The following is a 126,073-nucleotide window of genomic DNA, read 5'->3' as shown; positions in this document are numbered from 1 at the left end:
AGAGCTGAATACTGTAAGAGTGCTTATAGAGAGAGAGCTGAGTACTGTAAGAGTGCTGATAGAGAGAGCTGAGTACTGTAAGAGTGCTGATAGAGAGAGAGCTGAGTGCTGATTGAGAGAGCTGAGTACTGTGAGAGTGCTGATTGAGAGAGCTGAGTACTGTGAGAATGCTGATTGAGAGAGAGCTGAGTACGGTGAGAGTGCTGACAGAGAACTGGGTGCTATGAGAGTGCTAATAGAGAGAACTGGATACTGTGAGAGTGCTAATAGAGAGAACTGGGTACTGTGCGAGTGCTAATGAAGAGAGCTGAGTACGGTGAGAGTGCTGATAGAGCTGAGTACTGTGAGAGTGCTGATAGAGAGAACTGCGTACTGTGAGAGTGCTAATGAAGAGAGAGAGCTGAGTACCGTGAGAGTGCTGATAGAGAGAGCGAGCTGAGTACTGCGAGAATGCTAAAGAAAAGAGAGCCGAGTACTGTGAGTGCTGATAGAGAGAGCGAGCTGAGTACTGCGAGAATGCTAAAGAAAAGAGAGCCGAGTACTGTGAGTGCTGATAGAGCTGAGTACCGTGAGAGTGCTGATAGAGAACTGGGTACTGTGAGAGTGCTGATAAAGAGCGCTGGGAGTGCTGATAGAGAGAGCTGAGTACTGTAAGAATGCTGATAGAGAGAGAGCTGAGTACTGTAAGAGTGCTGATTGAGAGAGCTGAGTACTGTCAGTGCTGATTGAGAGAACTGGGTGCTATGAGAGTGCTAATAGAGAAAACTGGGTACTTTGAGAGTGCTAATGAAGTGAGAGCTGAGTACTGTGAGAGTGTCGATAGAGAGAGCTGAGTACTGTAAGAGTGCTGATAGAGAGAGAGCGAGCTGAGTACTGTGAGAGTGCTGATAGAGAACTGGGTACTATGAGAGTGCTAATGAAGAGAGAGAGCTGAGTACCGTGAGAGTGCTGATAGAGCTGAGTACTGTGAGAGTGCTGATAGAGAGAACTGGGTACCGCGAGAGTGCTGATAGAGAGAACTCGGTACTGCGAGAGTGCTAATGGAGAGAGAGCTGAGTACCGTGAGAGTGCTGATAGAGAGAGCTGAGTATTGTAAGAGTGCTGATAGAGATAGAGCTGAGTACTGTGAGAGTACTGATAGAGAGAGGAGAGCTGAGTACGGTGAGTGTGCTTTTAGAGAGAACTGGGTGCTATGAGAGTTCTTTTAGAGAGAACTGGGTACTGTGAAAGTGCTAATAGAGAGAACTGGGTACTGTGAAAGTGCTAATAGAGAGAACTGGATACTGAGAGTGCTAATAGAGCGAACTGGGTACTGTGCGAGTGCTAATGAAGCGAGAGCTGAGTACGGTGAGAGTGCTAATAGAGAGAACTGGGTACTGTGAGAGTGCTAATGAAGAGAGAGAGCTGAGTACCGTGAGAGTGCTGATAGAGAGAGCGAGCTGAGTACTGTGAGAGTGCTAAAGAAAAGAAAGCTGAGTACTGTGAGAGTGCTGATAGAGAGAGCTGAGTTCTGTAAGAGTGCTGATGGAGAGAGAGCTGAGTACCGTGAGAGTGCTGATAGAGAACTGGGTACTGTGAGAGTGCTGATAAAGAGCGCTGGGAGTGCTGATAGAGAGAGCTGAGTACTGTAAGAGTGCTGATAGAGAGAGAGCTGAGTACTGTAAGAGTGCTGATAGAGAGAGAGCTGAGTACTGTAAGAGTGCTGATAGAGAGAGAGCTGAGTACTGTGAGTGTGCAGATTGAGAGAGAGCTGAGTACGGTGAGAGTGCTTATAGAGCTGAGTACTGTCAGAGTGCTGATTGAGAGAACTAGGTGCTATGAGAGTGCTAATAGAGAGAACTGGGTACTTTGAGAGTGCTAATGAAGAGAGCGAGCTGAGTACTGTCAGTGCTGATAGAGAACTGGGTACTATGAGAGTGCTGATAAAGAGAGCGCGGAGTGCTGATAGAGAGAGCGGAGTATTGTAAGAGTGCTGATAGAGCTGAGTTCTGTGAGAATGCTGATAGGGAGAGCTGAGTATGGTGAGAGTGCTTTTAGAGAGAACTGGGTGCTATGAGAGTGCTGATGGAGAGAGCTTGGTGCTAATGAAGAGAGAGAGCTGAGTACGGTGAGAGTGCTGATTGAGAGAACTGGGTGCTATGAGAGTGCTGATAGAGAGAACTGGGTACTGTGAGAGTGCTGATAGAGCTGAGTACTGTGAGAGTGCTAGTAGATAAAGCTGAGTACTGTGAGAGTGCTGATAGAGAGAGCTGAGTATTGTGAGTGCTGATAGAGAGCTGAGTACTGTGAGAGTGCTAATGAAGAGAGAACTGAGTACGGTGAGAGTGGTGACAAAGAACTGGGTGCTATGAGAGTGCTAATAGAGAACTCGGTACTGTTCGAGTGCTAATGAAGAGAGAGAACTGAGTACTGTAAGAGTGCTGATAGAGAGAGCTGAGTACTGTGAGTGGGCTGATAGCTGAGTACTGTGAGAGTGCTGGTAGAGAGAGCTGAGTACTGTGAGTGCTGATAGAGAGAGCTGAGTACTGTGAGTGCTGATAGAGAGAGCTGAGTACTGTGAGTGCTGGTAGAGAGAGCTGAGTACTGTGAGTGCTGGTAGAGAGAGCTGAGTACCGTGAGAGTGCTGATAAGAGAACTGGGTACTGTGAGAGTGCTGATAAAGAGCACGCGGAGTGCTGATAGAGAGAGCTGAATACTGTAAGAGTACTTATAGAGAGAGCTGAGTACTGGAAGAGTGCTGATTGAGAGAGCTGAGTACTGTGAGAATGCTGATTGAGAGAGAGCTGAGTACGGTGAGAGTGCTGACAGAGAACTGGGTGCTATGAGAGTGCTAATAGAGAACTGGATACTGTGAGAGTGCTAATAGAGAGAACTGGGTACTGTGCGAGTGCTAATGAAGAGAGAGCTGAGTACGGTGAGAGTGCTGACAAAGAGAACTGGGTGCTATGAGAGTGCTAATAGAGAACTGGGTACTGTGCGAGTGCTAATGAAGAGAGAGAGCTGAGTACCGTGAGAGTGCTGATAGGGAGAGCTGAGTACTGTGAGTGTGCTGATAGCTGAGTACTGTGAGAGTGCTGGTAGAGAGAGCTGAGTGCTGGTAAAGAGAGCTGAGTACTGTAAGAGTGCTGATAGAGAGAGAGCTGAGTGCTGATTGAGAGAGCTGAGTACTGTGAGTGCTGGTAGAGAGAGCTGAGTGCTGGTAGAGGGAGCTGAGTACCGTGAGAGTGCTGATAAGAGAACTGGGTACTGTGAGAGTGCTGATAAACAGCACGCGGAGTGCTGATAGAGAGAGCTGAATACTGTAAGAGTGCTTATAGAGAGAGAGCTGAGTACTGTAAGAGTGCTGATAGAGAGAGCTGAGTGCTGATTGAGAGAGCTTAGTACTGTGAGAGTGCTGATTGAGAGAGCTGAGTACTGTGAGAGTGCTGATTGAGAGAGCTGAGTACTGTGAGAATGCTGATTGAGAGAGAGCTGAGTACGGTGAGAGTGCTGACAGAGAACTGGGTGCTATGAGAGTGCTAATAGAGAGAACTGGATACTGTGAGAGTGCTAATAGAGAGAACTGGGTACTGTGCGAGTGCTAATGAAGAGAGAGCTGAGTACGGTGAGAGTGCTGATAGAGCTGAGTACTGTGAGAGTGCTGATAGAGAGAACTGCGTACTGTGAGAGTGCTAATGAAGAGAGAGAGCTGAGTGCCGTGAGAGTGCTGATAGAGAGAGCGAGCTGAGTACTGCGAGAGTGCTAAAGAAAAGAGAGCTGAGTACTGTGAGAGTGCTGATAGAGAACTGGGCACTGTGAGAGTGCTGATAAAGAGCGCTGGGAGTGCTTTTAGAGAGAGCTGAGTACTGTAAGAATGCTGATAGAGAGAGAGCTGAGTACTGTAAGAGTACTGCTAGAGAGAGAGCTGAGTACTGTAAGAGTGCTGATTGAGAGAGAGCTGGGTACGGTGAGAGTGCTGATTGAGAGAACTGGGTGCTATGAGAGTGCTAATAGAGAGAACTGGGTACTTTGAGAGTGCTAATGAAGAGAGAGAGCTGAGTACTGTGAGAGTGTCGATAGAGAGAGCTGAGTACTGTAAGAGTGCTGATAGAGAACTGGGTACTATGAGAGTGCTAATGAAGAGAGAGAGCTGAGTACCGTGAGAGTGCTGATAGAGCTGAGTACTGTGAGAGTGCTGATAGAGAGAACTGGGTACCGCGAGAGTGCTGATAGAGAGAACTCGGTACTGCGAGAGTGCTAATGGAGAGAGAGCTGAGTACCGTGAGAGTGCTGATAGAGAGAGAGAGAGCTGAGTACTGTGAGAGTGCTGATATAGAGAGCTTAGTACTGTAAGAGTGCTGATAGAGAGCGAGCTGAGTACTGTGAGAGTGCTAATGAAGAGAGAACTGAGTACGGTGAGAGTGCTGACAAAGAGAACTGGGTGCTATGAGAGTGCTAATAGAGAACTGGGTACTGTGCGAGTGCTAATGAAGAGAGAGCTGAGTACCGTGAGAGAGCTGAGTACTGTAAGAGTGCTGATAGAGAGAGCTGAGTACTGTGAGTGTGCTGATAGCTGAGTACTGTGAGAGTGCTGGTCGAGTGAGCTGAGTACTGTGAGAGTGCTGATAGAGAGAGCTGAGTACTGTGAGTGCTGGTAGAGAGAGCTGAGTACTGTGAGAGTGCTGATAGAGCTGAGTACTGTGAGAGTGCTGGTAGATAGAGCTGAATACTGTGAGAGTGCTGATAGAGAGCTGAGTACTGTGAGTGCTGGTAGAGAGAGCTGAGTACCGTGAGAGTGCTGATAAGAGAACTGGGTACTGTGAGAGTGCTGATAAACAGCACGCGGAGTGCTGATAGAGAGAGCTGAATACTGTAAGAGTGCTTATAGAGAGAGAGCTGAGTACTGTAAGAGTGCTGATAGAGAGAGAGCTGAGTACTGTAAGAGTGCTGATAGAGAGAGAGCTGAGTGCTGATTGAGAGAGCTGAGTACTGTGAGAGTGCTGATTGAGAGAGCTGAGTACTGTGAGAATGCTGATTGAGAGAGAGCTGAGTACGGTGAGAGTGCTGACAGAGAACTGGGTGCTATGAGAGTGCTAATAGAGAGAACTGGATACTGTGAGAGTGCTAATAGAGAGAACTGGGTACTGTGCGAGTGCTAATGAAGAGAGAGCTGAGTACGGTGAGAGTGCTGATAGAGCTGAGTACTGTGAGAGTGCTGATAGAGAGAACTGCGTACTGTGAGAGTGCTAATGAAGAGAGAGAGCTGAGTACCGTGAGAGTGCTGATAGAGAGAGCGAGCGGAGTACTGCGAGAATGCTAAAGAAAAGAGAGCCGAGTACTGTGAGTGCTGATAGAGAGAGCGAGCTGAGTACTGCGAGAATGCTAAAGAAAAGAGAGCCGAGTACTGTGAGTGCTGATAGAGAGAGAGCTGAGTACCATGAGAGTGCTGATAGAAAACTGGGTACTGTGAGAGTGCTGATAAAGAGCGCTGGGAGTGCTGATAGAGAGAGCTGAGTACTGTAAGAATGCTGATAGAGAGAGAGCTGAGTACTGTAAGAGTGCTGATTGAGAGAGCTGAGTACTGTCAGTGCTGATTGAGAGAACTGGGTGCTATGAGAGTGCTAATAGAGAACTCGGTACTGTTCGAGTGCTAATGAAGAGAGAGAACTGAGTACTGTAAGAGTGCTGATAGAGAGAGCTGAGTACTGTGAGTGGGCTGATAGCTGAGTACTGTGAGAGTGCTGGTAGAGAGAGCTGAGTACTGTGAGTGCTGATAGAGAGAGCTGAGTACTGTGAGTGCTGATAGAGAGAGCTGAGTACTGTGAGAGTGTCGATAGAGAGAGCTGAGTACTGTAAGAGTGCTGATAGAGAGAGAGCGAGCTGAGTACTGTGAGAGTGCTGATAGAGAACTGGGTACTATGAGAGTGCTAATGAAGAGAGAGAGCTGAGTACCGTGAGAGTGCTGATAGAGCTGAGTACTGTGAGAGTGCTGATAGAGAGAACTGGGTACCGCGAGAGTGCTGATAGAGAGAACTCGGTACTGCGAGAGTGCTGATAGAGAGAGAGCTGAGTACCGTGAGAGTGCTGATAGAGAGAGCTGAGTATTGTAAGAGTGCTGATAGAGATAGAGCTGAGTACTGTGAGAGTTCTGATAGAGATCTGAGTACTGTGAGAGTGCTGATAGAGAGATGAGTACTGTGAGAGTACTGATAGAGAGAGGAGAGCTGAGTACGGTGAGAGTGCTTTTAGAGAGAACTGGGTGCTATGAGAGTTCTTTTAGAGAGAACTGGGTACTGTGAAAGTGCTAATAGAGAGAACTGGATACTGAGAGTGCTAATAGAGAGAACTGGGTACTGTGCGAGTGCTAATGAAGCGAGAGCTGAGTACGGTGAGAGTGCTGATAGAGAGAACTGGGTACTGTGAGAGTGCTAATGAAGAGAGAGAGCTGAGTACCGTGAGAGTGCTGATAGAGAGAGCGAGCTGAGTACTGTGAGAGTGCTAAAGAAAAGAAAGCTGAGTACTGTGAGGGTGCTGATAGAGAGAGCTGAGTTCTGTAAGAGTGCTGATGGAGAGAGAGCTGAGTACCGTGAGAGTGCTGATAGAGAACTGGGTACTGTGAGAGTGCTGATAAAGAGCGCTGGGAGTGCTGATAGAGAGAGCTGAGTACTGTAAGAGTGCTGATAGAGAGAGAGCTGAGTACTGTAAGAGTGCTGATAGAGAGAGAGCTGAGTACTGTAACAGTGCTGATAGAGAGAGAGCTGAGTACTGTGAGTGTGCAGATTGAGAGAGAGCTGAGTACGGTGAGAGTGCTTATAGAGCTGAGTACTGTCAGAGTGCTGATTGAGAGAACTAGGTGCTATGAGAGTGCTAATAGAGAGAACTGGGTACTTTGAGAGTGCTAATGAAGAGAGCGAGCTGAGTACTGTCAGTGCTGATAGAGAACTGGGTACTATGAGAGTGCTGATAAAGAGAGCGCGGAGTGCTGTGAGTGCTAATAGAGAGAGCGGAGTATTGTAAGAGTGCTGATAGAGCTGAGTTCTGTGAGAATGCTGATAGGGAGAGCTGAGTATGGTGAGAGTGCTTTTAGAGAGAACTGGGTGCTATGAGAGTGCTGATGGAGAGAGCTTGGTGCTAATGAAGAGAGAGAGCTGAGTACGGTGAGAGTGCTGATTGAGAGAACTGGGTGCTATGAGAGTGCTGATAGAGAGAACTGGGTACTGTGAGAGTGCTGATAGAGCTGGGTACTGTGAGAGTGCTGATAGAGCTGAGTACTGTGAGAGTGCTAGTAGATAAAGCTGAGTACTGTGAGAGTGCTGATAGAGAGAGCTGAGTATTGTGAGTGCTGATAGAGAGCAGAGTACTGTGAGAGTGCTAATGAAGAGAGAACTGAGTACGGTGAGAGTGGTGACAAAGAACTGGGTGCTATGAGAGTGCTAATAGAGAACTCGGTACTGTTCGAGTGCTAATGAAGAGAGAGAGCTGAGTACCGTGAGAGTGCTGATAGAGAGAACTGAGTACTGTAAGAGTGCTGATAGAGAGAGCTGAGTACTGTGAGTGTGCTGATAGCTGAGTACTGTGAGAGTGCTGGTAGAGAGAGCTGAGTACTGTGAGTGCTGATAGAGAGAGCTGAGTACTGTGAGTGCTGGTAGAGAGAGCTGAGTACTGTGAGTGCTGGTAGAGAGAGCTGAGTACCGTGAGAGTGCTGATAAGAGAACTGGGTACTGTGAGAGTGCTGATAAACAGAACGCGGAGTGCTGATAGAGAGAGCTGAATACTGTAAGAGTACTTATAGAGAGAGCTGAGTACTGGAAGAGTGCTGATTGAGAGAGCTGAGTACTGTGAGAATGCTGATTGAGAGAGAGCTGAGTACGGTGAGAGTGCTGACAGAGAGAACTGGGTGCTATGAGAGTGCTAATAGAGAACTGGATACTGTGAGAGTGCTAATAGAGAGAACTGGGTACTGTGCGAGTGCTAATGAAGAGAGAGCTGAGTACGGTGAGAGTGCTGACAAAGAGAACTGGGTGCTATGAGAGTGCTAATAGAGAACTGGGTACTGTGCGAGTGCTAATGAAGAGAGAGAGCTGAGTACCGTGAGAGTGCTGATAGGGAGAGCTGAGTACTGTGAGTGTGCTGATAGCTGAGTACTGTGAGAGTGCTGGTAGAGAGAGCTGAGTGCTGGTAAAGAGAGCTGAGTACTGTAAGAGTGCTGATAGAGAGAGAGCTGAGTGCTGATTGAGAGAGCTGAGTACTGTGAGTGCTGGTAGAGAGAGCTGAGTGCTGGTAGAGGGAGCTGAGTACCGTGAGAGTGCTGATAAGAGAACTGGGTACTGTGAGAGTGCTGATAAACAGCACGCGGAGTGCTGATAGAGCTGAATACTGTAAGAGTGCTTATAGAGAGAGAGCTGAGTACTGTAAGAGTGCTGATAGAGAGAGCTGAGTGCTGATTGAGAGAGCTTAGTACTGTGAGAGTGCTGATTGAGAGAGCTGAGTACTGTGAGAGTGCTGATTGAGAGAGCTGAGTACTGTGAGAATGCTGATTGAGAGAGAGCTGAGTACGGTGAGAGTGCTGACAGAGAACTGGGTGCTATGAGAGTGCTAATAGAGAGAACTGGATACTGTGAGAGTGCTAATAGAGAGAACTGGGTACTGTGCGAGTGCTAATGAAGAGAGAGCTGAGTACGGTGAGAGTGCTGATAGAGCTGAGTACTGTGAGAGTGCTGATAGAGAGAACTGCGTACTGTGAGAGTGCTAATGAAGAGAGAGAGCTGAGTGCCGTGAGAGTGCTGATAGAGAGCGCGAGCTGAGTACTGCGAGAGTGCTAAAGAAAAGAGAGCTGAGTACTGTGAGAGTGCTGATAGAGAACTGGGCACTGTGAGAGTGCTGATAAAGAGCGCTGGGAGTGCTTTTAGAGAGAGCTGAGTACTGTAAGAATGCTGATAGAGAGAGAGCTGAGTACTGTAAGAGTACTGCTAGAGAGAGAGCTGAGTACTGTAAGAGTGCTGATTGAGAGAGAGCTGGGTACGGTGAGAGTGCTGATTGAGAGAACTGGGTGCTATGAGAGTGCTAATAGAGAGAACTGGGTACTTTGAGAGTGCTAATGAAGAGAGAGAGCTGAGTACTGTGAGAGTGTCGATAGAGAGAGCTGAGTACTGTAAGAGTGCTGATAGAGAACTGGGTACTATGAGAGTGCTAATGAAGAGAGAGAGCTGAGTACCGTGAGAGTGCTGATAGAGCTGAGTACTGTGAGAGTGCTGATAGAGAGAACTGGGTACCGCGAGAGTGCTGATAGATAGAACTCGGTACTGCGAGAGTGCTAATGGAGAGAGAGCTGAGTACCGTGAGAGTGCTGATAGAGAGAGAGAGAGCTGAGTACTGTGAGAGTGCTGATATAGAGAGCTTAGTACTGTAAGAGTGCTGATAGAGAGCGAGCTGAGTACTGTGAGAGTGCTAATGAAGAGAGAACTGAGTACGGTGAGAGTGCTGACAAAGAGAACTGGGTGCTATGAGAGTGCTAATAGAGAACTGGGTACTGTGCGAGTGCTAATGAAGAGAGAGCTGAGTACCGTGAGAGAGCTGAGTACTGTAAGAGTGCTGATAGAGAGAGCTGAGTACTGTGAGTGTGCTGATAGCTGAGTACTGTGAGAGTGCTGGTCGAGTGAGCTGAGTACTGTGAGAGTGCTGATAGAGAGAGCTGAGTACTGTGAGTGCTGGTAGAGAGAGCTGAGTACTGTGAGAGTGCTGATAGAGCTGAGTACTGTGAGAGTGCTGGTAGATAGAGCTGAATACTGTGAGAGTGCTGATAGAGAGCTGAGTACTGTGAGTGCTGGTAGAGAGAGCTGAGTGCTGATAGAGAGCTGAGTACTGTGAGAGTGCTGATAGAGGCATAGCTGAGTACTGTGAGAGTGCTAATGAAGAGAGAACTGAGTACGGTGAGAGTGCTGACAAAGAGAACTGGGTGCTATGAGAGTGTTAAGAGTACTGGGTACTGTGCGAGTGCTAATGAAGAGAGAGAGCTGAGTACCGTGAGAGAGCCGAGTACTGTGAGAGTGCTGGTCGAGAGAGCTCAGTACTGTGAGTGCTGGTAGAGAAAGCTGAGTGCTGATAGAGAGCTGAGTACTGTGAGAGTGCTGGTAGAGAGAGCTGAGTACCGTGAGAGTGCTGATAGAGAACTGGGTACTGTGAGAGTGCTGATAAAGAGCACGTGGAGTGCTGTGGGAGTGCTGATAGAGCTGAGTACTGTGAGACTGCTGATGGAGAGAGCTGAGTACTGTAAGAGTGCTGATAGAGAGAGAGCTGATTACTGTGAGTGTGCTGATAGCTGAGTACTGTGAGAGTGCTGGTAGAGAGAGCTGAGTACTGTGAGTGCTGATAGAGAGAGCTGAGTACTGTGAGAGTGCTGGTAGAGCTAAGTACGGTGAGAGTGCTGACAAAGAACTGGGTGCTATGAGCATGCTAATAGAGAACTGGGTACTGTGCGAGTGCTAATGAAGAGAGAGCTGAGTACGGTGAGAGTGCTGATAGAGACATAGCTGAGTACTGTGAGAGTGCTGATGTAGAGAGAGCTGGGTACGGTGAGAGTGCTGACAGAGAGAACTGGGTGCTATGAGAGTGCTAATAGAGAACTGGGTACTGTGCGAGTGCTAATGAGAGAGAGCTGAGTACTGTGAGAGTGCTGATAGAAAGAACTGGGTACTGCGAGAGTGCTAATGAAGAGAGAGAGCTGAGTACCGTGAGAGTGCTGATAGAGAGAGCTGAGTACTGTAAGAGTGCTGATAGAGAGAGCTGAGTACGGTGAGATTGCTGATAGAGCTGAGTACGGTGAGAATGCTGATGGAGAGAGGAGAGCTGAGTACGGTGAGAGTGCTCATGTAGAGAGGAGAGCTGAGTACTGTGAGAGTGCTGATAGAGAGAGAGAGCGCGGAGTACTGTGAGAGTGCTGATAGAGAGAGCGGAGTACTGTGAGAGTGCTGATAGAGAGCTGAGTACTGTGAGAGTGCTGGTAGAGAGAGCGGAGTACTGTGAGACTGCTAATGAAGAGAGAACTGAGTACGGTGAGAGTGCTGACAGAGAGAACTGGGTGCTATGAGAGTGCTAATAGAGAACTGGGTACTGTGCGAGTGCTAATGAAGAGAGAGCTGAGTACCGTGAGAGAGCTGAGTACTGTAAGAGTGCTGATAGAGAGAGCTGAGTACTGTGAGTGTGCTGATAGCTGAGTACTGTGAGAGTGCTGGTCGAGTGAGCTGAGTACTGTGAGAGTGCTGATAGAGAGAGCTGAGTACTGTGAGTGCTGGTAGAGAGAGCTGAGTACTGTGAGAGTGCTGATAGAGCTGAGTACTGTGAGAGTGCTGGTAGATAGAGCTGAATACTGTGAGAGTGCTGATAGAGAGCGGAGTACTGTGAGAGTGCTGATAGAGAGCTGAGTACTGTGAGAGTGCTGGTAGAGAGAGCGGAGTACTGTGAGACTGCTAATGAAGAGAGAACTGAGTACGGTGAGAGTGCTGACAGAGAGAACTAGGTGCAATGAGAGTTCTTTTAGAGAGAACTGGGTACTGTGAGAGTGCTGATGGAGAGAGAGCTGGGTACGGTGAGAGTGCTGACAGAGAGAACTGGGTGCTATGAGAGTGCTAATAGAGAACTGGGTACTGTGCGAGTGCTAATGAAGAGAGAGAGCTGAGTACGGTGAGAGTGCTGATAGAGCTGAGTACTGTGAGAGTGCTGATAGAGAGAACTGGGTACTGTGAGAGTGCTAATGAAGAGAGAGATGAGTACTGTGTGTGGTGATAGAAAGAACAGTACTGTGAGAGTGCTATCACCACACAGTACTCATCTTTCTCTTCATTAGCACACTCATAGCACCCAGTTCTCTATCAGCACTCTCACAGTACTGTTCTCTCTGATAGAGCTGGATACTATAAGAAAGTTGGGTATTGTAAGAGTGTAAGAGAGAGCTTGGTATAGTGCTAGTACTGACAGAGAGAACGGGGTACTGTGAGAGTGCTGATAGAGAGAACGGGGTACTGTGAGAGTGCTGATAGAGAGAGAACTGAGTACTGTGCATGCTGATAGAGAGAACTGAGTACTGTGAGAGTGCTGATAGAGAGAGCTGAGTACTGTGAGCGTGCTGATAGAGAGCTGAGTACTGTGAGAGAGCTGAGTGCTGTGAGTGCTGATAGAGAGAGCTGAGTACTGTGAGAGTGCTAAAGAAAAGAGAGCTTAGTACTGTGAGAGTGCTGATAGAGAACTGAGTACTGTGAGAGTGCTGATAGAGAGAGCTGAGTACTGTGAGAGTGCTGATAGAGAGAACAGTACTGTGAGAGTGCTGATAGATCTGGATACTATGAGAAAGTTGGGTATTGTAAGAGTGTTTAGAAAGGCAGAGAGCTGGGTATTGTGAGTGTGCAAACACAGGGTTTAGAAAGCTGGATACTGTTAGAGTGTAAGAGAGAGCTTGGTATACACTGTGTGCAGAATTATTAGGCAAGTTGTATTTTAGAGGATTATTTTTATTATTGATCAACAACTATGTTCTCAATCAACCCAAAAGACTCATAAATATCCAAGCTTAATATTTTTGGAAGTTGGAGTGTTTTTTTTTTAGATTTGGCTATCTTAGGAGGATATCTGTTTGTGCAGGTAACTATTACTGTCCCGAATTATTAGGCAACTTAATAAAAACCAAATATAATCCCATCTCACTTGCTTATTTTCACCAGGTAAACCAATATCAGTGCACAAAATTTAGAAATAAACATTTCTGATATGCAAAAACAAAAAAAATTAGTGATGTACATAGCCACCTTTCTTTATGATGACACTCAACAGTCTCCATCCATAGATTCTGTCAGTTGCTTGATCTGTTTTCGATCAACATTGCGTGCAGCAGCCACCACAGCCTCCCAGACACTGATCCCAGAGGTGTACTGTTTTCCCTCCCTGTAGATCTCACATTTTATGATGGACCGCAGGTTCTCTATGGGGTTTAGATCAGGTGAACAAGGGGGCCATGTAATTTTTTCTTCTTTTAGACCTTTACTGGCCAGCCACGCTGTGGAGTAGTTGGATGCATGTGATGGAGCATTGTCCTCCATGAAAATCATGTTTTTCTTGAACGATAGCTTGAAGAAGTTGTCTTCCAGAAACTGGCAGTAGGTCTGGGAGTTGAGCTTCACTCCATCCTCAACCCGAAAAGCTCCCACAAGTTCATCTTTGATGATAGCAGCCCATACCAGTACCCCACCTCCACCCTGCTGGCGTCTGAGTCGGGGTGGAGCTCTCTGCCCTTTACTGATCCAGCCTCTGGCCCATCCATCTGGCCCATCAAGAGTCACTCTCATTTCATCAGTCCATAAAACCTTTGAAAAATCAGTCTTAAGATATTTCTTGTCCCATTCTTGACGTTTTATCTATGTTTCTTGTTCAAAGGTTGTCGTTTTTCAGCCTTCCTTACCTTGGCCATGTCCCTGAGTATCGCACACCTTGTGCTTTTTGATACTCCAGTAACGTTGCAGCTCTGAAATATGGCAAAACTGGTGGCGAATGGCATCTTGGCAGCTTCACACTTGATTTTCCTCAATTCATGGGCAGTTATTTTGCGCCTTTTTTGGCCAACACACTTCTTGCGACCCTGTTGGCTATTTGCCTTGATTGTTCGGTGATCACGCTTCAAAAGTTTGGAAATTTCAAGACTGCTGCATCCCTCTGCAAGACATCGCACAATTTTGGACTTTTCAGAGCCCGTCAAATCTCTATTCTGACCCATTTTGCCAAAGGAAAGGAAGTTGCCTAATAATTAAGTACACCTTATATAGGGCGTTGATGTCATTAGTCAACACCCCTCCTCATTACAGAGATGCACATCACCAGATTTACTTAATTGGTAGTTGGCTCTCAAGCCTATACAGCTTGGAGTAGGATAACATGTATAAAAAGTATCATGTGAGCAAAATACTCATTTGCCTAATAATTCTGCACACAGTGTAGTGCAAGTACTGATAGAGAGCTGAGTACTGTGAGAGTGCTGATAGAGAGAACTGAGTACTGTGAGAGTGCTGAGAGAGAGAGAGAGCTGAGTACTGTGAGAATGCTGATAGAGCTGAGTACTGTGAGAGTGCTGATAGAGAGAGAACTGGGTACTGTGAGAGTGCTGATAGAGAGAGCTGAGTACTGTGAGAGTGCTGATAGAGAGAGCTGAGTGCTGATAGAGAGAACTGGGTACTGTGAGAGTGCTGATAGAGAGAGCCTGGTGCTGTGAGAGTGCTGGTAGAGATATCTGGGTACTGTGAGATTGCTGATGGAGAGAGCTGAGTGCTGATAGAGAGAGAACTGGGTACTGTGAGAGTGCTGATAGAGAGAGAGCTGGGTACTGTGAGAGTGCTGATAGAGACTCTGGATGGATGGAGTTAACCGGTCTCACTCAGCTAATTTGCTAATAAAATCTTTTAGGTTTGAGTAACCAAATGAGTCGACGCTGTCTCTCTTTGTGTCACTCTCTGAGGTTTCACTTGTCCACACTGTCTCATCTGTTGCTGTCTCATGGCCTGTATGGAGGACGTATCGATAACTCCGTGGACGTCTCTTGTAGTTTCTGACATGTCTTGTTCCTCTGCCCTCTGACGGTGTCCCGTCCTTCTCCTTGTGTGTCTCTGCTGGATAATCTCTTTAGTGTAATCTGTGGCTTTTGCTGCTCGTCCCCCTCCAGCACTCACAATCCAGTATATTCGCTATGAAGCACGAGACGCGTCACACAACACGTAATGATCTAAGTACGGATAAGAGCAGCAAAAATCAGAGGGAAAATGCTCCTCTGTCCGGGAGCTTTCTCCTAATTATAAGTGTAGATGGGAAACTATGGCTGCCATGCCAGCTCCCACAAGAATAGTTACCCAGCAAAGAGGCGCTATGACTTACATCTACCATCCCTATCAGCTGAGCAACCCCCCAAAACATCAAAGGATGTCTATACACTAAGTGCATGTGTATGGAAATAGCTGGAGCGTCTCAGACCATTTGTAAGATGTTTCAACTTTGAAGAGTCCATATACATTGCTTTACTTCTTTTTTTTCTTATGTTATATCTCAGAGCTGCACTCACTATTCTGCAGGTGCAGTCACTGTATACATACATTACATTACAGATCCTGTACTGATCCTGAGTTACATCCTGTATTATACCCCAGAGCTGCACTCACTATTCTGCTGGTGCAGTCACTGTGTACATACATTACATTACTGATCCTGAGTTACATCCTGTATTATCCTCCAGAGCTGGACTCACTCTTCTGCTGGTGCAGTCACTGTGTACATACATTACATTACTTATCCTGTACTGATCCTGAGTTACACCCTGTATTATACTCCAGAGCTTCACTCACTATTCTGCTGGTGCAGTCACTGTGTACATACATTACATTGCTGATCCTGAGTTACCTCCTGTATTATACCCCAGAGCTGCACTCACTATTCTGCTGGTGCAGTCACTGTGTACATACATTACATTACTTATCCTGTACTGATCCTGAGTTACATCCTGTATTATACTCCAGAGCTGCACTCACTATTCTGCTGGTGCAGTCACTGTGTACATAGATTACATTATACCCCAGAGCTGCACTCACGATTCTGCTGGTGCAGTCACTGTGTACATATATTACATTACTGATCCTGTACTGATCCTGAGTTACATCCTGTATTATACTCCAGAGCTGCACTCACTATTCTGCTGGTGCAGTCACTGTGTACATACATTACATTACTGATCCTGAGTTACATCCTGTATTATACTCCAGAGCTGCACTCACTGTTCTGCTGGTGCAGTCACTGTGTACATACATTACATTACTGATCCTGTACTAATCCTGAGTTACATCCTGTATTATATCCCAGAGCTGCACTCACTATTCTGCTGGTGCAGTCACTGTGTAAATACATTACAGTACTGATCCTGAGTTACATCCTGTATTATACTCCAGAGCTGCACTCACTATTCTGCTGGTGCAGTCACTGTGTACATACATTACATTACTGATCCTGTACTAATCCTGAGTTACATCCTGTATTATACCCCAGAGCTGCACTCACTATTCTGCTGGTGCAGTCACTGTGTACATACATTACTTTACTGATCCTGAGTTACATACTGTATTATACTCCAGAGCTGCACTCACTATTCTGCTGGTGCAGTCACTGTGTACATACATTACTTTACTGATCCTGAGTTACATTCTGTATTATACTCCAGAGCTGCACTCACTATTCTGCTGGTGCAGTCACTGTGTACATACATTACATTACTGATCCTGTACTAATCCTGAGTTACATCCTGTATTATACCCCAGAGCTGCACTCACTATTCTGCTGGTGCAGTCACTGTGTACATACATTACATTACTGATCCTGAGTTACATCCTGTATTATACTCCAGAGCCGCACTCACTATTCTGCTGGTGCAGTCACTGTGTACATACATTACATTACTGATCCTGTACTGATCCTGAGTTACATCCTGTATTATACTCCAGAGCTGCACTTCCTATTCTGCTGGTGCAGTCACTGTGTACATACATTACATTACTGATCCGGAGTTACGTCCTGTATTATACTCCAGAGCTGCACTCACTATTCTGCTGGTGCAGTCACTGTGTACATACATTACATTACTGATCCTGTACTGATCCTGAGTTACATCCTGTATTATACTCCAGAGCTGCACTCACTATTCTGCTGGTGCAGTCACTGTGTACATACATTACATTACTGATCCTGTACTGATCCTGAGTTACATCCTGTATTATACTCCAGAGCTGCACTCACTATTCTGCTGGTGCAGTAGCTGTGTACATACATTACTTTACTGATCCTGTACTGATCCTGAGGTACATCCTGTATTATACTCCAGAGCTGCACTCACTATTCTGCTGGTTCAGTCACTTTGTACATACATTACATTACTAATCCTGTACTGATCCGGAGTTACGTCCTGTATTATACTCCAGAGCTGCACTCACTATTCTGCTGGTGCAGTCACTTTGTACATACATTACATTACTGATCCTGAGGTACATCCTGTATTATACTCCAGAGCTGCACTCACTATTCTGCTGGTGCAGTCACTGTGTACATACATTACATTACTAATCCTGTACTGATCCGGAGTTACGTCCTGTATTATACTCCAGAGCTGCACTCACTATTCTGCTGGTGCAGTCACTGTGTACATACATTACATTACTGATCCTGTACTGATCCTGAGTTACATCCTGTATTATACTCCAGAGCTGCACTCACTATTCTGCTGCTGCAGTCACTGTGTACATACATTACATTACTGATCCTGTACTGATCCTGAGTTACATCCTGTATTATACTCCAGAGCTGCACTCACTATTCTGCTGGTGCAGTCACTGTGTACATACATTACATTACTGATCCTGAGTTACATCCTGTATTATACTCCAGAGCTGCACTCACTATTCTGCTGGTGCAGTCACTGTGTACATACATTACATTACTGATCCTGAGTTACATCCTGTATTATACTGCAGAGCTGCACTCACTATTCTGCTGGTGGAATCACTTTGCACATATACAGGTGCATCTCACAAACTAGAATTAACTTTTTGATGATATTCTATTTCAGTTCTTCAATACAAAAAGTGAAACTCATATATTATATAGAGTCATTACAGACAGAGTGATCTATTATATAGAGTCATTACAGACAGAGTGATCTATTTCAAGTGTTTATTTCTGTTAATGTTGATGATTATGGCTTACAGCCAATGAAAACACAAAAGCCATTATCTCGTTATAATTAACAAAAAACACATGCAAAGGCTTCCTAAGCGTTTAGAAAGGTCCCTTAGTCTGTTTCAGTAGGCTCCACAATCATTGGGAAGACTGCTGACGTAACAGATGTCCAGAAGGCAGTCATTGACACACTCCACAAGGTCCCAGAGTCTGGAGGAAGAGTGGAGAGGCCACAATCCAAGCTGCTGGAGGTCTAGTGTGAAGTCTCCACAATCAGTGATGGTTTGGGGGCCATGTCATCTGCTGGTGGAGGTCCACTGTGTTTTATCAAGACCAAAGTCAGTGCAGCCGTCTACCAGGACATGTTACAGCACTTCATGCTTCCCTCTGCCGACAAGCTTTATGGAGATGGAAATGTCATTCTCCAGCAGGACTTGGCCCCTGTCCACACGGCCAAAAGTACCAATACCTGGTTTACACACAACAGTATCACTGTGCTTGATTGGCAGCAAACTCGCCTGACCTTAACCCCATAGAGAATCTATTATAGAGAATCTATGGGGTATTGTCAAGAGGAAGATGAGAGACACCAGACCCAACAATGCAGACGAGCTGAAGGCTGCTATCAAAGCCACCTGGGCTTCCATAACACCTCAGCAGCCACAGGCTGATCCCTCCATGCCACAGGCTGATCCCTCCATGCCACATTGCCGCATTGATGCAGTAATTGATGCAGAAGGAGCCCGACCAAGTATTGAGGCATTTACTGAACAAACATTTCAGATTTTAAAAACATTTTTCAAGCTGTTGTTATAAAGTATTCTAATTTACTGAGATAATGACTTTTGTGTTTTCATTGGCTGTAAGCCATAATCATCAACATTAACAGAAATAAACACGTGAAATAGATCACTCTGTCTGTAATGACTCTATATAATAGATCTCTCTGTGTGTAATGACTCTATATAATAGATCCCTCTGTGTGTAATGACTCTATATAATAGATCCCTCTGTGTGTAATGACTCTATATAATAGATCCCTCTGTGTGTAATGACTCTATATAATAGATCCCTCTGTGTGTAATGACTCTATATAATAGATCCCTCTGTGTGTAATGACTCTATATAATAGATCCCTCTGTGTGTAATGACTCTATATAATAGATCCCTCTGTGTGTAATGACTCTATATAATAGATCCCTCTGTGTGTAATGACTCTATATAATAGATCCCTCTGTGTGTAATGACTCTATATAATAGATCCCTCTGTGTGTAATGACTCTATATAATAGATCCCTCTGCGTGTAATGACTCTATATAATAGATCACTCTGCGTGTAATGACTCTATATAATAGATCCCTCTGCGTGTAATGACTCTATATAATAGATCGCTCTGCGTGTAATGACTCTATATAATAGATCGCTCTGCGTGTAATGACTCTATATAATAGATCGCTCTGTGTGTAATGACTCTATATAATAGATCCCTCTGTGTGTAATGACTCTATATAATAGATCCCTCTGTGTGTAATGACTCTATATAATAGATCCCTCTGTGTGTAATGACTCTATATAATAGATCCCTCTGTGTGTAATGACTCTATATAATAGATCCCTCTGTGTGTAATGACTCTATATAATAGATCCCTCTGCGTGTAATGACTCTATATAATAGATCACTCTGCGTGTAATGACTCTATATAATAGATCCCTCTGTGTGTAATGACTCTATATAATAGATCGCTCTGTGTGTAATGACTCTATATAATAGATCGCTCTGTGTGTAATGACTCTATATAATAGATCGCTCTGTGTGTAATGACTCTATATAATAGATCCCTCTGCGTGTAATGACTCTATATAATAGATCCCTCTGCGTGTAATGACTCTATATAATAGATCGCTCTGTGTGTAATGACTCTATATAATAGATCGCTCTGTGTGTAATGACTCTATATAATAGATCCCTCTGCGTGTAATGACTCTATATAATAGATCCCTCTGCGTGTAATGACTCTATATAATAGATCCCTCTGCGTGTAATGACTCTATATAATAGATCCCTCTGCGTGTAATGACTCTATATAATAGATCCCTCTGCGTGTAATGACTCTATATAATAGATCCCTCTGCGTGTAATGACTCTATATAATATATGAGTTTCACTTTTTGTATTGAAGAACTGAAATAAATTAACTTTTTGACTATATTCTAATTTAGTGAGATGCACCTGTATTACTAATCTTATTCATCAGAACCAGTCAGCAAACTAATGGTGGAGGGGGACAGTTAATTTTTCCTACATTAGAAAACTACAGTGGTGGCCAATAGTATTGGCACCCCTGCAATTCTGTCAGATAATACTCAGTTTCTTCCTGAAAATGATTGCAATCACAAATTCTTTGGTATTATTATCTTCATTTAATTTGTCTTCAATGAAAAAAACACAAAAAGAATTGTCCTAAAGCCAAATTGGATATAATTCCACACCAAACCTAAAAAAGGGGGTGGACAAAAGTATTGGCACTGTTTGAAAAATCATGTGATGCTTCTCTAATTGGTGTAATTAACAGCACCTGTAACTTACCTGTGGCACCTAACAGGTGTTGGCAATAACTAAATCACACTTGCAGCCAGTTAACATGGATTAAAGTTGACTCAACCTCTGTCCTGTGTCCTTGTGTGTACCACATTGAGCATGGAGAAAAGAAAGAAGACCAAAGAACTGTCTGAGGACTTGAGAAACCAAATTGTGAGGAAGCATGAGCAATCTCAAGGCTACAAGTCCATCTCCAAAGACCTGAATGTTCCTGTGTCTTCCGTGCGCAGTGTCATCAAGAAGTGTAAAGCCCATGGCACTGTGGCTAACCTCCCTAGATGTGGAGGGAAAAGAAAAATTGACGAGAGATTTCAACGCAAGATTGTGCGGATGGTGGATAAAGAACCTCGACTAACATCCAAACAAGTTCAAGCTGCCCTGCAGTCCGAGGGTACATCAGTGTCAATCCGTACTATCCGTCAGCGTCTGAATGAAAAGGGACTGTATGGTAGGATACCCAGGAAGATCCCACTTCTTACCCCGAGACATAAAAAAGCCAGGCTGGAGTTTGACAAAACTTACCTGAGAAAGCTTAAAACGTTTTGGAAGAATGTTCTCTGGTCAGATGAGACAAAAGTAGAGCTTTTTGGGAAAAAGCATCAACATAGAGTGTACAGGAAAAAAAAGAGGCATTCAAAGAAAAGAACACGGTCCCTACAGTCAAACATGGCGGAGGTTCCCTAATGTTTTGGGGTTGCTTTGCTGCCTCTGGCACTGGACTGCTTGACCGTGTGCATGGCATTATGAAGTCTGAAGACTACCAACAAATTTTGCAGCATAATGTAGGGCCCAGTGTGAGAAAGCTGGGTCTCCCTCAGAGGTCATGGGTCTTCCAGCAGGACAATGACCCAAAACACATTTCCAAAAGCACTATAAAATGGTTTGAGAGAAAGCACTGGAGACTTCTAAGGTGGCCAGCAATGAGTCCAGACCTGAATCCCATAGAACACCTGTGGAGAGATCTCAAAATGGCAGTTTGGAGAAGGCACCCTTCAAATATCAGGGACCTGGAGCAGTTTGCCAAAGAAGAATGGTCTACAATTCCAGCAGAGCATTGTAAGAAACTCATTGATGGTTACCGGAAGCGGTTGTTCGCAGTTATTTTGGCTAAAGGTTGTGCAACCAAGTATTAGGCTGAGGGTGCCAATACTTTTGTCTGACCCATTTTTGGAGTTTTGTGTGAAATGATCAATGATTTGATTTTTGCTTCATTCTCTTTTGTGTTTTTTCCTTGCAAGCAAATTAAATGAAGAGAATAATACCAAAGAATTTGTGATTGCAATCATTTTCAGGAAGAAACTGAGTATTATTATCTGACAGAATTGCAGGGGTGCCAATACTTTTGGCCACCACTGTATATAATAATAATAATAATAATTTTTATTTATATAGTGCCAACATATTCTGCAGCACTTTACAATTAAGCGGGGACATGTACAGACAATAAATTCAATACAAGGTGAGACAGTTTAAACAGTTACATTAGGAGTGAGGGTCCGGCTGCTCGCTGCTTACATTCTACAAGGAAATGGGGGGACACAATAGGTGAAAAGCGCTTGTTATTTCAGGTCTGGCAATTATAATAAATAGAGATTTTCATATAAAGCTGTATGATCCGGTCATCAGCCTGTATGCTTAAGTGCAATAATCAAGTATCGAGAGCAGTTATCTTGTGCATGGAGGGTGTGGAGACAGATGAATGGTAAGGGGCAGATTCTGAATAATATTTAGAAGGAGGGAACAGGGGAAAGTTAGTTTACTGACTAGTTGAGGTGGTAGGCTTGTTTAAAGAGATGGGTTTTTAAAGCGCGCTTGAAGACATGGGGGCTAGGCATCAGTCGGATCGTCTGGGGTAGAGCATTCCAGAGAACTGGCGCAGCACGAGAGAAGGCTTGGAGACGGAGGTGCGAGGTTCGGATTATGGGGGATGTTAGTCTTAGGTCATTTGTAGAACGGAGGTCACGTGTAGGGCGATAGGCAGAGATGAGAGAGGAGATATAAGGCGGTGCAGAACTGTGGAGAGCTTTGTGGGCGAGAGCGATGAGTTTATATTGTACCCTGTAGTGAATGGGCAACCAGTGTAATGACTGGCACAGCGGCTGGACAGAAATGCGACCCTGGCTGCCGCATTCAGGACAGATTGGAGAGGAGAAAGGTTGGTAAGAGGGAGACCGATCATAAGTGTGGCGCCCCTGAGGGTTCAGTCGCCACAGAGGTACTGCACCTCACCCAGAGGTGTGGTGTCTCCTTCTCTTAGGTACCCCCAACACCTGCATCCAACACTACACTGCTCCAGGCCAGCTGGAGGGGCAAGATGCAATGTATGTTTTCTGCTGAGCCCTGACCCTGGCTGGAGTGGGGGGAACCCAAAGGTAGGGGGAACCAGTAGTGGGTGTGGGAGGAAGTAGTTAGGGGGAGCACTTTGGTAGGAGTATAAAATAGGGAAGCCATCTTAGGGTGAGAGTTCAGAACAGTTAGATCAGAGTTAGGTTCAGTGAAGAGCAGTTCAGAAGAACAGTCCGGGGGTAGAGTCTCATTAGGAGCTCTGCTCCACAAGTAGGGCCAAGTCTGGAGGCCCAGGAGTGGAGCAGGGAGAAGGCTCCGTTCTGTCAAAAGCGATCCTAGGGGGTACGGCGAGTGCAGGACGGCACCCGTACGCCCCGAATCTGTCAGAAGACAGAGGGATCGTAAGCCGCATTCTACTCCCCAGGAGGGTCAAGTTGGTCCGGGATCCGACGTACAGGAAGGACTTCAGAGCACCCGAGCAGGATTGAGAGTGGGCAGCGCAGGACAGGAGGGAGAAAGACCCAGAGTGAAGTTGGTCTAGAGAGGAACACGAGAAAGTGGGGTTCTGTCAGGCATTCCTAAATCCCCTGAGGAAGAGCTGAACCCCTGCCTGGTGAACGCAGCGCGACGTGGGAGGCTGTAAGCTGACAGTGCACCCTGTGGAACTAAAGAACTGTGAGTAAAGACACAGATGACTGCACTGCACCGCCTCTGTCAAATGATTTAGTCTGCGCCATCATTCCCTCCCTGCACTACAACGCCCAGCGCAACCACCATTCACCTACACTGCCCTGGAGCTAGCTCTACCCGTGGAGAGCCACACCACCCCTGCTGCCGTAACACCAGCTCCAGAGGACTGCTCCGCAGCGGCGGCTCCACATAGCCGCATTCCACAGGTGGTGTCACGAACACTTAAATCCCCTATAACTATTCCCCTTTTGAGTGACCGCCCTGGGCCACGGACCGGGCCAGCCACCGTGATATCCCCCGGCAACCAGAGGCCCGGCTGCCGAGTACCCCACGGCCCTGGAGGCGCGTCAGAAGAGAGTTGCAGTAGTCCAGACAAGAGTCGTGTAAACATAACAGTCCTGAGAATACAAATCACCATGCTTTCAGCTTACACTGACGAGTAGGGAATGCTGGGTGATTTCAGCTCTGTAACTTGCACAATTGTGAATGCAGCTCCGGAGTACAATACAGACTGTAATTCATTCTATGTTCTGCTGACAGTTCTGTTAGACGCTAGAGGTGATTAGGGTTTTGCGCACATCTCTGCAGGGCATCGTCATTATTGACACTAATAACACCATTATGTTGGGGTGTGAATATTTAGGCAATGCCCTTAACCTTTACTTTCATTATATTTCGGTTTGAAGAATCTACATCCCGGCGCGAGAAAGAAAAGGATCCATTGATTAAACAGGTTTTCCTTCTTTTATGACAGGTCTTACTCGGTCTGAAGAACCTGTTATTTCTGTCCTGCTGCAACCTCAAAGAAAACAGATTTTGAGGAATTTTCTAATGCTGCGTCCTGTGTAAGAGATCTGTATTAGGGTGCTGAAAACCCCTATAGAGCACCTACAGGAACACATTGTACTGCGTGTCAAGGTGGCAAAAGAGGCAGAACTGGGTAATAACTGAAGAGAGGGTAGAACATAAAAACAGCGCCACTCTTGTCCATAGGCTCGGTTTGGTATTGCAGGCTTAGTCCCGTTTAAAGGTTTTATTTTCCAAAATAGTAATTTATCCATTATCAATAGGGTAAGGGATAAAAGACTGATCACTGGGGTCCGAGCACCGCCCTCTTCTGTCTGTGTCCGCCAGCGGGTGATGATAGGGAGGTTTGCTAATAGGGAATCTGAGATGCCAGGAAGAGTTTGCAGCAGAGAAGTGACAGCACAGAGTTGGTAGAGATACAGGACAGGTCTGTGCTATTATTGCATTTAGTGATGGGAAGAGTTTGCAGAGGAGAGGCCGAATAGGGCACTGATAATAGGGGAGTGATGATGGGGGGGTGCTATTAAGGAAGCTGTGGTGCCAGGAAGAGTTTGCAGAGGAGAGGCAGAATAGGGCACTGATAATAGGGGAGTGATTATGTGGGGGTGCTATTAAGGAAGCTGTGGTGCCAGGAAGAGTTTGCAGAGGAAATGCAGAATAGGGCACTGATAATAGGGGAGTGATGATGTGTGTGTGTGTGTGGGGGGGTGCTATTAAGGAAGCTGTGGTGCCAGGAAGAGCTTGCAGAGAGAGGCAGAATAGGGCACTGATAATAGGGGAGTGGTGATGTGGGGGGTGCTATTAGGGAACCCATGCTCCCGGGAAGAGTTTGCAGAGGAGAGGCAGAATAGGGCACTGATAATAGGGGAGTGATGATGTGTGTGTGTGTGGGGGGGGTGCTTTTAGGGAAGCCTTGATGCCAGGAAGAGTTTACAGAGGAGAGGCAGAATAGGGCACTGATAATTGGGGAGTGATGATGTGTGTGGGGGGGTGCTATTAAGGAAGCTGTGGTGCCAGGAAGAGCTTGCAGAGAGAGGCAGAATAGGGCACTGATAATAGGGGAGTGGTGATGTGGGGGGTGCTATTAGGGAAGCCATGCTCCCAGGAAGAGTTTGCAGAGGAGAGGTGACAGGACAGTGTTGGTAGAGCAGAGATGTAGGACAATCAGTGCTATTATTGGACGCAGCGCCAGGAAGCGCTTGTAGAGGAGAGGTAGGACAGGGCAGGCAATCCTGGGGTTATGGAGTATTATCTGCTTTGCTCAGGATAACAGCAGGTTCAACAGATGCAGCTCAAGAGGATTTACCAGAAGCTAAAATCAGAAAACAGAAATCACAGCGACGCAGACCTGTTCTCCGGAGCAGCCCAGTAATAGCCGTATCTTCTGTCACATTCTGGTCCAGACCCTCCAGACCCACAATCTCCCCCGTATCACCTAATGATCAGTGCTGATCCATCCCGATCGTGGTGCAGGGACAGGAGGATCTCCTCCATTATCACTGATATCACAGGCAGGCGCCTGGGGGCACGGAGTATAATCCGGAACATTAATTTACTATTAATGGAGCATTTCATTGTGTGTTTACTACGGGGTCATCAGATTAGTGAAAACCCACAAACCTACATAACGTAGCGTCATACAAAGCCATGGGCTTCGCTTCCGGAGGGGGGGAACTAACAATGGAGGTCTGCATAGATCTGTAACATGAGACTATAGCTATAGGGGTGCAACACCCCGGAACTGATCACTGAGGGCCCCAAGACCCCATATAAGAAGACACCAGTATTATAAATTGTGGGATGAGCAAATTATATGGGGGGTCCTATAAGAGATTTTGCATTGGGTCCAGGGATAGATCCGTCTGATGACAGCTTTACACCCCATTGTTTTTTTCAAGCAGCGTCATCATATAGTCACCTGGAATGGCTTCCAATGAACAGGTGGCCTCATCAAGAGATCATTTGTGGAATCACCGACTTTCAGAAGGTGTTTGAGACTATCAGGAGGACTTTGCAGACTCAGCGATGGCACACAGCTCCATACATTGCTGAGCCCTATTCAACAATTAATCTAAGCCAGAACATGGTAAGAACCACTCAACTTAGTAAAGAGAAAAAGCAGTCCATCATTACTTTAAGGCATGAAGGTCAGTCAGTCTGGAAAATTTCTAGAACCATGAAGATACTCTCAAGTGCAATCATAAAAACCATCAATCACTATGGTGAAACTGGTTCTCATGAGGACCGTCCCAGGAAAGAAAGACCAAGAATTACCTCTGCTGCAGAGGATAAGTTCATCAGAGTTCTCAGTCTCAGAAACCACAAATTGACAGCAGCTCAGATAACAGCCTTCATAAATGATGCACAGACATTAAGTAGCCGACACATCTCAGCAGCAACTCTCCAGAGGAGACTGCAAAAAATCAGGCCTTTATGGTCAAATTATTGCAAAGAAGCCACTACTGAGGACGGCAGACAAGAAGAAGAGACTTTTATATGACAAATTAATAATATTTTGTTGAAGAACCCTTTGAATTCCTGACAGCATTCAGTCTTTTTGGGTCGGAGTCTATCAGCACGGCACATCTAGAATTGGCAATCTTTGCCCCCTCTTCCTTGCTATAGTATCTCCTGTGTACAGTGCCCTCTTCAGGTCACCCACAGATGTTCTATTGGATTCATGTCTGGGCTCTGTGTCGGCCATTCCAAAACTTTGATCTTATTTTGGTGAAGCTGTTATTTTGGTGATTAGGGTCGTTGTCATGCTGGAAGGTGAAATTCATCTTCAGATCTTTAGCAGAGGCCTGAAGGGTCTAATCCAAAATTGACTCATATTTGGAATTGTTCATTGTTCCCTCCACCTTGAAGCCCCAGTTCCAGCTGCCGAAAAACAGCCCCAAAGCATAATGCTGAACTCCACAATGCTTCACTGTGGGTATGGTGTTCTTTTGGTGATACGCATCCTTGACTTAGTGTCAAGCATACCTTTTGGAATTATATCCAAAAAGTTCCACCATCAGACCATAAAACATTTTCCCACATGCTTTTGACAAAACATAGCCGGCCTTGGATGTTTTCCTATGTAAGAAAAGGTTTCTATTTTGCTCCCCTATCCCACAGGCCAGACATATGAAGAATATGGGAGTTTTTCGTCACATGCAGTACACAACCAGAAATGGCCAGAAATTCCTGCAGCTCCTTTAATGTTGCTATAAGCCTCTTCGCAGCCTCCCATACCAATTTTCCTCTTCTCTGTTCATCAGTTTTTGAGGGACATCCACTTCTAGGTAACATCACTATTATGCCAAATTTAGGCCATTTCTTGTGATGTCTTCACAGTGTCCATGGTAGATCTAATGCCTTGGAATTTTTTTGTACCCTTCTCCTGACTGGTAACTTTCAGCAGTGAGATTCCTTTGCTGTGTTGTCAGCTGTTTACGGCTTGTGCTGTAAAATGCAAATGAGAAAATGTCAGAAAAATCCTTCTAGAAGAGCAAAACTTTCTCTGGAGTTAATCAGAATCCCTGTAAATGACTGCAGCTGTGTACTGACTACAATGTACCATGAGTGTAAATGTGATTGGCTGATTCTGAACACAACCACATCCCCTATAATAATAGGGTGTTCACACTTATTTTAGTTTTGTTCTTTTTATTCCCCCCCTTCAAAATGATTTCAGTTTGTTTCTCAATGGATTTGTACAGATTATGGGCAACATAAAAGGTGGAAAATGTTCTGAAATGATTCTTCTTAATATGATTTTTTTTACATGACAAAAAAATGGCATTTTCATAGGGGTGTGTAAACTTTCTATATCCACTGTACATACACACACACATACATACATACACTAATCACCTACATACACACTCACACACGCAGCCTTTGATTTCCTGGCTCCTGTTCTCCCATTTGCAAACTGCTTTGCATTTAAGCATTTAACTCCAAATCGGCTTTTAGCCTCATTCCTTCTCCTCCTCCAACACCAGCCCCCTCCCGTCTGTTTCCCCCTCCCCTGGAGTGCTCTCTCATACCTCCGCAGTCCACAGGGCAGGTGGGAGAACTAGATTACTAGGAGAAAGGAAAGGGAAGCAAGTGGAGGGGAGCGATCCCACTACTTTGGAGTAAAGGGAGCGACCCCCTCTACTAAGGTGTAAGGGTCTGACCCGTAGGACAAAAGTGGAGAAAGGAACAGAGAAGAAAGAATTGAGGCATTAAAAAGGAGTAACAAAGAACAGAAAATACACGACGACACAGAAGACAACTGGGAAGAAAGGAGCGGAGACTTAGGAGGAGAAGGACCACCTGCGAGGAGGACCACTCCAAAAGTTTCATGATAGAGCAGTAGAAGAAGAGCAGAGTCAGAGCCACAGAGAGAAGAGGGATCCTACACTCACAGGTAAGATGACCTGAAGACGTCCGATAATAAGACGTCTTATATATGGAATAGGGGATAGATATAGAGGATATCTACTAATGGAATAGGAGATGTGTATTACAACCCCGAATAAGATCATCACTACACCTCCCAACATGATCGGACCAAAAAGTACAATTCTATTATACTCAATACAAAGAAGACTACAACCCCCACCATGATCATAATTCTGGTCCCGATCATAATACAATTACATTATTGACCTATTTTATCTCTACACACACAGTACTACACCTCCCAACATGACCCCCTGGGCGTAATTAAAATAATATTTCTATTATAGTCTATACAAAAAGCACTACTACTCCCAATGTGAAAAAAATACCGCACAAGACCATTATATAATTCCATTGTACTTAATATATCAAATACCACAACCCCCAACATGACCCGACCACTGGACACGATTATAATGATATTCTATAATTCTTTATACGTAGAGCACTACAACCCCCAACATTACTCGACCACTGGACACGATTATAATGATATTCTATAATTCTTTATACGTAGAGCACTACAACCCCCAACATGACCCGATCACTGGACATGATTATAATGATATTCTATTATTCTTTATACATAGAGCACTACAACCCCCAACATGACCCGACCACTGGACATGATTATAATGATATTCTATTATTCTTTATACGTAGAGCACTACAACCCCCAACATGACCCGACCACTGGACATGATTATAATGATATTCTATTCTCTATACGTAGAGCACTACAACCCCCAACATTACCAGACCACTGCACATGATTATAATGATATTCTATTATTCTCTATACGTAGAGCACTACAACCCCCAACATTACCAGACCACTGCACATGATTATAATGATATTCTATTATTCTCTATACGTAGAGCACTACAACCCCCAACATTACCAGACCACTGCACATGATTATAATGATATTTTATTATACTCTGTACATAAAGGACTATAACCCTCATTTAGACCCAAAAGCTGGACATGATTATAGTATTGCTCTGTCATACTCTATACATAAGAGACTACAACCCCCAGCATGATCCAACCACAAGACATGATTATAATATAATTCTTTTATAGTCTATACATATAAGACTACAACCCCCAGCATGATACGACCACTGGACACAACTCTACTATTCTATTATGCCCTATGAATAGAGCACTACAACTCCCAACATGACCCGTCCATTCGTCATGAATATAATAAAATACCTTTATACGCTACACATTGAAAACTAAGACCCCCAATGTGAATCGCCTGCAGGATATGTCCAAATAACAATTCTACTATGCTTTACTTAGAATACTACAACCCCCAACATGACCTGAGATATTAGCACAACCATAGTATACGGTAGTTTTATTATTCCCTATACATAGAAATCTACAACTCTCATCATGACCTATTGCTGGATGTGGGCATAATACAATTCTGTTGAACTCTAAACATAGAAGACTACAACTCCCATCATGAGCTGACTGCATGGACGTCATCATTATAGTAGTGCTCCACTGAAACAGTCCTGATATTTTTGTTCACAATGAGCTTTGTATACACATATATTCGGTCCAGTATATGATTTGTTTACTACGCTATGGAGTATGTTGGCGCCATATGATAATGGCTATAATGATGGATACGCTCTTGCCTCTGTTATTTTCCTATGCGTTGGTCATGGGGATTATCCCCGCACCCCGTGCCTCTGCTTTGCATGTGCGCTGTGTTATGGCGGCATTATTTACCAGCCTCCTGTTGCGACGTATTTGTATATTTTCTACTTCTCGTATTATTAGCGCCACCAAGACGTCAGTGTAGAAGACATACAGTACAATGGTCGGACTCGTTCCTCCATACTGGTGATGTCAGCGATATACAATATGCGTAAATATTGCCGCCGCTCGTGTTGATAGAGCTCCATAGGCAAACACAAGCTAAAACCGCAAATATTTGCTGGAGATCCCTGCCCTCCGGAGCTTACAGTCTAATGGAAAATAGCTACATCATCTAAAGTGGCGGCGCTCTCCTCTAACAGCCGCGTGGATTTTCTTGCTATATACTGTATATACATTTTTTTCACACACTTTAAGGTGAATTCCATTTTTACCGATATTTCACTGTTGTAATCTATACATTGTGCCAAGACACTTTGTAATTACATCACTGGACTGTTTTTGCACAGATTTTGTGTTATTTCAAGTCTTTTTATTCACTTGTATACGGAGCTGATGGCAGCCATTGAAAGCGGACACTATTCTAGCTCCGCCCCCTGTCAGTCATCTGACCTAACAACTGAGTTCTAACTATGTAACTGCCGCCTGAGCTCCCACAATGCACTGCTTCCTAGAAATTAAAGAGAAAAATCCTGAATTTAGTTTTACACCTGAATAGAGGAGAAAATAATGTATAATTCAGGGTCAGTACAAGATATAAATGACACGTCTAACAATTAGAGATCTTAGGGCGTAACAGTAGCACTTAATGCCCATCTCCAATCAGGTGATCATTACTAGCCAATTAGCTTAGAGAAATGCATTTGCATATGCCATGTGCTTCCTTGCGGTACCACCCTTTTGTCAAATTATTAAGGTTTTGGAAAAGTCTAATTGACAACCAATAGGGCCCAGCCACCATTACTGTCCCATAAAGACTGTCACTACAGCAAATCGGTGATCGGTGTACACAGCCCCATTCTGTATTGCTCAAAGTGAGGCAAATGGAAGCCATTTTGGATGTCACCCTCTGGATAGCACATTCATGAATGGTTACCCATAGTAACCAATCACAGCACAGCTTTCTTTTTACCAGAGCTGTTTAAAAGATGAAAGCTGCACTGTGATTGGTTGCCATGGGCAACTTCAGCCATGTGCATTTCCAAGTTTGCCTTACCTTCATATATAGTGATGCAGACATTTATACCCCATTGCTACAGACTGGTATACAGATACAGACACATACCAATGTATATATATATAAATAAATATAAATGTGTATAATATATATAAATATATATATATAAATATAAATGTGGTCTGTATATACAGTACAGACCAAAAGTTTGGACACACCTTCTCATTTAAAGATTTTTCTGTATTTTCATGACTATGAAAATTGTACATTCACACTGAAGGCATCAAAACTATGAATTAACACATGTGGAATTATATACTTAACAAAAAAGTGTGAAACAACTGAAAATATGTCTTATATTCTAGGTTCTTCAAAGTAGCCACCTTTTGCTTTGATGACTGCTTTGCACACTCTTGGCATTCTCTTGATGAGCTTCAAGAGGTAGTCACCGGAAATGGTTTTTACTTCACAGGTGTGCCCTGTCAGGTTTAATAAGTGGGATTTCTTGCCTTATAAATGGGGTTGGGACCATCAGTTGTGTTGTGCAGAAGTCAGGTGGATACACAGCTGATAGTCCTACTGAATAGACTGTTAGAATTTGTATTATGGCAAGAAAAAAGCAGCTAAGTAAAGAAAAACGAGTGGCCATCATTACTTTAAGAAATGAAGGTCAGTCAGTGCGAAAAATTGAGAAAACTTTGAAAGTGTCCCCAAGTGCAGTTGCAAAAACCATCAAGAGCTACAAAGAAACTGGCTCACATGAGAACCGCCCCAGGAAAGGAAGACCAAGAGTCACCTCTGCTTCTGAGGATAAGTTTATCCGAGTCACCAGCCTCAGAAATCGCAGGTTAACAGCAGCTCAGATTAGAGACCAGATCAATGCCACACAGAGTTCTAGCAGCAGACACATCTCTACAACAACTGTTAAGAGGAGACTTTGTGCAGCAGGCCTTCATGGTAAAATAGCTGCTAGGAAACCACTGCTAAGGACAGGCAACAAGCAGAAGAGACTTGTTTGGGCTAAAGAACACAAGGAATGGACATTAGACCAGTGGAAATCTGTGCTTTGGTCTGATGAGTCCAAATTTGAGATCTTTGGTTCCAACCACCGTGTCTTTGTGCGACGCAGAAAAGGTGAAAGGATGGACTCTACATGCCTGGTTCCCACCGTGAAGCATGGAGGAGGAGGTGTGATGGTGTGGGGGTGCTTTGCTGGTGACACTGTTGGGGATTTATTCAAAATTGAAGGCATACTGAACCAGCACGGCTACCACAGCATCTTGCAGCGGCATGCTATTCCATCCAGTTTGCGTTTAGTTGGACCATCATTTATTTTTCAACAGGACAATGACCCCAAACACACCTCCAGGCTGTGTAAGGGCTATTTGACCAAGAAGGAGAGTGATGGGGTGCTACGCCAGATGACCTGGCCTCCATAGTCACCAGGCCTGAACCCAATCGAGATGGTTTGGGGTGAGCTGGACCGCAGAGTGAAGGCAAAAGGGCCAACAAGTGCTAAGTATCTCTGGGAACTCCTTCAAGATTGTTGGAAGACCATTTCCAGTGACTACCTCTTGAAGCTCATCAAGAGAATGCCAAGAGTGTGCAAAGCAGTCATCAAAGCAAAAGGTGGCTACTTTGAAGAACCTAGAATATAAGACATATTTTCAGTTGTTTCACACTTTTTTGTTAAGTATATAATTCCACATGTGGTAATTCATAGTTTTGATGCCTTCAGTGTGAATGTAAAATTTTCAAAGTCATGAAAATACAGAAAAATCTTTAAATGAGAAGGTGTGTCCAAACTTTTGGTCTGTACTGTATATATATATATATATATATATATATATATATATATATATATATTTATATATATATTGCCAGTTTCTCGCATGGAATAGCCTTCATTTCTAAGAACAAGAATAGACTGTTGAGTTTCACATGAAAGTTCTCTTTTTCTGGCCATTTTGAGAGTTTCATAGAACAAACAAATGTAATGCTCCAGATTCTAAACTAGCTCAAAGGAAGGTCAATTTTATAGCTTCTCAAATCAGCCAAACCATTTTCAGCTGGGCTAACATACTTGTGCAAGGGTTTTCTAGGGTTTTCTAAACATCCATTAGCTTCTTACACAGTTATCAAACACAATGTACCATTAAAACACTGGAGTGGTGGTTGTTGGAAATGGGCCTCTATACACCTATGTAGTTATTGCAATAAAAACAAGACGTTTGCAGCTAGAATAGTCATTTACCACATTAACAATGTATAGAGTGTATTTCTGATTCATTTAATGTTAGCTTCATTGAAAAAAAATGTGCTTTTCTTTAAAAAATAATGAAATTTCTAAATTACCCCAAACTTTTGAACGGTAGTGTACATGTAAATAAATTACGGTCCATACTCGGATCGTGTTTTTGAGTTGTCTGAATATGCTCACAACAAGCTGAGATCTAGGCTGCTTTTTGCGCCATTCTTGTCCTGACAGACCGTATTAGCTATCCCTGATGAAATTGTGAAACACAAGAAAAATCTAGTGATCCAGAGGAGCCGCTATTTGTCAAAATCCATCATATTACACTGACGATGAGGAAGGAAAGACACTGGGTGTTGCGTGCAAGGACCTCACACTATTCGCTATAATGTTTATATCACCTCTGAAGAGGAATCTGCAAACAGCTCCCTATATCTCAGCTTCCAGGATGGATATGAATAGAAGTTGGTTAAAGCGGTTAAGTCATAAAGACAACCCCTGGCCATACGCTCTATAGGGGTATATGGACATCATAGAGCAGAGTCCCTCACTTGGGACATAGAGCCGAGCTATACAAGCAGCTTACATAGACGTCCATAAGTATAAATGGCCACTATGTAATTTATTATTTTGCCTGATGGTTTGCATTTTGAAGCGGGTTGCCCAGTCTTTCTACCCACGTCCTATGGCTGACGACTGCGGTTATCCTCCATTTTTCTCCATAAACTTGGCACAACTTTGTCGTCTAGAACTAGCGCCCCTGCATGCAGTGTCGTTACAGATGTACCTGAGTTGAGATTGTCAGACGCGCAGCGCTTACTTTGTATTGCGATTGTTACGATTTTACATAGGACTGCTGTTAAATCTTTACGTCACACAGACTCGGAGAATTAAGTGACAAATTGAGCTCTGCTACATCGCTATCTGCCCCTGATCCTCCCTCCGGTCCCCCCTATTCCTCCGCTGCAGATTAGTCTTTGTCTCACTGTTATGTGACGTCTGGCATCGGATACACGTCTTCATATCACACCAGTCCCTACATTTGCAGCTTTAGGAAATTGCGAAATTCATTTATCTGCTTAAAGAGGCAGAGAGGCCACCATCTGTCGGGTCTTGTGAGCGTCACAGAGAAAGTTTATAGAGCCGGCGACATTGCAGAAACCTCAGATTTTTTTTTTTTTAAATAAGCTGCCTCCAAATAAGGAGCAGAGGCGGCGACATGGGAGGAAAACGGCAGCGGTAGCAAAATCGTTAGATGAAAATCACGAGTGATTGACAGGAGAGGGATTTGGTAATTAATGGAGGATTTACGCAGTTATCCGGGAGCAACTGATGCCATCCGAACGGCCACTTCCAGGAAAAATTAAGAAGAGAAATTAAGAGGCTCAAAAACAAAAGATTAAAGGGGTCGTGTTTACTAGAGGGGAAAGCATGGGGCAGGTCTAGGGACCATTTTAGGTGATGATAAATGTCACATCACTCATAGAGATCTAAATGATATATGTAGTTATTAATACAGCATGCGTCTGTACAGAAGAGGCCTGCAATGTATATATATATATATATATATATATATATATATATATATATATATATATATATATATATATATATATATACAGCTCTGGCAAAAATTAAGAGACCACTGCAAAATTTTCATTTTCTCTGATTTTTCTCTTTATAGATATATTTTTGAGTAAGATGTACATTGTTGTTTTATTCTATAAACTATTGACAACATGTCTCCGAAATTCAAAGCTAAAAATTTTGTATTTATTTGCAGCAAATGATAAAGAGTCAAAATACTAAAAAAGAACCAGTGCTTTCGGACCTCAAATTACTCATGTTTTAACTCAGGAACAGTTCAGAAATCAATATTTGATGGACTAACCATGATTTTTAATCACAGCTTTCATGCATCTTGGCTGCTTTCCACCAGTCTTCCCATACTTTCCAATAGAAAACTGTTCAGTGGTCTCTTAATTTTTGCCAGAGCTGTATATATATCTATATATATATATATATATATATATATATATATATATATATATATATACACACACACATGAGAAACATAAGAATATACAGTGAGGAATATAAGTATGATACACTGCCAATTTTGCCAGTTTTCCCACCTGCAAAGAATGGAGAGGGCTGTAATTTTTATCGTAGGTATACTTCACCTGTGAGAGACAGAATCTAAAAATAAGAAACAGAAAATCACATTGTATGATTTTTCATAATTAATTAGCATTTTATTGCATGAAATAACTGTTTGATCACCGACCAACCAGAAAGAATTCTGTCTCTCACAGACCTGTTAGTTTTTCTTTAAGAAGCTCTCCTACTCATTTAAGAAGCTCCCTGCACTCATTACCTGTATTAATTGCACCTGTTTGAACACGTTACCTGTATAAAAGACACCTGTGCATACACTCAGTCACACTCCAACCTCTCCACCATGGCCAAGACCAAAGAGCTGTCTAAGGACACCAGGGACAAAATTGTAAACCTGCACAAGGCTGGGATGGGCTACAGGACAATAGGCAAGCAGCTTGGTGAGAAGGCACTGTTGGCACAATTATTAGAAAATGGGCACACTTATTAAAAAAATGGAAGAAACACAAGATGACTGTCAATCTTCCTCAGTCGGGAGTCCATGCAAGATCTCACTTCGTGATTCTGAGAAAGGTCAGGAATCTGCCCAGACCTACATGGGAGTACCTGGTCAATGACCTGAAGAGAGCTGGGACCACAGTGTCAAACATTACCGTTAGTAACACACTACGTCGTCATGGATTAAAATCCTGCAGGGCACGCAAGGTCCCCCTGCTGACGCCAGCACATGTCCAGGCCCCTTTGAAGCTCGCCATTGACCATCTGGATGATCCAGAGGAGGCATGGGAGAAGGTCATGTGGTCAAATGTGACCAAAATAGAAGTTTTTGCTATTAACTCCACTCGCCATATTTGGAGGAAGAAGAAGGATGAGTACAACCCCAAGAACACTGTCCCAACTGTGAAGCATGGTGGGGGAAACATCATACTTTGTGGATGATTTTCTGCAAAGGGGACAAGACGACTGCACAGTATTGAACGGAGGATGGATGGGGTCATGTATCTCAAGATTTTGGCCAACAACCTCCTTCCCTCAGTAAGATCATTGAAGATGGGTCATGATTGAGTCTTCCAGCATCACAGTGACCTGAAACACACAGCCAGGGCAACTAAGGAGTGTATCCGTACGAAGCATTTTAAGGTCCTAGAGTGGCCTAGCCAGTCTCCAGACCTGAACCCAAGAGAAAATCTTTGAAGGGAGCTGAAACTCAATGTTGCCCAGTGACAGCTCCAAAACCTGAAAGATCTGGAGAAGATCTGTATGGAGGAGTGGGCCAAAATCCCTGCTGCAGTGTGTGCAAACTGGGTCAAGAACGACAGGAAACGTCTGACCTCTGTAATTGCAAACAAAGGTTTCTGTACCAAATATTAAGTTCTGTTGTTCTATTGTATCAAATACTTATTTAATGCAATAAAATGCAAATTAATTATGTAAAAATCATACAATGTGATTTTCTGTTTTTCTTAGATTCTGTCTCTCACAGGTGAAGTATTCTTTGTAATTGGGAAAACTCCCCACTGTATAATACAAAACTGCATGTGAAAAAAATCATACAGAATTTTCTGTATGATTTTTTTCTGTATGATTTTTTTCTCATGCAATTTTGCATTTTATATTCTTATGTTTCTCATGAAAAAGGTCTGTTGACCGAAATGTTGGCGCTCTTCTGTACAGACGCATGCTATATTAATAAATACGTATATTTGGATTTATATGAGTGCTGTGGCATTTATCATCACCTGTATCTCCACTACCACGGAGCACCAAACATCTACCGTTGAGTGCCTGCCATATTTTCCTCTAGTGACCATTTTAGGGATAGCACGGTAGTGTGTGGAGGGAGAGTTAATTGCTTCAAAGTACCTAAAATAATATACAACAATTGTAAAAAAAAATAATTAGTCTTATTTTTATTTTTAAATTACCATTTTGTATACAGTTACTGTACCAACCTATGCATTGCCATGGTAACAGACTACAAACAAACCATGTTTGTAGTCTGATCCTCAGTTGTGGGCTCTCCACTTCCTCCCTTGCGCTCTTCTTGAATACCTAAAGATAATAGAAAAGTTAAAAAGATAAGAGAAAACAGATTATTTGTAGTCTTCAACCATGAAAACACACAAGTCTGCACAGGAGCTGCATACACAAAACGGTAGGAAAGCATCTGCATGTAAACTATTTGCAAAATTATCTCCTGTGTTGCCTCTGCATTGTAATGGAGAAGAGAGATTGAAGTCCCATATGCACCTGCAGCGATGCCTGTCCTGGTAGAAAGGATGGCGGTCGTGGTGTTACTGCCCTTGTTCATATTTTACATCACTTTGGTGCTTGGATTGTTTACACTGCAACTTTACATCTTCAGATTATTTTATGCTGCTGTCCTGTGTCAAGAGTTACATACAGTTTGTGTCAATTTCTATCTCTACACTGACTAGAGCCCTTACACCTGCTTTTATGCAGTTCCTGGGTGACAGCTTGTATTATACTCCAGAGCGGCACTCACTATTCTGCTGGTGGTGTCACTGTGTACATACATTACATTACTGATCCTGAGTTACATCCTGTATTATACTCCAGAGCTGCACTCACTATTCTGCTGGTGCAGTCACTGTGTACATACATTACATTACTGATCCTGAGTTACATCCTGTATTATACTCCAGAGCTGCACTCACTATTCTGCTGGTGGAGTCACTGTGTACATACATTACATTACTGATCCTGAGTTACATCCTGTATTATACTCCAGAGCTGCACTCACTATTCTGCTGGTGGAGTCACTGTGTACATACATTACATTACTGATCCTGAGTTACATCCTGTATTATACTCCAGAGCAGCACTCACTATTCTGCTGGTGGAGTCACTGTGTACATACAGTACAGACCAAAAGTTTGGACACACCTTCTCATTTAAAGATTTCTCTGTATTTTCATGACTTTGAAAATTGTACATTCACACTGAAGGCATCAAAACTATGAATTAACACATGTGGAATTATATACTTAAAAAAAAGTGTGAAACAACTGAAAATATGTCTTATATTCTAGGTTCTTCAAAGTAGCCACCTTTTGCTTTGATGACTGCTTTGCACACTCTTGGCATTCTCTTGATGAGCTTCAAGAGGTAGTCACCGGAAATGGTTTTCACTTCACAGGTGAGCCCTGTCAGGTTTAATAAGTGGGATTTCTTGCCTTATAAATGGGGTTGGGACCATCAGTTGTGTTGTGCAGAAGTCTGGTGGATACACAGCTGATAGTCCTACTGAATAGACTGTTAGAATTTGTATTATGGCAAGAAAAAAGCAGCTAAGTAAAGAAAAACGAGTGGCCATCGTTACTTTAAGAAATGAAGGTCAGTCAGTCCGAAAAATTGGGAAAACTTTGAAAGTGTCCCCAAGTGCAGTTGCAAAAACCATCAAGCGCTACAAAGAAACTGGCTCACATGAGGACCGCCCCAGGAAAGGAAGACCAAGAGTCACCTCTGCTTCTGAGGATAAGTTTATCTGAGTCACCAGCCTCAGAAATCGCAGGTTAACAGCAGCTCAGATTAGAGACCAGGTCAATGCCACACAGAGTTCTAGCAGCAGACACATCTCTACAACAACTGTTAAGAGGAGACTTTGTGCAGCAGGCCTTCATGGTAAAATAGCTGCTAGGAAACCACTGCTAAGGACAGGCAACAAGCAGAAGAGACTTGTTTGGGCTAAAGAACACAAGGAATGGACATTAGACCAGTGGAAATCTGTGCTTTGGTCTGATGAGTCCAAATTTGAGATCTTTGGTTCCAACCACCGTGTCTTTGTGCGACGCAGAAAAGGTGAACGGATGGACTCTACATGCCTGGTTCCCACCGTGAAGCATGGAGGAGGAGGTGTGATGGTGTGGGGGTGCTCTGCTGGAGACACTGTTGGGGATTTATTCAAAATTGAAGGCATACTGAACCAGCATGGCTACCACAGCATCTGGCAGCGGCATGCTATTCCATCCGGTTTGCGTTTAGTTGGACCATCATTTATTTTTCAACAGGACAATGACCCCAAACACCCCTCCAGGCTGTGTAAGGGCTATTTGACCAAGAAGGAGAGTGATGGGGTGCTACGCCAGATGACCTGGCCTCCACAGTCACCAGACCTGAACCCAATCGAGATGGTTTGGGGTGAGCTGGACCGCAGAGTGAAGGCAAAAGGGCCAACAAGTGCTAAGCATCTCTGGGAACTCCTTCAAGATTGTTGGAAGACCATTTCCGGTGACTACCTCTTGAAGCTCATCAAGAGAATGCCAAGAATGTGCAAAGCAGTCATCAAAGCAAAAGGTGGCTACTGTGAAGAACCTAGAATATAAGACATATTTTCAGTTGTTTCACACCTTTTTGTTAAGTATTTAATTCCACATGTGTTAATTCATAGTTTTGATGCCTTCAGTGTGAATGTACAATTTTCATAGTCATGAAAATACAAAAAAATCTTTGAATGAGAAGGTGTGTCCAAACTTTTGGTCTGTACTGTACATTACATTACTGATCCTGTACTGGTCCTGAGTTATATCCTGTATTATACTACAGAGCTGCACTCACTATTCTGCTGGTGCAGTAACTGTGTACATACATTACATTACTGATCTTGAGTTACATCCTGTATTATACTCCAGAGCTGCACTCACTATTCTGCTGGTGCAGTCACTGTGTACATACATTACATTACTGATCCTGTACTGATCCTGAGTTACATCCTGTATTATACTCGAGAGCTGCACTCACTATTCTGCTGGTGCAGTCACTGTGTACATACATTACATTACTGATCCTGTACTGATCCTGAGTTACATCCTGTATTATAATCCAGAGCTGCACTCACTATTCTGCTGGTGGAGTCACCGTGTACATGCATTACATTACTGATCCTGTAATGATCCTAAGTTACATCCTGTATTATACTCCAGAGCTGCACTCACTATTCTGCTGGTGGAGTCACTGTGTACATACATTACATTACTGATCCTGTACTGATCCTGAGTTACATCCTGTATTATACTCCAGAGCTGCACTCACTATTCTGCTGGTGGAGTAACTGTGTACATACATTACATTGCTGATCCAGAGTTATATCCTGTATTATACTCCAGAGCTGCACTCACTATTCTGCTGGCGCTCTCTATTGGCTCACAGTCTCTCTTCAGAGCTTGCTTCATAACTCAGCATTCCTAGCAGTGTACAAAAAAAGTTAGGAAGTCAATTTAGCAAACAGCGCCCTATATCTCCTCTTCCTGAACTGCGATTTTGATGTCAACGAACTAGTCACTTTATTTAAAAGTTATGTTTTCTTACCCCTGAAAATCATCCACTAGATGTCTCTCTTCTGTGTAGCTTGCTGCCCGCTGCCTGTTGCGAAGTGTAATCCAACTACAACAGCGAAGACACCAAGAAGGAATACAGGAAATGAGTCGGGGTCTTTATCTCTCTACAGGAAATGAGGGCGGGTTTTTCTTTCTCTCTGCTCATGCTCTTATGCAGTGAATGCTGTGAAGTGAAGGGAAAGGACGTTCCAGCACCCATAGTGCTGGCAGAATACTTATGAAAAGGAACTACCCATTCAAAAAGAGTGGGTGCCAAGCTACTGAGCATAAGAATCAGGACAGTTCCCATACATATTAGCCTGGTATGTTCATAAATAGCCATTTAAGCTTGTGATGAATGAGGGTAGCTGCACTTTACGGGACTGATTGGTATGGCAGACACATTACATTTTAATAGAAGAAAACGCCCTTAACACCTTCCTGCTATGACACATACTGGTACGTCACCACGACTGTCATCTTTGTACTCCCAGTGATATCCAACTTGTGGCTGAACTTCAGCTGTTATAAGCGATCAGACGATCGCAGGTTCAAGTCCTCTAAGAGGACTAAAATATAAAGCAAAAAAATAAAAAGGTTTAAAAAAAAATGAGAAAATAACAATCCGAATCACCCCTCCGACACAAAGACACCTTTTCCCCCATTAATTATAAAGAAAAAATAGACATTCTTGGTATCGCCACGTCCGTAAAAGTCTGATCTATCAAAATTTAATTTGATACAAATAATAAACACTATAATCTGAAAAATATGTAAAAAGAAAAATTACTGGTTTCAGGCAATGGAATCACAAACCAAACTTTTTTTTACAAAATTCTACATTTTTATGCACCACTTAAGTGTATACAAGTGTGAGATCAGCGTCACCGTACTGACACAGAGAATCATGTTGCAAGTCACTTATGCCACAAAATGAAGGCTGTAAAATTTAAAAAAAAAAAAAAACAATGGCGGAATCATGTTTTTTTAATTTTTTTTTATTTTACTGCTTTTTATTTTTTTTTTCCCCATTTTTCAATGGTAAAATAAATGATGTAATTGAAAACTACAACTAGTCCTGCAAAGAAAAAAAAAAAAAGAATCCCTCATCCGACTATTTTGGCAGAAAAATAAGGAAAGGAGAAGAACACAAAAAAGAGACGCTCAAAAATGAAAAATTGCACTGACGCTAAGGGGTTAGGTTTCGCTGTACATCATTCTTTTAGGGATGCATTTAATATATACATCTAGACTAGTGTAAAGGAGAAAATTACTATTATGCTTGTGAAGTTGAGGGTGAGGTGGCCGGAGGGCCAATGGAGCCGGCCCCGATCATGGCTTTTATTCCAGATGGACCCCTCCCTATTCCATTATGTGCTGTGTGCTATTTGTGGTGCAGTTGAATGCAGTCTATTGTCCTCTGCTATCAGCTTTTTAGGGTAGAGAGAGGCTGACTATTGCACATCACATCGGTGCCAGATCAGACATAGGGTATGTTTGTCAGTCTGTAATGATTCATAAATCTGCATGGGAGCTGCAGACACAAAACCGAGATTCCAGATAATCTGGAGCAATAATAAAGGATTGCAAAAGTATTCACTCCCTTTATAGGGTAGAAAGTGATGGCAAAACATTAGGATGGTCCATCACTTCTCAGTCAATTAGGGTAAAACGTTCGGGGGCCTTCCTTATTACGAATAAGGATGGTCGGAAGCCAAAGGGATATGCCGAAGGGATGCCAGGCCCTTCTTTCTCTGGATCTCCACATATCCTAGTGTAAAGATTAGGAAATATATAAGGAGAAAGAGGCTCAATGGTTGCTCCTCTTCGACCTTATGGGACTAAAGGGTGATTTGACCCTTGACCAGTACTTCACTCTCTATTAGAAATACACAGTTTCATGCCACCCATGCAGAAGTGGACCGTGCCCAGCTAGGCTAACCTCTCACCAGGGGCCCCATGGATCATGGGTACATATGTCCTGGCCGCCAAATGGACTAGAACGGTCCTTGCATGATTGGTCTCTGTGGGAACAGAAAGTGTCTCTTGTGCCCGGAGCTCAAATTCTATGGATAAACTAGGCAAATCCGGGAGGACTTAAAGTGCACGATTTGCATAGTATTAATGGCGCGACCTGTCGTTGCGTGCAGTCCTCTCCTGCTTATTTTACTCGCTTTGACTGAGAAGGATGAACCGGGCCAGTGAGTCCATAAGTGAAGCTGCCGTAGACACAAAGATGTCTGAACCTCCACTGATCACACACTGGTGGCCTAGGATAGATCATCAATGTGTATACCCTCATAGATCTACGAAGCCATAGATGATGATCTCAGACGATCCCTGACCTCTGAAAATAGAGGATCCATCGAATGTTTACGTAGACCATGTTCTATTCAAACAGTAACGTCCACCAAATTGTGTGCGCCCAATATTAAAAATCCCCTGATAATGTCTGTCTGTCACTTGGTGAGTCTTGTTCTTGTTGAGTAAAGGTCTCGATCTGCTGGAGCCAAGTTCCTTGTTCTTTCATGGATAACCTAATATACGGGGTCCTCAGGATTAGGCGACCACAAATGCTTGATTTACCCATGGGATGGTTTTCTAGCAGCCCAATTTTTTTCACCTTGGGTGGAGTAAAAAAATAACATTGCACACCCCAGACTAGGGCAGAAACAACAGGACACCAAGGAGTAAGGCACAGTATTAATGGAGCGACCTGTCGTTGCGTGCAGTCCTCTCCTGCTTATTTTACTCACTTTGACTGAGAAAGATGAACTGGGGCTGTGAGTCCATAAGTGAAGCTGCCGTAGACACAAAGATGGTCTGAACCTCCAATGATTACACACTGGTGGCCTAGGATAGATCATCAACATGTATACCCTCATAGATCTACGAAGCCATAGATGATGATCTCAGAGGATCCATGATCTATGAAAATACAGGATCCGCTGAAAGTTTACGTAGACCATGTTCTATTTAAACAGTAATGTCCACCAAACAGTGGGCACCCAATATTAGAAATCCCCTTATAATGGCTGTCTATCACTTGGTGAGTCTTGTTCTTGTTGAGTCAAGCTCTCGATCTGCTGGAGCCAAGTTTCTTGCCCTTTCATGGATAACGTAATGTACGGTGTCCTCTGGATTAGGCGACCACAAATACCTTACTAGTCAAATGCTGGACTTACCCATGGAATAGTTCTCCAGCAGCCCAATTTTTTTCACCTTGAGTGGAGTAAAAAAATTAAAACATTGCACACCCCAGACTAGGGCACAAACCACAAGGACACCAAGGAGTAAGGCATTAAATCAATGGAGCAATAAAGCACCAGACAACAGAGATTAAGGCTCTAAATAACAGGACATCGAGGACTAGGGCACTAAACCAATGGACGGGCAAGCCAATGGACATCAGGGACTGAGGCACTAAACTACTGGATATCAGGGACTAAGGAATTAAATCATACCAATGGACAACAGGGATTAAGGCACTAAATCACTATACTTCAGAAACTAGGTCATTAAACAAATGTGGTAGTGAACCACCGGACACCAGGGACTCAGGAACTAAACCACTGGGCACCAGAGTGTAAAGCTAGAAACTATGGACTAAGGCAGTATTAAACCAATGGGCTAGCAAACCACTGTACACTAAGGACTAAGGTACTAAAGCACATGGTACCAGGAACTATGGCACTAAACCAAGAGGGTAACAGACCACTGGACACCCTGGACTAAAGCACTAAACCACTAGACACCAGGAATTGGGGCACTAAACAAAAGGGGTAACAGGCAACTGGACACCATGGATTAAAGCACTAGTTCACAACACACCCGAGACCAGTGTACTAAACAAACAGATACCAGGAACAGGACATTAGTGTAATAAACCACTAGAAACCAGGGACTAGGTCATTAAACTAATAGACACCAGTATCAGGGCACAATGTACAACCCCAAATGCAAAAAAGTTGGGCGGCTATGTAAAATGTAAAGAAAACAAGAATGCACTGATATGGAAATCTCTTATTGCCATATTTTATTCACTACAGAAAATAGATGTAGCATCGGCGTCTCTGCCCCGTACTAGGCAGAGACGCCGTCCCTCTTACCTCCCCGCTCCTGGCGCGGCGTCCTCCAGCGCTTCTCTCCCCGCTGCTTCCGGCACGCGCTCCTTCCCCGACAGTGTGCTTAGGGTGCGCGCGCGCTCCCCCTCTCTTAAAGGGACCGCGCGCGCCGTCCTAAGGAGTCCCCGGCCAATTGCCGGAGGACCTCCCATATATAAGGCTCCTCCTCCAAAATGGAGGTGCCCGAGCAATGTTGTTGCAAAGCCTTTCAACTCTGCTTCAGCCCTCAGGTCCCGTTACCAGTTACCTGCCAGTCACCTGCCAGATTCCTGCCTGTTACTTACCTATCTGCGGTCCGACAGTCTGCCTACCAGCCCTGCCTGTCTGTCTATGGATCAGTCTGCCCGCTCACCTGGGAGCGCTCACCTACTACCTGTCTGCTAACCTACCTGGAGGCTCCGCCGTCACGTGCTGTGACCACCTACCTGTCCAGAGACTCTTGCCCGCTCACCTGGGAGTGCTCACCTGCTACCTGCCTGCTAGCCTACCTGGAGGCTCTACCGTCTCGTGCCGTGACCTCCTGCCTGTTCAGAGACTCTTGCCTGCTCACCTGGGAGCGCCTCTCTGCTACCTGTCTGCTAGCCTACCTGGAGCCGTCACTTGCTGTGACCACCGGCCAGTCCAGAGACTCGTGCCCGCTCACCTGGGAGCGTCCACCTGCTACCTGCCTGCTAGCCTACCTGGAGGCTCTGCCGTCACTTGGCGTGACCACCCGCCTGTCAAGAGACTGTCCCTGTCACCTGCCGTGTCCTCCTGCCCTTCTACCCAGAGACTGTCCCCATCACTAGCCGTGACTACCTGCCCGCCTTCCCTGGGAGCCACCCGCTTCCTTACAAGGACTGCCCCCTTGTATAGTTGCTCAGAGGTTCCACCTCCCAGACCCGTTACAATAGAACAGATCAGAAGTTGAACTTTGGACATTTTTCCATTTCATTTAAATAAAAATAACTCATTTAGAAATTGATGGCAGCGACACATCTCAGAAAAGTTGGGACAGGGTTAACAAAAGGCTGGAAAAGTAAGTGCAATGGAAAATAGGTGTAGGGTCAATTTTCAACTAAGTCACATGACTGTATAAAAAAAGCATGTGAGAGAGGCAGAGTCTCTCAGAAGCAAAGATGGTCGGAGGCCACCAATCTGTGAATGACTGTGTTTAAAAATTGTGGAACAATTCCAGACAAATGTTTCTCAGCAATAAAATTACAAAGACTGTGAATATTCTCCATCTACAGGATAAAATGACATCAAAAGAGTCAGTAATTCTGGAGAAATCCATGTGCACAATGGACAAGGCCGACGGTCAATATCGGATGCTCGTGATCTGCAGGCCCTCAGGTCTCACTGAATTGAACACAGGCATGATTTGGTCGCACAAGTCACTGCTTGGGCTCAGGAAAATTTCTAGAAGAAGCATATGTCAGCACAATTCAGGAAAAGAGCATTTATACTGGACTGAGACAAAATGGAAAACTGTCCTGTGGTTGGATGGATCAAAATGTGAAATTCTTCATAGAAACATGAAGTGCTGTCCTGTGGACTCAGGAGGAGAGGGACCATCCAGCTTGCTATCGAGGAGAGGGACCATCCCGTTTGTTATCAGCGCACAGCTCTGCATCTCTGTTGTATGGGGGGCATTAGTGCCAATGGCGGGGGAAGCGCACGCATGCAAGGCGCCATCAATGCTGAGCGTTATATAGAGGTGCTAGAACAACATCAGCTCCATCCAGACAATGTCTATTTCAGGGAAGGACTTGAATATTTCAGAAAGACAATGGTAAACCACAGACTGCCACCACCACAGAAGAAGAGTTTGGGGGATGATCCGGCCTCCTGCAGTCCGGACCTTTCAATAGATAACATTTGAGGCATTATAAAACAAAAAATCTGACAAAGACCCCGAACTGAGGAGCAGCGTGAACCTGACATCAGACAAGAAGGGGACAACGTTCCTCTCCAGAAACTGTCTCTATACTTACCGGATGAGAGGAAAGGCTACACAAATGAAATGGGGAAATGTCCACCATTCAACTTCTGATCTGTTCTGTGTTCTGTGAATAAAATATGGCAAAAGGGATTTCCAGATCATTGCACTCTTGTTTCCTTTATATTTATCACTGAGTCCTAACTTTTTTTTGGAATTGGGGTTGCATTAAACCGCTGGATACCAAGGGCTAGGACACTAAACCACTGACTTAAAAAAAACACTGCACCCCAGATACTAGGGCACAAAACCTATGGACCTTGGGGTAACAAGGGCACTAACCACAGAATATCAGAGACGGGAGCAAAAATAATCCTGGGCCCATACAGCATGGATTTGTACACCCCTAACTGTCCTTAGTTGTGGTAATATAATTTGTGAGGTTACATCCACACGGCTGAATATCTTTTTTTGCTTTGTTTGGATGCACCGGAGGCCATAGTATACTGACTTCCTCCTGGACGCCCCAAAATGTTATTCTCTGGTATCGGTGGAGCAGCACTCCGAATATTTCTGAGCCAAACTTGAAAAAATAGCTGTTACTCACGAAATCAGGAAATACATTTAACAAAACTTATTCTGTCTTATCTGAGCTGTTTGTAAATGTCAAGATATCACCGTGTCGGTGTGTAGCGGACAGATTGACTTTCTGGCGGTGGCCGGCGGCTTTCACCCCTCTCCCTGATCTCCGAATATTCTCAGTCTCCTTCCCTGTTTGTGTCAGCAGAGTTGTCAAGATGGGGGAGCTTGAGGAGCTACGTCAGGAAGCCGAAGCACTGAAGAAGCAGATTGCGGTAGGTCACCTTTCTCCTCTCTGTGTTATTTTTATTGATACCTCCATCCACATTAGAGAGTTGGCCAGACCCGCATTAGCCGTGTGCGGACTCCTTAAGTGAAATGTGTGGTCAGAAAATAACCTATTGTTCAAATCAAGTTTTTGTGTTACATGTATTTTTAAAAAATGTTAGCAAACAATTTTCTATGTCATGAACTTTGTTAAAATACAAAGCTAGTAATCTTGCAATTTTCACATTGGCCACTAGGGCGTTTTTAGACTTTTACTTTCTGTCCTTTTAAAAAGAGTTTACAGCAGACTCTTTATCATCAGAGGCAGGATGACAATGACAGGTAACACCTCTATACACAACTGATAACACACGATCCACTATTAATAATAATAATAATAATAACAATATCGAATTCATGCAATAATGCTGCATGAATCGGTCATCAGCCAGGATCTATCAGTACAGACACAAACTGCTACTGAGGGCATGGAGGATGTGGGAGCAGATGATAGGAGGGACCACATTCTGATGAAAAGTTGGAATAGTTAGATTAGTGAGGTGAAGTGATAGGACAGTCTAAAGAAATACGTTTTTAGGGCAAGTTTAAAACTGTGGATACTAGACTAGTATCACAGATCACAATAGGAGATGTCACAGCTCTCCTCCTCCTCCTCCCTTCACAATGACCTTTGCACATGCTTATTAGACACGTCAATACAAAAGATAAGGTCAGGGGTCAGTCTATTGTTGCTAATGTACATGTATTGTTTCCTGAAAGAAAAGAGCTCCATTTGCCAATACGAAAATTGCAAGATTTCTCATTTTTGATTCTTAATAAAGATTGTAAAACAACATAAATTTAACACAAAACCCTGATTTTAACAATAGGTAATTTTCTGATGACACATTCACTTTGAGTTAAAATATCTTCTGGATGAGTAGAGCATAAACATGATAAAATGGTCTTGGCTGAAGTTAAATTTTGACTTTTTTTTAGATACTGCGGCAACTAAATTATTCCCAATCATGACTAGTCTGAGACCCTTTCACAATAATCCCATGTCCTACCATAGGGGTGGACATACCATTGGTGCAACTTGCGCAGTCGCACATTGGCCCAAGATCTAAGGGTTTGTGCATTATTAAGAGCTATTGGACTGCAAAGGGCCCATATATGATTTAGCACAGGGGCCCTCTTCTGCCTGTGTCCGACCCTGTCCTACCTGGTTCCAACCTTGTCTACTTGGCCATATCTAGAACATTTGGCTCCTCCAACCTCCGCCTAAGATCTTTGGGCGTTCACTAAAGAGAGTACTCATTAGGTCGTCTGATGGGGAATCTTGGCCGATGGTAGACCAGGGCTTACAAGTATGTGGCCATATGACCAGGTGACATAACACTATTTGGATCTGTAGAAGGACACTGGTCTTCTACCTCCGGTATTAGCATCTTGCAGTAGTAAGGTCGTCCTTCCATCTCTGCCGTCCTCATATATCTTCATTATTTGCTTTCAGGATGCCAGAAAACAATGTGCAGACACCACCCTGGAACAGGTGAGTCCTTTTTGGGGGAAAACCTCGTTTCTGTTGTGTTCTCTTAGTAATAAGTAATGACCGCTTACAACTTCTCCCCTCAGATCACATCTGGGATGGAGGTAGTTGGACGTATACAGTTACGCACTAGGAGAACGCTGCGTGGTCACCTGGCGAAAATCTACGCAATGCATTGGTCGACTGACTCAAGGTATAGTCTTATGGTCATGTCTAGTGGTCATGTCACCTTGGGGGTTGGAGTGCTCTATATAGAAAGAGTTTAATAGAATTGTTTTAGGTTTCTGAAGTTTCTCTATATGACTCTATGGTCTATCGTCTCATGCAGGCTCCTGGTCAGCGCCTCCCAGGATGGAAAACTTATTGTCTGGGACACATACACAACAAACAAGGTGAGTCCGGGATAAGTGCCACCCTCTACAATGAAACGAAAGACCCCAAGATGGCAAGTGATGAGCTTCAAAGGAGGCTTCTGGTGGACCTCATAGATGCTTGTGGTGCAGTCCTTATTATGGGGTCGACCAGGGCATTCCATGATAATCTGGTCAGCTTTGATGACCTTTAAGGATGTCCATAGACAGATTTCTTGTTGGAAAATGTAACATATAAAGTGACATTGTCCCTTATTCCTTTAAAGGGCTATTCCCATCTTCCCAGATGGCTATTGTCGGATAGACTTTGTAAAAACATTTACTGTGTGTTAAAATTTTCAGCTGTTATTGAGATATTAACACTTTTCTTTTGTTTACAGCTGGTAGCCAAGGAAACCGACCACCGCTGATGTAACTTGTAAGCACTGCTCTGGAGCTAGATTAGTAGGTAACAGCACGGTCCAGTGATCTTGGCCAGCTTCAAAACAGTGCGACAAGCTCAGTAGAAAAGAGCTGGTAAACACTGTACATGTTCCGCTGTCTAGCACTGGTGGTCGGTCTCCAAGGCAACGAAATGTAAACAAAAGAATGGCGTTAATATCTCAAGAACGGCTGAAAATTTTAATAAGCAGTAAATTGCAAAAGTGCTTGTTTTTACAACCTCGATCCAACAAAATCTATCTGTGAAGATGGGAATAACGCTTTAATTCACAACTAATGGGACCCGATATGGGAAGGATCAGACATTCCAGATTGTTGCAATGATATTTTTAGCGATTCTCCGCGGAGAGGAAAAAAGCTTAAGGGATTTCCCAATTTTAATAAAGTTTAATCAGTGTATAAATGAAAAGTTCTTTAACTGTCTAATATACTTTGGTGCATATTTATCACTACGCTTATTAGTTGGCTTACTCTGTACCAGAAATTTCCACCACTATTTTGGTTCACTGTCTCACAACATACCAGGCCCCCCTTTCTGCTAAGACCAAGTTCCCTTCTTAAACACAGAGTGTTCACCAACCTTTTAGAAAGTTGCAATTTTTTTGCACAACTTGTAATTGTTCAAAAAAAAATACACAACTTTTGGAGATTTTACACCAGTCCCGGCCAGGTCTGACCCCCTTTTTCAAAAAGTGGGCAGAGCTCAGCGGAAAGGGGGAGTAGCCAAGCTATGCTCACTTTTCAAAAAGGTGACGTAAAAACGCCAAAAATCACAACGTTCCCGCAAGTACGAGCTGTGCCAAAAATCCATCCACATCTTGTGACAGAAAACTGATGAAAACGGCTTGAGGAATCGTGGCCAAACTAAATGATGTGGTGCAAATCATAAAAGACATTTTATTTTTTTTTTTAAGTCAAATTTTCTCCCCTTTGGGTTTCAATTCTTCACCATTTCCAGGATTTCTGCTTGCAGTCAGTGAATGAGAACACCCTTTCTTGCACCTACATCCATTCTGCTCCATCTGCGCTGCACCCATTTGAGCTGTGACCGTCCCAAACCTCTTATTATGATGTATTACCCCCCACCACCTTCATCATCATGTCTTCCGTCCTCTTCCAGGTCCACGCCATCCCCCTGCGATCTTCCTGGGTGATGACCTGCTCCTATGCGCCCTCTGGGAACTTTGTTGCCTGCGGTGGTTTAGACAACATGTGCTCTATCTACAATTTGAAGACGCGTGAGGGAAACGTTCGTGTTAGCAGGGAGCTGGCGGCTCACACAGGTCAGTGTCCCCCCCCTCCCCCCATTATACTCCATATACGAGGCTCTGAGAAAACTGAAGACAATTTATTAGAGGGGTGTTCCCAACAGAAAAACATAGCACCTGTCCACAAGTTTCTGACCACTCTTAAACTTCTGAAACTTTTATAACTTTGCAATTAATTTTCTCAATATTGCACCAGTTACAAAATCTTTCCTTGCTGTCAGTGATTGGGAACATTCTTGTATTGTGGTTATATTAGACTTCAGTGTTGCAAATCATCCACACTTTTTTCTTGCTGTAATCCGCAGGTTATCTCTCCTGCTGTAGATTCCTGGATGATAACCAGATTGTAACCAGCTCAGGAGACACCACCTGGTAAGTGCTGAGGGTTGGAAAAATAATATTGAGAGCCTCTGTGCCCTCATGAGGCAATTCGGACCCCCATTACTGTTCCTGAAAATTTTTAATGGCTTTATTTGATAATCCACAGGAAGCAAGACAGACAGACAACAGTGCAAAATCTGACGCGTTTTGGATCAAATATGGTCCTTAATCATAGTATCTATTTGATCCGAAACGCATCAGAAATTGCACTGGTGTCTGTCTTATTTCCTGTGGATTTTCAAATAAAGCCATGAAGCAATTTCATTGGTTTGTTGGAGCTGAATTTCTTTTTACCTCCTAAAAAATGACCTCCACAATGCTACCCTAACACACAGCAAGAGTGACCCCATAACAGGCACAGCTACAGTGCCCCCCAAAAAATGCCCCTATGACAGATACAGCTACAGTGCCCCATAACAATGACAGCCATGTTGTTCTTAGTGTATAGAAACCACAGAAACATTTACAGTACCACTATAATAGTGACAGATCCAGTGGCCCCACAAAAGAGACAGCTGTACGACCCTCGGGACCAGTGATCGCTGCAAAACCTCATTACATTGACAATGGTGTCCCCCATAACGATCAGACTCCCAGTGTCCCCTAATCATGACATCTACAAGGCACCTAAAACAGTAATATCCACAGTACCCCCATCACAACAACTATAATATCTCTCAAAGACAGACTCCCCATAATCATGACAGATATAAGGCATACTAAACAGTTATAGTGTCCCCATAATTGTGATAGCTGTAATATCTCCAAAGCAATGAAAGCCCCAGTGCCTCCATAACAAATTACATAAAGAAAGCCCCAGTGGCACCAAAGCAATGAAAGACCCAATGTCCTTATATCAGAAACAGTTACAGTAATAGCAATAACAACCCCAGTGACTCCAATACAGAGAAAGGTACATTGTCAGCTCCAGTGCCCCCATAAATCTGTCTGTGATGGGGTACCCAATAAAGAAAGGGCAGGAAAAAAAGCTAAAAAAAGAAACAGTAATGGGAGTTCGAATAGCCTTAGTGCCCCCCACTGCAGAGACAGTTGCAGTGCTTTCATATTAGGGATTTTGTACATTCACAGACCCAGTGTCGCCATAAATCTGCCTGTAATGGGGTCCCCAATATAGAAAGGACACAAGTTACTAAAAAAGGGAACAGTGATGGGGTTCAACTAGTCCCAGTCCCACCTACAGCAGAGACAGCTGCATTGCTTTTATATTAGGGATTCTGCACATTCATAGACTCACTGGAACTATAGATATGCCTGTAAAGGGATCCCCAATAAAGAACCAACATAATTGTCATAAAAAAGGGAACAGTGATGGGAGTCCAACTAGCCACAGTGCCCCTACAGCAGAAACAGCTGCAGTGATTTTATATTAGGGATTTTTCACATTCACATCCCCGGTTCCACCATAACGATGAAAGCCTTAATGCCCTTATATCAGAAACAGTCACAGTACCTACATAGCATTAACAATCCGTCACTCTAAAGAAAGATATATTGACAACCCTAGTGCCCTATAAATCAGCCCGGCATGGGTTTCCCAATAACGAAAGGGAACTAGTGCCTCAAAAAGGGAACCGTAATGGGTGTCCAACTAGCCCCAGTGCCACCACAGCAGAGACAGCTGCCATGCTTTAATATTGGGGATTATAAACATTCACAGACCCAGTGCCACTATAACCAAGTCATCCACGTTGTATATGTCACCCTCCTTATTTTCCCTCAGTGCTTTGTGGGACATTGAGACTGGGCAGCAGAAGACGGTGTTCATTGGCCACACAGGAGACTGTATGAGCCTGGCCGTGTCTCCCGACTTTAACCTCTTCATATCTGGAGCTTGTGACGCAAGCGCCAAGCTGTGGGACGTTCGACAGGGCGAATGCAGACAGACATTTATCGGGCACGAGTCAGACATCAATGCCATCTGTGTGAGTATGGGAATGGGTGGCAGAATGGGAAGTCATGTAAAAAAGTGCAAGCAAAAAAAAAAAGGTGGTCTAACCCCCTTCCCCTGCACAGTTCTTCCCCAGTGGCCAGGCCATATGCACGGGTTCAGATGACGCCACGTGTCGCTTGTTTGATCTGCGTGCTGACCAGGAGATCAGCGTCTACTCTCAGGACAGCATCATCTGCGGCATCACCTCGGTGGCGTTCTCCCGCAGCGGCCGTCTCCTCCTGGCTGGATACGATGACTTCAACTGTAACATATGGGACTGTCTAAAGTGTGAAAGAGTCGGTGAGTCCCTTTCATACCCTATGATATAAGTTCCCGGGTTCCTAATAGTCCTGAACTAGCGATGGTCCAGAATGAACGTGTACACACAAAAATGCACCAGGTCAGGGGTGGCGGGTGATTGGGATCCTGAACTTAGTATTTCTGGATGCTCAAGAGATATTTAATGCACATGGATGGACGATCCCATTAACTAACATCTTGCCAGGAGAAAAATATAACAAAAAAGAAAAGTTTTTGCTGAGATAAGCAGCACCAGGGAAATATTTCACTGGCTAATCTTTTTTTTATGCCTTTGCTTAAGTTGAATGAGTCCCCCCCATATTAATAGGACAACTTACTTGCCAGTCAAAATATCTTTTGGGTGACCACTATAGTTTGCCCATAGCTTGCTTAAAGGGATACGCCAACTTCTGAAGTATTTACTTGATCCTCGCAATGAATTACAATAGGATACTTGCTGATCCTACATGAAACGTGATCGCGGGCTGCCCACGGGATGTCATGGGAGTCAGCAGCCTGCTGAAAACACCCATTGCCGCCATCTTGGTAATCCTGTAAAGCCCAGCCATAAGCCACAGGTCAGGCTTTACAAGAGAATGTGATTTTCAATATAAACTCCAAGTAATCAAACAAATGTTCAAGTGCCTTAAAAAGACTAAAATGTGAAGGAAACGGTAATAAAACAAGTTTTAAAAAAAATATAAAGACACTTTAAAAACATAAAATGTTTAAATAACCCTGGGAGGACTAAAAGTAAAACGTAATAATAATAAAAAAAATATTAAGATATAAAAAAAAAAGCCCAGTAAAGTGTGAATCATCTCCTTTTCCCTATACAAAAATAAAGAGCTTTAAAGAAAAATGTAAAAATATACATATTTGCAATTGCTACTTCCGCACATTTCCAATTGATCAACAAATACACTGCTCAAAAAAATAAAGGGAACACTGAAATAACACATCCTAGATCTGAATGAATGAAATCTTCTCATTGAATACTTTGTTCTGTACAAAGTTGAATGTGCTGACAACAAAATCACACAAAAATCATCAATGGAAATCACATTTATTAACCAATGGAGGCCTGGATTTGGAGTCACCCCCAAAATTAAAGTGGAAAAACACACTACAGGCTGATCCAACTATGATGTCATATCCTTAAAACAAGTCAAAATGTAACTCAGTATTGTGTGTGGCCTCCACGTGCCTGTATGACCTCCCTACAACACCTGGGCATGCTCCTGATGAGGCTGAGTATTGTGTGTGGCCTTCATGTGCCTGTATGACCTCCCTACAACGCCTGGGCATGCTCCTGATGAGGTTGAGTATTGTGTGTGGCCTCCACGTGCCTGTATGACCTCCCTACAACGCCTGGGCATGCTCCTGATGAGGCTGAGTATTGTGTGTGGCCTCCACGTGCCTGTATGACTTCCCTACAACGCCTGGGCATGCTCCTGATGAGGCTGAGTATTGTGTGTGGCCTCCATGTGCCTGTATGACCCACCTACAACGCCTGGGCATGCTCCTGATGAGGTTGAGTATTGTGTGTGGCCTCCACGTGCCTGTATGACCTCCCTACAACGCCTGGGCATGCTCCTGATGAGGCTGAGTATTGTGTGTGGCCTCCACGTGCCTGTATGACTTCCCTACAACGCCTGGGCATGCTCCTGATGAGGTTGAGTATTGTGTGTGGCCTCCACGTGCCTGTATGACTTCCCTACAACGCCTGGGCATGCTCCTGATGAGGTTGAGTATTGTGTGTGGCCTCCACGTGCCTGTATGACCTCCCTACAATGCCTGGGCATGCTCCTGATGAGGCTGAGTATTGTGTGTGGCCTCCACGTGCCTGTATGACCTCCCTACAACGCCTGGGCATGCTCCTGATGAGGCTGAGTATTGTGTGTGGCCTCCACGTGCCTGTATGACTTCCCTACAACGCCTGGGCATGCTCCTGATGAGGTTGAGTATTGTGTGTGGCCTCCACGTGCCTGTATGACTTCCCTACAACGCCTGGGCATGCTCCTGATGAGGTTGAGTATTGTGTGTGGCCTCCATGTGCCTGTATGACCCACCTACAACGCCTGGGCATGCTCCTGATGAGGCTGAGTATTGTGTGTGGCCTCCACGTGCCTGTATGACCTCCCTACAACGCCTGGGCATGCTCCTGATGAGGCTGAGTATTGTGTGTGGCCTCCACGTGCCTGTATGACCACCCTACAACGCCTGGGCATGCTCCTGATGAGGCTGAGTATTGTGTGTGGCCTCCACGTGCCTGTATGACCTCCCTACAACGCCTGGGCATGCTCCTGATGAGGCTGAGTATTGTGTGTGGCCTCCACGTGCCTGTATGACCTCCCTACAACGCCTGGGCATGCTTCTGATGAGGCTCAGTATTGTGTGTGGCCTCCACGTGCCTGTATGATCTCCCTACAACGCCTGGGCATGCTCCTGATGAGGTTGCGGATGGTCTCCTGTGGGATCTCCTCCCAGACCTGGACTAAAGCATCCGCCAACTCCTGGACAGTCTGTGGTGCAACGTGACGTTGGAGGATGGAGCGAGACATGATGTCCCAGATGTGCTCAATCGGATTCAGGTCTGGGGAACGGGCGGGCCAGTCCATAGCTTCAATGCCTTCATCTTGCAGGAACTGCTGACACACTCCAGCCACATGAGGTCTGGCATTGTCCTGCATTAGGAGGAACCCAGGGCCACCCGAACCAGCATATGGTCTCACAGGGGGTCTGGGGATCTCATCTCGGTACCTAATGGCAGTCAGGCTACCTCTGGCGAGCACATGGAGGGCTGTGCGGCCCTCCAAAGAAATGCCACCCCACTCCATTACTGACCCACTGCCAAACCGGTCATGCTGAAGGATGTTGCAGGCAGCAGATCGCTCTCCACGGCGTCTCCAGACTCTGTCACGTCTGTCACATGTGCTCAGTGTGAACCTGCTTTCATCTGTGAAGAGCATAGGGCGCCAGTGGCGACTTTGCCAATCCTGGTGTTCTGTGGCAAATGCCAAGCGTCCTGCACGGTGTTGGGCTGTGAGCACAACCCCCATCTGTGGATGTCAGGCCCTCATACCACCCTCATGGAGTCGGTTTCTAACCGTTTGTGCAGACACATGCACATTTGTGGCCCGCTGGAGGTAATTTTGCAGGGCTCTGGCAGTGCTCCTCCTATTCCTCCTTGCACAAAGACAGAGATAGCGGTCCTGCTGCTGGGTTGTTGCCCTCCTATGGCCCCCTCCACGTCTCCTGGTAGCGCCTCCAGCCTCTGGACACTAAGCTGACAGACACAGCAAACCTTCTTGCCACAGCTCGCATTGATGTGCCATCCTGGATGAGCTGCACTACCTGAGCAACTTCTGTGGGTTGTAGAGTCCGTCTCATGCTACCACGAATGTGAAAGCACAACCAACATTCAAAAGTGACCAAAACCTCAGCCAGAAAGCATTGGTACTGAGATGTGGTCTGTGGTCCCCACCTGCAGAACCACTCCTTTATTGAGGATGTCTTGATAATTGCCAATAATTTCCATCTATTGTCTATTCCATTGGCACAACAACATGTGAAATTGATTGTCAATCAGTGTTGCTTCCTAAGTGGACAGTTCGGTTTCACAGAAGTTTGATCTACTTGGAGTTATATTCTGTTCTATAAGTGTTCCCTTTATTTTTTTGAGCAGTGTATAATGATTTAACCCCGCAGGGTAAACGTTGTCATGGAAAAAAAAGAAAACGTCATCAAAGTTGCAGTTTTTTGATTGTTGCACTTTCCATAAAAAAAAAATGCAATAAATGTAAATCAAAACCCCATAATGGCACCAATAAATTTACATCATCACAAAGAAAAAAAACGAAAAATGGGGTTAATCGTTACTGGCATTTTGAACAACTGTAATGGCTGATAGCAGAGGAATACCCAATCGATGATTGTTCAGCCATCACCCTAATTCTTTCTGCGGGTGCGGCCACCTTTAGTGCCTAAATAATAGAAGATGAAGGGTGAACTCTGGATGGTTGCCGTGGGCAACATTTTCTGTCAGCCATCTTTGATACAAGGCCTATTGTGTATTTCACTTCCATTCCCCGCTCCATTGCGGTCAGTAAGGAAGACCCATGTCTTCTATCACTTCATAAACTGGTTTCTCTACTTAAAATTAACGTTTCATATTCGTTAACAATCCTTGATGAGGTTTTCGTTGGAGACGGCAGCTCCATGTTGTCACCGCCATTCAGCCTTCAAGGCTCAGTTTATGCTGGTGATCGCAATGATAACTGCCCAGTGGGAATACGGGAAAACTTTAGCCGCGTTGCCGTGATAATTATCCATACTGGAGACTTGGGTTTTAATATGTAAAACGCTGCCGGAAATAACATTATACATACGACAGCCATTGCTCCTACCAGCGTTGTTGCTAGGCCACCACTCATCTGACAGGAATGAGTTAATATCACCCTCCTAAGCAATGATGGGGAATCCACTGGATCATCGACAGCGACATTTCAGACCTCACTAATCGCTACCTTTAGTTATGTCTCGTTTATGGGAACCAATATGGCTGCCAATGGAAACCAATATGGCTGCCAATGGAAACCAATATGGCTGCCAATGGAAGCCATGATGACAGGGCCAGTTCACCTCACATGGTAGACTACACTTGTGTCCGCCAAAAAAGCCGGAGAGCACCGTAATGGTCCTCAGATGAATTACAAAGGCTATAGTTTATAGAGAATGGATCTGTCAGGAGAACGTCCAAATCCAGTGTCAGATGGATTCCACAATACAGTCAAGAACTTGACCCAAATGTGGTGTGAACAGGCACTTAGTTTACCCAAGCGTCGAAGAACTGAAAAACGTTAACCAAAACACTTCAGAGCAAAAAATGAAGCGACTAGAAAATGCCACAAAGAAGGAATGCTTCCTGAAGGGGTTTCTGATTGAAAAAGTCAATTTTGCCACTAAAAAAAAGCCAAAAAAAACCTGTTCAGATCTTTCTCTTTGCATGTTTTTTTGCCGTAGATTCTGCACCAAAATCCAAATTAAAAAAAGTCTCCAAATCTCTTTGCAATGTGCTTCCTCTACACATAGAAAATGTGCCTCTAGTGTGTGTGTGATATATAATAAATATATATAATAAAAATAAAAACCGCATCAAGACAGCATGTTTAAAAGTTTAGAAGAGTTTGTTTTAGATTTTTCAGCCATGAAAAAAAAAAAAAAATCCAAGATAAACAACTAGATGTGAACACATCCTAAGGGCTCATTCAGACGTCTGATTTTTTTCCATACGAGTGCTATCCGTGGTTTTCATAGATAGCACTCATACCCGTTTATATGTTCCGGGGCCATTCACATATCCAATTTTTTACTCTGACCCAGAGGTCCGCAGTATATATCGGAGACCTGTCCGCTTTTGATCTGAAGGTTAGAGCAAAATCAGCAATGCAGGTCAATGGGTCCATGAAAAAAAAAAAAAAAAAAACAGATTGCACTCGGATGACATCAAAGTGCGGTCCAATTTTCACAGACTGTCAGAATGGAGAAGTTTTGTTTTTTTTCCTCTAAATTTCTCTAAAATCAGATGACACTCATAACACACTGACCCAATTCTGATCTGAATAATTTGTCATATTTTCTAGTATATGTAAAACATCGGACGTCTGACTGAGCCCTAACAGCTGCATGAGAAGTGAATGCTCAGGCACACAGCAGCCATATTGTCATCACCCAGCTTTCCCAGATATAACCTAGAAACTGCTACATAACTCTATATTAAACATTTTTCTCTAATATTACAGGTGTGCTCTCTGGGCACGATAACCGCGTCAGCTGCCTCGGCGTCACCTCGGATGGGATGGCAGCCGCCACAGGATCATGGGATAGTTTCCTGAAAATCTGGAACTGAGTTTTTTGCAAGATACTTCATGCAGCAGAGGCAGGGGCACCTAAACTCCCCTTCCCCCCTCACAGTCCATTTATCAATGGCCCCAGTTAGCATCTTAGCCCACCAGTGCAGGGCTGCACCAGCATCCCCCCCTCCATACCAGGCACCTTCTTGGATTTGCTGTGTGACACTTCATAGCTGCAAAATCCCCATTTATAAGCAAAATACAAACACTGCCACCTAGTGGCTGCTGTATGCACTGTACTCAGATGTCTGCTGCTAATTGGATCCAGAGCCTAGAACTCCCCCCTTCCCCAAATCACTCCTTTCTGATCAAACTCCCGCACCTCCCCACTTTTGTTCTCTACTCCTGCTGCAGACAATGACATCTGTGTGTATCTACTTAATTTATTATACTGAAGCCTCCCCCCCCTTTTCTGTCACTTTTTTTTTTTGTTCGAACAGGTTTGTGTTTTATAGAAAGAGGAAAATAAAATCTATTTTAGGTCATAGAAGCCGAAGATTTTTGGCATCTTTCACACATGTTACTGGTTTTATTAAATCTCAGGTTTGCAGCCACGTTGGACTCTGTCTTTCTAGATGTCTCCATATATGTCACTACAGCACATAAGATGTGTGCGGATAACGTATTATAGTAGTTTTATACATAGGGGGCAGTATTATAGTAGTTATATTCTTGTACATTGGGGCAGTATTATAGTAGTTATATTCTTGTACATAGGAGCAGTATTATAGTAGTTATATTCTTGTACATAGGGGCAGTATTATAGTAGTTATATTCTTGTACATAGGGGCAGTATTATAGTAGTTATATTCTTGTACATAGGGGCAGTATTATAGTAGTTATATTCTTGTACATAGGGAGCAGTATTATAATGGTTATATTCTTGTATATAGGGGCAGTATTATAGTAGTTATATTCTTGCACATAGGGAGCAGTATTATAGTAGTTATATTCTTGTACACAGGGAGCAGTATTATAGTAGTTATATTCTTGTACATAGGAGCAGTATTATAGTAGTTATATTCTTGTACATAGGGACAGTATTATAGTAGTTATATTCTTGCACAATGGGGCAGTATTATAATGGTTATATTCTTGTATATAGGGGCAGTATTATAGTAGTTATATTCTTGTACATAGGGAGCAGTATTATAGTAGTTATATTCTTGTACATAGGAGCAGTATTATAGTAGTTATATTCTTGTACATAGGGGCAGTATTATAGTAGTTATATTCTTGTACATAGGGGCAGTATTATAGTAGTTATATTCTTGTACATAGGAGCAGTATTATAGTAGTTATATTCTTGTACATAGGAGCAGTATTATAGTAGTTCTATTCTTGTACATAGTGGGCAGTATTATAGTAGTTATATTCTTGTACATAGGAGCAGTATTATAGTAGTTATATTCTTGTACATAGGGGCAGTATTATAGTAGTTATATTCTTGTACACAGGGAGCAGTATTATAGTAGTTATATTCTTGTATATAGGAGCAGTATTATAGTAGTTATATTCTTGTACACAGGGAGCAGTATTATAGTAGTTATATTCTTGTACATAGGGGCAGTATTATAGTAGTTATATTCTTGTACATAGGGGCAGTATTATAGTAGTTATATTCTTGTACATAGTGGGCAGTATTATAGTAGTTATATTCTTGTACATAGTGGGCAGTATTATAGTAGTTATATTCTTGTACATAGGAGCAGTATTATAGTAGTTATATTCTTGTACATAGGAGGCAGTATTATAGTAGTTATATTCTTGTACACAGGGAGCAGTATTATAGTAGTTATATTCTTGTATATAGGAGCAGTATTATAGTAGTTATATTCTTGTACATAGGGGCAGTATTATAGTAGTTATATTCTTGTACATAGGGGCAGTATTATAGTAGTTATATTCTTGTACATAGGGGCAGTATTATAGTAGTTATATTCTTGTACATAGTGGCAGTATTATAGTAGTTATATTCTTGTACATAGGGAGCAGTATTATAGTAGTTATATTCTTGTACATAGGGGCAGTATTATAGTAGTTATATTCTTGTACATAGGGGGCAGTATTATAGTAGTTATATTCTTGTACATAGGGACAGTATTATAGTAGTTATATTCTTGCACATAGGGGCAGTATTATAATGGTTATATTCTTGTATATAGGGGCAGTATTATAGTAGTTATATTCTTGTACATAGGGAGCAGTATTATAGTAGTTATATTCTTGTACATAGGAGCAGTATTATAGTAGTTATATTCTTGTACATAGGGGCAGTATTATAGTAGTTATATTCTTGTACATAGGGGCAGTATTATAGTAGTTATATTCTTGTACATAGGAGCAGTATTATAGTAGTTATATTCTTGTACATAGGAGCAGTATTATAGTAGTTATATTCTTGTACATAGGAGCAGTATTATAGTAGTTATATTCTTGTACATAGGGGCAGTATTATAGTAGTTATATTCTTGTACATAGGAGCAGTATTATAGTAGTTATATTCTTGTACACAGGGAGCAGTATTATAGTAGTTCTATTCTTGTACACAGGGAGCAGTATTATAGTAGTTCTATTCTTGTACATAGTGGCAGTATTATAGTAGTTCTATTCTTGTACATAGTGGGCAGTATTATAGTAGTTATATTCTTGTACATAGGAGCAGTATTATAGTAGTTATATTCTTGTACATAGGGGCAGTATTATAGTAGTTATATTCTTGTACATAGGGGGCAGTACAGAACTGCTGGGAGCTCCAAAGTTTGGGGCTTTAAAACCCAGAGCACAAGGCCACACGTTCACCTCTGCTCCATTCAGGAAGGGGCTGCAGAGACTCGTTCTCAGGGAGGAATAACCCTTTAATAGATCCAGTTGGTCTTTCTATGGATCTTTGGTCCCAGTGGACAAAGTATGATATTACTTCTATCGTTATCCAATATTAAAATCACATTTATTTGGTCCTACATACAATGGTACAGACAAAATCAGACATATTTACAGGAGTAGTGTACAAGTATAGCAGCAGCAGCGGCGGTGCGGGGACACGGTATGCAGAGTACACATATATACAAACATCTTCGATAATGGGAGGGGGGCTCAGCTTTCGCTCTGCGTGTAATGAGTGTTCTCCTTATTGTGAGACATTTCCCAGCTGCTGTGCGAGATCTTCGTGGTCCTGAGAGATGGGGGCTGTTCAGACTGGAAGGCGTTGATTTTCACCTACAAACAGGAAAGAAACGTCAGCGGATCGTCTCAAATACTGAATGAGAGAAACTTGGGAGACCTGAACTCACTTGAAAAATCTTGGTTTAATGTGATCTTTCATAGAGCGACCAAATCAGACCCCAAACATTCAGCCCATGTTCCTATATGCAGAAAACTCTGCCCCCCCCCCCCTCCCAGCTAGGTTTTTCTGCAGGTACCAGCACCAATACACATAGTAGCGCTGTGACCTGATTATTGCGGTTGTTTTTATAGTGCGTTTTGTCTTTCATGCAAAATCACTGGGATTCTTTTTACATGTATTTTTTTCTGGCTCCTCACAAAAAAAAAACTTTATTGAGAAACACAGTGAGAACGGGGTGTAATGAAGTCAGAATTGTTACTAGCAGCGTTTACGCTACGTGGGCACATGGCCTCTCCTTATTCCATCTTCTCTACATATCATTTTTGCTTGCTGCGCTCCCACCCTGAATCGTTGTCCCCCCATCATGTACACATCGAAAAAGCCACACAAGCGATGGATATCAGGTCATGCTGGCAGAGAGCGGCTCCATTAATCGCTTGCACACAGAGCATGGAGTTAAATTAAAATTTCCCCAAGACTGAAAGTTATCCCCCATCCTTAGAATAGAAGATAACTTACTTATCACCGAGGGGCTGACCTCTAATCCCCCGGGATCCTGAGAGCGGGGCTCTGCACCAACTTTTGGGATAGTTTTGGGTCCCAGTGGTCAGAATTCCAACCCTATATCCTATAGATAGGAAATACTTACAAATCTTGTGAATGTCCCTTTAAAAGTTTTCCCAGGATCAAACCAGAGCACCTGTGTGATAAGTGATCACGACACCAATAGCTTTGATTCTGCGACCATCACTGTAGGTGTAGCCTGCTAGGCACATGCTCTTAGCATGGGGGGTCTCTTGATAATTTAGATCCTAGCTCTGACACCACCCTGGTGGTCCCCAAGTCCCGTCATGCCATCATAGGGCTCAGACATAACAGTAAGTGTCCGGATCATGCAAACCCCCATCAGTGCAGGTGGATTTGGTCAGGTTTGTATTTTTCAGTACTTTGTGCACTCCCAGCCTTACCTGTCGGTTTTGCGCGGCCATGCCGGGCGAACAGTCTTCCTGCAGGATTTTCAGTGGCGACCGGCCATGGGCAGGGGAGACTAACGCTTTCCTGGGTCGCTGGCGAACATTCTTCGTACCTACAAAAAGGAGACGACGCAGTTACACGAGTGCAGCAGAAACTGCACAGAAAGCCACAATGTCTGCACGAGGCTATAGATAAAGCTTTGTTCTGTGGCATCACCTGTGGCACGTGGAGATTTGCCCCTTGGTTTCTGTTGCAGCACGGCGGGCGGAGGCGGCTCGGGAGACGTCACAGGTTCCTCTGCGGGCTCCAGGTCCTTCTCTTCCTCGACAGGTGGAGGGAGCGCGTCACTCGCTGGTTGGTCGTCTGGGGACTCGGCTGGAGCTTCTTTATTGGCTTCCGGGCTGCCCTCAATCCCAGAATCCTCGGAGACAAACACCTCGCTGAGCTGCTTAGCCAGAAGGTCCAAGGAAGCTGGAAAAGAAAAGACAATTAGAGGGTTAATAGCAGCTTAACCTATACAGATGCCTGAAAATAGAAGTCCTCAAGTCGTCCTCCGCCACTCAATGTCCTAGTTATCGTGCCAAGAAAGATGGGCAACAAGCAATATGGCTGCTGTCACGGCCCAGCTTTCCTAGAGCCCTGAATGACATACAGTATCTGGTGTGATCACTACCTAAGGCGGCAGCAAGCTGGATATCAACTGACTGACAGTCTGCCCAATGTGAAGCCGTCATAACGGTCTCTATACACACACAAGGAGGTGCCTGGATAAGTCCTCTGTGACTTTATAAAATGCTCTCTGCTTGCCAGCAGTGAAACATCGCTTCCTAGTCCTTAGTCTGCTGCATTGCATCGGTATAGGTAGGTGCCATGAGCTGGGGAGTCCAGCACAGAAACAACGTACTCACCATGTAAAGAAGGGCGCAGGGGGGTGCGTGCAATGCCCTGTGTGGGGGAGCGCGGGTCACTAATCCTGGAGGGCTCGGCTGTTTCTTCCTCTGGTGCCATTACATGGTGGGAACTCTGTGGAGACTCCACAACCTGCACAGAGCGGACGGACAGGTAAGACATCTCAGGATGAAAGACAATAGACATAACCGGGCATCACGTGTACCTACCTCAATGGGGGTCCTTGGGATCCATGCCGAAGGGGAACGGGGGTCAATCACACGCAACAGGTGGAGATTTCGTAGTGGACGAGATGGAGTCACCTGCTGCTCTCTGGAATCTGCTGTCCCCATCTTTGAAAACCACAAACCAGAATCACTGACCTGAGGGGGGAGAGATTATTATTAGGATTACAACTCCCGAAATAACACTGCAGCAATACAGAAATACACGTCGTCTATAAGACCCGGTCTCTGAAACAACTCTTTACTTCCACTGTCCCCATATCTGTGCAGCGCCCTCGCCCCACCATACCCCCTGTGCAGCACCCCTGCTCCTCCACCGTACCATCTGTGCAGCTCCCCCACCGTACCCCCTTGTACTGCTCCACTGCCCCTCAACCTGCCGTACCCCCTTGTGCGGCTCCTCTGATCTCAGTCTTTGAGTTGCCAAGATGTGGCTGCAGCTGTCTGGCAGAGGGAGGGGGGTATGCTCTGCCAGACATCGTCCTCTCCCTATAAATCACAGAGGGCAATAAGTGACCAGGTCTGACATAGGCCTCTCATATGCATCTGCTAATTAGGCCTATGGGGCACAAAGACCCTGGGAATCGTTACTAGCTCCCAGCCCTTACACCACATCACCTGCTGCAGGAGTTGGAGCCGCAGGGCCGGTGTCAGCACCTGGTGACCCCACGCAAGTGTCAGCATCAATTCAACCCAAATTTCCTTTGCCGATAAAAATTAATATATATGTCTGCAAACCTTTAAAAAGGGGCCGGTCACTAGATCCAAGGCCGGGTTTCGCCTTTGTTTAATGCCCACTGCTATCCTGGATATTCCATTAGATACAGAAAAACTGTTTTAGAGATAAGGGCCTTTGTATGCAGTGCTCATAGGATCCTCTGGGGCGGGTCTCTAGGCTGCTATGCATCATTACCCTGTGAACCACAGCCCCTTGTAAAGACCATAATAGTGTGCAATGAAACTATAGAAAGTTTAAAGCACCACTCCACTTTTTTTTTTCAGCGCAGGAGTGGCACTTTAACTATAAGCCCCCTGCCCTCCAACGAACTTCCCTGGTTCTCAGCACTGCTCCGGTCCCACAGCGCCATCTTCTGAGCGCAGCTTCTGCCAGCCGGAAGTCAGAAGCTACGTCACAAGCTCAATACAAGTATATGAGAGCCAGAATGAGTATTGAAAAGTAGCCTCTGTGCAGCTCCATTAAACACTAGAGCTGTGAGCGGGTCACAGGAGGCCGACGGGAGCGACGACGCTGGAAACAGATGAAGGGGAGTATGAGACGGGGGGGCAAAGGACTTACATTTAAAGCACAATTCTAGCGGTGCAATAAAGATAAATGGCAGGTTCTTTTTAAAAAGGACAGATTCCCTTTAAACTACACTTATGAGGCTTAACTCTTCACGCCACCATCAAGGTGTGAGTGTACGGAGCCAAACCTAATGCAGAGGGCAGGTGCCCAGCCCTGCCTAATGACATTGGGTGCATGCACTGTGCTCATTGCACCCTCTCCCTTCCCCCACCCATGTTGCCGCCATCTTGGCCTGAAGCTAAGCCTGTGGCCGGGCTCCATCAAACTTCGCTATTAGGCCGGGGTCCCACTATCGTATGGCATCCGATGCGAGATGCTAATGACATTCGGCTCCTGCTCTGCTGCGAGCGGGAACCGAGTATCAGTGCTCCTATCTCTCGCACAGAGAGGATTGCAGCACAGCTGCGGAGGGGACGGAGAAATAAATTTCTCCATGTCCTCTGTCGCTGGCATCGGCGGGAATCGCACTGCACTCGGGTGATATCCGAGTGCAGTGCGACGTTTCACACTGACCCATAGGCTCATATGGGTGCGTGCGATCCAAATCCAGCGTGCAATCGCAGCATGCTGGGATAAAAAAAAAAAAAACCACAGAACACACACTCATAGGATGAAATTGGTCCGAATGCAACCCGATTTTTTTTTATTGGATTGCATTCATCTGATTTGATTGCAGGTGAGAGCGAGCCCTTATGCTAATACTAAGATCCAGCAATGTGCAGGGACAGCGAGCAGACGTCTGAAGCGCCCCAAGAGTCTGATTTTTTTTTTTTTTTTTTTTAAACATTTATTTAAAAAAGTTTTAAAAAAATATTTAAAGTTTGAATCTGCAGCAACCTTCAAAAATAAAGAAAAATTAATAAATAAAAAAAAAAAAAAAGTTGGTGTCGCTAAACGGCCGATGTATAAAGTCACTCACCCCATACAGTGAACTGCAGCCCCTTCTCCGGTAAGTAATCAAACCACTCCCCCCCCCCCCCCAAAAAAAAAAAAACAAAGGCTGAACATAAAAAAAAGATTTGGATCCTGGAAAAAAAAGGGAGAAAAAAAAAACAGCCCGGTCCTGAAAGGGTTACAGTCCCCTCCAAAACTCTCAGGCAGCAGCCTCCTCCTCACCCCACAATAACCTGAGCTCCCGGCCGCCATACTTACACTCACGTCCCAGCTCCGCACTGACCGCACTCCCGGTCTCCAGCACCATCCGGCATCTACTGAGCCAACAACGTTCTAACCGCAACATTCAAACTGATCGCCTCAGCCAATCACAAGTATCACCATCGCTAATTGGTCGGAGGGGAAAACATCCCGCCCCTTATTTCCACTAATCAACTTGATTCACTTAGCTAACTGATTGGCTAATTTAAATGTCATGGTAACAGCTTTGAAAAATGATTGGTTGAATTCCATTGTCTCACAGAAAGTAGAGCGCGCTAACTTCCCCTCAGGCGACGGCGGCCATTTTGGCAGAGACAATAATTAATAGTATGTAAGGTGATAGTCAACAAAATGGCTGCTACAGTGCAGACATATGTGTGGTCACGTGGATCGTGTCACATGATGGAGATTAATAAACAGCTGTGATTTGTCAATTACTATGGGCAATGGTGGGCAACAGACTGAGCAATTACCCTGCAGTATTTGGGGCACAGAATGCTCTGCACAGCAGGTGGCCTCTTTATTCATTTTCATAGGTTGTAATGATCATGGAAAAGTCTTCTGATTGCTGCAGGTATAATGTATGTGGATCCATAATCACCCTTCCTGTGATTCTCCACTTTGTCAAGAGCTCTGCTTGCTGGCAGTGAAAGGATTTCTTTTTAAACATGAACTCCGCTCAGAGACCTGATAGTCTGTGATGTAGCAGCCAAGTGGCGACATGAGATGGATCCCTCCCGTATTGTTATTTCTCCTATTTAGCATCTTTCCACCTTTTCATATGAGAATCAGTGAAAACACAGAAGAATTTACATACAGATCAGGTGCAATCAATTCACACGTGAACCAAACCAGACCCATTGCCCTTAAACGGCTTGTCTGGTGGTCATTAAGGCCACAGCCCCACTATCAGTATTTGATCAGTATTCGGTCAGTATATTTTCTCAGGAGTGGGAGACAAAACCAGGAGTGAGTGATAAATGCAGACTTGGTGACTTGTTTCTATTCTACCTTTTCTCTGATTGTTCCTCACCTGGTTTTGGCTCCCACTCCTGAGAAAAAATACTGATCGAATACTGACCGAATACTGATAGTGGGGCCGTGGCCTAATAGTTAAAATTGCAAAGTGCATGTAAAAACTAGCAACTTTCCAACTTACTTAGTAAAAATCCTCTCCTCTGTCAAGAATGGAGATTTCTAACCCCTTCCTGACATCCACAGTACTTATACGGCACAAGTCAGGAGTTGGTATACACAGAGCAGAGCCCAAACTGTATCCGGCAGATACCGGCTGTGTAACTGGCTGTGCTCCAATTACTGCTGTTAAACCCTTAAAGAGGTTGTCCCTCTTCAGAAACTCCTGGTGCCTGGAACAGTTTTTCTGAATGGGGACAACCCCTTAAATGTCACTATAGTGGTCTGGGTAGCAAGCTCTTCAATGCACCCTTCAGTCCCCCATTTTGATGCAATAGTAAGTAGCTGATGAATTGCTATGGCAGCAGGGGCTTCATAGGAGGCCGTAATTTTTCTCCATACGTTAAACATATATATTACAATACTGCAGCAGGGGCTGGCTGGCAAATTTTGGACTGGGGGGGCAAACACGCAACACTGGCCCAGGAGCGGCCCATTCTTAGTTGGTGCATACTCGAGCACCCAATGCAAACTCTAGTAGCGAGCACTTGCGCTCAACACTAGTCGCCATGTCGTCAGCATTTTTATGTTTTACTTTTGAAAAAAATCCCTAGCCCAACCCTAACCATAACCCTAATCCTAACCCTAACACAACCCTAATCCTAACCTTAACCCTAATCCTAACACAATCCTAGCAGTATTGCATAATAAAGAGAAAGCAATCAGATTGTCGCAGGGTACAGTTCCCTAAATCCCATCTATCAAAATCTAAAATTATTAAACCCATGCGGTAAACAAATTTGGAATGCCACCATTGCTGTTTTTTGGTTGCCACACCTCCACAATAAAAAGCCATCAAAATTTATGTACCCCAAAATGTTATCAATAAAAACAGCCGTTGCAATTCAGAGGCCGGCTGCGTTAGGTTAAGTTCCCTCAATGAGTTTTTGATGCCGCGTATTTTCACTGCGGAAATAAAATCTTGCATCGGGCCCCATCGGACTCTAGTTACACCACTGACAGCGTGTGAAGGAGGCTGAGTCCCCTCCATACAGGCCGTAGACAATTTTGCAGTTTTTGGATGATTTTTTTCTCTTCCTGAAGAGTTCTGGGAGGATTTTTTTGACCTGCATCATTCTTTGCAGCCTTTGGATTGGACAGTTCCTAATTTGGAGCAGATGCCATCAGGATCCTCTTCACAGACGTGACACTTTCTTTTTTTCTATCAGGCATTCTACAAAACCTCTTCAGGAATGAAAAAAAAAAAGTTCAATAAACTCCTCATATCAACAGTAAAGTGGCAAAGAAATATATAGGAACAGTTTTCCAGGCGTTTTTGAAGCCGCTTGTGAGGAGGATCGGCTCAAAAAAAAACTCCTCAGAAAAGCAAGTGTGAACTCCGTCTTATTGGAGCTCATAATACGGAAAGTTTTCCCAGTTATGGAGGGAATTTATTGTTGTCCATTTTGTTTTATGAGATGGGCGTGGTAGGCCACATCGTCTGATCCGCCATCATTTACTCCAGCAATTGTTGTAAACTATGGCGTGAATCTCCACCACATCGCATCGGTTTCTGTGGCACATGGACGGCCCTCCTATGCGCCATATATATTAAATACATTTGTTTACATCCTACCTTAACGCGCCTTGATAAATTTACTCCTTCGTTATTACTGCACCTGTATAAATTTGGGTGATTTATAAAGCTGTCTAAAACAAAAAATTAAAATAATCCTAGCAACCAATCACATCGCTTCCTACACTGTACTTTAAGAAAGAAAGTCGATTGTTGATCGGTTGCTATGGGCAACAAGATTTTTTTTTTGTAATTTCTTTCAGATTTCATAAATAAGGCTCTCTGTTCTGCTATTTCACATAAACTCTTATCTCTATCAATGGTTATTTCATATTTCCCATTTTGTGGAGGTGAAACCCCTTTTTTTTTTGCCCTCTTCAATCATGGCCGACAAGTGACTGTCTGCTGCATGACGGCGCCTGCGCAGTAACCCATTGGAAGGCTCTGCGCTGTCATTGTTTCCCGCGCATGCGCCTTTTGCCCTCTCGCGCCCCGTTCACCAGTGAGACTGTGAGGCCAGAGGACAGATTGTCGCCGGAAGCGGAAACGGAGCCTTGTCACTGTCCTCCTCCAGGAACCGGAGTCATGGTGGATGTGAAAGATACGCTGCTGTCTATCCTGCCGACTATCCGGTTGCCCAGGGCTGGGGACCGAGTACACAAGGATGAGTGTGCCTTCTCCTTCCATACACCGGTATATGTGGTCCTCAGTCCTTTGTGCCTGTGCTTTGTCACCATCAGTAGATGTGTCGTCGTCCCCTGTATGAATATGGGGCCGCACAGACCTGAGGGGGCACAGTGGGGGGCTGTGTGACCCATCATGTCTGCTGCACTGTGTGATGGAGCTTTATTGCCCCCTTTTATTGGTTGAAGGGGCTTGGGACATGTGGTATGTAAAGTCCCTTGGGCTCCGACTGTTGGGAACCCCCCGTAAGAACGGAAAGGGAGTGGAGTGGTCGTGCGCATGCGTGAACACCAGCCCTACAGACCCAGAGGGGATCAAGCATGTGCACAACCGCTCCATTCACAATCTGGACCCCCTGTCCTGGTAATCACAGGGGTCCAAAAGTCCCATAGGGGTCTGTAAGAGTGATGGTCGCATATGCGCAATAATCCGGACCACTGTCCTTGTGATCAAAGGGGTCTGTAAGAGTGATGGTCACACATGCGTAGCAATCCAGACCCCTATTCTTGTGATCACAGGGGTCCGAAAGTCCCATAGGGGTCTGTAAGAGCGATGGTCTCATATGCGCAGCAATCCGGACCACTGTCCTTGTGATCATAGGGGTCTGTAAGAGCGATGGTCACACATGCGTAGCAATCCGGACCCCTATTCTTGTGATCGCCGGGGTCCGAAAGTCCCATAGGGGTCTGTAAGAGCGATGGTCGCACATGCGCAGCAATCCGGACCCCTGTCCTTGTGATCACAGGGGTCCGAAAGTCCCATAGGGGTCTGTAAGAGCGATGGTCGCACATGCGCAGCAATTCGGACCCCTATTCTTGTGATCACAGGGGTCCGAAAGTCCCATAGGACCGACTTCAAAACAGTTGTTTTCAAGCTCAGTAGAAAAGAGCCGGTAAACGCTGCGAAGGTTCTGTCTAGCAGCGGTGGTCGGTCTCCAAGGCAACGTGTAGTAAACCAAAGTGGTAATATTGCAAGAACGGCTGCAAATTTTAATAAATAGTAAATAACAAAATAGTTTGTATTTGCGATCTGTATCCGACAATATTCACCTGTGTAGACGGGATTATACATTTAAAGGGTAACCGTCATTTAATCTAATGGCGCTGAGCACCGCTGGCCCATGTTACTAAATACACAATGCATGCGGTTTAGGCTGGAGCGTCACAGCGACTTTGGCCTTGACACGTCCAGAGATCGCTGTCAGCTGCTGCTACATCAATGAGGCATTGCTGCAAATGAATGAGGTAAGGTAAAATGCAGCAAATAAGTCGCAAACACTTGAACCAGTTGGTGCGCAGTGCATTGCTGATTGCGATGCAACCCCATTCACTTGCATTTGCTGTGATGTAAAGCTATCTTTGGCTGCATTAGTTGCGTCCTCAGCCTTAGGACTCCTTCAGACATCCATGAAAATCGTTGATGACCGAGGTTCTATGAAAGTGTCACCCTCGGGTCGGGAGACGCGTGTCCGCTTACACGGATGTCTGAACGCAGACTTATAGAAACTGGTATCGTCCACACACGGGCACTATCACTGCAATCTGCTGAGAATACAACAGTCGTGTGAGGAAACATCAGAAAAATAGAAAAAATGAGAGGTGATTATGGTGTTTTTTAAAACTTTTTTTTTTAATTTTTTTTTACTTTCTACAGGGAAATTTGCAAAATTATCTGTGCAGATTTATTTTGTGATTTTTCATTGCAAATCTGGGTTGTGCACACCCTCCTAAGAGATTAATTAACATTCTTATACACGGGCCTTAGGGTCTGTGATGGAGCCGCCTGTCACTATAACAGGACGCACCCATTATTGGCTTGTTGTAAAGTGTGAAAATCTATTAAGTGCTGACATAAGAGAACAGTAGATTCTCAGACAGACATCTGTCTGAGATAGTTTAGTGAATCCTGCAGTGAGCAGGGGGTTGGACACGATGACCCTGGAGGTCCCTTCCAACTCCACTTTTCTATGACTCTATATACCTTAATCAGCCCCTCGTGTTCCCTGGGTTATTATTGGCTGTGATGTGTGGACATTGATGCCAATGGTCGTTTGGATCTTCATGACGGCACTGACAAGAATCTGACCCGGACCATCAGAATATCTCAGCAGGGCCCATAACTTCCAGAAAATAGATCTGGCCATGAAGAAACTTTTTTTAACTTTTTTTTATGTACTTGTTATAACTTCCTCCCAGTCTTTCTATCTTGTAATAAGCGCTCAGGAGATTTTGTGTAACAACACAGGAACCCCTCCCCGGTGAATGTAATCCTCCCCTCAATGATGACATCTTGTGTTGCAGGAGACCGATGGCGGACTATATATCTGCATGTATACCTTCCTGGGGTTTGGCAGACAGTACGTAGAAAAACACTTTGAGAAGACCGGCCAGAGAGCATTCCTGCACCTGAAGAGGACCCCCAAACCGGTAATGGAAGTGCGTGCTTACATTTAAAGGGGAAACATCTTTACATTAGATCATCTGTGTGATGTATTAAAGGGAGTCTGTCTGCTCAGAATGACTGTTCAGACCTCGCACAAAATGACTGTTCAGACCTCTCACAGGCACTCGATGCACCTTCCCACCTACATGTTTTCCATCTATCTCCGTCTTCCTTGATTGACCGCTATGAAGTCAGAGGATATTGGACATAGAGGGGAAAACAACTTGGAGGAAAGTGCTGTGCACTTACTGGCCACGTCATGGGTGCTTGGTTTGAACAGTCATTGTGCACTGACATACTCCCTTTATACTAACCCAGTGGATATGGGCAGGGACCAGAGCTGAACCACACGATCCTCCCCTGATGGCCAATCTTGTTTTGTTCTTTTTTCCCACAGAAATCCGAAGACTCCAGTTCCAATACAGGAGACCCCCCTCGTAAGAAGCCCACCCGTCTCGCCATAGGTATGATCTTCTAAATCATTAACCTGCCTGGAAGTAATGCCACCCTCTCCCCCTCATAACGGCTGCTCCTGATCTGCACCTTATACTTTTACATACTTTGTTGGTTTCAATCAAAATAAAACCTTGCGGATTTTTTCTTTCTGTTAATGGTTTTTTTTTTTTTACCCAAAATTCTTTTTGGTGGCAAAAATTTTGTAGTATTGTTTTGCACAGTCCTATGGAAAAGGCAATGAGAAAAACCCCACAACCAGAGCTGCATTAAAAAAATAAATAAAACATCACTGACCCTTAAATAAACCACTAAAAAAAGCAAAGACGCCGTGTAGTAATATTTTGCTAAAAGCATTAAAGAGGGTTTTCCGGTTTCGGAGCGCTCCTCTCTCCCGGCTGCAGATTACTAAAAAATGAAATGAAAAGAATCCATAGCTGGAAATGAATACACTGCAGCTCCCGGGGTTTGTTATTCACATCAAAAGCGCTGCAGCCAATCAGTAAGTGCAGTGGCTCGTACGGAGATGCCAAGCTCGCTGAGTAACTACAGTGGTATCAACATGAATAACAGATACTGGGAGCAGCGGTATAGACTCAGTGCAGGACCTGGAGAGTGAGGACAGCATTGGTAGGACCTGGGGAGAGTGAGCACAGCTCTGTTTTTGTTTAGCGTGGGTGACAGGGTTTTTCCAATCTGGAAAATCCCTTTTAAATGTGTTGTCCAGGACATATATATATCAATGATCTATACAGAGCTCCCACTAGGGCCTGATGTAAACTGTGTGCAGACCTAGGACAGCTCAGCTCCATTCACCATGTGGTGGCCGTCTCGGGTACTGCAGCTCAGACACATTCACTTCAATGGGAGCTGAGTTGCAATACCCAAGAATGGTCACAATCCAGTGTACGGCGCTGTGCTGTTCCACTTCTGTGTCCATCCAGCTGTAACAGGAGCTGCAAACGGCGGCCGGGTGTTGGACCCCCACCGATCTGATAATACCAGAAGTCCTGGACAAACCCTTGAAAGTACCACCTGCCTGCATTAGGAAAATGCACGTTAGTGAAGGAGCCATAAAAACAAGCTGATCCGCGCTCCGTATCCCGATATCCTCCATCGCTCTCTTACCCCCTGCGTCTCGCCTTTTCTTTAGGGATGGAGGGCGGATTTGACATGTCTGACGAGCAATGTGAGTATGATGAAGAGGTGAAGTTGGTCATTCTGCCCGAGTTCCTGGAGATTCAGCGGGAAGGACTATTGGGACTCCCAGAGATGGTCAAGGACCGGGTGGGTAATCTGAGGTGTGTGTGTGGGGTGGTGGGGACAGACATGTGAACCTTTTGGGATGGTTTTGTTGTCTTGCACCTTTCCTGTTGCCCATCGTTGTCGTCTTCTTCACCTCACTCCATTTTCCTGCATCTCTCAGGTATCGTCTGCCATCGATGCCATCTTAGCCGCTGACTCTGCATCCCGTAAGCAGGAGATTCAGGCGTGGGATGGGGAGGTGAGACAGGTCTCTAAGCACGCCTTCAGCCTCCAGCAGCTTGAGGGGGCTCCCCGCATCCCTCCTTGGTAAGTGATTTACTCCTGATAAGATCTTACCATTGTACCTTTAGTCTGAAGGGGCCGATACTTTCATCATTCTGACTGATATGCAACAGTCAGGAATGGAGGCTTCTTTTTTATTTGCACCTAGCAGTGGAGATGCGGGTGATGACGCCCAGGACGGCTCCTCATTCACCTGACTCCCACATATGACAAGTTGTCCAGGATTTGCAATCTTACATTTGCTCCTCTACAAACTTTGCAGAATCCAGACCGGTTGTTTATTAAAAAGTTTCTATCTAACTTTACTGCAGGTTTAAAACTTGCCCCTTCTTTTATCCCCTTGCTGGTGGTCTCCTCAGCATCCACCTTTTTCTGCGGTGGCACATGACTATAACCATATGACGCATGGACGTTGCGGACGTCTCGCCCCTAATGACACCTTACACCTTGGCAGTGATGTATTCCCATTAGGGAGGGAATTAAAGGGGTATTCCAGCTAGAAACATCCGTGTCCTCTGCACTGAATAGGTAATGGGTTCATCTGTGATAATCTGCGTACTAAGACCACCCGCTCGTCGCTCAGATTATCCTTGAGCGCGAGTACAGATCCATAGATTTTTCTATTGAGCCTGCATACACCACTCATTAATAAGCTGAATGTTAAATTGTTGGTGGTCTCAGGACCTCCGAGAGCAACAGCTCTGAATGGGAACTGTATCATATGAAGATGAGATCAGAGACTTCATTATTCTGCCTTTTCTCTTACAAAACCTTTTGAATGTTCTCCATCCTGCTATTTAAGATTTGCCTTCATTCACTTCCCTGCCTGTTGACTGTTTCCACCAGTGGTTGGAAGTGCAGCGTGTGCGACCTGCGGGAGAACCTGTGGCTCAATATGACAGACGGAGCGATCCTCTGCGGCAGACGATACTTTGACGGCAGCGGAGGGAATAACCACGCGGTGCAGCATTACAGAGAGACCGGGTACCCGCTGGCTGTCAAACTGGGCACCATCACTCCAGATGGAGGAGGTGAGGTTTTTTTATTCCATTTTACACAAGCTCAATCAGTCACTTTGCAGGATTTAGGCCGGGCTCAGAATATTAAAGGGATTGTCCGGTCCAATACCGATAAGTCTGCAGTCACTCTGAGTGACTACTTATGAATCCCCGCAGCGAGAATTCACTGGTTCCTGAGTCAGGACCGGAGGGTATGAGTGACTTATACATACTCTTGGCCAGTGGCCTCACTCCATACAGTTGTATAGAGCGAGGCCGCTCCGTCTAGTCGGCCACGCCCACTGGCCGTCCACGTCACTAGAGGGGTCGCGGTCTCGCTCTGTACAATTGTATGGAGCAAGGCCGCGCCCACTGACCGGGAGTATATATAAGTCATACATACCCTCCCGTCCCTACTCAGAAACCAGCGAATCACTGCAGTATACAGAGCGCCTGCTGGGGGGATTCATAAGTCTGCAGTCACTCAGAGTGACTGCAGACTTATCGGTTTGGAACGGACAACCCCTTTAAGACTTAGACAACCATATTGACAAACTGAAAAAACTTTGCACATAGGTTTCATTAGATATCTTCTCCCGTTTTGTGTATACAGCTCTTATGAAGACCCGCTTCTCATTGTTTATTGGTCCGATCCTGCAGTCATGTATCGCTGCTCGGCTACTGTACTTCTATCTGATACATTGAGTTGCATAGAACCTGCGTACACAAAACGATAGAAGATATTTTATGAAGCCTATGTGCAAAGTTTCTTCATTAATATGGATTCCACCCCCTTTAGTTTTGATCAGATCAGGCTAAACCAGCACAAAAATAATACAATTCTGACCCCAACCTAAATGCCGTGATATTTAATGCCGACTATTTGCAAAGTTTTCTTTTCCTTTCTATACATTGGAGCTAATAAAAGGAAAAAAAAATCTGAAAGTATTTATCCCCTCGGATGTTGTAAAAATTGACACTTTTTTGCTCCTCATTGTTCCCGATCAGATGTCTACTCCTATGATGAAGATGACATGGTCCTGGACCCCAACCTGGCCGAACATCTATCGCACTTTGGTATCGACATGATGAAAATGCAGAAGGTGAGTGTGGCCGCATGAGGATACCCCCGCCGGCCCACGGTCCCTCCCGTACACACGTAACGTCTCTTCCCGATCCTAGACGGACAAGACGATGACCGAGCTGGAAATTGATATGAACCAGAGGATCGGAGAATGGGAGCTGATCCAGGAATCGGGGGTCCAGCTGCAACCCCTGTATGGACCCGGGTACACCGGGATCCGCAATCTGGGCAACAGCTGCTATCTCAACTCCACCATGCAGGTCGTGTTCAGTATTCCTGCCTTCCAGCGCAAGTAAGTGTCTGCGACACATGGTCCCCGCCACCATCGTCTATGTACAGCATGTAAAGCCTTGCAATCTGGAGCAGATCGGCTGCGATCCTCCCTGAGGAGATGATGAAAGATTATATCCCACTTCTGTCTTCTCCTTTATCGCAGTCTTAGCGCCCGTAGTGAATAGGAGTGTATGCCTCCCTAGCATGGCAGACCCAGCAAGACATGGCGGTCACTTGCCGTGTTACATACCGTATACGCAAATGTATCTGCTCATCACAGGGGTTAACATGCAGCGTAACTCTCCGCATTGATCGTTTACAGATACGTGGAACGAATGGAGCAAATATTCCATAAGGCGCCCGCTGATCCCACGCAGGATTTCAACACCCAAGTGTAAGTAGTGCGGAGAGACCATGCCGGGACTAGAGGGCGGGGGGCGCTATCAGTCTCAGAAGATATCAAATGAATATTCTCGGTGATGTTTCCACAGAGCGAAGCTCGGCAACGGTCTGTCATCTGGTGAATACTCCAAGCCGGGGGCTGAGAAAGAGGGCGAGGAGCAGAAGGTGAGACTTCAGATGGCAAAGAAATAAATACCTACGGGTCCGATTCATCAAGACCACCGGCATTGTTCATACTGAGGGCCGCGGTGGAGTCGGACGTCTCTTCATGAATCTGGAGCTTCTGTCGAGTGGCGAGCACCGCGCCAGGAATCAGACCAGTCGGGGGGATCGCTGCAGCTCATCATGAATTAGACCAGCTGTGGCGTCGTGCCCCCCATATTGTCCCAGTGCCGCCAAAATGGAGAAACGCGTGAAAGTGCCAAGTTGCACCTAAATTTTGCAACTTCTCAAAACTTTTACTCCAGAATTCTGTCTTGACATTTTTTGATGAATCGGGCCCTTAGTGTCTGCGCTCTAGGTGGCAGAGCCACAGCCAACCCAATTACACATGAAAAATTACCCCAAAAAATTAGAAATCCCACCAGACTAATCCCCTCATTTAACTCCACCATGACCTTGCCAGTTTCCGTTTTCGTTTTTTTTCCTCCCCTTCTTCCAAGAGCCATAACTTTTTTATTTTACCGTCAATATAGCCGTGTGAGGACTTGTATTTTGCGGGACGAGTTGTACTTTTGAATGAAACCATTCGTTTTACCATATATTATACTGGAAAATGGGAAAAAAAATGAAGCGCTGTGAAAGGGCAATTCCACAATTGTGTTTTTTTTTTTGCTTTTTATTTACAATGTTCACTATATGGTAAAACTGACCTTCCGTTATGATTCTCCAGGTCATTATGAGTTTGCTGATACCAAACATGTATAGGTTCATTTAATTGGTGAAAAAAAAATGCTGACATTTGTAAGAAGAAAAAAATTTCGCTTATGTCACCATTTTCTGAGACCCGTAACATTTTAATTTTTCGGGATCTGGGGCCGGGTGAGGGCTTGTTTTTTGCGCCCTGAGCTGATGTTTTTATTGTTACCATTTTGCGGTTGATACGATCTTTTGATCACCCGTTATTGCATTTTATCGCAATGTTGCGGCGACCAAAAAACGTAATTCTGGCATTTTGATTTTTTTTTCTCGTTACGCCGTTTACCGATCAGATTAATTTACTTTATATTTTGATAGATCGGGCGATTCTGAACGCAGCAATACCAAATATGTGTAGAGAAAATCACAATCTCTTATGAGGGCTCATCGGAGATTCACAATGACAGGCACAGGGGTCTTCTGCAGACCTCCGGCTGTCATGACGAGCCATCGGCGCCCCACCATCACATTTTGGGCGAGATTTGTGATGTTCTCCAGGCTGGCGTGTTTTGACTCTCGCTGTCAATGATTGATACCGGCATTTAGTTAAAACTTATTGCCTACGGGACTGCAGGAGACGGACGAGGGCCGGGAAACAGGCGGAACTGCCCTTTGCAATCTGGTTAAATGAAGATGTAAGGAATAGTTATGGGACTTTCTAATATAGTTTCTTCACTGTGATAAAGATCTCTGCTTGTTGTCACCAAATGCAGACATTCACGTTTCCATTCAAGGGATGGATTCCTCTCTTGATTTAGCACTGTTTGCACAGCTGAGGTTTTGTTACAATTGTATCCCGTCATACAGGTAAGTGCAAATCTCTCCTACACTGTTGGCTCTCAGCGCACTGAAACATTGTAACGAGCACATCAGATGTGAGGACAGGTCTTCCAAAGATGTGTCCGTTCACTGAGAGCAAGCAGACGTATAGTAAATGGTGAGGGAGTGCAGCACAAAGTGTATTAGAAAGTTGCAGAACTTTTCTATCACATGTTTGTTTCCCGGCGCGCCCCCGGCAGCGTCTGTTTCCCGGCGCGCCCCCGGCAGCGTCTGTTTCCCGGCGCGCCCCCGGCAGCGTCTGTTTCCCGGCGCGCCCCCGGCAGCGTCTGTTTCCCGGCGCGCCCCCGGCAGCGTCTGTTTCCCGGCGCGCCCCCGGCAGCGTCTGTTTCCCGGCGCGCCCCCGGCAGCGTCTGTTTCCCGGCGCTCCCGGCAGCGTCTGTTTCCCGGCATGCCCCCGGCAGCGTCTGTTTCCCGGCACGCCCACGGCATCGTATCTTTGACCCCTCCAACCTTGTGTTTTGCAGGGTTTACAGGAAGGCATCGCACCGCGTATGTTTAAAGCACTTATAGGGAAGGGACACCCAGAGTTTTCCACCAACCGGCAGCAGGACGCCCAGGAGTTCTTCTTGCACTTCATAAACATGGTGGAGGTGAGTGGCGGTGGTATACATCTGTGTGTGTGTGTGGGTGGTATACATCTCTGTGTGCGTACGGGTGGTATACATCTGTGTGTGTGTACGGGTGGTATACATCTGTGTGTGTGTACGGGTGGTATACATCTGTGTGTGTGCGGGTGGTATACATCTGTGTGTGTGTACGGGTGGTATACATCTCTGTGTGCGTACGGGTGGTATACATCTCTGTGTGCGTACGGGTGGTATACATCTGTGTGTGCGTACGGGTGGTATACATCTGTGTGTGCGTACGGGTGGTATACATCTGTGTGTGCGTACGGGTGGTATACATCTGTGTGTGTGTACGGGTGGTATACATCTGTGTGTGTGTACGGGTGGTATACATCTGTGTGTGTGTACGGGTGGTATACATCTCTGTGTGTGTACGGGTGGTATACATCTGTGTGTGTGTACGGGTGGTATACATCTCTGTGTGTGTGTACGGGTGGTATACATCTGTGTGTGTACGGGTGGTATACATCTCTGTGTGTGTACGGGTGGTATACATCTGTGTGTGTGTACGGGTGGTATACATCTCTGTGTGTGTGTACGGGTGGTATACATCTGTGTGTGTACGGGTGGTATACATCTGTGTGTGTGTACGGGTGGTATACATCTGTGTGTGTGTACGGGTGGTATACATCTGTGTGTGTGTACGGGTGGTATACATCTGTGTGTGTGTACGGGTGGTATACATCTGTGTGTACGGGTGGTATACATCTGTGTGTGTGTACGGGTGGTATACATCTGTGTGTGTGTACGGGTGGTATACATCTGTGTGTGTGTACGGGTGGTATACATCTGTGTGTGTGTACGGGTGGTATACATCTGTGTGTGTGTACGGGTGGTATACATCTGTGTGTGTGTACGGGTGGTATACATCTGTGTGTGTACGGGTGGTATACATCTCTGTGTGTGTGCGGGTGGTATACATCTCTGTGTGTGTACGGGTGGTATACATCTGTGTGTGTGTATGGGTGGTATACATCTGTGTGTGTGTATGGGTGGTATACATCTGTGTGTGTGTACGGGTGGTATACATCTGTGTGTGTGTACGGGTGGTATACATCTGTGTGTGTGCGGGTGGTATACATCTCTGTGTGTGTGCGGGTGGTATACATCTCTGTGTGTGTACGGGTGGTATACATCTGTGTGTGTACGGGTGGTATACATCTCTGTGTGTGTACGGGTGGTATACATCTCTGTGTGTGTACGGGTGGTATACATCTGTGTGTGTGTACGGGTGGTATACATCTCTGTGTGTGTGTACGGGTGGTATACATCTGTGTGTGTGTACGGGTGGTATACATCTGTGTGTGTGTACGGGTGGTATACATCTGTGTGTGTGTACGGGTGGTATACATCTCTGTGTGTGTACGGGTGGTATACATCTCTGTGTGCATCTTTATACATTTTCGGAGTTAACCCCTCGCGCTTTACATCTCCACAGAGAAATTGCCGCAGCTCTTCCAATCCCAATGAAGTTTTCCGGTTTTTGGTGGAGGAGAAGATTAAATGTCTTGTGTCGCAGAAGGTGAAGTACACGCAGCGGGTGGAGTACATCCTGCAGCTGCCCGTGCCCATGGAGGCTGCATTAAATAAAGGTCAGTGAGGGGCCGGTCCGAGGTGGGGTCCTACGGGAACCGCTCGTCCGCTGAGCTCACCTGTACTTTGTGTGTCGTGCAGAGGAGCTCGCTGCTTACGAACAGGCCCGACATCAAGCAGAGCAGGACCACCGGCCCCCTCCCGAGCTCGTCCGGGCACGAATCCCCTTCACATCTTGTCTAGAAGCTTTTGCCGCTCCTGAGCAACTGGACGAATTCTGGAGCGCTGCTCTGCAGGCCAAATCCAATGCACTTAAGTAAGAAAGGAAGGAAGTGTTTGTCTCACAATACTCGTACTTTTTTCAGTAATTCGCTGTCTGTGAATGAAAAGCATTTTTCTCTTAACTTTCTAAACTAGTCACAGAGCTGAGGGTAAAAATATCATGGGTCGTCCTCCTACCCGCACTGATACATTGAAACAAACTGCTGCCGTGCAAACATTGACTTGCTCAGGACAGTTATTTGACTATGAAAGTTTACATTCACTGACTGCAGGCACTGGTTGTGGAAAGAAATGTATATTCGATAGATGCCCCCCTCTGCAGGGACAGCTCGTTTTAGAAGGGGGGGCAGAGTGCGGCTTTTTTAAAGGGATAGTTTTATCTAGTACCTTTATGGCGAATCTACAGGATGATGCAGGTCCCAACTCTGAGCGCCGCATCTATCTGGAGAATGGGGCCTAGTTATGCTCTGCACAGGTGCAGAAGGGCTTACCGCCCGGGTGCAGGGGGGCCTACCGCCCGGGTGCAGAGGGGTTTACCTCCCGGGTGCAGGGGGGCTTACCTCCCGGGTGCAGAGGGGCTTACCTCCCGGGTGCAGAGGGGCTTACCTCCCGGGTGCAGAGGGGCTTACCTCCCGGGTGCAGAGGGGCTTATCTCCCGGGTGCAGAGGGGCTTATCTCCCGGGTGCAGAGGGGCTTACCTCCCGGGTGCAGAGGGGCTTACCTCCCGGGTGCAGAGGGGCTTATCTCCTGGGTGCAGAGGGGCTTGCCGCCCGGGTGCAGAGGGGTTACCGCACAGGCGCTGTTCTCTTCATTCAGATGGGGAGTTCAGAAAATCTCAAAGCAGGCAAGTGCGGCAGTTTCTAGAACATCTGTGGGTGGACGGCCACCTCTCCACCGGCAGCGTCTTGCAATACAGTTTTGTCCGCATATATCATATACGGAGCTGAGCGAAAAAATTCCCAGGATCCTTTTACATTTTAAGTTCATATTCGCTGGGCCAGAGCGGCTATCCTCCTCCTACCTGCTGACATCCCCAATGCCTCTCCTGATTAGCAGGTCCTATTGCTTCATTACATTGCTACTAATCAGAGGAGGCTTTGGTGAGGCCGCAGGTATTAGGAGGTTCGCATAGTTCTGGTCTGGGCGGCCACTGCACCAAAGTTATCTTACCTATACGGCCCATCCTATAGATTTACCACAAGTCTATGAGATCCCTTTACATATATGTAAACCCATGTCCTTGTTTCGTTGTCCTAGGACATCCCGCTTTGCCTCATTTCCCGACTACTTGGTCATCCAGATTAAGAAATTCACCTTTGGTCTGGACTGGGTTCCAAAGAAATTAGGTAAGAACACATGATTTCACCCTTGTGGGTGATAGCAGAGGAGATACTAAAGGCCGCGTCCAACTCCTCCGGCGGATGCCGGCTGTGTTCTGCAGCTGACACCTGCCTCTACTAATGACTGGAGCATGCGATGGTTCCTGCTGTTTAACAATCTAGATGTCGCTGTCAATCACTTACAGCAGTGTCTACATGGTTCTGTTAGGCCCGCGTTTTGCCAATGGGGAAGAGGCTTAAAAAAATTATATAGTAAAAGGATTTAAATAAAAATAGTTTTTTCAAATATAAATAAAAAAAACTTAAGTTTGAACTTTTCCAAATTAAAAAATAAATAATAAACGGTTTCCCTCCGTAATAATCCAATGCACGGAAATATTCACGGTAAACCGAGGAAAGAAAGGATAAGTGGTGTTTTTTATTGTCGCCACACCCCCACTCCCCAAAAAAATCCAACAGAGAGTGATCGAAATTTCCTGCGGACCCCAAAGTGGTGCCAATTAATCCCTTCACAACCCTGTGATTTTCCGTTTTTGCATTTTGGTTTTTTGCTCCCCTTGTTCCCAGAGCCATAGCGTTTTTATTTTTTAGTCAATATGGCCGTGTGAGGCCTTATTTTTTGCGGGACGAGTTTTACTTTTCAACACCATTACTAGTTTTACCATATCGTGTACGGGAAAACGGGAAAAAAATTCCAAGTGCGGTGAAATGGCAAAAAAGTTCAATACCACAGATGTTTTTTTTTTTTTTTTTTTACCACGTTCACTGGATGCTAAAACTGACCTGCCCTTGGTATTTTCCAGATCATTACGAGTTTCTAGACACCAAACATGTGTGGGTTCTTTTTTATTTAAGTGGTGAAAAAAAATCCAAAATTGCTAAAAATAATAATAAAAAAAAAAAAATGGCGCCATTTTCCAAGACCCATTGCATTTCCATTTTTCGGGATCTGGGGCCGGATGGGTGCTTATTTTTTGCGCACCGAGCTGAAGTTTATATTGATATCATTTTGGGGTAGATCCGATGTTTTGATCGCCCGTTATTGCATTTTATTGCAATGTTGAGGCGACCAAAAAACGTAATTCTGGCGTTTAGAATTTTTTTCTCGTTACACCGTTTACCGATCAAATTAATTTATATTGATTGGGCGATTCTGAACGCGGCGATATCAAATATCTGTATGTGTTTTTTTTTTTTTGTTTGTTTTTTTATTTTGAATGGGGCGAAAGGGGGTGATTTAAACTTTTATATTTTTTAAATTTTTTTAAACACATTTTTTTTTTTCACTTTATGCTTGCTTCTATAGGCTCCATAGGAGACTAGAAACAGCACTTGTCTGATCACCTCTGCTACATAGAGGTGATGAACAGATCACCTCTGTGTAGTAGAAATGGTCCTGTGCTATGAGCGCCGACCACTAGGTGGCGCTCATAGTGATCAGCTCATGACAACCACTGGAGTCTGCTGCAGACCCAGAGTTGTCATGCCCACGCATCAGTGACCCGCTATCACGTGACGGGGTCACCGATGGGCGGGGTAAGTGACGCGCTTCCGGCGCGGCGTTGTTAAATGCCGCTGTCAGAGATTGACAGCGGCATTTAACATGTTAACAGCCGCAACTGGATCGCGATTCCACCCGCGACTGTCGCGGGCACATGTCAGCTGTAAGAATCAGCTGACATGTGCCCGGTTCAGTGCGGGCTCAGCGCTGTAGCCCCCACTGAACAGGGGGTGGCTGCCTGGTGCTTACTAATACAGCACAGGCTGTGAAGTGGTTAAAACTAGGCCTCATCAAGCAAAAATAAACAATTATTCCCCGCACAGGAATAAAAATAAAGGTATGGTGGAATCGCGGGTTTTACTTTACCATTTCACCACATTTTGATATATTTCCCCCCCCACCCACTTTTTCACATCGTACAGTAAAATGAGTGTCCCGCAATAAACAAGTCCCCATACGACGATTGGGAGGGGAAAATGAAAAAAAAAAAAAAAACTCCTAGCTTTTAGTTCAAAAATTAAAAATGGCGTATTAGAAGGGGTTAATAAAGCCCTTTAACCTTTTCAGTCCTGGCTGCATCTCCTCCTCTCGCTCCCTGATCTCCTCTCTCCGTCTGGTTTTATCCGCAGACGTCTCCATCGATGTCCCGGAGGAGCTGGACCTGTCTCAGTTTCGGGGCGGGGGTCTGCAAGGGGATGAAGAAGAACTGCCAGACGTCGCTCCCCCGTTGGTGACCCCAGACGAGCCCAAAGGTAGCCTTGGTTTCTATGGCAACGACGATGACGACTCGTACTGCTCCCCTCACTTCTCCTCTCCGACATGTTAGTGTTTCTGTCTCTTGGGGGGCCATGTGAATGTCGGGTGAGCGGATGTGTGACGTCGGGGCGCCACCATTATTTCTCCTTCACCTCCCATATAAAGCTGATTCCCAGATAATTCTGCCACATCTCGCAGAAGTAAAATTTAAAGGGATGTCACAAAATCAACAAAAAATTGGGCTTAAAGGGGAATTCTACCTCCGAACACTCGAGCCGGGATGGTAACGTCATGTCCGCGGATATCTGCCGGGCCGCGTGCCATGTGGCGAGTATGGTGCGCCTGTCCTATTCATCATGTCCTCCTACTTATAGGATGGTTGGACCCTACTGCTGTGTAGTGAGAGGCACGGCCGGTCTCCACAAGAGATTATTGGACCCCAACAGCTTTGGAGTCTGTTGTAAAGTGTATTAATTAAAAAAAAAAATAATCCATATTCCCTCTGTAAGATCCAGACACATTGTACCGGAGCTGCAGCCACTCACGGGCACAAAGGAGCAATTGTGCAGGTTTGTGGCTTGGCGTGTATTAAAGGGGGTTTAAAAAATACATGGTTGCTTTCTTATAGAGCGCCACCCCTGTATGTGAGTGGTACTGCAGCTCCGCTCCATTCAATGCCAGACACAAAACGTGTGCAATAGAAAATACTGGTATCTTGGAGAAGGAGGGCAGCGGCAGCATTGTTTGCTGAGGATATCTCCTGCACTGTCCCCCATAACCTATAGGGGGCAGTATCGTACTGCATGACATGAGTGACTGTACCGGGGGAGGAGGGTTGGCCTCTGGGCTCCCTGCTCCTGGGATTTCTTTCTGTCTCTTTTTTTCCCTTGCTCTCCCCTTTTGGGGCGGCCTCTGAACCCCATTAATTGTAGGACGCCACATCCTGGCTCTTCTTTATTCACTGTGTCTCCCTGTCTGCACAGCTCCCATGCTGGATGAGTCGGTGGTCACGCAGCTGGTGGAGATGGGATTCCCGACTGAAGCGTGCCGCAAAGCCGTCTACTACACCGGCAACAGCGGCGCAGAAGCCGCCATGACATGGGTGATGTCACACATGGACGACCCAGGTAATGCATGGCGCCGGGCCTACATTACAGCAGGCTTAAAGGGATGTTCCTGTCTCATACAATAATGGCATATTGCTAGGATATCGGTGGGAGTAAAACCTCTTAGCCCCCCACTAATCTCCTGCACAGAGCCCCCCGGGCCAACTCCTCTGCAAAGTGGGAGTCACAGGGCGTCACGCAGGGCTAAATAAGTGCTGTGACCCCCTTTTGCTCTTGAGGTCGGTCCCCCAGTAATCATAGTGTTGGCTTAGCCTAGCGATCACATTAAATGGGAATGACTCTTTAACCCCTTCACTACCTGGCGATTTTCTGTTTGTTCTTTTCCTCCCCTTCTTCCAAGAGCCATAACTTTTTTTATTTTTCCGTCATTATTGCTGTATGAGGGCTTCTTTTCTGCAGGATGAGTTGTACTTTTCAATGACACCATTAATTTTATCATGTAATGCACAGGAAAACGGGCAAAAATCTAAGTGTGTTCAAATTGCAAAAAAAAAGTGCAATTCCACAAGAGTTTTTTTTTTTTTTATTTACCATGTTCAAAGTACAATAAAACTGACCTGGCAATATGATTATCCAGGTAAGTACCTAACTATACACGGTTTCGTTTTTTTTATTTAAGTAGTTACATTTTTTTTCTAAATATTAAAAAAAAAACATTTTAGCTTTTTTTTTTTTTTTTTTTTTTTTTTTTTTTTACATTTTCCCAGACCCGTAACACTTTAATTTCTCAGGGTCTGGGGCCTGGTGATGGCTTATTTTATGCGACTTGAGCTGATGTTTTTATTGATATCATTTTGGGGTAGAAATGATCTTTTGATCGCCTGTTATTGCATTTTATTGCAATGTTGCGGCAGCCAAAAAAACCCCCTTAATTTTGGCGGCATTTTTATTTTTTTCTTGTTACACTGTTTACCAATCAGATTAATTTATTTTATATTATGATAGATTTTACAAAGTCACTGATACCAAATATGTGAGTTTTTTTTTTATTGTTTTATTTTTAATGGGGCAAAAGGGGGGTGATTTGAACTTAATAACTGCATGATAAAAAGTTCTGCAACTTTTTACCTACCTACATGCTTAATCCAATGTGGTTGTTCATTTCAGGATGACAGAGACTCTAGTTTATATTAAAATATATACACTGCTCAAAAAAATAAAGGGAGCACTTAAACAACAGAATATAACTCCAAGTAAATCAAACTTCTGTGAAATCAAACTGTCCACTTAGGAAGCAACACTGATTGACAATCAATTTCACATGTTGTTGTGCCAATGGAATAGACAATAGATGGAAATTATTGTCAATTATCAAGACCCCCTCAATAAAGGAGTGGTTCTGCAGGTGGGGACCACAGACCACATCTCAGTACCAATGCTTTCTGGCTGATGTTTTGGTCACTTTTGAATGTTGGTTGTGCTTTCACACTCGTGGTAGCATGAGACAGACTCTACAACCCACAGAAGTTGCTCAGGTAGTGCAGCTCATCCAGGATAGCACATCAATGCGAGCTGTGGCAAGAAGGTTTGCTGTGTCTGTCAGCGTAGTGTCCAGAGGCTGGAGGAGCTACCAGAAGACAGGCCAGTATACCAGGAGACGTGGAGGGGGCCGTAGGAGGGAAACAACTCAGCAGCAGGACCGCTACCTCCGACTTTGTGCAAGGAGGAACAGGAGGAGCACTGCCAGAGCCCTGCAAAATGACCTCCAGCAGGCCACAAATGTGCATGTGTCTGCACAAACGGTTAGAAACCGACTCCATAAGGGTGGTATGAGGGCCCGATGTCCACCGATGGGGGTTGTGCTCACAGCCCAACACCGTGCAGGACGCTTGGCATTTGCCACAGAACACCAGGATTGGCAAAGTCGCCACTGGCGCCCTATGCTCTTCACAGATGAAAGCAGGTTCACACTGAGCACATGTGACAGACGTGACAGAGTCTGGAGACGCCGTGGAGAGCGATCTGCTGCCTGCAACATCCTTCAGCATGACCGGTTTGGCAGTGGGTCAGTAATGGTGTGGGGTGGCATTTCTTTGGAGGGCCGCACAGCCCTCCATGTGCTCGCCAGAGGTAGCCTGACTGCCATCAGGTACTGAGATGAGATCCTCAGACCCCTTGAGACCATATGCTGGTGCGGTTGGCCCTGGGTTCCTCCTAATGCAGGACAATGCCAGACCTCATGTGGCTGGAGTGTGTCAGCAGTTCCTGCAAGATGAAGGCATTGAAGCTATGGACTGGCCCGCCCGTTCCCCAGACCTGAATCCGATTGATCACATCTGGGACATCATGTCTCACTCCATCCACCAACGTCACGTTGCACCACAGACTGTCCAGGAGTTGGCGGATGCTTTAATCCAGGTCTGGGAGGAGATCCCACAGGAGACCATCCGCAACCTCATCAGGAGCATTTCCAGGCGTTGTAGGGAGGTCATACAGGCACGTGGAGGCCATACACAATACTCAGCCTCATCAGGAGCATGCCCAGGCTTTGTAGGGAGGTCATACAGGCACGTGGAGGCCACACACAATACTCAGCCTCATCAGGAGCATGCCCAGGCGTTGTAGGGGGGTCATACAGGCACGTGGAGGTCACACACAATACTCTGCCTCATCAGGAGCATGCCCAGGCGTTGTAGGGAGGTCATACAGGCACGTGGAGGTCACACACAATACTCAGCCTCATCAGGAGCATGCCCAGGCGTTGTAGGGAGGTCATACAGGCACATGGAGGCCACACACAATACTGAGCCTCATCAGGAGCATGCCCAGGCGTTGTAGGGAGGTCATACAGGCACGTGGAGGCCACACACAATACTGAGCCTCATCAGGAGCATGCCCAGGCGTTGTAGGGAGGTCATACAGGCACGTGGAAGCCACACACAATACTCAGCCTCATCAGGAGCATGCCCAGGCGTTGTAGGGAGGTCATACAGGCACGTGGAGGCCACACACAATACTCAGCCTCATCAGGAGCATGCCCAGGCGTTGTAGGGAGGTCATACAGGCACGTGGAGGCCACACACAATACTGAGCCTCATCAGGAGCATGCCCAGGCGTTGTAGGGAGGTCATACAGGCACGTGGAGGCCACACACAATACTCAGCCTCATCAGGAGCATGCCCAGGCGTTGTAGGGAGGTCATACAGGCACGTGGAGGCCACACACAATACTCAGCCTCATCAGGAGCATGCCCAGGTGTTGTAGGGAGGTCATACAGGCACGTGGAGGTCACACACAATACTCAGCCTCATCAGGAGCATGCCCAGGCGTTGTAGAGGGGTCATACAGGCACGTGGAGGCCACACACAATACTCAGCCTCATCAGGAGCATGCCCAGGCGTTGTAGGGAGGTCATACAGGCACGTGGAGGCCACACACAATACTCAGCCTCATCAGGAGCATGCCCAGGCGTTGTAGGGAGGTCATACAGGCACGTGGAGGCCACACACAATACTCAGCCTCATTTTGACTTGTTTTAAGGACATTACATCATAGTTGGATCAGCCTGTAGTGTGTTTTTCCACTTTAATTTTGGGGGTGACTCCAAATCTAGGCCTCCATTGGTTAATAAATGTGATTTCCATTGATGATTTTTGTGTGATTTTGTTGTCAGCACATTCAACTTTGTACAGAACAAAGTATTCAATGAGAAGATTTCATTCATTCAGATCTAGGATGTGTTATTTGAGCGTTCCCTTTATTTTTTTTAGCAGTGTACTTTTATTCAATATTTATAATAAAAAACAGGGATGTATCTCATTTTACATAATAATATAGCAATTAACTAAACCACCTTGTTCACACTAAATTAGTACCATGAGATATGACCCAGCCGTACATTGCATCTCTCTTTCCTGGATGTTCCCCGTCATTTCCTCATCCCTGTTTTTTATTATAAATATTAAATAAAAGTATATATTTTAATATAAACTAGAGTCTCTGTCATCCTGTGGGTTTGAAATGAGCGACCGCATTGGATTAAGCATGTAGTGATATCCGCACAGCGTCTAGTGCTGTTTGGAATATTTTTGGACTTGATGAATAACTTTCTCTTGTACATTGCTTTTCAACAACTGACCATTATCAAGATCTCTGCTTGTTGTCAGTGAATGTGGAAATTGTTACTTAATTCCAGAGGCAAAAAAAAAACTTGAACAGATCTGATACTTCTCAGAGCTGAGGGTTTGGTACCATTATCAGGAAAGAGGTGAAATAATAACCTGACCATGTTCCTTCTCTCCGCAGACTTTGCTCATCCTTTAGTGTTATCCGGGATCAGCGCTCCACCCTCAGTCCCCATAGGAGGAGACCCCCCGTCTGAGGAGCACATAGCCACCATTATATCCATGGGCTTCTCCCAGGAGCAGGCAGTCCGGGCGCTGCGCTCTACAGTAAGTCCTCCGCCTGCGTTGCGTGCAGTGCGGACCCCCTGTCTGTGCACCTTACATGTGGCCAAGATTCCTACAGGATCATGGGGAGGGAATCGCATCATGTAGGGGCTGGACCCCGATAACTTGCTGCTTTTTAACCCCTATAGAACAACTGTCTGGAACGAGCCGTGGACTGGATCTTCTCTCACATCGATGACCTGGACGCCGAGGCGGCCATGGACCTGTCAGAAGGACGTTCGGCTGCAGAATCCGTGTCCGAGAGCCTCCCCGCTGCCGGACCGCGTGTGAAAGATGGGAATGGCCGTAAGTAAATACAGAGAGAGGGGGTTAAGGGTGCAAAACCAATATTAGGGGTGAGAACCCCCCCCCGTATAGGAAACCACCCGTCCTCCTGCAAAGAGAACGTGACCACATGCTCCTCTCGGGTACGGTCACTTGGTGCCATTCTGCCATAGCTGCTCCTATTGAAAGGAGGGTCCGTCCTGGTGGCGCATGCCCCTCTATAATGGCTTTCCAAACTGAACTTATTTCCATTTCTACACCTTTTATTCTATCATTGGTAGATTATTATTATGTCATTTATTCCATGGCACTTTACATGTTATGATCTTCAAGTGATATTCCAGATTCAGCAAATATCTTCTACATTGTATAATGGAGAGTATACATTTTTCCAATGATTTTGACAATGATATATTCATTGTGCATGGGACTGCTGGAGATAGCAGCGCTGCAGTCCCATGGACAATGAATGGAGAGGTGCCAATTCAGAGACCATCCCAGAGATCGGCAGGATTGCCCACCGAGTCTCCACAGATGGCAGATCTCGGGGAAGGTCACATGCGCGTGTGAGGAGTCGGCAGGGATGGCCGTGTGCCGAGCCGGCCTCAGCCGCAGGGTCTCTGGTGGTATTTTCCGTGCCCAGGCTTCCTGTCCCCGAGCTCCTGCCACCGGTCTCCTCTTCACAGTTGTGGGCGGCACATGGTCACACAACCGGGGTTCTGATATTATGTTTTTTATCTTTGTTTTTTTTTCCCTTGCAGGATATGAGCTGTTCGCATTCGTCAGTCACATGGGAACGTCCACCATGTGCGGTCACTATGTATGTCATATAAAGAAAGATGGACGGTGAGATCTTTGTGTGCTCGTCACTTAGATGTGACTGACGTTGTCTCCTCGTCCTCGTCTTCACAACTAGAGCCCGTTCTCCTTTCTGTACTTTACTTTCCAGAATGCACGTCATCTGCTCAGGGCTTAGCACCTGCGTGTCATTAGCACAGGCCTCCTGCGTTGTGCCTGCATCCAGAAGCATCGGCCTAAATTTTACTGATTTATTATCCTTTTTTTTTTCTTTTTTTTTTATATAGCAGGAGGAGTGTTATGGGAGATTGAGATTGCTTAAGGCCCATGTGGAATTTCCACACCCATATAACATCTCTCATCTTCCTCCTGTGATTGATGCTTCGATTTTCTGTTGCTTCATGATGATGGCCTCCTTTCCTGCATACTTTCTTCTCTTCTTGCCTCCATCACTGTATTTGCTGGCCCTCGCCTCCCTCTCCGACCCTCGCCTCCCTCTCCGACCCTCGCCTCCCTCTCCGACCCTCGCCTCCCTCTCCGACCCTCGCCTCCCTCTCCGACCCTCGCCTCCCTCTCCGACCCTCGCCTCCCTCCCCGACCCTCGCCTCCCTCCCCGACCCTCGCCTCCCTCCCCGACCCTCGCCTCCCTCCCCGACCCTCGCCTCCCTCCCCGACCCTCGCCTCCCTCCCCGACCCTCGCCTCCCTCCCCGACCCTCGCCTCCCTCCCCGACCCTCGCCTCCCTCCCCGACCCTCGCCTCCCTCCCCGACCCTCGCCTCCCTCCCCGACCCTCGCCTCCCTCCCCGACCCTCGCCTCCCTCCCCGACCCTCGCCTCCCTCCCCGACCCTCGCCTCCCTCCCCGACCCTCGCCTCCCTCCCCGACCCTCGCCTCCCTCCCCGACCCTCGCCTCCCTCCCCGACCCTCGCCTCCCTCCCCGACCCTCGCCTCCCTCCCCGACCCTCGCCTCCCTCCCCGACCCTCGCCTCCCTCCCCGACCCTCGCCTCCCTCCCCGACCCTCGCCTCCCTCCCCGACCCTCGCCTCCCTCCCCGACTTTCGCCTCCCTCCCCGACCCTCGCCTCCCTCCCCGACCCTCGCCTCCCTCCCCGACCCTCGCCTCCCTCCCCGACCCTCGCCTCCCTCCCCGACCCTCGCCTCCCTCCCCGACCCTCGCCTCTCTCCCCGACCCTCGCCTCTCTCCCCGACCCTCGCCTCTCTCCCCGACCCTCGCCTCTCTCCCCGACCCTCGCCTCTCTCCCCGACCCTCGCCTCTCTCCCCGACCCTCGCCTCTCTCCCCGACCCTCGCCTCTCTCCCCGACCCTCGCCTCTCTCCCCGACCCTCGCCTCTCTCCCCGACCCTCGCCTCTCTCCCCGACCCTCGCCTCTCTCCCCGACCCTCGCCTCTCTCCCCGACCCTCGCCTCTCTCCCCGACCCTCGCCTCTCTCCCCGACCCTCGCCTCTCTCCCCGACCCTCGCCTCTCTCCCCGACCCTCGCCTCTCTCCCCGACCCTCGCCTCTCTCCCCGACCCTCGCCTCTCTCCCCGACCCTCGCCTCTCTCCCCGACCCTCGCCTCTCTCCCCGACCCTCGCCTCTCTCCCCGACCCTCGCCTCTCTCCCCGACCCTCGCCTCTCTCCCCGACCCTCGCCTCTCTCCCCGACCCTCGCCTCTCTCCCCGACCCTCGCCTCTCTCCCCGACCCTCGCCTCTCTCCCCGACCCTCGCCTCTCTCCCCGACCCTCGCCTCTCTCCCCGACCCTCGCCTCTCTCCCCGACCCTCGCCTCTCTCCCCGACCCTCGCCTCTCTCCCCGACCCTCGCCTCTCTCCCCGACCCTCGCCTCTCTCCCCGACCCTCGCCTCTCTCCCCGACCCTCGCCTCTCTCCCCGACCCTCGCCTCTCTCCCCGACCCTCGCCTCTCTCCCCGACCCTCGCCTCTCTCCCCGACCCTCGCCTCTCTCCCCGACCCTCGCCTCTCTCCCCGACCCTCGCCTCTCTCCCCGACCCTCGCCTCTCTCCCCGACCCTCGCCTCTCTCCCCTCTCTCCCCGACCCTCGCCTCTCTCGCCTCTCTCCCCGACCCTCGCCTCTCTCGCCTCCCTCCCCGACCCTCGCCTCTCTCGCCTCCCTCCCCGACCCTCGCCTCTCTCGCCTCCCTCCCCGACCCTCGCCTCTCTCGCCTCCCTCCCCGACCCTCGCCTCTCTCCCCGACCCTCGCCTCTCTCGCCTCCCTCCCCGACCCTCGCCTCCCTCCCCGACCCTCGCCTCCCTCCCCGACCCTCGCCTCCCTCCCCGACCCTCGCCTCCCTCCCCGACCCTCGCCTCCCTCCCCGACCCTCGCCTCTCTCGCCTCCCTCCCCGACCCTCGCCTCTCTCGCCTCCCTCCCCGACCCTCGCCTCTCTCCCCGACCCTCGCCTCTCTCGCCTCCCTCCCCGACCCTCGCCTCCCTCCCCGACCCTCGCCTCCCTCCCCGACCCTCGCCTCCCTCCCCGACCCTCGCCTCTCTCGCCTCCCTCCCCGACCCTCGCCTCTCTCGCCTCCCCGACCCTCGCCTCCCCGACCCTCGCCTCTCTCGCCTCCCTCCCCGACCCTCGCCTCTCTCGCCTCCCTCCCCGACCCTCGCCTCCCTCCCCGACCCTCGCCTCTCTCGCCTCCCTCCCCGACCCTCGCCTCCCTCCCCGACCCTCCCCGACCCTCGCCTCCCTCCCCGACCCTCGCCTCCCTCCCCGACCCTCGCCTCCCTCCCCGACCCTCGCCTCCCTCCCCGACCCTCGCCTCCCTCCCCGACCCTCGCCTCCCTCCCCGACCCTCGCCTCCCTCCCCGACCCTCGCCTCCCTCCCCGACCCTCGCCCCGCCTCTCTCCTGTTATCTCTGTTTCTGACTCTTCTCCTGTTTTTCTCTTCTGCAGGTGGGTGATCTACAATGACCAGAAGGTCTGCGCATCTGAGAAGCCTCCAAAAGACCTTGGTTATATTTACTTCTACCAGCGTGTGCAGAGCTAATCGTCCCCCTCCTGTATGTGTTCTGTGTCCCTCCTTGGTGAGGATTATGGGATAGAGAGTTTTCTGGTTCACATCTTCAAGGCTTGGGGCGGCTTTATTCCTGGGTTATTGCTACAAGACGTTCCTGTCCTTGGATCCTCCCAACCCTCCGGTCCCATCACTGCACTTCCCCAATATGTACAGCAGAGATCGGTCTGGCAGGAGACGGCCGGGCTGTATCTGCTTCTGCACTGGGGACTGGACTCGGCAAGGCTGTAGGGGCAGAGATCTGGTGCAGGGATCTGTGTGCTCTGTCTCGGGGTACAGCGGTTCCTCTCGCAGTAGTAGGCTGGTTTATGTTTTCCCAAAACCGTGTGAATAAAGTTTTTTTTTTTCTCCCCGTACTTCAGTTTCTGTGGTTTTTGTATTATGTTTGAGACCTAAAAATGTAGAACAAGCCCTTCAATGTTAGGGCGCTGGGCGCAGCAACCTGGAATGTTTCCTAAATGGTTGTCCAGCACCGATAACATCCACACCCGGTGGTGAGCAGAGATGATAACGTCCACACCAGGAGGCGAGCAGCGCCGAGAACGTCCACACCAGGAGGCGAGCAGCGCCGAGAACGTCCACACCAGGAGGCGAGCAGCGCCGAGAACGTCCACACCAGGAGGCGAGCAGCGCCGAGAACGTCCACACCAGGAGGCGAGCAGCGCCGAGAACGTCCACACCAGGAGGCGAGCAGCGCCGAGAACGTCCGCACCAGGAGGCGAGCTGCGCCGAGAACGTCCGCACCAGGAGGCGAGCTGCGCCGAGAACGTCCGCACCAGGAGGCGAGCTGCGCCGAGAACGTCCGCACCAGGAGGCGAGCTGCGCCGAGAACGTCCGCACCAGGAGGCGAGCTGCGCCGAGAACGTCCGCACCAGGAGGCGAGCTGCGCCGAGAACGTCCGCACCAGGAGGCGAGCTGCGCCGAGAACGTCCGCACCAGGAGGCGAGCTGCGCCGAGAACGTCCGCACCAGGAGGCGAGCTGCGCCGAGAACGTCCGCACCAGGAGGCGAGCTGCGCCGAGAACGTCCGCACCAGGAGGCGAGCTGCGCCGAGAACGTCCACACCAGGAGGCGAGCAGCGCCGAGAACGTCCACACCAGGAGGTGAGCAGCCTCAGTGTCTGGCCACTGGGACCTGCAACAATCTGCAAAATGGGACAACGTTGTAATATATCTTATCAGAGAAATCATTTTTTCTCCTGGACCGATTTTTCACACTCAATTGATGGGTAAAATCCCTCATATCACAGATATCAGATCAGTAACTGAGACAACATATGTATAAGTACCACAGAGGCGGATCATTAAGCGGCTGGGGCGGGGCCCAATACTGAACTGTTCAATTTAATAATGGTATAGCAGCTGCCTGCACCCACCACTAGGGGGAGCTCACGGTGTTTGGATTTCTACAGCTCCCATTAAAGAGATAAGTCAGCGCATGCTTACACATGAGAGCAGTGGCCGTGTGACCACTTATCCCCCAATAATGATGCCCTTCTTGCAGAGCTAAAGCAGGTCTTCACTGCCCTCCCTGATAACCTATCTCCCCACCATCACTGAAGGAAAGCTCACTCATCTCCTTTCCAAATCACACCTCACCACCATGCTTATCCCAGCCCTAACCCATATTTTCAACCTATCGCTAACCTCTGGTACCTTCCCTTCTGCTTTCAAGCATGCCACGGTCACACCTGTCCTGAAGAAGCCATCCCTTGACCCGACCTGTGCATTCAGCTATCGCCCCACATGTCCATGCTCAACTTTCCTCCCACCTCTCCTCTAACTCACTCTTCGAAACCTACAATCCGGCTCCTGCCCCCACCACTCCATCAAAACTGCCCTGACCAAAATTGCTAACAGACAATTCTCTATACTCCTCCTTCTGGATCTGTCCTCTGCCTTTGACACAGTCAACCACTCCCTCCTAGTACAGATCCTCTCTTCCCTCAGTATCACTGACCTTGCAGTCTCCTGGATCTCCTCATACCTTTCCAGCCGCACATTCAACGTCTCCCACTCCCACACTACCTCCTCATACCACCCTCTCGCTGTTGGAGTCCCCTCAAAGCTCTGTCCTAGGACCCCTGCTCTTCTCCATCTATACCCTTGGCCTGGGACAGCTCATAAAGTCCCATAGCTTCCAGTACCATCTGTACACTCGTGGCACTCAGATCTACCTCTCTGGCCCAGATGTCGCCTCTCTGCTGTCCAGAATCCCAGCATGTCTAGCAGCCATATCCTCCTCCTTCTCCTCCCGCTTCCTCAAACTTAATTTGGACAAATCTGAACTCATCATCTTTCCTCCATCTCCCGTATCTTCCCCACCTGAACGATCCATAACAATAAACAACATTACGCTTTCCCCTGTACCGGAAATCCGCTGCTTCGGAGCTTACTTAGTACTTCTTTGGAGTAAGCTTTGACGCTGCCCTGTCCTTCAAACCCCACATTCAAGCTCTCGCCACCTCCTGTCGCCTCCAGCTCAAAAATATTTACAGAATCCGTCCTTTCTTCAGCCCTCAATCTACTAAAATGCTTGTGTATGCCCTCATCATCTCCCGCCTCCACTACTGCAATATCCTCCTCCCATTGTTAACTCTGCTGCCGACTAGTCCCCCTATCTCCTCTCTTCTCCCCCTCTGCAAATCCCTTTACTGGTTCCCAATTCCCCAACGTATCCAGTTCAAACTACTAACACTGACCTACAAAGCCATCCATAGTCTGTCTCCTTCATATATCTCCGACACATAAGATCCTCCCAAGACTTCCTTCTCTCCTATACACTCATCTGTTCCTCGCCTAATCGCTTCTAAGACTTCTCCCGAGTGTCCTCCATACTCTGAAATTCTGTGTGCCAACACGTCCGATTCTCCGCTAGTTTCGGAACTTGAAAACTTATCTCTTCAAGAAAGTAACAGCCTGCTATGACCCCGCGGCCTCCTCCTCGCCGCCGGAGCTGCCTCCTCCTCCTCCTTGCTGCCGCTGGAGCTTCCTCCTCACCGCTGCCGGAGCTGCCTCCTCCACGCTGCTTGAGCTGTCTCCTCCTCCTCTTCACCACCACCGGAGCTGTCTCCTCCTCCTCGCCGCCACCGGAGCTGTCTCCTCCTCCTCTTCACCACCACCGGAGCTGTCTCCTCCTCCTCTTCACCACCACCGGAGCTGTCTCCTCCTCCTCGCCGCCACCGGAGCTGTCTCCTCCTCCTCGCCGCCACCGGAGCTGTCTTCTCCTCCTCGCCGCCACCGGAGCTGTCTTCTCCTCCTCGCCGCCACCGGAGCTATCTCCCCCTCGCCGCCGCAGGAGCTGTCTCCTCCTCCTCTTCACCACCACCGGAGCTGCCTCCTCCACCTCACTGCCGCCGGAGCTGCTGCAACCCCCCCCCAACCTTCTGTCTCCTTCTCCATCATCCTGTAGACTGTAAGCCCACAAGGGCAGGGTCCTCTCCCCTCTGTACCAGTCTATCATTGTTAGTTTCTGGACTGTAATTTATATCTGTATCTTGTACGTAACCCCATGCACAGCACCATGGAATCAATATGCTCTAAAAATAAATACTAATAATAGAGGTTCCATGTGCTAATCATGAGTTATCTAGTGTAGAAGCTGCATTCATTATGTAGTGAAGCACAGGGGCCCTATGAGTAAGGGGGCCCACACCATATGCATTAGCGCTTGGCACACTAGATTTGCTGGGGGCAGGTAGCGGAGCTCAGTGATGGTGACTGCACTGATGAACAGGGGCCAATACAGGGAGAACTATGGACACAAAGAATTACTGACTCCATGTAAATAATAATTAGCGGCTGTCAGGTCCAAAGCAACATTTTATATGTGGATTTCCCCTCTAAATTGGCAGAGACTTTGCCCACACTTAACATGGCGTCCACAGCCTGGAGACGTACACCAGCTGTCAAAACGTCAGTGGGCGTGGTCATTGGAACCTTTGCCCGGGAGAGTGGGCGTGTCCTCAGTGGTTATTTAAAGGCACCGCGCAAACAAGGAGCTCTTGTCACCGCCTCGCCTGATTCATTCTCCGGACCTTGAACCCATCGCCGCATCCGCCGCAGACATGTCTCCAAGGAAGTTTTTCGTGGGAGGAAACTGGAAGATGAACGGTGACAAGAAGAGTCTGGAGGAACTGATCAAAACCCTGAACGGAGCCAAGACCAACGCGGAGACAGGTGGGGGGTGGGGAGCAGTAGCCATGGTCTGTAGGGAAGGGGTTAATCCTTGCAGCTGGTCCTTATTCCATAATATACCCCCCTCTTCTACAATGGGGTCAGTGCCCGGATGTGGGCTCCATCCATGGGCGATTGTTGTCCTAAAGAAAATCATGAGCGATCAGATCGGTGTTGTTTCAATTTAATCAATGGCCCTTAAGCAATCAGATCTGTCCAATCAGATTGTATTGTGCAGACGAGAACCAATATAAATTATTGGTGCAGGGGACCCCTCCAGCTACACCAGGGACCCTAGAGCCAGACTTTGCCCCTCCAGGTTTTGGTCTCATGCCCCCCAGTTGGACCTTTCCAGGATCTATTGGTTATGAGTGTAGATCCTAAAAATAACCCTTTAATTGCCAACTACATCTCCTCAAACATTCACGAGTCAAAGGTCAAATTGTGCATCGCTCAAGGGCAGATGTGGGCTATTAATGGGCTCCTTGTATTGATCATGGTCTGAGGAGGGATGGTGGTTATATAGGAGGGGGCCGTTGATGCTTTCAGAAAGCGGATCTTCCTGCATCATCCTATAGATCTGCAACCTGCTCAATGACACTACAACCCCCAGCATGCCCTGAGAGTCACAGGTTGCAGCATCTCCTCTGCACAGTGTCTAAATCTAGATTGATGTGATGGTTTATCGTTGGCTGGATGGCACTGCAGGATAATGGTTTGTGTGGGTGTGTGCCATGCAGTGAAGGGGTTAATGCATCACCCAGCGCGTAACTTCCTGTGACTTTGGTGCAAACCGTTAACTGCTTGGTATATGCCGCCATGCCCGTGTGTATGTGGTCGGTGGGCAGTGCCAGCTTGTTTGGACACCTCTGTTCCCCATCGCTCCTGACCTGAAGTCCTTGAACAGTGATGGATGTTAGAACTCAATCACCAGGCAGGGAAATGGGCACAGAGCGGCCAGTGTGCAATGCCCGGACTACAGGCTGGGCACGCTACATCACCCACATGCCAGGCCTGAGGATTCATTGTAACCATGGGGGAGGGGTGACCTAAAACACAGTGAAAGGAAACCAAGGGGCCAGAGACAAATACCCAGAGGTGTAACTATAATGGGTGCAATCACACCCGGGCCCTGGAGCCTAGGGGGCCCAAAAGGTCCATTTGGCCCATATGAAAAGACCATTACTACTACAATATTTGGGGGATCTGTTGGAGCTCTTGTATTAGGGCCCACAAGCTTCAAGTTACGCCACTACCAATATCCATCATGCACTTGAGCTACAACTACAAATCCCAGAACATCCTGCAGAGTCAGTATAGGGCATATATTGGGTGGCTGCATTACTGTGGTTTCTACCCCTTTACTGCAGCCGCTTGTCTCTGTGCTTACAGTCACGTACTCTTCCTCTGCAGTGTCAGCCCTTTAAAGAGACAGTAACCTAATGTGCCGGCTGCAGTAATCTGGTTCTTAACGCTTTGCTGAACTATTTGCCATTTTTCGACTTTTCTCTTTGACCCAACGGTTGTGGTTACTATGCACAAGGGTCCGTTTGGTCCCTGACTTTGACCTTTAACCCTTCATGCATTTGGCAGCTGAGCAGACAGACTAAAAACAGCTTTGACCTTTCAGCCCGCTCTGCACTTGGTCTGATGTGAAGGTTGTGACTTTTAACCTTTTCATTTGCCCAAAATAAACTGAGCGACTGTCCAAAAATAGCAGAGAGGTAGAAGGGTGGCGGTGGTGAGGGGCCGAGCTCCGGGCTGCATATAATACATGCACACGAGTCTGAACGTGCACCTGATGTTAAAACTGCAGAAAAACTATAGTTTGGGGTTTGTAATGATGCACGACTACTGCGGTGTGAATGCGTCCTTACAGTATTCTGGGGGGCTCCTGTAACGAGCTGTACATCTGCATCTTGTTGGGGAGGTTTTCAGTCTTTGGATGTATAGGTTTCCATTCATTGACAGGAAGCAGAGATCTTGAAAATTATGATTTTGTGCTAGATCATCTATCTGCTAAAATGAAATAACCGCTGGAATGAATCTTATGAACATGACCACTTAAGTCAGTGACCACCTCCACCATACAAGGTGTGGGGCCCCCAAATAGGGGATACCGTCATTGAAGTGTAAGATAGGAGTATCTGATGTGCGTCCAACATGGTTTTACCAGTACAAGGTGCACAGCGATAAAGGCAGATTTGCCACAAATATTTCCTTCATTAATCTGGCGCTGTGACTTTAAATCTAGCAACTCAATTTTAAACTAATGTAGATTGAGTAATTAGAGCCACTCGTCTTCATGGGGGCAATACATTTATACCATTTGGCACTGTCCCTTTGAGGCTATGTGCACACTGTGCGTTTTTGGTGCGTTTTTTTCCGCACCCAAATGGGCCAAAAACACATTACAAACCTTATCCCATAGTTTCCTATGACATTTTGCAAGTTCTGTGCACATGATCAGGAATTTTCCTGACTGAATTTCATGTGCGGAAAAAGAAGCAGCATGTCTATTCTTTGTGCGTTTTTGCCAGCGTTTTTCCAATGCAATGCATTGGGGGAAAAAAACACTGCGGATTTTCAGGTGCAGAAATTTTTGCAAGCAATTCCTGATCGTGCGCACATAGTCAATGTCCCCATTGACTGACTGTGGTTGGCGCTGTTGTCTTGCAGCATCGGGGTTCTGGGCTTCAATCTAACCCAAATGCAACATCTGCACAGGGGCTTGTTGTTCTCCTCTGTGGGTCCTGATTGCCCAGAGACTCTGTATGAGCATTTCTGTACTGCGCTGCGGAATATGTTTGCACTTTATAAATGGAAAAAAAGTCCCCTTTTTTGAAGGGGAAAAAAAAAAAAATCCCTTTTCAGAAGATACATTTGCAATGGCCTTTATATGTGAATTGCTAATGTTTTCAAAATCTCTGCTTGCTGTCATTGAAAGTAAAAACCTTCACTGTTTATTAGCAGAGGATGGGTCCCCTCTCCTGGTCAGATGATGGACCCCACAGGTGCACGGTTCTACAGTACAGCTATCGCAGTCCTGCATTATCACATGCGCGGGACAGATTTCCATCAATAACGTTTTCTATTCACTGATTGCAGCAGAGATCCTGGAAATCCTGGACAATAAATACAGAAAATGTTCAGAGACTTGTGCATCTTTTCACCATACAGCCATTAGACTTTATTTCATGAGATTGGAAGACCTGAATGATGCAATAAGGGGCAGATTAATGGCCTCGTTTCATTAATTACCCTTTTGAGAAAATGATTTGAGCAGTTGCTGTAACTGCAGAGCTCCGTTTGTTCAGTACCTGCCCATCACTTCACTGACTTGTAACATTCTTGATAATGTGTTGCTGCCACTAGGTGGCAGTATATATACAGTCTGTGTCTGTAGGAGCCATAGAATACTTGTCTATAGATCGCCACCTAGTGGCTCCATCAAGCATAAACTGACTTTACAAGTCTGACTGCAGAGGACAATGCCATGTACTGAAAAAAAAAAATTATAATAATGTACTGGCCATAGGACTCTCCTTGGACCTGTAAGTGCAAGTTTAGGGTACAGATACCACTTCTGTAAATGGGAGCGCTGTCACCCCCTGCTGGTGATCTGCAGCGTGCAAACACAGAGCTTGTATAAAAGATTCATTATCGTCAGTGCAATGTGAAATTGCATGTTTTCCCTCCACAAAACCTTAGATTTTAGATCCGAGGGGGGAGACTTCCTGGATATTGATTTGTAAGGCTGATTTATTGGGAAGGGAGGGTGATGAAGATGACGTGCCTTTCACATGCGGGCACTTCCTCTGCCCAGGACACGTTACTATGGAGTCAGTCGCTCAATGTGCAGCCATTTAGATGCATCGTGGACTTCTCTGGGTACCATAATTCAAGTTGTATTCTCCTTTAAGATCATTAGGGAATTGCTTAAATAGCAACTCCCTAACACATGCTTCCTGTTAGCTGTAAGAGGGGCAGCTTCCCTATAGTCTGCATGATGATCTGGTGGCTGCAGCTTTGTATTGGGTTATAATATTGCAAGTTGCGAGGAAAAAATATCCTGTGCATGTGAAGAGGCACCATGCTACCCCAAACCTCGCAGCCGAGGAACGGACTGCTCCTTCACTGATATTAGTAAGACATGACGCCCTTCAGGACCCTGCGTGGAGCCAGCTGGCAGGGTAGCAGAGCTGGCACCTGTTGCCCCACCTCATGTTACCCCGGTGTATAGGTCAGCACTGGTAATGTCGGGATATTTTTACAGTAAACTTTCCAAACTGTATTTGCAGAAAGAGCATAAGGGAAAAAGATCTAGCATTGTCCTTATTTAAGGGATAAAGATCTGACTTCTTATAAATCTACAATTCTCCTTATTGCTATCTTTGATTTTTCCCTCTTAAAGGCAAATCTACCGAACCCCAATGGAGGATTTGATGCATATTTTCAGCAGTAAAATCCACGTGTTGCATGGTGATTTTTGCTGAGGATTTTATCACAAATTTAAGCCTATGATGTCCAAAAGGGGTAAAACTGTAAAGAAAACTGGCAGAATTAACCTGCTGCGGATTTAAAAAATGAAACACTGAAAATATCTGCAAAGAGGAGAAAAGATGTCATTCACTTGTCTGCACCAGATTTTCTGCAAGTAAATTCATGTAGAAAATTAGAACCACATATGCACGGTGTGCATTTACCCTTAGAGTATGTGCAGACGTTCAGTATTTGCAGCAGAAAAATCTGAGTGTTGGTAGGAAGGACTGAGCTTAAAATATGTGTATTTTTTTCCCCATCCATTTATTCATTTGAATGGGTGAAAAACGCTGAAAGAATGGACTTACAGCAGATCTACACTGATGCGCTACAGTTTTACTCTCCCTCTGCAGACTGCTATGTAAGCTTACTTCCCGATCTATACTATCATACTGTTCAGCATGTGATCTGCCCTCTCTGAAGACTTGGATGCTTTCCTTCCTCTCCACACTCTGATCTCTCATGCACAACCTCTTCTTCCTTGCTGCTATTTTGTAATGGGGAGAAATGGAGCCAGGAGTAATGATAAAGTAATTTATGGGATTCTGGGCCGCCATTGATGAGGTTAGGGGAGTCCTCATATTCCACCCAGGTCGATTACTAGGAAGTACGATCACAGGAAGGACGTTATCATGGAAGAATAATGGAGCGGAGGTCTGACAACCTTATTCTCCAGCCTGTGCCGCAGGGTAACGACAAGTCACAGGTTAAGCTGACAACTGTCGCGTCATCGTACACCTGACAACTGTTTAGGAACAATCTTGGATGTTTTGTGGAGTTAATTAATTGCATATCAAAGACTCTTAAAGTATAATGGTTCCCTTTCCTTTTCAGAGGTTGTCTGCGGCGCCCCCTCCATTTACCTGGACTTTGCCCGGCAGAAGCTTGACGCCAAATTTGCAGTAGCCGCACAGAATTGTTATAAAGTGTCAAAGGGAGCGTTCACCGGAGAGATCAGGTGCGGGTGTCGATATGACCCCTCCATACGCCGTGTAGGGAGCTGCACCCCGTCTATAACATGCTCTTATCTTCTAGCCCCGCCATGATCAAAGACATTGGCGTCACCTGGGTGATCTTGGGACATTCCGAGAGGCGACATGTTTTCGGGGAATCTGATGAGGTGAGATCCTCGCCCAGTGATTTTGCAGATGGGATTTCTGGGTGGCTTTGTACCCCATTTACATTTTTTCCCCTCTTATTTGAGGATTTTTGCCGTTTGAGTCTATTTTGCATTCTGTGCTCTACAGCTGATCGGCCAGAAGGTGGCGCACGCTCTGTCTGAGAACGTCGGGGTGATCGCCTGCATCGGAGAGAAGCTGGATCAGCGCGAGGCTGGAATTACAGAGAAGGTGGTCTTTGAGCAGACAAAGTTTATTGCAGGTGGGTGTTCTGCACGCTCAGGGACCCTACACTTAACCCCTCTGTGCACCACGTTATAAATTTACCGTGTGGTCACAGCAGCAGTAATCTTGTGTGGAATTGCAGCAGACCCCAGTGTGTTTCAGTATGGTCTGTTGGGCACCATGATGCGTATGTGAACAGCCCCCAAGATGCACATGGTTCCAGATTTGCTCAGTTTCTGGAAACTGCACGTCTGTGTGGTGTAATTCTGCTGCACGGTCGTGACCATCCACTTCTGCACTGATATAAACCCTTCTCTCCGGCAGATAATGTAAAGGACTGGAGCAAGGTTGTCCTGGCATATGAACCTGTCTGGGCCATTGGTACTGGAAAGACTGCAACACCCCAACAAGTGAGTACTGCACCCCTCCAGCGAGGGCACGATTCCTCGTCCAATAGGGATAAGATGGCTGCCACACAATGGTTGGGTCATCCAGTGTTATCCGGTCATCTGCCCAAAATTTATAGGGGATTACAAGAACTACGTGCAGTAGCTGGGTCGCTTGCATTCAGTAAGAGTTGAGTTATACGTGCCCCTGGCATGTCTTGCTTGTGGCTCTTGACGGTTGGGGGTCCTCTGGCTGCAGGTCTGATGAGCGCAGTCCACCATCTATGGACCTGGAGCGTCTGGACAAACTCGACATATTCCTCAAATAGGCTGAGAAAATGCTAAATTCTGCTTTCTGTATATGAATAGTATCAGGGGTGAGGCTACAGGAGGTGCAGCGCAGACACTCGCACCAGTGCCAGACCACCGAAGACCCCAATATTATAAATGGCACTTGTTGGTGCAGTTTATGCTCCTCTGTGCAATGCTCATGTCACCTGTGACGTTACTCAGTTTTTTTTTTTAGGTTTTTTTTTTATTATCATTCTGGTCATTGCTTCCCCTGACAATTCCCGTATTATGAAATCACATGATAAACGTGAAGAACGTTCTCTTAATCTGTTTTTGTTTTTCTCCAGGCTCAGGAGGTGCACATAAAGCTCCGCGACTGGCTAAAGAGCAACGTCTCTGAACAGGTCGCCCAGTCAGTCCGCATCATATATGGAGGTAAAGTATCACCAGGAAAACCACTTGGCCTGTTACTAAACTGGTAGTGGGGTGATTAACAACAAGCATTGCGGACTGTTTCCTGTAGCTACTGGTAAAATGGGGAGTACAGCTCTGGGGTATAATGCAGGATCTAACTCCGGATCAGTAATGTATGTACACACTGACTGCACCAGCAGAATAGTGAGTGCAGCTCTGGAGTATAATACAGGATGTAACTCAGGATCAATAATGTAATGTATGTACACAGTGACTGCACCAGCAGAATAGTGAGTGCAGCTCTGGAGTATAATACAGGATGTAACTCAGGATCAGTAATGTAATGTATATACACTGACTGCACCAGCAGAATAGTGAGTGCAGCTCTGGAGTACAATACTGGATGCATATTATATTACTGTTGGCATTGTATGACTTTATCAGATGCTTAGGGTGGTGCCTGGTAATAGTCTGACAAAATATTTAATATCAGATGAAGTTGGAAAGGGGTGAAGCTTGCATATACCGGTGTTAAATTTTAGCTAAAATTTATTACACAATATTTTGTAATGAATTTAGCATTTCTCAGGCTGTCCATGGAACAGAGTAAGTTGGCTCGACAAAATTTGCGACTTTTCTGCACCACTTAAAATCCCTTCATGATTCACTTCAGGAAAGAATCCTCTCGGCCCAATCTGGGATATGTAATGGGTCCCAATATCTGTGCATAAAGTTGCTGCATTTGTATATTGCATTGGGGATTTGGAGCTGTTTTTTTGGGGGTTGCACGGTCATTGCTGCTTTCTTACTGAATTCATCTGTATTTAGGTTCAGTCACCGGTGGTACCTGCATGGAGCTGGCATCCCAGCCAGATATTGATGGCTTCCTGGTCGGGGGGGCGTCCCTGAAGCCTGAATTCATTGAAATTATCAATGCAAAGTGTTAATCCGTCCTGTCTGCCCACTATTCCCATCTCATTAATGGTTTAGCAGTGCTGTGCGTCCCTCATGTACATGTCTGTAGTCCTTGTTGTGAGCCACCAATTCCTGGGTGCTCGATCTGTAATAAAATGGTGACATTTCTGTCCTTTTGTCGTCTTTGTTTTTCTCTTGCTGGATTATGCCGAAACTGTAAAATATTTCTAACAATGGGAAAGGAGATCGCTGATGAGATATAGCACCATGTTCTTCTCATCTCCTCTCCCAGTACCGGGCCGAGGGGTTTATATGTGGACGTGATCTGATGCAGTTATCTAATGACGGCTATCAGGTAACATTACCGCCAGATCCGAACTCATCGATGGAGTATCGAGCATTTGTCGGCCTCAGATCTCAGACTATGGTGATCTGCGAGCAGCAGCTCATGGTAATCTGACATAAATGTAATTCAGTCCAGACTATATGTACTTGCCCTTTACTCTCCCAGCTCTCACTTCACCCATAACAGACAAAATGATGCTTGTGCTGATTTGACGTTATGTGACTTTACCGCTCTTCCTGCCTCCTTAGTGTGTAGCGTGGGGGTCTGTCACACGCTCTTCCTGCCTCCTTAGTGTGTAGCGTGGGGGTCTGTCACACGCTCTTCCTGCCTCCTTAGTGTGTAGTGGGGGTCTGTCACACACTCTTCCTCCCCTTCTGTACATAGTGCAGGGGGTCTGTTGTGCTCTTCCTGTCCCTCCATGAGTAATGTGTAGGATCCTGTTGCGTTCTCCTCCTTCCAATTCCACGTGTAGCACGGGGTCCTCTCCCTGCCTCCTCTGTGCCTAGCACTGGGGTCTGTCACACTCTCTCCCTGTCCCTCCGTGTAGCGTGGGGGTCTGTTGCATGCTCTTTTCTCCATGTGTAGCATTGGGGTCTGTCAAATGCTCTTCCTGCCCTTCTGTGTGTGTGTGTGTGTGTGTGTGTGTTCTGTCACTTTCCTGGTCCCTCTATGTGTAATGTGCTTGGTCCTCTTTGTCTCTGCTCCTTCTGCCTGGAGCGCGGGGTCCTCTCCCTTTCTGCCTGGAGCGCGGGGTCCTCTCCCTTTCTGCCTGGAGCGCGGGGTCCTCTCCCTTTCTGCCTGGAGCGCGGGGTCCTCTCCCTTTCTGCCTGGAGCGCGGGGTCCTCTCCCTTTCTGCCTGGAGCGCGGGGTCCTCTCCCTTTCTGCCTGGAGCGCGGGGTCCTCTCCCTTTCTGCCTGGAGCGCGGGGTCCTCTCCCTTTCTGCCTGGAGCGCGGGGTCCTCTCCCTTTCTGCCTGGAGCGCGGGGTCCTCTCACACGCTCTTCCTGCCCCTCCCATCTAGATTTTTTATATAGCCTTCATAAAAATGGTCGTGACCATCTCACTGGGTGAGAGGCTGAAAATGAGGTGACTGTATAAAACTAGTTAATGTCATGTCTGCTCCTCGGGTTTTGCTCACAGGCTGTAGTGTTTTGTGGATGTTGCGTGACTGAGTATCAGCTTTTCTTGATATTTATAACTGTGGGATCCAGCTCCATGTTGGTGACAGATGTAACAGTGCTCAATAAAATGTGAATTATTGCTAAAATGCGCTGCAAATACTGAGGCACAACCGCTGTATCTGAATGTACCCCAAAGCTGGAGGAGGCTGCAGTCTGGACACCATATGGGGTTAAAAACAGGATAGAGATGTGTCCAACCAGAGAGTGAATCCCCAGCCATTGCTGCATTTTTTTTTTTTTTTTTATTTATTTTTTATACTGCAGTGCCCGTATTGTGCCAGCTTATACTGAAGCAGGTTAATTAGTTTTCCTGCCTTTCTCTGCCACCATTTCTTCCCATTTGTAACGAGAAACAGAAATTTTGAAAATGGAGACTGCAGGGCCGGTGCGCTGGTTCTTTGAGAGAGACTGGTTGCTATGGATACGACTTAAGATCTACATATAGGCCCTACATATGTGGCTGCCAGGCAGCTTGTCCTTGGCAACCTGTCTGCCTCAGATCGCCGCTGTCGTCAGCTGCGTTCAGACCGTTGCTATGGAAGCCCCTGACATGTTGAGACGAGCATGCTGGGAGGAGATGACTTGTCAGCCCAGTATGTCTGCAGATCAATAACACCGCACTGGTTTCTGTGGTGCCGTTTTCAAGGCCACATTTTCCCAGCTGACCTAGGTATCAGATGAGAATGACCCCTTCCAGATTACCCCTTAACCATTTCTAGACCAGGCCATTTAAAAAAAAAAAAAAAAATTCTTGAATTTTTCCATTCACATGGCCGTATGAGAGCTGCTCCCTTTTTTTTTTTTTTTTTTTTTTTTGCAGGTCAAGTTGTAGTTTTTAATGACTGCGTTCACTTTACCATATAATGTCCAGAAAAGCAGGAACAAAAAACCAGATGGTGTGAAATGGGAAAAAAAAAATATTCTGCCATTGCTTTTTTGGGGTTTCATTGTGCGGTGAAAGTAATCTGACAAGTCAGTACCATTATGGCGATAGCCGACTCATCGAGGACTTTTTTATTTTGGTGATTAAAAAACTAAATTCGGAACCTTGCAAAAAAAAATTTTTTTTTTGAGACCCCCAAAAAAAAAAAAAAATAAATAAATAAAATAAATATATATATATAATTTTTTTTTTTATATTGTTTTGCATATTAAGATGTAGGTTTAATTGATTCCTTTTTTGTTGCATTTTCTGGGGAAGTGTGGTGATGCAGAAAAAAGTAAATTCTGGCATTTCTTTAGGTTTTTTTTTTTTTCAGCCACAGTCTAAATAGTTTGACATTTTGAACAGACTTTTTTTTTTTTTTTTACATGCAGAAATACCAAATTTTTTTTTTTTTAGAATTTTAATTATTAAAAGGGTGCAATTTACACTTTTTTCTTTTTTTTTCCCCCTTTCGCCGAGCTCCCTGATGGATCCTCAGTTAACTCAATCTGTAACCAGCAATACGACAGAGGGTATAGAATACAAGCCGTGTAACATTTTCAATAAAACCCTATTGCAAAAATTACTTTAATGCATGCATTTTTGGCTCAAAATAAAGAAACCTTGCCCTTGAAAGTGTCCATAGCATTGAAACACATTATGCCCACTGGAAATGGTGCATGGTTTTGGAATGGAAGACACATGAACATATATATATATATATATATATATTTTTTCTTTTATCAAATTGTTTTAAGTGTTACATTCTGGTCTTAATAGCCCAGCAGTAATACTTAATATATCCTTGATGTACATGACCTTGACAATTTACATAAAATCACCTGGGTAACAGATAATTTTAGGCTTCATGTGAGATCTTTTCCCATCCCTGCCCATGGCCAAGTTCATAATAAGATTCTGGAGAAAGAAATTATGGGTGATATAGAAAAGTCAAGGTGACGTGTATGTGTGTAGTATATGATAGTCAGATTATACACACTGCATGGAGAAAAGGATTGGGCTGTACGTCTCAATCACAGAATTACTATTTTTCCTACAGACCCTCGGTGAATAACATTCAGCCTCTCACCCCCCCCCCCCCCCCCCCAGTGTGTAATTTCCAGCCCCCCACCCTGCCGTCTGCCTTTACTACCATATGACAGAATGGCCAGTGGTGCAGAGCTCACTGATACCAGCACAGTCCTGTAATAGGGACCCACGGGGTAACACGAACGTCCATGACATTTCTTCCTCCTGGTCCTTCCCCCATCACCTGTGAGTGATTATTATTGAGAAGTGGAAGGAACTGCAGCAACTCAGCCACGAAGTAGAGACCCCGTAATGTTACAGAGCAGGGGGCCGAGTCTTGAGGAGCAGAGGACAAAAAAGTTACCACCGCTCTGCTGACCCCATAACTGCACAGTCCAGACCTCTAGTATTAGCATCAGCACAGACACTGCGCCCCGCTGGGAGCTTCATGGCTGAGCAGCTGCATGCAGCCGTACATCACCAAGCACAATGTCGGATGGAGTGGTGTAAAACCGCCACCACTGGACTCTGGAGGAGACGTGTTCTGTGCAGTGCAGGGCTCACTTTTGGGGGACAATTTTACTGGGTTTCGGCTATTCTGGCTCCTCATGGGTGGTGCAAATGTGATATGAACACACATACCAATCCAGCAAAATTTGCACTACAAAATTGCGCTCCTTCCCCTCTGAGATTTTCAGTGTGCTCGAATAGGAGTTTCTGACCACATATGGGGTATTGGCATCCTCAGGAAAGATTGGGTAATGATTATGGCATCCATTTTCTACTGTTGAAAAAAATTGAGGCAAAAGCAACATTTTAGTGTAAAAAATGTAATGTTTCATTATCACAACCCAATTGTACAATTCTGTGATGCACTTGTCGGTTGAAAATGCTCATTACAACGCTAAATTAATACTTTGAGGGATGTAATTTTAAATGTCACTTGGTACCCACAATCTATTACAGCCAAAATTGAGCTCCAAAAGTCAACCATCGCTCCTTCCCTTCCAAGTCTTGCTGTGCGCCCAAACAGTAGTTTCCCCCCACATATGGGGTATGCCTATACTCAGGAGAAATTGCACAACAAATTGTGTTTTTCATTTTCTCCTGTTGTCCTTGAGAAAAGGAAAAATTGGGGGCTAAAGCAACAGCTAAACTTTTAACCCTTCGAACATGCTAACAAAACAAAAAGATTGTTTAAAAAATGATGCTGACATAGACATATGGTCAATGCTACTTATTTATTAATTTTGTGCGGAATGACTGTTTTAAGAACATAAAAGTTCAAACTTTAAAAAAAAAAAATTGAGATTTTCATTAAATTTCAAATATTTTCATAAATATAAGCAAATTATATCGACCCAAATTTACTAGTAACATAAAGTAAAATGTGTCATGAAAAAAAAAAAAACAGTCTCGGAATCCCTGGGAAATGATGCATTTTACAGTTATTAACACATAAAGAGGTCAGATCTGAAAAAAAGTTTTCACTTTTATGGACAGGGATACTATCTTTGTTGGAAAGGGAATAAACGGGTGTATACACACAGGGGATATTCTCTGCACATGAGATTTCTTAAATTTGCATACCCAGTGCTGATGTAATTCCAAGAATCCCATTCCGTTCACACTTACCCATAGGATTTAGGATATATCAAACTTTAGAATCCAAAAGGCTGCAAGACCCTTACCACTAGTGGAGAGTGGAAACTATTCATCTGACAGAGTATATTCACACGACCCTATTTTATAGTACATGCTTGTTCTAACTGTCTCCTCACCTGAACTAACAGCCTTAAGTGTGACTACGAGACCAGTAGCTGGGCTGGGCATTGCGGGCCCAAAACATACCATGGAGTAGAGCCGCGTTATTGCACCCATATGAAAACTTTAGAATACCATGTTGTCTATTATAGCAATAAAATTTCCAAACGTGGATTCCAGTCCTTACATGTTGCTCTGATAATAATGCATCCTTATGGGTAGCAAAACTTTAAACTGAGGCACGAATCAGTGCAACTATAATTGGGCACCAAAATTCACTCGTCATCACCAATAACTTGATTGGTAGCGCAGAGATCCAATGTAGTTGCATGGACAGCTAACAAGCTTGGTATCCATATATAATCCATATAATAATGAGATGATCATAAAAGACAGGACAGACCTGTGTTATAGTTGCGTGTATTGCTCAAACCATACAGGTTCAGTAGACACACGTCACTTGGGATGAGGGTTGTCTTCAAAAAGGTAAACCAATCCCCCCTGGCATATTTGCATCTTCCTCTGATTACCTATCTGCACCTCTCACCTTTGTCTCTCAGTATCACCATGTCTTCTTCCATTATAAGGGTTTTTAGTGCAGTCCATATCTTGGCTTTCCTCAGCGGATTGATCACTAATGGTTTTGTACTTGGAGTCAACATTTGGAACCAAAAACATTCAGTCCCTCTGACTAAATCAGACTTCTACATGTGCTATTTGGCATTAACCAACCTTTCTCTCCAGATCTGGACCACAGCCAGATGGATATGTAACACTGGCCAAGAGAACGACTTTGTCTGCCGCTTAATGAACGCCCTTACGACGACCTCCATTTCGTGCAGCCTACTGTTGACCGCATCTCTGTGTATGTTTTACTGCAGCAGGATTGTCGTCTTCCGATGCTGTTTTTTTCGATGGGTGCAAAAACACGTCGTCCAAAAGTACCAATATCTGATCATAGTGTCTGTTCTTTTTTGCGCAGCGATGGGTCTACCCTTGGCATGGACCATTGACGTGTACAAAAACACGTCATGCATTAGCTCATCAGTTAAGTGTAACGAAACGATAGATACATTTTCTTACAAAGAGATATATCGCTCGGTAATAATGCTTTTTGGGTATGCGATACCACTTTTTTACGTTGTCCTAGCAGCTGGCCTTATACTTCGGTCGCTTGTACACCATATAAGACGAATGCATACCAATATGAGAATGGCGGGACATGAAATCCGCATGGAGGCCCACATACAAGCCGGATGCACCGTGCTGTCTTTGCTCCTTTTGTTTATTGTATACTTTGTGATATCTGTATTGTTTTTAGCAGACTTGGTTCCTCGGGACAGTCCGTTCTCTTATGCTTCTTACTTAGCACCAATGCTCTACTCCACTGTACATGGTCCTATACTGATTAAAGGAAACGTCAAACTACGAAATGCAGCAAGAGGCCTCGTAAAGTCTTTAAAAACGTTGCGGTGGTAGCTGTTATAATCTCTAATCCATATCTGTCTATTTGTGCATTCTGTGTTTTTTTTTTCTGACAATACCTATAACAAAACATGGATCTCATTGCCTGCACCCTAGATTGTCTAAGGTTGACGTGTTTCTGCCATGGAAACATTGGTGGAGAAGGTAACCCAATGCTCCTGTATTTTGCATCTGTTTGCCTCTAATCTTTTTTTTTTTTTCATCTTCGTCTCCATCCTGTATTTATTGTCTTTGCTGGTGACTTTAGTAGTGGTCAATCTACGGAACTGGAAATTCTGCAATCCGTGTCCACCGCTGACTATTAAATATTCACTTTACAGTTGTGATCATGATTGACTTTTTGATGTTGTCAGAAACTGACGTCTTCAGGCAAATTATCATTCATTTTGTGCTCGTTCAATTCGATCATCTTTTGTACAAGATGAGCAACTAAAGTATATTAAAGTAGATCTTCTTATGGTCCACCTTCCTTCTTCTTAAATTGTTCTGTTACTATAAAGGAACTATTGGTGGAAATAGCAACACATTGCTTCTGTACGTGCTCACATTGTCTATTTTGACTTCTGATGTCTTTCCATCATGTATTCAGCCATTGCTTTTGGTCTTACTGTTGTACAGGCTTGTTAGGTTAAGTACCTATGAATATGTGGTGATGGATCTACAGGATCGTTCTGCAGTGATCTATATGCTTCTAACCAGTTATCCAGATATGGTACGTGATCAGGATTTGGCAGGTTTTGAATCAAGGTCCGATACCCCTACTATATACCTTCTTAGTCTGGCGTCACATCACGTCTTGGTTCTCCTTCATAACTCTATCAGGAAGACTATTGTTTCCAAAAGGACGGACATCGACGGAAAGATGGTCAAGTGGAGTCCAAAGTTTCTTATTTCGGACGCTGTGTTTCATTAAAGTCAATGGCTTTTCTCGGGTAATCAGGCCTATGAACGGCAGCCAAATCCAATGTGAACCTAAGCTTACGTGATTTCCGCAAATCGTACCCTTACGTTGACACAACTGCGGTGTCTAACCAGGAGTAGTTGCAGTGGTGTTAGAGACTACTAATTTTGCTAGTTCTTAGCACTAGGGCATCAACTTTTTGCATTTTTCCAAATCAACTTCTTATAATTTTTATTTAAAAAAAAAATATCAAGGGAATATATATATAAATCTACCTACAACATTCTGACTTTTCTAAGGTTTAGGTCACAAAGACCATAGATTCTCTGATCCAAGAGTATCGTGCCGATTATGCTGATCAAACTCTGTCCGAGGAATAAATTGGACATGTACACGGCCACATGGGATAAAATTGGACTGAGTGTGATATGATGTTTTGTTGGATCACACTCGGACGAAACATACGGTCATGTGCACGAGCCCTTAGGACCACAAGCTTATCACCACACTAGTTTATTTTTTCTTCTTCACCCTCCCTCTTGTAAAACTGGCATGTAAAGCAATTGGTGGCAGAAGTAACTCAATACTCCGGCACTTTGCATCCATCAATATATCTTCTACCTACTTTGACTCCATTTTCACAATAATCTCCATGATGCACGCAGCTCTTTATTTCATTCTTTCTGCTGCCTCTTTCTGTGGAATATTCATCAATGGTTTTGCCGTGGGAGTCAATCTATGGGACTGGAAACTTAGATGTGATCTGAAAGCCTCTGATTATTTTATATGTAGCATTGCCTTATCCAATCTCTCTCTCCAGTTGTGGTTGGGATTCGCTTGGTTCTGTGACAACGACTGGCATTACGACACCTTTTGCCGCATCAACTTTGTCTTGATGATGATTTCCACTCATTTTAGCCTCGTATTGGCTGCAGCCATGTGTGCGTTTTATTGTTCCAAAATTGTGACTGTCAACAACTGCCTAATTCGGTTTGTGAGACGACTGTACAATCAATCGTATAGATTTATCATCTGCCGAATTCTCGGTATCTGCATCGTCTTCGGGTTACCACTTTTCTGGGTTAAAAATCTAGAACCATTCACCGGCTCAGACTCTACGTCCCGTAACATAAATGCTTCCTCCAACTCGTATGAGACGCAAGTGGAAAACTATTTCACAGTTTATAAGATCTTTATTTTGTCCTGTGGGTATACATTTCCTATGATGATGAGTTTGGTTTCAGTTGGTTGTATAACTTCATCTCTTGTGAAGCACATGAAGAGGATGCGAAGCACCATGGAGAAACAGCATGGCGTCCTTATAGAAGCACACCGACGTACCGCCTATACATTGCTGTCTTTACTCGCATTAATCGTTATGCACTTTGTGACATTCGTCATCATTGTGACGGAGGTGTTTCCCGCAGGAGATCTCGGCTCAGTTATCTGTATAGTTCTCTCTCGATTATACACACCGATGTTTGGGATTGTACTTTTTAGAAGTAATTCTAAACTCAGGGGAGTGGCAAGCGAGATTAAAAGGAGAGCAATTGGGAAGATAAAGGCACTTTACATCGAGTAGAAAAAACGCACCAGTCCATATTAATTAAATAAAAATACACTCCGCATGTTTCACAATTTGTTTAGAAGTTATGGACACTTTTGGGGCTTTCTTTATCCTTTTTAAAGGGAATCTTTCTCAGTTTTTTTGCTATGGAATCTGAGTGCAGCATGATGAAGGGGATGAAACCATGATTCCAGCGATGTGTCACGTACTAGGCTGTTTTACTATTTCAATAAAATCAGTGTTTTATAAGCGGGAGATTATCACTCACGGACTAGGTGTCTCGTGCCTTGTGGTCCAAGCACGCCCCCCACCACTGATTGGCAGCTTTCTGCCTAGGCACAGTGTAGATATAAAGTTGCCAATCAGTGATGTGGGTAGGTTGTTATAGGGGGGTTATTCTAGATCTGCAGCAAAGAAAACAGTGATTGTATCAAAATGACAGCAAGTGACACATTGCTGGAATCAGGCTCTCTGCCCCTACAACATGCTGCTCTCAGATTACACAGCAAAAACCTGGGAACAGATTCGTTTTAAATGCATGTAATTTGGGCTAAAAATCAGTTATACATGTGGGTTCAATTAAAAAATTCTGCACCGTTTGGCTTTTGTAGGATTTTTTTTTGTCTCCCAGCACATTGAGATAACTGAGAATCTGATGGTGAGCTCCTTCTGAAGGGAGAGCTTGCAACTCTCTTGTCTTTATCTGAGCACCACTGCTGATTTATGTTTAGGTCAACTTTGATGTGGTCAGTTTTCGTAAGCAACGGATTCTCAGTTAACTCATTCTGCAGCCAGCAGTAGAGAGTGCAACACAGAAGCTATGGAAGGCAGTCGACGCAAAAATTTTAATGAAGCTCAATTAATTTTTTTTTTTTATCCCAGAATACATATATATTTAAGTAAAAGCTTATGCCTCCAAAGGTGCTTATATCCTGTTTACAAAAAAATTATATATATATATATATATATATATATGTATATATATATATATATATATATATATTTATTTATTTATTTATTTATTTTCGATACAAAAATTAGTTCCTGGAAAAACCTTCAGATTATAAATTTATAATAATTCCTAGGAGAGGTGGGGGCTCCCTGGAGGGATGAGATTGGGACTTAAATATCCCAAGAAATGTTGGAAACTATGGTATTTTGTTTGTAGCATACAACTATGGAGACACATAGATCTGCATAGGAGCTGTAAACACTGCAAAAGTGCTTTATTCTTTTAATTTTACTGCATTAGAGTAATAGAAATGTTTTACTGACCAATTAATTACGAGAATCTCGATCTCAGTGTATCGCACTTTCTGGAATATCTTGTACTTGCTTTGTGTGTTTTTGATGATTATTCAATAAAGTACAGATATTGTTTTATGTGAACATCAACAATATTCAATGAGAATGGACTTTGTGCTTTATTAGTTACAAGTATATCGTTAACAACAACTAGAGCATGTTCACACGTTAGAGTTTTTGCTGCATTTTCTACTCTCCGAAAATATACAGTATATCAACGAAAAACAGCAGAGTCAATTCTATTCTAACGTGTAGTTTTTAGTGCATTTTTTATGTGGATTTTTTAGTGTTAAAAACACAATAAAAAAAAAAATTTACTTTTCGGGTCAGATTTCCTCAAACATCAGGGACTGACTTCAGATCACCAGTGCAAATTCCTATAAACATCCGAAATCTTATAGAAAGACTTCCCCGAATGAGTGGAGGCTGATAAAGTAGCAAAAAGTCGGAGTCCGGCTCCATATCCAAACCGGTCTCTGTGTGCACCACTGCAGTCAATCACTGAATTTGGCAGCTGTGTTGATGTAGACGGCATGAACTGCTGAGCTCAGTGATTGGCTGCAGCCAGATGTGTGCTGTTGTAGTTGTGACAGCTAAAATACAATGGGTGCGGCCTCACTCTCCATACACTTGTATTGAGCCGAGGCCGTACCCCGACCAGAGATTCAGCTGGCCCGTGAGCATGTCCGACTAGAGGGCACGACCTCGCTCCATACAAGTGTATGGAGATCGAGCCCACACCCACTGGCCGAGATATGTATAACTCATACATGCCCTCCATTACCAGGTCTGAAATCGGGGGAATCCCCGCAGCGCACAGTGCGTGTGCGTGGTCCAAAGTCTGCAGTCACACAGAGTGACTTCCCAGAAAGGCCGAGGTGCAAGAGTCGCCATTGTCGGTGGCGATACAATGGGAGTCGATGCCGCGGCCGCAGGTGGGCCTCATCCAGTATGAGGTCCGGCTGATATATTGGAGCCGGATGCTTACGGAGGACCGAATGCCTGCCTTGGAAGACGCAACGATTACCGGTCAGTGTCAGTCCTGTCCCTAGGAGGAGGAAGTCCCGATAACTGCCCCCGTGCCCCTGAACCGAGCTCAGCCCAAAAAGTTCCATGATTCCTGATATGCCATCTTCTGCCTGGTTCCGGTGGCCGAGGGAGCTCCCAGACGTGGTGGAGGAGCGTATGCAGACTGACGTTCTAGCCCAGGAATGGCTGGCAGGCCATGGAGAGCTTCTTTCGAAAAGCAGTGCACAGAGGGCTGGGTCGTGGACTTCAGTTTTATAAAGGGGTATGTGTTCATCAAGGAGCAGGGGACTGGAGATGAGATCTACATAAACTGGGCAATGGTGAAGAGAGAAACGTTGCCCTACCGTCTCCACAGCCTGTATGTGGGGGAGAACGTACAGTTCTACAAGGTGTGGTGCAGGAAGGGCTGGTACGCCGTGGGCGACAAAAGGCCAGCCTCTAATGAGGAGATCGCAAAGTGGGAGGAAGTAGCAGACTTGTAAAGATCTCACCGCAACCAGCGCCAGAACCCACCTTCCCAGCCCATAATCAGAGGACCAGAATCATCCAGGGCACCAAAGAAAGAAAGGGCGGGTACTCAAAGCCCCGTTCAGGCTGAGGATAACCAACGCCTTGGCGCCAAATTGGCCCCTACAGCCAGTACAGGCACCAACACCTGCTTGACTGGCAACGCCTTGGCACAAGTCTTTGCGTCGGAGACTGGCCTTCTCGAAACTTACAACAGAAGAAAGCTTCATCCGGACTAGCCATGGAGGTGGAACTGACCTCCATTCCCTGACACCTGGGAGACCTGGAAAAAGAAGATGGAGTAGGGACATTTCCAGGTTTTCCCAGGTATTTCTCCTTTGTTCCAGTTTTTTCAATATGGATGAAGTTACAGAGGCCATCTTTTCAGTCAGCGTTATCCAGACTCAGCAGGACACCAGAGTGGTTCCAGTTTTTTTTTTTCAATAGCCAGTTGCTACATGGAGGATAAAGGGTTCATCATCCCGAGGGGATTCTGTCTCACTCTATGTGCCGCAACCGCATGTATCCAAATTACACAGTAAAGCTGAAGCTGTTGAACTGGACCTAAGGTCTCCTGTCATGTCTGTACCTGTATCTGGTTCTGTGGATGGGGAGGTAACAAGTTCTCCCGAACAACAAGTGAATACAGAGCGAATCCCACAGCACAATACACACAAGTCAAATTCCTGCTTAAAAGAGGGGTTGCATGGTAAACAGAACTCCGTTTTGGCCCACAGCAACCCTCCCTGTGCCCCCTTCATGTACACACATAATTCATCCGGCTGCTTCTGTCTTCAGTCACATCATCAATAAACACTAGTGACCCGGTGCCATTGGAAGCCATGCATGCCCACGCCATCACACTGCCTCCACCATGTTTTACAGAGGATGTGCTGTGATTTGGATCATGAGCCGTTCCAAGCCTTCTCCAGACTTTCTTCTTCCCATCCTTCTGGTACAGATTGATCTTAGTTTTTCGTCTATCCACAAAATGCTTTTTCAGAACTGGACTGCTTATTTGGAAGTTTTTTTGGCAAAGTCTAATCTGCCTGTTAGACTCACCAGGTGAGGTGCATCCTCTAAGCCCAAGGTTCGGGTGGACATACGGGCCACAGGTGTTGGTGCAGCAGCTAGGTGGGCACGTGGAGCATGGTCAGCAGAGGGACTAGAACCGCAGGTAGACAGGTGGAATGCTGGAAACCGCAGGCAGGCAGGAGACAGCCGACGGGCAGGCGGGATGCTGGAAACCGCTGGCAGAAGGGGGAAACACCTAGGAGACAACAGGCAGCAACTGATCAGTAATACTATAGTCTTAATGCCAAGACACAGGTGTCTCTTGGTGAGCATTGTATAGGCCCGGGCAGATGCTCACATGGGATCTCGCCGGGCCATATGCAAACCCCGAAGTGAAGTTCAACAGTGTCTAGCGGACCGGGTTGATGGAAGCAAGGAATGGGTCCGGGACAGGTGCGCAACACTGGCCTTTCTATTTTTAAGGCTGATAAATGTTTTGCAGCTTGTGGTGAACCTTCTGTATTTGCTCTCATGAAGTCTTCTCTTTATGGTAGACTTAGATACTGAAACACCGACTCCCTTGAGAGTTTCTTCACTTGGGTGAATGTTGTGAAGGGGTTTTTCTTCACCGTGGAAAGGATTCTGCGATCATCCACCACTTTTTTCTTTCGTGGAAGTCTTCCCTTTTTGAGTTCCCAAGCTCACCAGTGCACTCTTTTTTTTTGCAGAATGGAACAACCTGTTGATATGACCGCTGCTAACATTTCTGCTATCTCTCTGGATTTCTTTCTTTTTTTTTGTGCCTAATGATGGTCTGTTTCTCATCCATTGAGAACTCATTTGACCGCATGTTGAGGGTTCACAGCGACAGCTTTCCAAATGCAAATGCCACACCTGCAATCATCTCCAGACCTTTTACCTTCTTAATTGATGATAGATTAGCGAGGGGAATAGTCCATGCAGCCCACTAAAGAGCTTTTGAGATAATTGTCCAATTACTTTTGGTCCCTTTGAAAACAAGCAGCTCCATGTTAAAGAGCTGTAATTCCTAAACCCTTACTCCAATTAGTATATGAATACCCTCAAATTAAAGCTGAGAGTCAGCACTTTAAGCCCATATTGATTATAGAACTGGATCTTGAATATGTTTTGGTAAACAACTAAAATGCCAAAACTTGTGTCACTGTCCAAATATTTCTGGACCTAACTGTATCTGAGTCCTCAATATTAATATCAATTCACCAAATATACACTGCTCAAAAAATAAAGGGAGCACTTAAACAACAGACTATAACTCCAAGTAAATTAAACTTCTGTGAAATCAAACTGTCCACTTAGGAAGCAACACTGATTGACAATCAATTTCACATGCTGTTGTGCAAATGGAATAGAGAATAGATGGAAATTATTGGCAATTATCAAGACACCCTCAATAAAGGAGTGGTTCTGCAGGTGGGGACCACAGACCACATCTCAGTACCAATGCTTTCTGGCTGAGGTTTTGGTCACTTTTGAATGTTGGTTGTGCTTTCACACTCGTGGTAGCATGAGACGGACTCTACAACCCACAGAAGTTGCTGAGGTAGTGCAGCTCATCCGGGATGGCACATCAATGCGAGCTGTGGCAAGATGGTTTGCTGTGTCTGTCAGCGTAATGTCCAGAGGCTGGAGGCGCTACCAGGAGACAGGCCAGTACACCAGGAGACGTGGAGGGGGCCGTAGGAGGGCAACAACCAGCAGCAGGACCGCTACCTCCGCCTTTGTGCAAGGAGGAACAGGAGGAGCACTGCCAGAGCCCTGCAAAATGACCTCCAGCAGGCCACAAATGTGCGTGTGTCTGCACAAACGGTTAGAAACCGACTCCATGAGGGTGGTATGAGGACCCGACGTCCACAGATGGGGGTTGTGTTCACATCTCAACACCGTGCAAGACACTTTGCATTTGCCACAGAACACCAGGATTGGCAAAGTCACCACTGGCGACCTGTGCTCTTCACAGATGAAAGCAGGTTCACATTGAGCACATGTGACAGACGTGACAGAGTCTGGAGACGCCGTGGAGAGCGATCTGCTGCCTGCAACATCCTTCAGCATGACCGGTTTGGCAGTGGGTCAGTAATGGTGTGGGGTGGCATTTCTTTGGAGGGCCGCACAGCCCTCCATGTGCTCGCCAGAGGTAGCCTGACTGCCATTAGGTACCGAAATGAGATCCTCAGACCCCTTGTGAGACCATATGCTTGTGCGGTTGGCCCTGGGTTCCTCCTAATGCAGGACAATGCCAGACCTCATGTGGCTGGAGTGTGTCAGCAGTTCCTGCAAGATGAAGGCATTGAAGCTATGGACTGGCCCGCCCATTCCCCAGACCTGAATCCGATTGAGCACATCTGGGACATCATGTCTCGCTCCATCCACCAACGTCACGTTGCACCACAGACTGTCCAGGAGTTGGCGGATGCTTTAGTCCAGGTCTTGGAGGAGATCCCACAGGAGACCATCCGCAACCTCATCAGGAGCATGCCCAGGCGTTGTAGGGAGGTCATACAGGCACGTGGAGGCCACACACAATACTCAGCCTCATCAGGAGCATGCCCAGGCGTTGTAGGGAGGTCATACAGGCACGTGGAGGCCACACACAATACTCAGCCTCATCAGGAGCATGCCCAGGCGTTGTAGGGGGGTCATACAGGCACGTGGAGGCCACACACAATACTCAGCCTCATCAGGAGCATGCCCAGGCGTTGTAGAGGGGTCATACAGGCACGTGGAGGCCACACACAATACTCAGCCTCATCAGGAGCATGCCCAGGTGTTGTAGAGGGGTCATACAGGCACGTGGAGGCCACACACAATACTCAGCCTCATCAGGAGCATGCCCAGGCGTTGTAGGGGGGTCATACAGGCACGTGGAGGCCACACACAATACTGAGCCTCATTTTGACTTGTTTTAAGGACATCACATCAAAGTTGGATCAGCCTGTAGTGTGTTTTTCCACTTTAATTTTGGGGGTGACTCCAGATCCAGGCCTCCATTGGTTAATAAATGTGATTTCCATTGATGATTTTTGTGTGATTTTGTTGTCAGCACATTCAACTTTGTACAGAACAAAGTATTCAATGAGAATATTTCATTCATTCACATCTAGGATGTGGTATTTGAGTGTCCCCTTTATTTTTTTGAGAAGTGTATATCAGATCTCAGACTAAACTCAAGACAAGCCCGCTAAATATAACCAGACTCCCTATATTAATATCAGCCCCTTTGACCAGGCTAACAAATTCAACCCAAAAATGTACACATGTATACATTGTGTGGACGGTTGTATATAGCTGGTGCACGTGTATACATTGTGTGGACGGTTGTATATGTCTGGTACACATGTATACAGTGTGTGGACGGTTGTATATAGCTGGTGCACGTGTATACATTGTGTGGACGGTTGTATATGTCTGGTACACATGTATACAGTGTGAGGATGGTTGTATATAGCTGGTGCACGTGTATACATTGTGTGGACGGTTGTATATAGCTGGTGCACGTGTATACATTGTGTGGACGGTTGTATATAGTTGGTGCACGTGTATACATTGTGTGGACTGTTGTATATAGCTGGTGCACGTGTATACATTGTGTGGACGGTTGTATATGTCTGGTACACATGTATACAGTGTGAGGATGGTTGTATATAGCTGGTGCACGTGTATACATTGTGTGGACGGTTGTATATAGCTGGTGCACATGTATACAGTGTGTGGACGGTTGTATATGTCTGGTACACGTGTATACAGTGTGTGGACGGTTGTACACTGCTCAAAAAAATAAAGGGAACACTTGTCACAAATAATTTGGGGATTCGTGTATTTTGTGTTATCTTCCCATTGTTTGTCTTACCTTCCTCGTGTTGTCCAATTGTAGTCTCGCTGGCCTGCTCACTAGCCAGGTTAAGTCCAGGGCCAGCGAGGGCTTAGGCACGTGATCGCGCACGGGGGAAAGGACCCATCTAGGGACAATAGAGAGACTTAGGGACAGACACAGGTTGGTGTCAGGAGGTGTCCCTTCTCTCATTCCCTACCGTTAGGGCCCTCCTCCCCCCTATATCATCCTGTTGCATCTGTGTGTTGTGCAATCCGCCGGACATCTCCTTGTCATTCCGTGACAACAATTAACTACAACATCCTAGATATCACTGAATGAGATATTCCAGTTGCAAATCTTTATTCATTACATTGTTGAGAACAATAAAACATAAGAATGATCAATGTAAATCAAAATTAATATCCCATTTAGGTCTGGATTTGGAATGATACTCAATCAAAGTGGAAAATCAATTTACAGGCTGATCCAACTTCAATGGAAATGCCTCAAGACAAGGAAATGAGGCTGAGTATTGTGTGCGGCCTCCACGTGCCTGTATGACCTCCCTACAACGCCTGGGCATGCTCCTGATGAGGCTGAGTATTGTGTGTGGCGTCTATGTGCCTGTATGACCTCCCTACAACGCCTAGGCATGCTCTGATGAGGTTGTGGATGTTCTCCTGAGGGATCTCCTCCCAGACCTGGACTAAAGCATCCGCCAACTCCTGGACAGTCTGTGGTGCAACGTGACGTTGGTGGATCAAACGAGACATGATGCCCCAGATGTTCTCAATTGGATTCAGGTCTGGGGAACGGGCGGCCAGTCCAAAGCATCAATGGCTTCATCATGCAGGAACTTCTGACACACTTCAGCCACATGAGGCCTAGCATCGTCATTCATCAGAAGAAACCCAGGGCCCACTTCACGTGTATATGGTCTCACAAGGGGTCTGAGGATCTCATCTCGGTACCTAATGGCAGTCAGGCTACCTC

The 126,073-nt window shown here is 45.7% G+C and overlaps 4 protein-coding genes across 7 annotated transcripts; 3 read left to right on the top strand and 1 right to left on the bottom strand.

Annotated features, from left to right (window-relative positions):
* The first annotated feature begins 28,101 nt into the window (after positions 1 to 28,101).
* Positions 28,102 to 60,731, top strand: GNB3 (G protein subunit beta 3). Its single transcript, XM_073684860.1, has 10 exons — positions 28,102 to 28,506; positions 47,940 to 48,006; positions 49,515 to 49,553; positions 49,637 to 49,743; positions 49,879 to 49,942; positions 51,483 to 51,645; positions 51,936 to 52,002; positions 53,753 to 53,954; positions 54,046 to 54,262; positions 60,067 to 60,731. The coding sequence occupies exons 2-10, from the start codon at positions 47,950 to 47,952 to the stop codon at positions 60,171 to 60,173; spliced, it is 1,023 nt and encodes a 340-aa protein (XP_073540961.1). The 5' UTR covers positions 28,102 to 28,506; positions 47,940 to 47,949; the 3' UTR covers positions 60,174 to 60,731.
* Positions 60,732 to 63,105: 2,374 nt separating this feature from the next.
* Positions 63,106 to 68,233, bottom strand: CDCA3 (cell division cycle associated 3). Its single transcript, XM_073684862.1, has 6 exons — positions 68,090 to 68,233; positions 65,617 to 65,769; positions 65,407 to 65,539; positions 64,715 to 64,969; positions 64,492 to 64,610; positions 63,106 to 63,396 (listed from the first exon to the last, which is right to left on the bottom strand). Exons 2-6 carry the CDS (start codon positions 65,737 to 65,739, stop codon positions 63,274 to 63,276), a joined length of 753 nt encoding a protein of 250 aa, XP_073540963.1. The 5' UTR covers positions 65,740 to 65,769; positions 68,090 to 68,233; the 3' UTR covers positions 63,106 to 63,273.
* A 3,049-nt stretch (positions 68,234 to 71,282) lies between these two features.
* On the top strand, positions 71,283 to 96,466 carry USP5 (ubiquitin specific peptidase 5). Of its 4 annotated transcripts, none has more exons than XM_073684857.1 (20): positions 71,283 to 71,495; positions 73,787 to 73,912; positions 74,326 to 74,392; positions 75,535 to 75,668; positions 75,808 to 75,953; positions 76,776 to 76,960; positions 77,936 to 78,030; positions 78,110 to 78,303; positions 78,607 to 78,678; positions 78,776 to 78,851; positions 80,909 to 81,034; positions 82,509 to 82,662; positions 82,745 to 82,919; positions 84,143 to 84,231; positions 86,356 to 86,547; positions 87,466 to 87,609; positions 91,855 to 92,000; positions 92,147 to 92,303; positions 93,044 to 93,128; positions 95,990 to 96,466. In XM_073684857.1, the coding sequence occupies exons 1-20, from the start codon at positions 71,388 to 71,390 to the stop codon at positions 96,081 to 96,083; spliced, it is 2,565 nt and encodes an 854-aa protein (XP_073540958.1). In that variant the 5' UTR covers positions 71,283 to 71,387; the 3' UTR covers positions 96,084 to 96,466. The 4 variants fall into 4 exon arrangements, with proteins under 4 accessions (XP_073540958.1, XP_073540957.1, XP_073540959.1 ...); XM_073684856.1 differs by having other exon boundaries at positions 73,787 to 73,921; XM_073684858.1 differs by having other exon boundaries at positions 71,284 to 71,495; positions 73,787 to 73,921; positions 86,356 to 86,478.
* Positions 96,467 to 100,060: 3,594 nt separating this feature from the next.
* Positions 100,061 to 108,347, top strand: TPI1 (triosephosphate isomerase 1). Its single transcript, XM_073684855.1, has 7 exons — positions 100,061 to 100,287; positions 105,661 to 105,784; positions 105,862 to 105,946; positions 106,074 to 106,206; positions 106,494 to 106,579; positions 107,194 to 107,281; positions 108,089 to 108,347. Exons 1-7 carry the CDS (start codon positions 100,176 to 100,178, stop codon positions 108,205 to 108,207), a joined length of 747 nt encoding a protein of 248 aa, XP_073540956.1. The 5' UTR covers positions 100,061 to 100,175; the 3' UTR covers positions 108,208 to 108,347.
* Positions 108,348 to 126,073: the final 17,726 nt, after the last annotated feature.

This window comes from Phyllobates terribilis, unplaced genomic scaffold (genome assembly GCF_046119375.1).
Source record: "Phyllobates terribilis strain yellow unplaced genomic scaffold, ASM4611937v1 Scaffold_5__5_contigs__length_657084704, whole genome shotgun sequence".
Lineage (NCBI taxonomy): Eukaryota > Metazoa > Chordata > Amphibia > Anura > Dendrobatidae > Phyllobates > Phyllobates terribilis.
The sequence above is the reverse complement of the archived record's forward strand: the minus strand, read 5'-3'. Positions and strand labels throughout refer to the sequence as shown.

Excerpts from the sequence above, each read along its gene's own strand:
- GNB3 (XM_073684860.1), top strand. The coding sequence starts at position 47,950 with ATGGGGGAGCTTGAGGAGCTACGTCAGGAAGCCGAAGCACTGAAGAAG. Across the intron at positions 51,646-51,935 it reads GGAGCTGGCGGCTCACACAG|GTTATCTCTCCTGCTGTAGA; the intron begins GTCAGTGTCCCC and ends TGTAATCCGCAG. Across the intron at positions 54,263-60,066 it reads TCTAAAGTGTGAAAGAGTCG|GTGTGCTCTCTGGGCACGAT; the intron begins GTGAGTCCCTTT and ends CTAATATTACAG.
- CDCA3 (XM_073684862.1), bottom strand. The coding sequence starts at position 65,739 with ATGGGGACAGCAGATTCCAGAGAGCAGCAGGTGACTCCATCTCGTCCA. Across the intron at positions 65,540-65,616 it reads TCCCAAGGACCCCCATTGAG|GTTGTGGAGTCTCCACAGAG; the intron begins GTAGGTACACGT and ends CGCTCTGTGCAG. Across the intron at positions 63,397-64,491 it reads TGGCCGCGCAAAACCGACAG|GTGAAAATCAACGCCTTCCA; the intron begins GTAAGGCTGGGA and ends TCCTGTTTGTAG.
- USP5 (XM_073684856.1), top strand. The coding sequence starts at position 71,388 with ATGGTGGATGTGAAAGATACGCTGCTGTCTATCCTGCCGACTATCCGG. Across the intron at positions 86,548-87,465 it reads TCACTTCTCCTCTCCGACAT|CTCCCATGCTGGATGAGTCG; the intron begins GTTAGTGTTTCT and ends CTGTCTGCACAG. Across the intron at positions 93,129-95,989 it reads CATATAAAGAAAGATGGACG|GTGGGTGATCTACAATGACC; the intron begins GTGAGATCTTTG and ends TCTCTTCTGCAG.
- TPI1 (XM_073684855.1), top strand. The coding sequence starts at position 100,176 with ATGTCTCCAAGGAAGTTTTTCGTGGGAGGAAACTGGAAGATGAACGGT. Across the intron at positions 105,785-105,861 it reads GCGTTCACCGGAGAGATCAG|CCCCGCCATGATCAAAGACA; the intron begins GTGCGGGTGTCG and ends CTTATCTTCTAG. Across the intron at positions 107,282-108,088 it reads AGTCCGCATCATATATGGAG|GTTCAGTCACCGGTGGTACC; the intron begins GTAAAGTATCAC and ends ATCTGTATTTAG.